The 109,621-nt window shown below is 42.6% G+C and overlaps 3 protein-coding genes and 2 long non-coding RNA genes across 9 annotated transcripts; 1 reads left to right on the forward strand and 4 right to left on the reverse strand.

Annotated features, from left to right (window-relative positions):
- Nucleotides 1-7,848: 7,848 nt before the first annotated feature.
- LOC139554470 (prostate stem cell antigen-like) lies at nt 7,849-22,257 on the reverse strand. Its single transcript, XM_071367281.1, has 3 exons — nt 22,090-22,257; nt 9,846-9,944; nt 7,849-9,381 (listed from the first exon to the last, which is right to left on the reverse strand). The coding sequence occupies exons 1-3, from the start codon at nt 22,139-22,141 to the stop codon at nt 9,164-9,166; spliced, it is 369 nt and encodes a 122-aa protein (XP_071223382.1). The 5' UTR covers nt 22,142-22,257; the 3' UTR covers nt 7,849-9,163.
- A 2,978-nt stretch (nt 22,258-25,235) lies between these two features.
- LOC139554472 (uncharacterized) lies at nt 25,236-31,745 on the reverse strand. The gene is made up of 2 exons (XR_011670847.1): nt 30,549-31,745; nt 25,236-27,941 (listed from the first exon to the last, which is right to left on the reverse strand). It is a non-coding gene; the product is annotated as an uncharacterized lncRNA (long non-coding RNA).
- Nucleotides 31,746-35,510: 3,765 nt separating this feature from the next.
- On the forward strand, nt 35,511-41,815 carry LOC139554474 (uncharacterized). Its single transcript, XR_011670848.1, has 5 exons — nt 35,511-35,993; nt 36,799-36,827; nt 36,999-37,088; nt 37,950-38,081; nt 38,185-41,815. It is a non-coding gene; the product is annotated as an uncharacterized lncRNA (long non-coding RNA).
- A 1,360-nt stretch (nt 41,816-43,175) lies between these two features.
- On the reverse strand, nt 43,176-47,557 carry LOC139554473 (casein kinase II subunit beta). 2 transcript variants are annotated; one of them, XM_071367283.1, is made up of 7 exons: nt 47,405-47,557; nt 46,820-46,900; nt 46,419-46,521; nt 45,937-46,052; nt 45,748-45,823; nt 45,174-45,363; nt 43,176-44,954 (listed from the first exon to the last, which is right to left on the reverse strand). In XM_071367283.1, exons 2-7 carry the CDS (start codon nt 46,889-46,891, stop codon nt 44,864-44,866), a joined length of 648 nt encoding a protein of 215 aa, XP_071223384.1. In that variant the 5' UTR covers nt 46,892-46,900; nt 47,405-47,557; the 3' UTR covers nt 43,176-44,863. The 2 variants fall into 2 exon arrangements, with proteins under 2 accessions (XP_071223384.1, XP_071223383.1); XM_071367282.1 differs by having other exon boundaries at nt 46,380-46,521.
- A 1,243-nt stretch (nt 47,558-48,800) lies between these two features.
- Nucleotides 48,801-96,659, reverse strand: LOC139554475 (protein PRRC2A-like). 4 transcript variants are annotated; one of them, XM_071367286.1, is made up of 16 exons: nt 96,534-96,659; nt 88,643-88,794; nt 80,905-81,082; nt 80,401-80,497; nt 80,215-80,308; nt 79,951-80,094; nt 79,288-79,541; nt 77,196-77,436; nt 70,003-70,123; nt 69,549-69,753; nt 69,300-69,398; nt 67,988-68,600; nt 60,139-60,398; nt 55,750-56,071; nt 55,263-55,485; nt 48,801-54,806 (listed from the first exon to the last, which is right to left on the reverse strand). In XM_071367286.1, the coding sequence occupies exons 2-16, from the start codon at nt 88,755-88,757 to the stop codon at nt 51,758-51,760; spliced, it is 6,015 nt and encodes a 2,004-aa protein (XP_071223387.1). In that variant the 5' UTR covers nt 88,758-88,794; nt 96,534-96,659; the 3' UTR covers nt 48,801-51,757. The 4 variants fall into 4 exon arrangements, with proteins under 4 accessions (XP_071223387.1, XP_071223386.1, XP_071223388.1 ...); XM_071367285.1 differs by having other exon boundaries at nt 96,308-96,640; XM_071367287.1 differs by lacking the exon at nt 96,534-96,659 and adding an exon at nt 90,240-90,395.
- Between the last annotated feature and the right edge of the window lie 12,962 nt (nt 96,660-109,621).

The following is a 109,621-nucleotide window of genomic DNA, read 5'->3' on the forward strand; positions in this document are numbered from 1 at the left end:
CCCTACCAATTTGTGTTGGCTCTTGGGGACTGCTCACAGGTGTTTACAGTCATTAGTGGACAGGCATTTGAACAAGGTACAGTGCATTGGATGTGTCCTAATATGTGTTTGATATCAAGATCCGATCTAGATCCGATCCAAGTGTGGAACGCAGCAGAAAAGTCTTATTTTTTTTAAAGCTACTATATTAATCGGAGCTGATAAATCACGAGGGAGAGAGGCGCCGCTCTAGCAGGCGGGGGAGGGTCTGTACTCTGAGCAAGTGACATAGGGAGGGAGAGACAGCAACCAACAAAGCCGACTCGCGCTATAGTAGACTAATAGCTGTCATAGCTAGGTTATTTATCAGCAAATATGAATACGAAGTACCTGTCTTGACTGCATCATACTGGGTGAAGCTAGTTAAGCTAGCTAACTTTAGCTAGCTAGGCTAATTGAGGCTGCAGTGCATGCACTTTCTCATCCTGCAGTTACAAAAAAACAACTCCATTCAAATATTAAGTAGCAGCGTACCTGGCAAAGGCAGAGATTGATTGCTTTATGCTCACTTTCATCCATTGTACAGGACGCGAACAGGTGACTGACGTTTCGACGTCCAGCTGAGGTCTTCCTCAGAGTGACCTGACCATTGCACTTAGCTCTTATTTATAGCCCATTGAGACACAACAATGTAAAAAAAAAAAAGTATAAGGATAATGTTTCAACGTAAATGGCAAATTATAGCACAAAATAATAAGGTAAATAGTATGTCTCGTTAATCAATAGGACATGTCAAAATATACATAGATTATATTTTGGTGTCTATGAATCCGGAGACACAGAGACCCAAGAATCATGGTAACAACATTATAGAAACGAGGACAGTGAAAAATAATTGTTTAGCCACTTTGAATCCACAGTGTCTAAGCAGTACTGCCATAATGGCTCCTTGTTTTAGTTAACGTACAATGTCACCACCTCTTGGTGTAATTTGGCTGTGTTCTATGGCTACAAAGCGCAGGGAGGAAGGTGAGCCATGGTTGGCTTCAATGCAGTGGCACGCAATAGCATAGTCTGTTTTTATTTCGAATAGCAGGCTCATCAATCCACCTCCAGGCCACCTGAGGAAGTTCAGTCAGAACCGCAACAAGAATATTCAGTAATCAACATATCACCAGGGTCTCTCACTGATGCCCAAATGTCAGTCCTGAGTAAAGGACTCTCTTTATCCCCTTCTGATAGGATAGACCCTTTTGCATTAAAAGTTGACACTTTCAAATGTATTTGCGAATTACATTTAAATAAGTTATTCTGTACTAATAGGCATTGATTTATGGGACACTGGGAGGAGACCTTCATTTATGATGTCCAGAAAAACTCATATTTCCACAATGTCGCACTTTGGAAAAGATACACTATATATAGAAAAGTATGTGGACAACCCTTCAAATGAGTGTTAGGCACACAAATCGAGCACACACCCATGCAATCTCCATAGACAAACATTGGCAGTAGAATGGCCTTACAACCCATGTGCCGGTCTCATCAAATCCATCGTATTGAAACACTGGAACATCCTCAAAAGTGATCCAAATCTACCAGAGTTCACAACATTGCACTGCATTTGTTTTCGCTGTGTGCGCAATCTAGCCGATTCCGTTACGCACAGCATCCAGCTACCAAAGACGGGTGACGCTTGGCTCCCAGGCCCGCCCAATGGTAATTACAAGTGTGGCCACTGTGTATGTTGTGACAATACGACCAACACTAAAGTTTTTTACCACCCGAGAACAGGTAAAGTATACAAAATTCAAAGCTTCATTAACTGTAGCACCACAAATGTCATATACAGTGGGGAGAACAAGTATTTGATACACTGCCGATTTTGCAGGTTTTCCTACTTACAAAGCATGTAGAGGTCTGTAATTTTTATCATAAGTACACTTCAACTATGAGAGACGGAATCTAAAACAAAAATCCAGAAAATCACATTGTATGATTTTTAAGTAATTAATTTGCATTTTATTGCATGACATAAGTATTTGATACATCAGAAAAGCAGAACTTAATATTTGGTACAGAAACCTTTGTTTGCAATTACAGAGATCATACGTTTCCTGTAGTTCTTGACTAGGTTTGCACACACTGCAGCAGGGATTTTGGCCCACTCCTCCCTACAGATCTTCTCCAGATCCTTCAGGTTTCGGGGCTGTCGCTGGGCAATACGGACTTTCAGCTCCCTCCAAAGATTTTCTATTGGGTTCAGGTCTGGAGACTGGCTAGGCCACTCCAGGACCTTGAGATGCTTCTTACGGAGCCACTCCTTAGTTGCCATGGCTGTGTGCTTCGTGTCGTTGTCATGCTGGAAGACCCAGCCACGACCCATCTTCAATGCTCTTACTGAGGGAAGGAGGTTGTTGGCCAAGATCTCGCGATACATGGCCCCATCCATCCTCCCCTCAATACGGTGCAGTCGTCCTGTCCCCTTTGCAGAAAAGCATCCCCAAAGAATGATGTTTCCACCTCCATGCTTCACGGTTGGGATGGTGTTCTTGGGGTTGTACTCATACTTCTTCTTCCTCCAAACACGGCGAGTGGAGTTAGACCAAAAAGCTCTATTTTTGTCTCATCAGACCACATGACCTTCTCCCATTCCTCCTCTGGATCATCCAGATGGTCATTGGCAAACTTCAGACAGGCCTGGACATGCACTGGCTTAAGCAGGGGGACCTTGCGTGCGCTGCAGGATTTTAATCCATGACGGCGTAGTGTGTTACTAATGGTTTTCTTTGAGACTGTGGTCCCAGCTCTCTTCATGTCATTGACCAGGTCCTGCCGTGTAGTCTAGGGCTGATCCCTCACCTTCCTCATGATCATTGATGCCCCACGAGGTGAAATCTTGCATGGAGCCCCAGACCGAGGGTGATTGACCGTCATCTTGAACTTCTTCCATTTTCTAATAATTGCGCCAACAGTTGTTGCCTTCTCATCAAGCTGCTTGCCTATTGTCCTGTAGCCCATCCCAGCCTTGTACAGGTCTACAATTTATCCCTGATGTCCTTACACAGCTCTCTGGTCTTGGCCATTGTGGAGAGGTTGGAGTCTGTTTGATTGAGTGTGTGGACAGGTGTCTTTTATACAGGTAACGAGTTCAAACAGGTGCAGTTAATACAGGTAATGAGTGGAGAACAGGAGGGCTTCTTAAAGAAAAACTAACAGGTCTGTGAGAGCCGGAATTCTTACTGGTTGGTAGGTGATCAAATACTTATGTCATGCAATAAAATGCAAATTAATTATTTAAAAATCATACAATGTGATTTTCTGGATTTTAAAAATTACAGACCTCTACATGCTTTGTAAGTAGGAAAACCTGCAAAATCGGCAGTGTATCAAATACTTGTTCTCCCCACTGTACATGCTCAAATGCATCTGCGGGTCTGCTTATATTGGTCAAACTTAAAGCCAATTTACAGTACCAGTCAAAAGTTTGAACACACCTACTCATTCAAGGTTTTTTCTTTATTTTTACTATTTTCTACATTCTAGAATAATAGTGACGATATCAAAACAAATCAAAATATATTTAATATTTTAGATTCTTCAAAGTAGCCACCCTTTGCCTTGATGACAGCTTCGCACACTCTTGGCATTCTCTCAACCATCTTCACGAGGAACGCTTTTCCAACTGTTTTAATGGAGTTCCCACATATGCTGAGCACTTGTTAGCTGCTTTTCCTTCACTCAGCGGTCCAACTCATCCCAAACCATTTCAATTGGGTTGAGGTCGGGTGATTGTGGAGGCCAGGTCATCTGATGCAGCACTCCATCTCTCTGCTTCTTAGTCAAAAACTTTTGACTGGTACTGTATGCTTGATTGGAAAATGTGGTCGGAGACTTCCTCCCTGTGCTTTGTAGCTCTAGAGCACGTCTACATTTCACCAAGATGAGGTGACATATGTAAACTAAAACAAAGAGAGCCATTCTGGCAGTACTCCTTAGACACTGTAGATTCAAAGGCGCTATAAACTATCCTTTTTCACTGTCCTTGTTTCTATAATGTTGTTGCCTTGATATTTTGGGTCTCTGTGTCTCCGGATTCAAAGACACCCCAATATCACCTATGTATATTTTGACATAGCCTATTGATTAACGAGAAGTCAGCAAGTTCATAAAACAACGGCGGAGAACTCGAGAACATTGAGCGGGAGAACATGCTCTCGAAGATGGCGATAGGAACAAGGCATCCGACACTGATAGTGTTATGAAATTTAGTTTTCCAGGCTTGGGGTCGATGAGGTGGAAGGAAGTAGGTTACGAGTGTGAATCTGATGAAGCTAGCAACCATAACGGAGATGGTGCGTCGAGGAAGATTGGCGTCAAGTACAAACAGAATGAGCTGTACTCCAGTCGCTCTGGGGTTGAATTGGAAGAGAATGAGGATGAATTACCTGTGTTGGCAGGTGTGGTGAAGATCTCGGAGCACGAGCCTCACACCGATGGTCATGGTAAAGATGAATCTGGTCCAGTAGGAATAATTTTTGGAGAAAGGGCACCACTCAGTTTTGGCTGGACCAAATGTGGTTTCAGGTTGGGTGCGGTTGAATTGGTGAAGTTAACCTGAAGTGGACTTGTGATGATTGTGTTTCTTTTGTCCAGAGGGAGCAGGCGCCACGCGAATGGGAATGAGAACTGTTCTTGCTTTGCTCTCAGGAACAGGATGCCATTGAAAGGAGTGAGTGATTACAGTGGTAGCGGTGAGGGTGGAGCTGGATCAACTAATGTTGAAGATTCCCGGTGTCTGTGAAGCCCACCGCAGACCCGGTGGCGTGAAACAGAAGAGTCACTGTCTGTTCTTTTTAAGTTTTGATGCTGAGTTGTTACCCAACAAAGTAATGTTAGGATATGTCAGTTATCCCGTAAGAGCTTTTGTGCCGAATCCACTATGATGTTTCAGGTGCCAAGCTTATGGTTATGTTTCAGCAGTGTGTAGGAGGGAGTTTCCTAGATGTGAGAAGTGTGCAGGAGGGCATGGGACAAAGGATTGTGAAGTATTGGTGAAAGAAGCAGTGTGTGTTTAACTGTATGGGTGCCCATGCTGGGGATCAGAAGTGTGAGAGAAGCAGGTGGAGGTTGCCAGGGTCAGAGTTGTACAGAAGGTGTTGTTTGCTGAGACAGTGAAGAAAGTACAGGAAGATGGGTCAAGGGTGAGGGATCCTAAGAGGCTCCTGGTGAGTAGTAGACTTTTGCCCGAATGAAATATGCTTCAGGAAGGTTGGCTTTTTAGCGTTCATTGGCATGGTTATTAACTGTACTGCAGAAATGGAATGTAAATCAGAGAAAATAGTTGTGGCAGCTGCAGAGAAGTACTTGGGTTTATGAGATTTTACTGTAGAAGAGTTACAGGGTGTGTTAAATGGTAGTGTCCCGTCCTCCTAGGGCGTCAACCTGGTGTAGGATCAAAATAGTGGAATGGGGTGGTGGGTTTTTGAGTATAAGGTTTGTTAGCAGGGTAATTTGTTATTTCTTTATTTCCCCTTTTTGTATCACAAAGTATAATACATTTATACTCCAGTACAATTCATTGGTGGCCGGAAATGCACCATTAATATCGGATGCCAACCGCCGTTAAACCTCACCGAAGAAGGTTCCTAATGCAGAGGACACGCCCCCTGCAAAAAAATAAATAAATACCAGTCCAACCATGTTTTGCCGAGATATCAAGTTTTGTACGATGTAAGAAAAAAGACTCGCTAAGGTTTTTCGGTTGTAGAGTTATGTTTAGTTGTTTAACATGTAATTTTCTTAACCAATCTAGTGACAGTCTTGGGTAGCCTGGGATAAATTACACGTTAACCTGGAATAAAAAAAAAACCTTTTAAGCACAGGCCCTTGTCTTCTTTAGTTCATATTGCTTATATGTTAGCAAAATATCAACAAGTGACAATGTTTGAAAATTAAATCATAATTGTACCTTAATCAATTGGCTTAATTGATCAGCTTCTCACAAGCTTTAATCGACAGGTTAGTGGTTAAAAAAAAACATCTTTACTATAATGGGGTCAATTATCTTGTGTCAAGCCATGGAATGTGATAAGTATGAGTTTGCCTTTTGTGAAGAGAATAAAACATTCTATCAAGACATAGGCAAGGACAGCTGGGGCTCATCTGATTGGCAGGGCTAAACGTGAATACTCATTGAAAATGGTGAAAAACATCCACTACTACATTTTCCCATTAAAGAGAAAATAGTTAATATAGCTATTATGTGATCCATTTCCCATTTCTGTCCGATTTAATATTGTAATGCAAAATATTGTGGTTGCGCGCATGTGATGTTGATGCATGGTTCATCTTCATACATTTCAAACCTATGGTACATTTGTTGAAAGTAACGAGGGTTAAAAATATAACCGATTTAGTGCACTTCCCGCTAGCTGTTACGCAGAACCCAAAACCGGCGCTATCGTGCTTAAATGTATTTTGTCCCCCTACACCAAACGCGATCACGACACGCAGGTTAAAATATCAAAACAAACTGAGCCAATGACATTAATTTGGGGACAGGTCGAAAAGCATTAAACATGTATGGCAATTTAGCTAGTTAGCTAACGTTAATTTGTCCTGGGATATAAACATTGAGTTGTTATTTTACCTGAAATGCACAAGGTCCTCTACTCCGACAATTAATCCAAACATTAAACGGCCAACCGAATTGTTTCTAGTCATCTCTCTGCCTTCCAGGATTTTTCATATTTGACCTTATATGGTGATCGCATCTAAACTGCCATTGTATTGTAACGACCCTGGGTTTATAAGCGCGGAAATCGAGGGTTCGAGACCTGCTCCCTGCTGTTTCATTACAGTATTAACTTCAATCACCCACGTGGGTACCTGCTTCTATAAACCGAGGAGATGGGAGAGGCAGTTATTCAGCGAGATCTGCGTCAAATAGGAATTACTTCTATTTTAGCCCTTGGCAACGCAGACGCTCGCGAGCAGTGTGGGTGCAATAATTGAATAACATGGATTTCTAAATGTATATTGCGAGGCGTCCGGTCTGGTCAGCATGTTACTTCCATCCCAAGGCTGTCTTACTCTCGCCCCGCTGCCAGGTACAAAAGTTATGTTGCGGTAGTTCTGTTTTCCGTCTATTTCATTTAAACTCTTTACCATCTATCGGAGTAATTAAGGAAAAAAGTTACTTTCGTCCCGGTTCTCCTAATTATAGACGAGTTGACTAACAAATAGGCTTATGTTTCTGCTTTCCAACATCTTGGTAGACTATCTAAATGTTACTGAATAAACTATTGATGGAGTTGTGCGGTGACGTTACATTTCTTAAGAAGATTGCAGTATAACTGCAATTACTGCATCCAAAATACCGCAGTTACTGCAGTTGTAACTTGTTTTTGAAAGGGATAAAATCAAAAGCTATCGATTTCAGCACCTAAAGAATTGCCCGCATTTACACGGAATAATGTTCATTTGTGACATCGGAGCTCCAGTCCACCCACACTACTCATCGCTATTGTAAATCGTGGAGTTAATTAATCTAAATTAGGTTTACAAAAGGGCATTTTCTATCGCCCTATTTGCGGGGTCGGGGCCTCAGATTTTCACATAGATGGGCGGGTGCGGATGAACGAATAGCTGACCCATTCGTCGCTAAATGCTACTTGTACTTGACGAAACACAGGTATGTTATAGAAAAAGATGGCTAATGTGAATTTTCACCAGGTTTTTAAGTGGTTTGAGTGGGCACCGGGGAGGGGAAAACCTGTGTACTGCTAAGCTACAAACTTGACTGGTTTGTTTGGGAGTGGAAAAAAGGTCATGACGCCGATAGACAATAGCAAAGAATTAAGGTGGTAAGGGATTTTGTAGAAGCTTTAATCATTTATTGAATTTCATTTATTTTGCACAGTCACCCAGCAATCACGTACAGTATACACATTGTTTAAAATAGGTTTTCAAAAATAAAATGTTTCATATTTACCCAATCAGTCAAGCCATTTACAGTTAGTACATGGCTAACATCAAATTAGTACACAGTTCTTCCCAAACAAGAAAGTAAGTTTGACAAATGTCCAATTAACCTAGAAAATAATCCTATTCATAAAAATATAGCATTTAAAAAGCTTGATTTAATTCTCTACATTGTAATATTGCCATACAAATACAAGCATTACTTTAGGCAAAAAGGAATAGGCAGGGTGGCCAAAAATACAGTTCCCGGTCAAAACAAGATTAACCACATTGCTTGCCCTTTCTAGGGAGAGAGACTAGTTTAGCAACTAGCCCTCCTTTGGTCTAGGTCATCATGTAGCTCATGAATGGGGGAAACATGGTCATAGAGCAATTGCATTATTAATTTGGGTGATCAGTGGCGCTCCCCAACACCAAGTGGCTGGATAATCAGCTCATTAACAGTGATCAAATTAAAATAGTGGTTTGAAATTAGCATTCATCTGAAATTAACATTGACTGAAATGGCATGTACTTAACCCTTGAAATGTATACATTGGCCTCATTCAAGCTGATGGCCTGTGGTGTCCTAAGAAGATATACTGTATAATAGAGCATGGTAATTGGGATAACACTGAATGGTTATACATGCAGTCCATCACCCATAACACCTACTGTACAAGCCGGTATAACCAACACCAAAGATGGTAAAGATTGTCTTTGTTAGCGGAGCTCCCTATTGATGATGAATGAATCGCAGTATACACATTCATGGGTTATACAGTATAATGACTGAAGCGCTTCATCCTACTAAAGTGCCAGAAAACATCTGCTCAATTAAGTTGATAAACTTGCCTATTGTATATGAGCATTCTAGAGCATTCCATTTAATTTAATGTTTTCCCTGGTGTGTAAGTGCAACGGAATGAGGGTCAGGGAAAAAAGCTAATCTGACTTCATTTCCAAGTGAGCAATAAAACAAATTGAGAGATTTACAGAGGCATCAAGGACAAAAAAAATGTGGGTAGAAATAATTGAAGTTTAGATGGTATATGATACACTAACAAATGTTTCCTCCTTGGCCTAAATTATATAAGATAATGCAGGACATCTATACATGGACAGATTACTGCTAATGTTGGCGTGTGTGTGAACCGTCAACCTACATGCGTATCAACCTCTGTATATGCATACGTGTAGGCCAGAGGGCTTCCCCCCATTACACCAGGACTTTGGTCACGAAGGTGGTGGCGAGGGCCAGGTGCAGGAAGCGCATCCGGGGCAGGCCCGGGGCAGCGTTACACAGGTCCGTGCTACAGCAGGTCTTGTTTACGCTGTAGACTGTGGTGTTGGAAATGTAAGGGATCTTGGTATCAGTCACCATGTTGCACTTGTCCATTTTCAGGCAGCCTTTTGTCTTGATGTCCAAAACCTTAGATGTGGATGAAAAGACAGAAATAATGTGGTGCCTCTTAACTTATTTACTTGGGCATCGTCGTGCCAAGCGGCGCGTAATTCAACAAACTAAGAATCGTAAGTGGTTTTCCATAAGCTTTTTGCCCCAAGGCAGAATGCTGACAAGTGAAATTTTAGCATCTGCAAAGGGATGGTAGCAGGTTGTCTTCCTGCCTTGTTGGCTTCTGAAGAGGACAAAGGCTCTTTAAAAGGTGTAAAAAAATAAACCTTACTGTTGTTTGTAGCACAAACTCACTTGTCTTTTACCAATTTTGCTGATACTGTAAGCTGCTTATTGAGGAAAGTTCGTACTTACAATGACTGCTATATATGGTTGTTTATCTACCGGTGTTGAATGCACTAAGTCGCACTGGATAAGAGCGTCTGCTAAATGATTACAATGAAAGACACCTATGACCCGTGTCAGCCAGTCCTTGGGTCCTTACCTGCTTTTCCGACACCGTTGAAACATTGCTCCTCGGCCTCGCAGGTGACTTTGGTCTTGAAGAGGCAGATTTGACATTCGTAGCACTGCAGAGCCTGGCCTGGGATGAGAAAGCAAGATAAATAAAAACGACGCAATAAATGACCATGCCATTCTACAAATTATATGTTCAAGTAAACATTCTTGTAGATAAGCCCCTCGACCTAATGCGTGTTGATGCAATCCTACATCATTGAGACAGTCTCTTAACATGGGATGGGCCAAACGCAACGTTTTAGCCGTTGACTCTCCCCGGTTTTGTTCACTTCAGTGGATGAAGGGCCCAACCTGCGTAGGTACCATTATGGTTAGTCATAGAAGGGCAAGGTTGTTTGAATATTTGTTCACTACTCAAAACAAAGGCTGATGCTTTGTGTGTAGCTCTTGATGGGGACAGACAAAATGGCTGCTTCCCAGTAAGCTCCACTTTATAAAAAATAAGTTTAGTGGTTTTAGGGGGCAGGGGAGGAATGGTCTGCCGGAAACAACAGAATGAAATGAATGACCGCAACAACCATAAATTCAACCAATTAGTTGCAAGTCCCTGAGCAAGTTGACTTATTCAAATAACCCTCCCGGACACACACGCAGTACCTTAGGAGTTCAAAACCTGTCCATCAAGTCGTGTGTGACAAACTCATCCCATGACTGGGCCAGTAAATTAAACAGCGTACGTATATGCCAGTGTGCGCACGTCACCTACAAAATGTAGGCCTTTCCATGAAGCGGGAAAACATGGTGTGGCCTTCAATTATCAATGTCTGGTGGGGGGAAAAAATAATTTAAGCAATTTTTGATTGAGCCAAGGAACATTGGGTTGCTTAGAAAGGTTGTAAAAGCGCCATGCAGAAGCCTGCACCACCCTTCCCTTTCAAACACTGGTTTCAGTCACACCCAATCAAAGAAAGTGCCACTCCTGATTTAGTGCCACTCCTGCCACTCCTGACACCAAACTTCCATTGAAAGCGAGTGGATCCCCAAATTCCAACCCAATGACTCAACTGCTTGGGTGTCATGTTCCACACAATATATACACACAAAAGTATGTGTACACCTTCAAATTAGTGGATTCGGCCATTTCATCCACACCCATTGCTGATGGGTGTATAAAAGTGAGCACACAGCCATGCAATCTCCATAGACAAACATTGGCAGTAGAATGGCCTTACTGAAGAGCTCAGTGACTTAATGTAGCACTGTCATAGGATGCCACCTTCACAAGTCAGTTCGTCATATTTCTGCCCTGCTACAGCTGCCCCTGTCAAATGGAAGTGCTGTTATTTTGAAGTGGAAACGTCTAGGGGCAATTAACATCAGCCGCGAAGTGGTAGGCCACAAGCTCACAGAATGGGAACCCCAAGTGCTGAAGCACGTAGTGCGTAAAACAATTGTCTGTCCTCGGGTTCAACACTCACTGAGTTCCAAATTGACTCTGGACGCAACGTCGGCACAAGAACTGTTAGTCGGGGGCTTCATGTAATTGGTTTCCATGGTCGAGCAGCCGTACACAAACCTGAAGATCACCATGCGCAGTGCCAAGCGTCAGTTGGAGTGGTGTAAAGCTTGGCGCCATTGGACTCTGGAGGAGTGGAATCGCATTCTCTGGAGTGATGAATCACGCTTCACCATCTGGCAGGCCGATGGACAAATCTGGGTTTGGCGGCTGCCAGGAGAACCATCTGCCCCAATGCATAGTGCCAACTGTAAAGTTTGGTGGGGGGAGGAATAATGACCTGGGGATGCTTTTCATTGTTCGGGCTTGGCCCCTTAGTTCCAGTGAAGGGAACTCCATATTTATGCCCATGGTTTTGAAATGAGATGTTTGACGAGCAGGTGTCCACGGTCTTTGATACACTACATGACAAAGTATCATTATGTAACCTTCCAGACATTGATTCAGCTTTTATCCAACTTTAAAGCCACTCAGTGTATCAAAACCGCTTGTTGCCATGTGATCTGATCATTCAATCATTGTTTGAATTCCATTCTTTAGGTTCAAATATGAAATAAGGTGTCTTTCCGACAAGGACATCCTTGAGGGAATACCCAGAGAATGCAGACAGGACAGATGTAAGCGCACAAGTAAACTTCTACTTTTCAAAAACCTTCCCACTCAATGCTTTGACCTAAATGCAGAGGCTGCATTTACAAAAGCCGCCAATTTCTGTTATTTTTTCCACTTATTGGTCTTCTGACCAATCAGAGCAGCTCTTTTGACAATTGTTCTAAAGAGCAGAGTTGGACTGCCTGTGTAAACGCAGCCTAAGTGACGGTTTCCCAGACACAAATCAAGCTTAGTCCTGGACTAAAGCTATTTTGACAACGCTTTTTAGTTCAAGACTAGACTTAAGTGTCCGGGAAACCGTCCCCATGAGTGAAAACAATAGTCTTCAATGAGAATGCTAATTCCCCTACCATACCACTACAGTACATACAACAACCTACAGGCTCAGCTCCTGAAAGCACACCAAACAAGGTTGCCATACTGTGCATAGTAACGTAGGGGAACTTCCAGCAGCATACCACCCTGCATACCACTGCTGGCTTGCTTCTGAAGCTAAGCAGGGTTGGTCCTGGTCAGTCCCTGGATGGGAGACCAGGTGCTGCTGGAAGTGGTGTTGGAGGGCCAGTAGGAGGCACTCTTTCCTCTGGTCTAAACAAAGATCCCAATGCCCCAGGGCAGTGATTGGGGACACTGCTCTGTGTAGGGTGCCGTCTTTCGGATGGGACGTTAAACGGGTGTCCTGACTCTCTGAGGTCATTAAAGATCCCATGGCACTTATCGTAAGAGTAGGGGTGTTAACCCCGGTGTCCTGGCTAAATTCCCAATCTGGCCCTCAACCATCAAGGTCACCTAATAATCCCCAGTTTACAATTGGCTCATTCATCCCCCTCCTCTCCCCTGTAACTATTCCCCAGGTCGTTGCTGCAAATGAGAACGTGTTCTCAGTCAACTTACCTGGTAAAATAACGGTAAAATAAAATAAAAAAATAAAAAACGTACAGGCCTACATAACGTACATGAGTCATGACATGAATGTTTTTCTGTCAGTCTTGGGGTCGCGCCTTAATTATCCTCTTCACAAATCCGGTCAAACCCGTTGCCCAGTCTCTCCCATCGCTCCACCAATCGGTCACCGCCTCACACAAACAGGTGACAGTCAGGTAGTGCAAACAGAACTGCCGCTAGGCTTACACAGTTTGCTGCACTCCTGCCACAACAGGTAATTTACCGACGCAATGAGGGTGTTAAGGATGAGCGCACACGCCTTGTTCGGGCACGCAAGGGCATGGGGAGACGCGATGAGTCATATGGGAACTGACCGAGGCACCATAATGGTCATTGTCTGATTCTATATTTGTCGTCATGGGGATTAGGGGGAATGTTCACCACACAAGCAACCTCTTAATAATTGTCTCCACCATCGTTGCCTTTTAAGAGGACAGTGACCATTGAGTACGAATAAACAGTTGCTCATACAACTCACACAATGATGTGGCCTATGACTGTCAAAATGTTATGCTTTAAGGCAGACTGGACATACTATATATGTTTAGGACATACATTATTAGAAACAATATGGTTTGTGTTATACCACATAAGGGGAATTATTATTACATGGACAATGTGTAAGGCAGACTGATAAATACACAAGATTACTATGTCACGAAATAGTCGTCATGGGGAATTTTATTGGCCTGTAGCAACATTCAAGCATCTTAAATTCCCCCACCTGAAAGAACTCCTAACTACTATGCAGTATTGCATGGGTTCCATTAGAACTACCAAGCCAACAAACACAGCCTTGATAATCAGTTGTATAGTCCCCTGTACAGTCCTCAGCCCTATTTATGTTTTTGTATATTGTCGGGTGTTGTTTATGTTCTGTAAGGAGTTTTACACAAGCAGTGGTGTAAAGTACTAAGTTGTATTTTTGGGGTATCTGTACTTCATTTATATTTGAAAACTTACTTTACTTTTTATTCCATACATGATCCCTGACACCCAAAAGTATATTACATATTGAATGCTTAGCAGGAGAGGAAAATGGTCCAGTCACGCACTTAAGGGAACATCCCTGGTCATCCCTACTGCCTCTGATCTGGTGGACTCACTAAACACACATGCTTTGTTTGTAAATTACATCTGTGTGTTGGTGTGCCCCTTGCTGTCTGGTTTGCTTAATTATAAAAAGGAATTTGAAATTATTTATACTTTAGCAATAACATTTACTTTTGATACTTATGTAGATTTAAAACCAAATACTTTTACTCAAGTAGTATTTTACTGGGTGACTGTCACGAGTTATTTTCTATTACTTGAGGAAAATTACAGTATGACAACTGGGTACTTTTTCCACCACTGGACGCAAGGCAACATTCTGTGAAAAGAGACAAAATGCCATCTTAAAAAATCTACTCTTCTGGAAAGGCTTTGCACTAAATGTTGGAACATTGCTGCTGGGACTTGCTTCCATTCAGCCACAAGAGCATTAGTGAGGTCGAGCACTGATGTTGGGTGATTAGGCCTGGCTTACAGTTGGCGTTCAAATTCATCCCAAAGGTGTTCGATGGGGTTGGGGTCAGGGCTCTGCAGGCCAGTCAAGTTCTTCCACACCAATCTCGACATTTCTTAATGGACCTCGCTTTGTGCACAGGGGCATTGTCATGCTGAAACGGGAAAGGACCTTCCCCGAACTGTTGCCAAAGTTGGAAGCACAGAATCGTCAAGAATGTCATTGTATGCTGTAGTGTTAATAAATTCCATTCACTGGAACTAAGGGGCCTAGCCCAAACCATAAAAAACAGCCACAGACCATTATTCCTCCGCCACCAAACTTTAGTTTAAGATGGCATCCTACGATGGTGCCAGGTTAAGTCACAGAGCTCTTCAGTAAGGCCATTCTACTGCCAATGTTTGTCTATGGAGATTGTGTGGCTGTGTGATTGATTTTATACACCTGTCTGCAATGGTGTGGCTAAAATAGCCAAATCCACTAATTTCGAGGGGTATCCACATACTTTTGTGTATACATAGTGTACCATAATTCCCGTGACAATGCAGTTGTCAAGTAAAATGTTTTACCTTGAGGGTGTCAGCAATGCACACTAGTTCTACTCCATGTCCCTGAAAGGTTTAACCTCTTAAACTCTGGCGCCATCTGGTGGCATTTTCTAAACTATACATATTGTCTACTGCCCTCAAAGTACATTTCAGTTTTACAAAAGTCCTACAAACACATCCTTAGTACTGTTAGAAAGGTAAGAACTGTGGGATTCAGATAAAGGTATCAACATTTCCAAGATGAGTTTCTATTGCACAAATGCAGGTAGGACCCTCCCATTTGGTTCCTAGTGAATACACCCCAGAGTATTACACTGAACAACACTAAGACCGTATGAGAATGTAATGTTGCTGGCTTACACTTTTGGCTCAGTTTCACCAACAATTTTTTTTAGGGGAACCTATGCAAATGTATCAAATCATGTTCTGAAAATATTTGGTATAAATCATGAGAAATGAGGCCAGAAATTGTGTGTGTCATTTTGATTCTTACATATTCACAATCCAGGAAGAACTCAGTCAAGGTAGATGACTGCAGAAAATCCTATCGTAAGGGTGTGGTTTGAAACCTGAGATGGTACAAAGGCTTGCTTAGCAGAATTAAGGTAATACATAAAAACGGCAAGCCTGTAAAAATCAGATGCATAATGTGGACAGGTTCTGACGCGCAATCTAGGCGAGTACATGATACATGTTATTCTTTACCGGAGGGATTTTTAAAATGCATTTTATTTCACCAGGTAGGCCAGTTGAAAATAAGTTCTCATTTACAACTGCGACCAGGCCAAAATAAAGCAAAGCGACAAAAACAACAGAGTTACACATGGGATAAAGAAACGTAGAGTCAATAACACAATAGAAAATCTATGTACAGTGTGTGCAAGTGTAGTAAGATTAGAATATACTACAAGCCACCAGGGTCTGATAACTTGGATGGAAAATTACTGAGGATAATAGCGGGCGATATTGCCACTCCTATTTGCCATATCTTCAATCTAAGCCTACTAGAAAGTGTGTGCCTTCAGGCCTGGAGAGAAGTAAAATAATTTCCGCTACCCAAGAATAGTAAAGCCCCTTTTACTGGCTCAAATAGCCGACCAATCAGCCCGTTATCAACCCTTAGAAAACTTTTGGAAAAAATTGTGTTTGACCAGATACGCTATTTTAATGTAAATAAATTTACACTCATCACGATTATAGGGAAGGACATTCAACAAGCACAGCACTTACACAAATGACTGATTGGCTGAGAGAAAATTATAAAACGATTGTCGGGGCTGTTTTGTGTGGCTTTTGACATTATCGATCATAGTCTGCTGCCGGAAAGTCTTGTTATAGCTTTACACCCCCTGCTATATTGTGGATAGAGTTATGTCTAAAAAGAACAGAGGGTGTTCTTTAATGGAAGCCTCTCCAACATAATCCAGGTAGAATCAGGAATTCCCCAGGGCAGCTGTTTAGGCCCCTTCCTTTTCAGATGACTCAACCTTCTTGCCCTTTGTGCTGTTGTCTGTGCCCAATGTTTGTACCATGTTTTGTGCTGCTACCATGTGTTGCTGCCTTGCTATGTTGTTGTCTTAGGTCTCTATGTAGTGTTGTCCCTTGTGGTGTGTTTTGTCCTACACACAAAAGTTTGGGGTCACTTAAAAATGTTGTTATTTGAAAAGAAAAAGCTATTTCTTTGTCCATTAAAATATCATCTCTTGATCAGAAATACAGTGTAGACATTGTTAATGTTGTATATGACTATTGTAGCTGGAGTTTCAGAAGAAAGTTTTGTTTCTGGACATTTTGAGCCTGTAATAGAACCCACAAATGCTGATGCTCCAGATACTCACCTAGTCTAAAGAAGGACAGTTTTATTGCTTCTTTAAAATCAGAACAACAGTTTTCAGCTGTGCTAACATAATTGCAGAAGACTTTTCTAAAGATCAATTAGCCTTTTAAAATGATAAACTTGGATTAGCTAACAACGTGACATTGGAACACAGGAGTGATGTGTCTGATAATGGGCCTCTAAATGCCTATGTAGATATTCCATTAAACCTGCCGTTTCCAGCTACGATAGTCATTTACAACGTCTACACTGTATTTCTGATCAATGATATTTTAAAAACGGACAATTTTTAAAATGTATTTAAAAAACAATGACATTTCTATGTGACCCCAAACTTTAATGGTAGGGTATAATTTTTAATCCTAGCCCCCGTAGGCAGCCTTCTGGTAGGCCGTCATTGTAAATAAGAATTTGTTCTTAACTGACTTGCCTAGTTAAAGGTTAAATAAAAATAAACACTGTATACGTCAGCTACTACAGCGACTGCATTATTTAACTTTAGAGTGGGTGGCAAGGAATACATTAGTCCTAAATATTAATCAACTTAAAGCATTGTATTTGGGACATTCACTAAACCTCAACTAAATATTGTAATTCATAATGTGGCATTTGAGCAAATTGAGATTAAACTGCTTGGTGTGACCCTGGATTGTAAACTATCATGGTCAAAACATGATACAACAGTAGCTAATGTAACAGTATAGCTTCAGTCCCTCTCCTCGCCCCTACCTGGGCTCGAACCAGGGACCCTCTGCACACATCAACAACTGACACCCACGAAGCATCGTTACCCATCGCGCCACAAAAGCCGCGGCCCTTGCAGAGCAAAGGGAACAACTACTTCAAGGTCTCAGAGCGAGTGACGTCACCGATTGAAACGCTATTAGCGCGCACCACCGCTAACTAGCTAGCCATTTCACATCAGTTACACTAAGATGTGGAGAAGTCTGTCCATAAAGCGCTGCTCTGCCTTCTTGACAACACGGTCAACAAGGCAGGTCCTACAAGCCCTAGTTTGTCACACCTGGACTACTGTCGTGTGGTCAGGTGCCACAAAGAGGGACTTTGAAAAATTGCAACTGGTTCAGAACAGGGCAGTGCGGCTGGCCCTTAAATGTACATGGAGAGCTAGCATTAATGATATGCATGTCAAGCTCATGGCTCAAAGTGGAGGAGAGATTGACTTCATCACAGCTTGTTTTTGTTAGAGGTGTTGACAAGCTGAATGTACCGAGCTGTCTGTTCAAACTACAAGCACACAGCTCGGACACACATGCATACCCCACAAGACATGCCAGAGGTCTCTTCACAATCCACAAGTCCAGAACAGACTATGGGAGGCGCACAGTATTACATGGAACTCTATTCCACATCAGGTAACTGATGCAAGCAGTAGAAGCAGATTATTATATATTTTTTCTCCACACTTTATGAAACAGTGGGGACTGAAAAGACACGCATACGGGCCATAGCACACGTTCACTAATATTGTTGTGTAGTGGTATCATACGTTGTGGATGTGGTGGAGTGACAGTTATGTACTGTCATCCCAGGTTTACATTAGCCCAAGATGTACTCTTAAGGAGCCTAATGGTACCGTTACTCCTGACGGTCCTGACTCCTTAAGATCCAAGGACCTCATGTTATTTTCAGAGGTAGACTGGCTCTGGCAGCCAAAAACTCCATTTAAACCGAATCGATTCTCAATTGCGATAAGGTTCTAGAAACATAAAGCCCTTTAGTTTCATATCACATCCAAATAATTTCACAAATGCAAAATAAACTTACTGTACACAATTTTAACCGTAACAGTAGCAGCCAACAGTATTTTTCAGTGACATTTTTCTGGCAGCTTTCATCCTTTACACACAGGTGTTCGGGAACATGCTAGATAGCTCATTAGTACAGGTGGTCCCTCAGTCTTCTGTAAACACACACTGTAACATGGAGATATGGCAGTGTGGGAACACTAACCCTATAAAAAAGGTGTGAATCAATTTAACGTTTTGTTTTTGAAAATGATCGCTAATTTGAAAGGTCCTTATGCTTCCAAAATCAAATCACAAGTGATACGTATTAATGTTCAGACCAAGCGTTGGTGCTCTTAAGAGCCACTGAACAGGCTGATTGGCACATGGGTTCTGTTGCTCATTAGAAAAAGAAAAATAATTGATTTCAGTCTTCCTGACCAATATCTTGTTTGGTTATTGATGTTTGCCCCCCTGTAGGCACTGTAGGAAAGCTATTTAACTTCCTCAAAATCCCAATAATTAATTTAAGATAAACAATCTAATTGTAGTTTTGACCGAGGATGTTTAGTGGCGCAATTCCACACCTAAGGTGTTCGGTGCAGTATTTCTCAAGTTTAAAAAATGTGTGAAGTGTGGTCTTATGTAAACAGAGCTGCCAGGCAAGTCTGTCTCACTATGTTATTGGATGAAGAGCAACTCACTGCACCCATGTTAGTGGGCAGATGGACATAAATAAATCAAAACCAAACCTTACATTTACCCGGTGTGATAGATGTTCCAAACTGTGTTTTAGACAAGATTGACTACGACCAAAGTTATTCCATTTACACTTTGAGTCAATTTTGACACGAACATAATTGTGACTCAGATGTCACAGGCTGTTTTCAAAGGGATTCATTGTTTATTAAAGGCAGTCCCTTTTTAACAAAATTATTCTGTACATAAGAGTGGAGGAAGGGGAGGACCATCCTAATCGAATTTCATAATTGTAAAACGCATCTAAAAAGGATAACTCAATAAAACTATACAAAATATATTCACGTCACCAAATAATTGATTAAAACACTTTTGCAATGGTCTACAGTAGCCTCAACAGCATGCTGTAGGGTAGCACAATGGTGTTGCCGGAGGACAACTAGCTTCCGTCCTCCTCTTGGTACATTGACTTCAATACAAAATCTAGGAAGCTCTTGGTTCTCACCCTCTTCCATAGACTTACACAGCAATTATGACAACTTCCGGAGGACGTACTCCAACTTATCAGAGCTCTTGCAGCATGAACTGACATGTCCACCCAATCAAAGGATCAGATAATTAATCTAGTACTGAAAGCATAAGCTACAGCTAGCTATCACTGATGTGCATAAAATGTGTTGAGTAGTTGACTCAGAAAGAAAAGTTTCAATAAATTAATTTCTTCAAAATTGAAAAAAAAAGTTCCACTTAGCTAGCAAATGCAGCTAGCTAGTTGTCCCCCCATGGGACGGTTGAGCTAACGTAGGCTAATGTGATTAGCATGAGGTTGTAAGTAACAAGAACATTTCCCAGACATATCTGATATGGGTAGAAAGCTTAAAATCTTCTTAATCTAACTGCACTGTCCAATTTACAGTAGCTAATACAGTGAAAGAATACCATGCTATTGTTTGAGGAGTGCGCACAGTTATGAAATTGAAAATGTATCAATTAGGCACGTTTGGGCAGACTTGATACAACATTTTGAACAGAAATGCATTGGTTCAGGCTAAAAATGTGCACATACACTGCTGCCATCTAGTGGCAAAATATCAAAATGGCGCCTAACCTGGAATAATACATTGACCCTTCGCTTGCATTTCAAAGATGAAGAAATGAACACATGTTTTTTCCTTTGTATTGTCTTTTACCAGATTCTAATGTGTTATATTCTCCTACATTAATTTCACATTTACACTAACTTCAAAGTGTTTCCTTTCAAATGGAATCAAGAATGTGCATATTCTTGCTTCAGGTCCTGAGCTACAGGTAGTTAGATTTGGGTATGTCATTTGCTAACTGCTTACTGACTACAAAGGCACATTACTGCATGATTGTAGTGGGTTTACTAATGTATTAATTCTATTAGCTATGTTGACTAGGACATTACTTTAGCTAATAAGGGGACAACGATGTAGGCTGTGTGTAGCAGTTATGACATGGTTTGGCTTGGAAAAGTTTTTTGCTAGGTCACATACAGCTGATGTGTTGTTAATTGAAGTCCACAAACGAAGGGGAAAGGTGAGAGTAGAGTGCATTGAGACTACAATGGATACGTGGCTACAATCAAAGTGAACTGTGTTTATGCGTGATTAGGTGTGTATACATTTCGCCGATCCTGTTAAAATGTTTCTTCAACGGAAACTAAACATTTTTTTTTACGGAATTTATCCAATAGAAACTCGTTTGCAACTGTTGGACTAATGATTACACCCTAGATAAACTAGATACAGGCAAGAATCACTCTCTGTCCAAGAATTTCTCTCGACCTGTGTGCTCCTACGTTGTAAACTTTTCATAGTCTAGGTTGTAGCAACCTCATGATAGGTTTAGGGAAAATGTAGTAGCCTAGACCTATCGATGTTAAATTGAACTGGGTGAAAGGAAAATGAATGACAGTCATCCAACATGCTGTAAAGGTCATGCTCATTAAAAAATAAATCGTCCTCTCTCATCATAAACGGCACTGACTGCCACAATAGACTCCTTACTCCAATGACTTAAGTGTAATGGAACTGAGAGTCATGAACAATGGCTTGGGCTAGTAGCTACAATGTTACAATTTCTAGAAGCGGCATCGTGCCAACAATAATCACTACTTAGCTAAGACATATGATTAAATCAGTTTCAGATATTAATCTCAAATGTTTCATTGATGTCAATTGAAGACTCAAATAAAGGCCATTTCATTACCATCACTTCAATGAAGGATGATTAAAACTGTTCCAAAAGCTGTTGAACATTATTTTATTGTAACCAGTTTATGGAAGAATCCTAGCTCTTTCTTATTATACTTTAAATTAACATACAATTATAAAGACTAAAAAATATATCACACACACAAGCAGCATTTTCAGTTAGCATTATAACATGGACAAATAGCAGCAGATAGAATTTCATAATACTGTTATATATTTTGAGCTTTTCAGATAAACTAGTACAATTACTTATTTTTTGCCCCTTTTCTGATCTTTCTATGATACGAGGATCCGAACTTTCAAATGCAAACAATTGGGCTGATTTTCAGATATTTTTTCACTAGTAATTGGTCTTTTGACCAATCAGACCAGTTATTTTGCCAATAATTGGGCAAAAGATCTGAATCTGGTTTCTTCTTCACGTTTTCTAATTGGCTGTAAAGTTAACCTATTGATATGACAAACTATCATGTATCTTGTTACAAGAAAATACAGGTTAGCTTCGAATGATGAAAAGGATTGTCGAATATCGTTTAGTCTAAACAATTCATTACACACATATCGAAGATTGTTTTAGGTATCAAAATGATACCTAAATAAGACAAGCAATTGTTTCTTACCAACTGAAAAACACAGGCCAACTGCGAAAATGCTGAGAATAATTCGGTTCATCGTTGAAACAAACAAAAAATAAGTTTCGCAGGTGTTTCTATCCTTGCCTCTATGGACCGTTAGCTATGTGCTCAAACAACAAAGTTGATCACCAACTCGCTATTTATAACCTCCCTCCCATCACCACAGACGCGTCGCCGTATTACAAGGTAGAGGTATCTTGGCCACATTCCGTTGCAAAACGTCCTGAACGTTGCAGATAGAAATTCCACGAATAGAGCCGGCGTGATTCCTTAATTCTACATGTCGGAGCAGGGCAAATTTTCACCTTGTACTTTTAATGTAATCTCAACTGCAATCCAGGTCATTTGTTTTGCTATTAGATGAAGCACAGTGATATCACATGAACAAAACATGAACAAAATCACATTAAGAAAATATCTGACATTGTATTCCCACTTTTTAAATGGTTGAAAGAGCAGGGATAGACATTTGGGTGACAACTTAACCCAAAATCAGACATTGTTGTTATTTTAGATGGTTGAAAGCATAGTGATAGCACATTTTAAATTCAACAAGCTTTTCGCTGTCTTTTTGAGTGGGTGAAAATAGGTTGATAGTGACTCCCACCAGTGTAACTGGAAAAGCAAATACTGGGAGCTTTTAAATAACCTGTTGAGTTGATCTTGACTCATTGTTTTCTTCTGCAATTTAATGAATTGTGTTTGTGTTACTATGTACATTTGTGTGGTAGGTAACTTTGAGCAGGAATGACTGTGTGGCTTTAAGGGGCGTTTCTGTGTCTCCTCTTCAGAGGCAAAACAGTGATGAAATGCCTTCCTCAAAGTCATTACTTCAAATCCTAAAATAAGGAGTTTGTTTTGGCCCGGGAGAATGTTGTCTTTGTTTTACTCACAGATCCCAGAGTCTCCGACATGTTTCTCAACTGTTGTCAATGATGCAAAGGGTGTTTGGGAGTAAACAGCAATGCCAATCTCTATTCTGATCAGTCACTGCAGCAGGAGAAAACCCAGGAGTTATATAACATAGGAGAGAAAGAGAAATAGAAGTATGGAAAATATTGATTGTAATGTAATTGTGGACAAGAATTTCCAGAAACTGCAGCTGGCTGAAAATGTAAAAATTAACAATTGTAAGAAAAAGCATATTGTATATGTTAGGACTAGATATATATATATAAAAAATAGAGGATGAAAGGGTGCGGTGAAGCCAGCAGGTGTGGTTGAGGGAACATTTCACATATCTCTGTGAGAAACACGCATACTGTAGTGGAGATGTTGCAATCCCATTCTGCCGTGCTGTTACACTAATCTTTTCTATGATCAATGTTCCAACATCAGACTATACATGCATTTCCATACAATACAACATATGTAAGCACGCATACAAACACACATAGACTAAACAATCTTTTGATGATCCTTTTTGGCACCATTCATACAAATGTAATCACTGTTATATTTTGGAAGCTACAGCATGTTGCCCAATGCAATCTCTTGAGTGCACTGCCCAGAAAGCATACACTTAACAACAAAATGACAATAGAAGAATAATGATAATATCAGTAGGAAATGAAGAGGAAACTTGTTGGCCTTCTGCCCAGTGTGCCCAGGGTGTGTGAGGAGAGACCAAAGGAGGAACAGGTCCTTACTTCTGATGCTGTGGTCAAAACTCCTGAGCCATGTGGTGACCTCTCCCACTCTCCTCTCCCTTGAAAAATGTGACTGAGTCAGGGCAGTCGCATGGTTGCGTACTGCTCATTTTACTAAAGAGGAGCAGCACTGTCTTTGGTAAGAAAGTTGAATAATATATACTTTCAGAAAGTATTCACACCCTTTGACTTTTGTTGCGTTACAGCCTGAGTTAAAAATGTATACAAATTGCGATTTTTATTTATCTATTACAACACACAATACCCCATCATTTCAAAGTGGAATTATGTTTTTTGAAATGTTTGTTTTATTAATTAAAAATGAAAAGCTGAAATGTCTTGAGTCAATAAGTATTCAACTCCTTTCTTATGGCAAATAAGTTCAGGAGTAAAAATGTGCTTAACAAGTCACATAATAAGTTGCATGGACTCGTTCTGTGTGCAATAACAGTGTTTAACAAGATTTTTTAATGACTACTTTATCTCTTTACCCCACACATACAATTATCTGTTAGGTCCCTCGGTCAAGCAGTGAATTTCAAACATAGATTCGAGACGAGGTAGGTTTTCTAATGCCTCACAAAGAAGGGAACCTATTGGTAGATTGGTACATTTAAAAAAGAAGCAAACATTGAATATTCCTTTGAGCATGGTGAAGTTATTATTTACACTTTGGATGTATCAATACAACCAGTCACTACAAAGATACAGGCATCCTTCCTAACTCAATTGCCGGAGAGGAAGGAAATGACTCAGGGATTTCACCATGAGGGAAGTGGGTTACCTAGTCAGATACACAACTGAATGCATTCAACCGAAATGTGTCTTCCGCATTTAACCCAACTCCTCAATCCGAGAGGTTCGGTGGCTGCCTTAATCGATGTCCAATCATCGGTGCTCGGGGAGCACTTGTTGTGGGAGTTATCTGCCTTGCTAAAGAGCAGAACAGCAGGTTTTCCCACCTTGACGGCTTGGGGATTCATTTTTTTTTGTAAAACAAGCTAAATTAATAAGATACAAGTAATGTATCTTATTTCAAAATATTTTTGAAGATATGACCTTAATACGATGATTAAGGTCAAATATCAAAAAAAAATATTGTGAAATAAATTACTTGTATTAAGCCTTTTTTTCTGTTAAAATAAGCTACATATTTGCCAATGACATTTAGATACTTTAGCTTGGTACAAAAAACTAAAACACTAATATAAGATATTTAGTCTTGCTTAGATTTCACTTTTTGCAATGTATCCCTTGCTCTCTATCTCCCCTAAAAATATGTCTGTTTTTCCGTTTAAAGATGCTTTCTCTTTACTTCCCTCACAGATTTTTTTTACCCGTCTGTTTACTTCCTTACCTCATGTTAGAGGTTCTTTTTTCATTTGTTTCACAAAGACTTCACATCTGTGGTTGTAACTGGTGTTGATAAAAGGTGAGGTGTTCAGGTGAGCGAGTCGGTCAAGGATCGGCTCAGACGAGGAGTTAAAGTTTAACAATCAGCAGTTTATTCAGAGTAAAAGTATTTGGTACAGCGTATATACGGGCTCTGTTCTTAGAACTCTGAGGGAGTCAGAAAAGAGAGCCCATAAAACAGGTAGCATACATGTTTTATACAATACAAAAAGTAGGTTGATTCTAGGAGTCCTGGTCTTGGGATTGGTCCTGGTCCGGGCGTAGTCCCCGCTTATTGGCCCAAGGTTGTTGTTGCCATGTTCCTGAATATCCCTTGCTTAATGTCTGTTTTGAATTGCCAAACAGCTTGCATGTGCACAATGTTGATAAGCTTAGGATCCCTAGAAGCTCTATTAGGTATTAATGCGGTGTGTGTGGTTCTCTGTGTTTGAGTGTGAATGTGCGTGGGTGGGGTGTGGGTGTCTGTGTGTCTTCCAGGCATCAGCAGATATGTCATCACAAGACGAAGTCCCTTAGACCTCTGCGGTTGACCCAGTTCCTGTTTTCTTGGCTGTATGTGGAAACATTAGTATGGCATGCCAGAAACAGGTTGTGCAACATACTGCAAACACACTTGTAATGAAATGTTCATTTGCTTTGCCTTTTGTTACTAAAGGCTAATGCATAGATATAAAGGCCTATCTTGGCTTCAAGCATATATGAGCATCAAAGTTTTTCTTACAAATCCCTCTCTTCACGTCTTCCTAGACGTGACCAACTGTCTGGAAAGAAACTTTTCAGAGAAAAGTTTTGATTAGTCCCTCTCTTCACGTCTCTTCAGAGACGTGACCAATCAGTCAACAGCACAGTCCATACTTATGAACTCTGCTTCCGTCCCTAGGTCGTCATAAACATCCTCTGGGCCCAATAATGGGAACATCTGCGCCGTGCTATGGGGGTCAATGGCTTTGGTAATGAGCCTATTCCGATCAACATTTTTATTAACGGTGCACCACCAGCATATGGACGATTCAAGTCCTGCATTGACTTGATTCACTAACTTATACTTATCCGGCACCCCTCTGGGTACCCCAATAGCATCAATGTAGGTCGGGTTCTCAGCAGTGGGGTGCACCTCTCGCTTGGATCGGCTCAACTTCGCCTCTTCCACTTGGGACATGAGTTCAGACACACTCATGGGATGGACTGTAATGGGAAGGAGCAAAGACACTAGGGCACATAAACCAGATGAGGTAGGAGGGAATCGTGACAACAGCCTATTACCTCCACACCACCACCACACATCAGCTCTAGACACTGGTTTAAAATTTGCCGTAAGCATGTGAGTGTACCAGCACCAACTATCAGGGAGCTTACCCAACCATGTCCCTCCACCTATCATGTTTATGCATGTAAAGTTAGCACTTGCCACACTGGAGGAGAATATCGGTTTCTTGACCATCGTGGTGACTACCGGATAAACAGTGTCCCACTGTGAACATTTCTCAGGTGGGTTGTCTTTGTCCATAAGGGGCAATAGACAGTCTCCGCTAATAGCAGCTGGGACAATGCGGAGCAATGGCCTAGCTCCCATGCAAACTACACAGCTTTGCAGGGTCATGTTAGCTGCTTGTTCGGTCAATAGTAGCCAATTGTTATTGAAACCTGAGATTCCGGTGGCAGTAAGAATGGTATCATCAGGGGTGGTAGGAGTGGTGACCATATTAATAGGACCCCAATCGCCCTTTCCCTTAGATGTTAAAACAGTAAACCGGTCAGTAATAGCAGAGGGCTGAGCCTGCTGAGTAATGCAGATTGTTACTGGCCAGTAGAGTAGATCCTTGCTAGATTCTACATGTGGTGCTAGTATAAAATCCTGACAACCCGTCCCAGTACCTGGTCGGATAATTAGTGATAAACCCCAATTACGCAATTTAGTCCTAGTCAGTGACAATCTTTTCCGCCAGATAAGAACTGCTTGTCCTGATGAATAACTGGACCAGTCAGGACCAGTCTCAGCGACCAGGCTCTTCCATGACCACTCCTGAAACCCCCCTTTTGTCATATACCAGTTAAATCTGGTGTATTCCAGAGCATGCCCTCCCAGGCCATTCCTAGCTTTTCCCAATAACCCCCAAGACAGTGTAATGGTGGTGGTTACATTAGCGGGTACACATAAGGTGGTGCTTCTAACCTGGTTTGTGGTGCAATTTTGGTTGATAGGTTCAATGTGTCTTTTGCGTACTATGTGCCTGGGCATACTAGCGTTAGAGGTAGAGTTGGCGCCATCAGATATCTTGACCACATTATTAGCCATGTGTTCAAAAGCCCAAAGCATTATTCCCACTATGCAACCTGAGGTTATCATAAACAGTACAAACATTGGAAGAGAACATCCTAATCTGCTCCATGGCGTTCTCTGTCGCCTAGACCATGGGTGGCCCTCCCTGGCACCTGAGGAGTGGAGTCGTCTCCACATTCTTCAGTTGTCAGGGCGTACAGAATTTGTAGCCGAATTAGATGCGATCAAGTCGCTTCTGACTTCAGTCAGTGTTCTGTCAGGTGCTGGTGCTGGTGTACAGTGAGTCAGGTGGTGCCAAGGTGCGCCCGATTTACCTTTGACCTGGACTGAGTGTGAAGTAACTTCCTTCACTTCGTACGGTCCAGTCCACCTGGGATCTGCCCACTTTCTTTTGTGGACCTTGATCCTTACCCAGTCTCCAACCTTTACCCTTGGTTGTCCCTGGTCATCCGTCAGCTCCCCCTCTGCGACACGGTGTATCTGTATGGAGAGAGCTGCAGATAATTCGGTGAGTCTTTTTACATAGTCAGACATTCCTATCTGGTGGACATCAAGAGGGGGCATATGACCTCCCTCTCTTGGCGGCCCAGGCATCACTCGGCCTGTCATTATTTCATGGGGTGAAAGATGTGTCCCTGCACCTGGTGAGGACCTCATGGCCATCAGTGCCAGGGGCAGGGCTTCCACCCACGTCAATTTTGTCCCTGCACAAACCTTAGCTATCTTAGCTTTCAAAGTTTGGTTACAGCGTTCCACAAGTCCCTGCGATTGCGGCTTATACACCGAACCGAATTTGTGTGTTATACCAAACCTCTCCTCAACCTGTCTCAGGTGTTGATTGGAGAAGTGGGACCCATTGTCGGATCTGATTTGTCGCGGGACCCCATACCTAGGTATGAGTTCCGTTTGTAGCCACTTAATGACAGACTTCGCATCCTCTTTGGCTGTTGGGATTGCTTCTACCCATTTGGAGAATCTGTCTACCATTACTAGCAAATACCTCTTTCCCCCTTTCACTTGCTCTGCTCCCATGTCTGTGTAATCTATGCTGATGTCTTGAAAACAGGCATTGGGTACCGGGTAATGACCCATTGGTGTTTGGTATGGTTTCTTTGGGTTGTAATTTCCACAGATAGTGCAACTGTCACAAAACAGGTCAGTCATTTCCTTCATATATGGATGCCACCATACATAGGAAACTTTTTGTAGTGTTCTCAGTTTTCCTTCATGTGTCAGACCATGGGCTTCTCTGATGAGTTCTGGGCACAGATTCGCTGGTGCCACCAGTCTTCCATCATGGGAACGCCAGAGGTCATCCATCCCTTTTGTGGCTCCCCTCTGTCCCCAAACTGAGTGTTCATATGATCCTGCTGAGAGCTGTAGTTCTTTGATGTGAAAAAGATCCCGATATCAGAAAGTCATTGTTCCCCAGTGGTTCTTCCTGTGTCCTGGGGTTCGGAGTGAGCCGTGACAGCAGTCTTGTCTCCTCAGAAAAAATAAATGGGTTGCTTGTTGATCGTCCTCCAGGGGAACCCAAATTCCCAGTGTCCATGGAGTAGAGAACGCCAGGGGGCTCCAGATCCACAACATCGATTGTTCCCTCCGTCAGGCGCACTGCCACTTCCCCCTTTACTATTCCCCCCCTCAGGGTGAGCACAGGAGCCTGTATGACAGCTGGTGATGAACCTGTGGGAGGAGAGTAGGGTGGGGGTCTGTACTCTTCTGGTAGATTTGGATAGAGGCGCTGGTTGGGTGATTGTCCTTTGTCTGGGTTGGCTGGTGGGGTGGTAAGGTCCCCTCCCTCTTTTATGTCAGTGACTACTGCCATTACTTCCGCTTTTTTTTGTCATTTGGTATCTTCGGATCTCCTCGATAGCCCAAGTGCCTATTTTCAACTCAGCCTCTGCTCTCTCTCTCTGCTTAGTTCCTTCCTTTCTGAATACATGCTGTTTATTCAACTCTACTTCACTGTTTCTTGCACTTTGCTTTCCCTCTCTTAGCTCTCCTTCCATGGTATTTAACTGGCACCCTGTGGGTGTTGCTCCTGCTCCAGTCAAATATCCTCCTTGTACCCATTTCAATTTTAACCCTTCCCACACTTTCTTACATTCTTTCCATTGTATTTTTCCCCCTGCTCTTTCCTGCAACCGCTGATCTAAATACTCGTTAAATTTCAGTTTTGGAGTTTGTGAAGCTGCCATGGCTTTTTGTTTTGACTATCTGAATATACTTAGCCCGTCACTGCCTTGAGGCAGCGATGTATTCTTGGAGAAACAATTACTCGTACTCTGTCTTATCTCAGAGCTCCTCCGTCGTATACCCAGAGTTTTGTCGAGACATGTAACCCAATTAAACCCTTGTGAGACGCTGTGTACAGTTAAAACCTCACCGGTCACAGCCGGTCTATTGGTTTACTAGTCAATTAACAATATGCCTCATTCGTATACTTCATGCACAGGTAGCAACTCTACAACGCATTTAACCAGTCATGAGCTAAGTTATGGTATGTAAATCACCTTGTACTTGTATCAACCGAACTATTGGTCATATTCAACACATAGATCTATTCCTCATCGGGACGCTACCGAACTGTCTGAATAGTATCTCTTCTAAGTCTATTTCACCCTAGGCATCTTTAACATTTAGATCTATTCCTCATCGGGACGCTACCGAACTGTCTGAATAGTATCTCTTCTAAGTCTATTTCACCCTAGGCATCTTTAACATTTACAAGAAATTAAGCCTATTTCATCCTAACTTCACAAACAAATAGAAATTAAGCCTATTTCATCTTAACTTCACAAACAATAGAAATTAAGCCTATTTCATCTTAACTTCACAAACAATAGAAATTAAGCCTATTTCATCTTAACTTCACAAACAATAGAAATTAAGCCTATTTCATCTTAACTTCACAAACAATAGAAATTAAGTCAATACCTCTAACATTGTATTGCAACACATACGTTTACTTCACTGCTTGGTGGAATTTAGTAATAAATTTACACAAAATTCATACTCACACTCGGTACTACTGATCTTAAATTTGGTATTGAACTATTCGACAATGTGCAAAATTCGTTTTAACAGGTTTTGCTTACCTTTTTAGTGGTCGACCTGAGATCAGTTCCCCGAGTTGAGCAGAGCTTTGTCCTCCCCCGATTTGGCTGGTCTATCTCCTTGAGCCGTCCTTCCACCAATTCGCTCCCGCACTCTCACGTTTTATGGGTCTTTAGTAAACCATCCTCTGCTACCAAAGTTCTGTTGATAAAAGGTGAGGTGTTCAGGTGAGCGAGTCGGTCAAGGATCGGCTCAGACGAGGAGTTAAAGTTTAACAATCAGCAGTTTATTCAGAGTAAAAGTATTTGGTACAGCGTATATACGGGCTCTGTTCTTAGAACTCTGAGGGAGTCAGAAAAGAGAGCCCATAAAACAGGTAGCATACATGTTTTATACAATACAAAAAGTAGGTTGATTCTAGGAGTCCTGGTCTTGGGATTGGTCCTGGTCCGGGCGTAGTCCCCGCTTATTGGCCCAAGGTTGTTGTTGCCATGTTCCTGAATATCCCTTGCTTAATGTCTGTTTTGAATTGCCAAACAGCTTGCATGTGCACAATGTTGATAAGCTTAGGATCCCTAGAAGCTCTATTAGGTATTAATGCGGTGTGTGTGGTTCTCTGTGTTTGAGTGTGAATGTGCGTGGGTGGGGTGTGGGTGTCTGTGTGTCTTCCAGGCATCAGCAGATATGTCATCACAAGACGAAGTCCCTTAGACCTCTGCGGTTGACCCAGTTCCTGTTTTCTTGGCTGTATGTGGAAACATTAGTATGGCATGCCAGAAACAGGTTGTGCAACATACTGCAAACACACTTGTAATGAAATGTTCATTTGCTTTGCCTTTTGTTACTAAAGGCTAATGCATAGATATAAAGGCCTATCTTGGCTTCAAGCATATATGAGCATCAAAGTTTTTCTTACACTGGGGACCAACCTGAGTATTTTGCTTTCAACCTCAGAAAATAAAATAGAACATAACATTTGCCCCCATCAACAGTATCTGATACTCTGTTTATAACTGCTTTATTGCTTGTCTGAATTGAAGTTACCCGAAGTTACAATTAGGCTAGCGGTTTTGACTGAATGTAACCTGTGGCGTAAAAGTCGAAAATTTGGTCATACGCAAATATCTAAGCTAAAATAAAAGACTGTATTGTTGAAACAATTCTCAATTGTCTTTGCTTCTCACAAACTACTTATATTAAAAACAATTGAGATGACAGCCGTTTTGCACTGTTTTGCACTATTACTTTACCAAACATAGCATGGCATTAGTGAAAGTCAAAATCTGCGAACGTCTAAATCAATATTCGCTCCCTCCTATAGACCAGGGGAGAAGGGCTATGTAAAAGGCTCGATTTTGTCGTTCTGAGCATTTGAAATGTGTCTGCCTCCGACGTAAAACAAATGTTTTACTTCCACACAAATGTACTTCTTTACTTATTTTAGGTTTCATGAAGTGTGAAGGTTGCATTCTTTATCGTACAGCTATGAAAGTTATGTATTTAAACCCGCCTGCTCGATACAAATTCAGCGATTACTTTGCGTTGTCTGTGCAGTGAAGCAGTCGAGCTGGATAAATGTTTTTCTAAGGGCCGCCCCTTAAACGGATGTAATGATGCAGCTGATCACCACAGGAAGGCAAATACACGTTTATTCGAAGGAGGACGTGTACATGGTCGTAGGAAGGTCTTGATAACTGTATTCTGACTTATAAAACTGTGGGAAATCAATAAAATAAGTTATGCGAACGTACACATTTTAAAAAGTAATTCTAGTGGCCGATTTTGGGGGACTGTCAGCTTAATAATAAATAACCTATAGCGCTTCAGTTCACACCTGTGCAGAGTATGTGAGTTGAGCGGAGTCAGGAGAGAAGCGTTCCCAATTTGACTGGAGCGCTGAGCGAGATTCACAAAAGGCTGGAGCATCGGCCTTTTAATCCCCTCCAATTCCGCTCCAGTAGCGCTCACTTAATTAGCTCAGGGCATGCCCGGCCCAGCATGCATTTGTAGTATACTTGTGTGCTGGTATAGCCCCTTGCTTTAGCTACCCACTAGTGATGGGTCGTTCGCGAACGAGTCGGCTCTAAGAGATGGCTCTTGTAGGTGAACGTTGGGAGCCGGCTCGCATATCAGGAGAGCCGAATCTATTTATAAAAAATATATAAAAAATAACATATGAATAATAAAAATATTTAAATGAATAGAATGAACTAATTCAAAGAACGAAAAAATACATCCTATAATATAGGTCTAAATGCTCAAGCGCACACACATTCCTTCTGACTGTCTGCCCAGACTAACAGCCTCACCTGTCGTTCCTGTCAATCAGACACGCAGTGTCAACTAATGAACCAAAGATGCGTGAGGGAGGGCTGAGCCAACTCACTCACAGTCACACACTTAGCAGCCGAGGAGAGAGAGGAAGGACAGCTGTGAAAACAACAGCTGGAAAATGAGTCGGAAGCACAGTAACATTTGGATGCATTTTAATAATGTAGACAATGTTAGAGCACAGTGTAGCATTTGCCAAAACAAAATCTCATATAAAGCCGGTTATATGCACAACCTACACCGGCATATGTGAACTGTGCACCCAACTGTGTAGCTAGCTGTAGCGGAGCTTGGAGAAACTAGCGGGCCTGCTAGTGATAGTGGTGGAGCCAGCACCTCCACACGTGGAGATGTATCCACTCAGTCAAGTAGGTGTGATAGTGGTGGAGCCAGCACCTCCACACGTGGAGATGTATCCACTCAGTCAAGTAGGTCTGCTAGTGATAGTGGTGGAGCCAGCACCTCCACACGTGGAGATGTATCCACTCAGTCAAGTAGGTCTGCTAGTGATAGTGGTGGAGCCAGTACCTCCACACGTGGAGATGTATCCACTCAGTCAAGTAGGTCTGCTAGTGATAGTGGTGGAGCCAGCACCTTCACACGTGGAGATGTATCCACTCATTCAAGTAGGTCTACTAGTGATAGTGGTGGAGCCAGTATCCACTCAGTCAAGTAGGCCTACTCCACGACCCACAGCAACACAGTCTTCTATGGACCAGTTTATGCCAAAGTCTATGTCTGTAGCAAAACGAGGCCAAACTAATATTGCATTGGCTAAAATGATTGCCACCAATAAATCCATTGTACACAATTCCAAGCAGGAAACCCCTTTCAAAATCACTTATTCCACAACTGTACAAGAGCACACAGGCTTCAGTGTGGGAAAGAGTCCAAAAAGCTACTGCAGTTTGCCTTACCACTGACTGCTGGATATCAAGGGTAACCACTTCTTACATGTTGGTTACATGTCACTTTATTGAAGATTTTTGATGTCTAGCTGACTTCTGGACTGCTTTGAGTTCAGCGACAGACACACCTCAGAGAACTTGGCAGAGGAACTGTTGAGAGTGACCAGAGAATGGCAAGTAGATAGAAAAGTGGTCTGTTGTGTTAGCGACAATGCAGCTAACATAACCAAAGCCATGAACATTTTAAAATGGACCCATCATCCATGTCTTGCCCACACAATCAACCTGATTGTAAGAGATGCTCTGAAGGTGATGAAGGCTACTGTGGACAAAGTGAAAGCAGCTGTGGAATACTTCCAAAGGAGCACAGTAGGTGCTGAAAAACTAAAGTCTACACAACGCCAGATGTGGATGCCTGAGCTGAGGCCTAAATATGACTGCACTAAAAGGTGGAATTCAACATTTTATATGTTGAAGCGGTTTCTTGAGTCAAAGGATGGCATCATCTCTACCCTGGCCATTGTCAGTGCACCTGTTGATGCTCTGACCAAAGAGAGGTGGTGGAGGAGGTGTGCAGAGTCCTGGAACCCTTTGAGCAGGTCACTGTGGAGATCAGTGGAGAGAGGTACAGTAAGCAGTTATTACTACATCATTATTTAATCCAGTATTATATATGTATATGAGCAGTAGATGAGAATGTGGTATCAGTAGACAAAACATGAACCTGAACTAATAAGTTACTCTTGTGTAAGGGTCTGCAGCGAATCACAGCCAGCCGCCGGAGAGAAGCAAATGTAACCACAGGACATGTGACAGAGTTGATGGAAACCCTATGTTCATCAATGGACAGAAAGTTCCACATAATGGAATATAATCACGTGCTATCAGAAACCACTGCACTTGACCTCAGGTTTAAGAAGTTAGCCTCAAGTGATGCCAGAGCGATTGATGAGGCTCTTCAAAGAATAACCTCAGCAGCAGGGAGGGACAGCCCCAGCAGTCAGCTGGGTCAGGCACCAGGGCAACAGGAAGAAGAGGGGGCAGAAGCACCAGCAGTAGTGCCACAAACATCTGCTGTTTGGATGCTGACGAGAGAGCAACTGGGGATGCAGTACGAAGGAATCTCTCAGCAGATGCCATAATGGAGGTCTGATCCTGTTTGGAGGAGCCCCTCCTCTGAGCTGGTGGAAGAACAAGGCCTCTGTCTACCCACGGCTTACTAAAGTCATGACAGGGAGACTGCATAGTGGCCACATCCGTTCCCTCTGAGAGGGTCTTCTCGAAAACGGGAAAAATAATTACTGAGAGAAGAAACCGCATCAGCCCCTCGAAAGTGAAGCAGCTTGCATTTCTGAATGCAAATCTCACATAAAAGCAAAATATGGTCAGCATTGCTATGTGTTGCTGGTTATACCATGGCAATAAAGAAGAGAGAGAAAAGAGGGACCAGTTTAATGTTTTAAGTGGGATGCTGCAGTTTTGCACATTGTTATTTATTTTTTGTGAATATGTGCAATATTCTATTATTATGTTGTTCAGATTGTATTCGTTTTTAATTCTTACTTTTATATGCACTTTGTTTATATACATTAAAAAGTTATACTTTAAATGCAAATGTTTAATAGTATTATTTTTCATAACAAACCTATGCATTTTTAAATACATTGTGGTTAAGGTAGAGTATGATTTCATTTAATCAGAATTATTTTACACCAATCATACTGTTTGACTAGAAAAAACACAAAATATATATTTTTTAAAGAGCCGTTTGGGAGCCAAAAGAGCCGGCTCTTTTTGGTGAGCTGAGCCGAATGCCCATCACCACTACCCGTTCTAGAAATTGTTCAATTAGCTAATATTATAGAAAGATCACACATTCATGCAGCTGTGGCGGTGTCACGTTGTCTTTATCCATACCAAAGCTGCAGCTATGGATAAGCCTTTTACTTGAGAGCTCTTTCCTCTTTGCCAGGTCTCCCTTGACCAAATGATGTTATTTTTGACCTGGTAAAATAACCTAACAGTTGTGTACACTCTCACCTGATATAATGGCGTGGTTCAGTGGCAGATTTTCAAAAGAAAATAGACATATACAGTATATCATCAGCAATTCTCAAATCAGATGAGATACACAGCTAACCCAAATTGAATTTCATTCATTTCTTAAATCTTCTCTAGGCCCTCAGTTCCCAAACCTGAAGCCCCCTGTCCCCAGCAGAAAAGACCAGGAAGAAGTTTTGGCTTAAGGTACAACTTCCTATTGAGGAAATGTAAGAGAACTCAATGTAATATTTAGAGTTACTGACGTGAATAGAAGCATATACAAGCAATCTATCAAATGTATTTTATAAAGCCCCTTTTACATCAGCAGTTGTCAGAAAGTGATTATACAGATACCCAGCCTAAAACCCCAAAAGAGCAAGCAATGCAGACGCGGAAGCACAGTGGCTAGGAAAAACGACCTATAGATAGGCAGGAACCTAGGAAGAAACCTAGAGAGGAACCAGGCTCTGATGGGTGCCCAGTCCTCTTCTGGCTGTGTTGGTGGAGATTATAAAGGAGTACAGCCATTTAGGCCAGATCGTTCTTCAAGACATTTAAACGTTCATAGATGACCAGCAGGGTCAAATAATAATCACAGTGGTTATACAGGGGGAAATAGTTCAGCACCTCAGGAGTAAATGCCAGTTGGCTCTTCATAGCTGAGTAATTAGAGGTTGAGACAGCAGGTCCGGTAGAGAGAGACAGGATCAAACAGCAGGTCTGGGACAAGGTAGCACTTCTGGTGAGTCCTGAGCAGGTCAGGGTTCCATAGCCACAGACAGAAACAGCAGAGACTGGATCAGCAGCACGACAAGGTCGACTGGGGACAGGGCTAGCCAGGAGTCATCAGGCCAGGTAGTCCTGTGGCATTGTCCTAGGGCTCAGTTCCTGCATCCTTTATTTAATTTGTGTTTTAATTTGTGTAGACTAAAGCCCAGAATCACACACTTCATTTAGGTTAGTGTAGTCAAGGCTTTGTCACTAAAATAATATTGTGCTTATCTTTCAGATCTGTCAACCAAGCTCACTGGGTGACAGGTGAGTGTTTCCACCAAGCTGTTCCAGTCCTGGAGTGGAATGCTGGAACTTCTAGAGGCTTGTAGACCTGAAGCAGTGTGATGTGGTCCAGTTAATTATCACACACACACACATATCTGTTTTGTTGTATAATTATTTCCACTTAAGAAAATTGGTCCTCTCTCTTTTTAGATCTGACATCCCTATTATCTCAACCACAGCCCTCACAGCTGCAGTCGTCTGCCCCTGCACCTGCTATACTGGTCACGACAGGTGATACAGGTAATTATCACATACATGCATCCTCGCCCTCACTTGGTGCTCTATTCAATCAGATCCGCTTTAGCCGACATCTGCATAGCGGTTGTTTTGGCGGTGTCTGATGTGGAACTGTGTTAGAGCTGTCAAATCCACAAGCGGCTTCTGGCATTTATACCCAAAGCGGACTTTGCCATTGGCTCCACGGAGATGCATTAACAGAAATCTCATGCAGCCCTGTTTACAAGTTTGAAAACTGGAATTTGAGATGTAATCTACACCTCCATTAGGCTGATAGAAATCCTCTGTCACGCCCTGACCTTAGTTCCTTTGTTATGTCTCTATTTTTGGTTTGGTCAGGGCGTGAGTTGGGGTGGGCATTCTATGTTTTTGTTCTATGTTTTATATTTCTATGTGTTTGGCCAGTGTGGTTCTCAATCAGAGGCAGCTGTCTATCGTTGTCTCTGATTGAGAACCATACTTAGGTAGCCTCATCCCACCTTTGTTTTGTGGGTTGTTGTTTCCTGTTGTGTGTCTGCACCAGCCAGAACTGTTATTTTTGTTATTTCAGTGTTCATTTAATAAATATGGACACGTACCACGCTGCACCTTGGTCCTCTCCTTCCAACAGCCGTTACATCCTCATTATTTTGTTTAATGATTTTGAATTTGACCATCGTTATTTCTATATAGCCTACACTTTCTCGAACATGTAACGCAAGTAAGATGGTTGAAGTTTCTTGACAATGATCAAGAGCAGCTGCTTTCCGATTTGACAGATCGCCGGATAATGCTTGATCTGATTGAATCTAGGCCTTACACTCATTCCGTCTGTTTAGTTGTACGATTACTGTCAGTTAAGAAAATTGTGTCTCTCTCTTTTAGATCTGCCACCCCCAGCAGTTCAGCTGCAGTCACAGCAGTCCTCTGCTGTGGTATTTAATTTACCGACTGCACCAGATCCTACTACACTGGCTGTGAAGGGAGAACATTTTGAGGATTCCCAGATTGATACAGGTAATTCAGAATTATATTACATACGCAAACGCTCACTCACTCACACCAACAAACATGTTGTTGAACTGTATATTTACTGTAACTTTGTGCATCTCTCCTTCAGATCTGCCATGCACTCCACCACTGCCCGACAGCCTCACCCAGAAGTGCATACACTGGGCCTATCAAGACTGACAAAGCAGAGATGGGTGGCTGACAAGGAAAATGAAACACAACATACACACACACTCTCTCTCTGTCACACACATTCACACACATTATCCCCAATGTATACACTGACTCGGTGAGCGAGTTTATTAGCAAGTGCATCAGTGACGTTATACCCACTGTGACTATTAAAACCTTCCCTAACCAGAAATCGTGGAATGATGGCAGCATTCGCGCAAAACTGAAAGTGCGAACCACCGCTTTTAATCACGGCAAGGCGACTGGAAACATGACCAGATACAGTGTAGCTATTCCCTCCGCAAGGCAATCAAACAAGCAAAGCGTCAGTATAGAGACAACGTGGAGTCGCAATTCAACGGCTCAAACACGAGACGTATGTGGCAAGGTCTACAGACAATCACGGATTACAAAAAGAAAACCAGCCACGTCACGGACACCGATGTCTTGCTCCCAGACAAACTAAACATCTTCTTTGCCCGCTTTGCCACAAAGCTATTCATAACACCACACTAAATTCATGACTCTGTATGAAGTATATCTGTAGGCATGTAGTGTGCTAATAGACACACACACGCTAGAGCCTGACTTGTGTAGTCCAGGGATATGTCTGCTGCTCTAAACTATACGTATATAAACTCAGCAAAAAAATAAACGTCCTCTCACTGTCAATTGCGTTTATTTTCAGCAAACTTAACATGTGTAAATATTTGTATGAATATAACAAGATTCAACAACTGAGACATAAACTGAACAAGTTCCACAGACATGTGACTAACAGAAATGGAATAATGTGTCCCTGAACAAAGTAGGGGTCAAAATCAAAAGTAACAGTCAGTATCTGGTGTGGCCACCAGCTGCATTAAGTACTGCAGTGCATCTCCTCCTCATGGACTGCACCAGATTTGCCAGTTCTTGCTGTGAGATGTTACCCCACTGTTCCACCAAGGCACCTGCAAGTTCCCAGACATTTCTGTGGGGAATGGCCCTAGCCCTCACCCTCTGATCCAACAGGTCCCAGACGTGCTCAATGGGATTGAGATCCGGGCTCTTATCTGGCCATGGCAGAACACTCACATTCCTGTCTTGCAGGAAATCACGCACAGAACGAGCAGAATGGCTGGTGGCATTGTCATGCTGGAGGGTCATGTCAGGATGAGCCTGCAGGAAGGGTACCACATAAGGGAGGAGGATGTCTTCCCTGCAATGCACAGCGTTGAGATTGCCTGCAATGACAACAAGCTCAGTCCGATTATGCTGTGACACACAGCCCCAGACCATGACGGACCTTCCACCTCCAAGTCGATCCCGCTCCAGAGTACAGGCCTCGGTGTAACGCTCATTCATTCGACGATAAATGCGAATCCGACCATCACCCCTGGTGAGACAAAACCGCAACTCATCAGTGAAGAGCACTTTTTGCCAGTCCTGTCCGGTCCAGCGACGGTGGGTTTGTGCCCATAGGCGACGTTGTTGCCGGTGATGTCTGGTGAGGACCTGCCTTACAACATGCCTACAAGCCCTCAGTCCAGTCTCTCTCATCCTATTGCGGACAGTCTGAGCACTGATGGAGGGATTATGCGTTCCTGGTGTAACTCGGGCAGTTGTTGTTGCCATCCTGTACCTGTCCCGCAGGTGTGATGTTCGGATGTACCGATTCTGTGCAGGTGTTGTTACTCATGGTCTGCCACTGCGAAGACGATCAGCTGTTCGTCCTGTCTCCCTGTAGCGTTGTCTTAGGTGTCTCACAGTACGGACATTGCAATTTATTGCCCTGGCCACACCTTATGCCTCCTTTCAGCCTTAATTGCCTACCGTCTGTAAGCTGTTAGTGTCTTAACGACCGTTCCACAGGTGCATGTTCATTAATTGTTTATGGTTCATTGAACAATCATGGAAAACAGTGTTAAAACCCTTTTCCAATGAAGATCTGTGAAGTTATTTGGATTTTTACAAATTATCTTTGAAAGACAGGGTCCTGAAGTGACATTTCTCTTTTTGCTGTGTTTATAATAATCCATTTACAGTAACATTTAATGCTATTATCAGAGCTGATTACACAATATCACAATGTTTTTTGAGCATGTTCTATGTATACTGGGGCAATTTGTCACATGTGAAGATTTGCCCCAAGGTCATTGAGACAACTTGCCCCAAACTGACATGTGTGCTAATGTTGGCTGGCAACAAGGTTAGCTCAACATAGAACTGCAGCTAAAGTATCAAAAGATACGTTATTGTCTCCTCTACTCAGTGCAAAATTATAATTTTGAATGTTCATACCTAACAAAGTTTAATTGAATAAAATGTAAAGTGCCAATTTTTTACTTTTAAAGGGGAAAAATAAGAAATGTATGCTCACCTCAGATTAGAGTGACCTTGACCACATGTGAACAGGAAGTTGACCATAAGACATGTAGTCCCACAAAGTAGATATTTGATTTTTGAGATAGCGCCTCTAGTGTTGGAGGTATGAAAGGTTTGACAACTTACCCGTGTGACAACTTACCTCGCTTTCCCCTACCAATTTGTTTTTCTCTGTCGCCCGTGTATTTCAACAATAAATCATTCGATTTTTCTGTTGTGTTAACTGTGGGATTGATTGATTTCCACGTTTTTAGCATACATTTTTCCAAGATGAGTGATAAGAAGAGAATAAAAAGTCCAGCCTTTTGGGTATCTCACTACATCCCCATATGCCATGTCTTGAAATATGCAGACAGACGGATTAAAACTACGTTTACATTGTAATACTTCTGACGGCCAACTTTATAGCCCTGCCCATAACTTTTGGATTTTATAACATTCCCAGCAAGCACTGATGATTGAGTCATTATTAGTTTTACACTTAAGACATGCCTCTGCCGTTGTGCTGTATAATTTATGAATTTTGTCTCTTAAATTGCATGTATTTGAAAATATCTACAATGGTCAGTCCAAAATTGCTTTTTAAATCTGTCATGGAAATAAATGTATTTCTTGTTACCAAGTCATTTAAAGTTTCTATGCCTTTAGTTTTCCAGGGCTTCCACCATTTTAATGTAGTCAACTGGTTGGGACTTCCAACTTCATTGGCTGATCTCTCCTGATGACCCTTTTGGGGTCATGTCCAACCGGGTCATCAGGAGGAATCAGCCAATCGTGAAGAGGAAAATGTACTACTTCAAAATGGAGATTGCCTCAATGGTGCTGCCCATGCTGTCACAGACACTTTAATGGTACAGATACAAAGATGAGTGTTCAATCTATCTCTAAGGAAATTGTATAACTTCCCGCAAATGTATAAGCCCTGTATGAAATGTCTCAAACATGTGACGCACCACATTGCCAGGAATTAAGACACACACAAAGTAAGCCTTTAGAATAGAATTGAGGTTGGACGTATAGATGTTAGTCATACATTCACACCTCAGAGCATGTGCTTCCTCACCGGTATGCCCATGCATGCTCTCTCTCACACACAAACAAATAAACAGTCTTGCGCATCAGCTATAAGCCCTTTGTGACTACTGCCTTCACAATGTATAGTATACAATCACAGATCAGACTGCTACAGTTACCTAATTTATACATTAACCAAACACAATTGTATGAAAAGAGAAAATGTTTATTGAGAATTCTGAATCCTGGTTACTCTTCCACGGTTGCAAAAAAACACAGACATACAGTACCAGTCAAAAGTTTGGACACACCTACTCATTCAAGAGTTTTCTTTATTTTTTTACTATTTTCTGCATTGTACAATAACAGTGAAGACATCAAAATTGTGAAATAACACATATGGAATTATGTAGTAACCAAAAAAGTGTTAAACAAATGAAAATATATTTGAGATTCTTCAAAGTATTCACCCTTTGCCTTGATGACAGCGTTAAACACGCTTGGCATTCTCTCAACCAGCATCATGAAGTAGTCACCTGGAATGCATTTCAATTTACAGGTGTGCCTTGTTAAAAGTTAATTTGTGGAATTTCTTTCTTTCTTAAAGCGTTTGAGGCAATCAGTTGTGTTGTGACACGGTAGGGTTGGTATACAGGAGATAGCCCTATTTGGTAAAAGACCAAGTCCATATTATGGCAAGAACAGCTCAAATAAGCAAAAAGAAACAACAGTCCATCATTACTTTAAGACATGAAGGTCAGTCAATAGAGAACATTTGAAGAAGTTTGAAAGTTTCTCCAAGTGCAGTCGTAAAAACCATGAGCGCTATGATGAAACTGACTCTCATGAGGACCACAGGAAAGGAAGACCCAGTTACCTCTCCTGCAGAGGATACGTTCATTAGTTACCAGCCTCAGAAATCGGCAATTAACTGCACCTCAGTTTGCAGCCCAAATAAATGCTTCACAGAGTTAGAGTAACGGACACATCTCAACATCAACTGTTCAGAGGAGACTGCGTGAATCAGGCCATGGTCGAATTGCTGCAAAGAAACCACTACTAAAGGACACCAATAATAAGAGACTTCCTTGGGCCAAGAAACACGAGCAATGGACATTAGACTGGGAGAAATCTGTCCTTTGGTCTGAGGAGTCCAAATGTAAGATTTTTGGTTCCAACCGCTGCGTCTTTGTGAGAGAACGCCAAGTGAACGGATAATCTCCGCATGTGTGGTTCCCACCGTGAAGGAGGTGTGATGGTGTATTGCTGGTGACACTGTCTGTGATTATTTTTTTAAAATTCAAGGCACATTTAACCAGCATGGCTACCACAGCATTCTGCAGCGATACGCCATCCCATCTGGTTTGCACTTATTGGGATTATCATGTTTTTCAACAGGACAATGACCCAAAACACACCTCCAGGTTGTGTAAGGGCTATTTGACCAAGGAGAGTGATGGAGTGCTGCATCAGATGACCTGGCCTCAACCCAATTGAGATGGTTTGGGACAAGTTGTACTGCAGAGTGAAGGAAGAGCAGCCAACAAGTGTTGTGGGAAGCCCTTTTTTATTTAACCTTTATTTAACTAGGCAAGTTGGTTAAGAACAAATTCTTATTTACAATAACAGCCTACCCCGGCCAAACCCTAAGATGGACAACACTGGGCCAATTGTGCGCTGCCCTACAGCCGGGATTCGAACCAGGGTCTGTAGTGACGCCTCTAGCACGGAGATGCAGTGCCTTAGACCGCTGCGCCGCTCGGGAGTCCTTCAAGACTGTTGAAAAAGCATTCCAGGTGACTACCTCATGAAGCTGGTTTAGAGAATGCCAAGTGTGCAAAGCTGTCATCAAGGCAAAGGACAGCTACTTAAAATAATCTAAAATCTATTTTGATTTGTTTCAATTTCTTGGTTACTACATGATTCCATGTGTTACTTCATAGTTTTGATGTCTTCACTATTATTTTACAATGTAGAAAATAGTAAAAACAAAGAAAAACCCTTGAATGAGTAGGTGTGTCCAAACTTTTGACTGGTACTGTACATTCATTCTAATCTTGACAAATCCATCCTTACTGTTCTGAAATCAAATCATATATCAAGCATTCTACCTTTTGCCACAAGGACTCAAACGCACATGTGCAGTAAGGTGATGAAACCCCTACTACATCACAAACAAAAAACTTCTCCCAAATAGAAGCAGATTTTCTGTCGCTATATTTTACATAAATATTTATACTATAATGTGTGGAGGGTCACCAGTCAAGCCAGTGCAGTTGTGGAGAGAGATGTGTCCTGTTGTAGTGATACTAGCCCAGCAACATGTGACAGAGCTGACATTCTCACCATGCAGTACCAGAACAAACAGGACTGTTGTTTTGGGTGACGCACACAGAGACAGTAGGTGGATTGGTATGTCTTTTCTGGGTCCTTCTAGAACATTTAATTCATTTCAGGTTTATTCGTGTCTATCCTACGTCACACATATACAAATTCAAAGCTATAATGTGTCCTAGACTCGCACTTCCTGTAAACCACAAATCACAGCGCGCATCTCTCTGTTTAAGGCAAATTTGACAGAACACTATTGTGAATGACTGCCTTGACACACTGGCCTCAGGGAGTGTCACACAATAAAAGAGTGATACAAGCCTGAGTGTGTGCCTTGGTAAAACAATGGTTTACAGAAGCAGGTGAGATGGCAACACCCTTAGTGACAGATCGTGTCCTTATCATCAACCAAGCAGTCTCTGTGAGAGCCAGCCAGTGTACATGTGTATGGGGGTAGAGTAGGGATTGCTATTCAACCAGTGGTGACGTTCTACCACGACCCTTTACCAAACCGTGCCAAAGACAGGACAGAAAAAAAACAGAACATGGCGAGAGTTCATCAGGGCAAAATGGGGTAATTTCACAAAAGGAAACAGTAGCGTCAAATCCAATAACATCCATGGACTTTCTTTCCCTCCCCCTTTTCTGTTTTGGCACTGGTGAGTTTGGTAACAGACACATGTAATTCTAAGTGTGTGTGTGTGTGTGTGTGTGAGGGTTTGGGATAGAACCTGTGCGTTTGTCTCGCTCACATTACATTTTTTACACATTGTTCTCAAACGTCCTAACCTAAACCAAATAATAAAGTCTGCAGGACGGGGAGGAGGCATCTGTATGGAGCTTGGTGCAGCTGACCCATCCCCTCATAATCCTCATCTTCTCTCCCTTCTCTTTCTCTCTGGGCTTTAGCGGATGGCTTTGACAGGGCTCTTGAAGCTGGAGGCTGCTTGCAGCTGGAGCTGGTAGGCCATGGGGTGAATCTTGAATCCATAAAGCCTGTTGTGAGGACATGAGAATTCATTAGATCTTGATGAGCGTGTGATAGGGGTCTATGAAGAGATTCTATTATGGTAGCACTTATTTTACATGACTGTTTCCTATGGTATGTACCTGATATTTATTAGGAAATTGATCTAGGACTTGCTTTCAGTGAGTTACGTGGGAATGACATGAAAAGGCACAACCCTATTTTAGGGTGACACAGTTGTACTTGACCTTGGCACAAACTGGTTGGCAGGCCTCTTGGGCCTGTACTCAGGGTGCACCATGAAGAGCATGTGTGGGAATCCAGTGCCGAAGTAGGCCCCGTCCGTGTGGTGGTGCCGGGAGGACTTGGGCGTGTACACGTCCATACACTTAGGGCAGTACAGCTTCACCATAGCCTCGCCTGGGATATCTGACAGACCTAGGGAGGGATAGGGGGAGAGTTTAGAGACGTTACTGGTCTGAAGTTATTATGAAATGCTCGAGGACACACTACTGTATTCATCCAGGTGTCTTTTGGAAACAAGATTAGATTTGACACGGATCGTAATACATTCAAATATTACACAGAGGATTCAACGATACAGTACACGGAGGATCTGCGTAGCATAGTTTGGGTTCGGAAAGCAATGTGGCTGGATACCCAGAATTGTTTCTGTCTTTGGCACACGAATATTCAAAGCCAAGATACAAATGTTGCTCTTTGAGGTTAATCAAAACAACCCTTAAGTCTTATACGGTCAATTACTTGTCCCCACACTAGGCGTGGGTGGTAATGGTTGAAACAAGACAGACACACACTCACCAATGGGCAACATGGGCTGGTTCTCACAATAGACGCGGGGGCAGTAGCCAAAGTCCCCCTGTTGATACTTCTCTAACTGAGAAAGAGAGATAGAGATCAATTTGAAAAACATTTCAAAAGAAATGCTGCATACATGTGATATGCAGCCTCTCAACAAACATTGTAAACAGAGAAAGGTAGTCGCTGTACCATCTGAGCGATGCCCCTGTTGGTGAGGATGTATCGTGCGTGGATCAGCCCGTAAAGCATCTCCGCTGCCTGCTCTATGAGGTCACTCTGGTTGGGGTTGTCCTCCAGCTCCTCATCTGTGGAACATAGGAGGGAAGAGCTTATAAGAGAGGGGAAGAGGCCACTCATATGTTCTGATTTAAAGATTACTCACAAAAGCATAATTGTGTACATAACTGTGACGTCTTTACACATGCTAAAGATATCGGCATCTAATACAGCAACCCAAAAATATTGAATTGGGTGTTTTAGTGCTGGGCTAGAACAAACACTTGCCACACTATAACTCAGGATCAGGGTTAGTGACCACTGAGGCAATTTAGTGTGCGTACATAACTTTAACACTGAGGTGATGCAACAATAATATTTGTATTCTGATCTAAATTGTGTGGGATGTTCTGTACTTCCGAGTGCAGTAGAGATGGTTCTGGAGTTGGGCTGACCTGGTTCTAGGTCCAGGATCATGTCCAGGGCCTGGCGATAGTGGGGAACCTGCTCATTGAGCCCAGTCAGGTTGAACTTGTCCTGGATGTAGTCCTCATCCACCTGCCAATGGAGGAGAGGACAGAAGCGGTGACAGAAGTTAGCGACAAATGCCAGACCTATTCATGCATGAAAGTGAGTTTGTGTAGTGAGGGGTGGCTGTGAATAACAGGATTTTACTCGAGCACTACTCAACTCACTACCTGCCTATCAATACCGTGGTTAGCTGATTCAGGTGTGTAGGGCTGAAGCAAAAACCTGCACATCCAGGATAAAGGATTGGCCACCCCTGTCTTAGCTTACATTCACTTTTTGGTCTATGAGTTTGGCTATATTGCCCTGGGTGCTGTTAGATACTGACCTCACAGAAGAACTCGTTTCCCCTCAGTCCACAGAACCAGGAGATCCATGACACTTCCTCTGAACTGCTCATCTCGGGAGACTAAAGGGTAAAGACATTCAACAACAGAGGCATTCAGTCATGTGAAAACGGCGGTTGATAGTTCAGCAACACAAAAATATCATAGGTAGCGAGCTACAATAAAAAAGACAAACATAATTATATCAAAACCATAAGAGCAATTAGCTAGGTAACTAGAAAACGTTAACTGTAGGTTTACCTAGTTAGCTACCGTTACCGCGCAAATGTGTAGTTAACGTTAGTTGACATTGGAAGTGTACGAAATAAGGATATTACCCATGAAAATACCTATGTTACATCAACAATCATAATTAGTAGCGTACCCAAGTTTGCTAAATGACCAGCTGAAAATGATAGCTAGCTAAGTTACATCCTTAGCTAGCAGCTAACGTTAAAGCCAGGTGGAAATTCAATATGGCGCATCGTCCAAACTGGGCCGCATTACATTTGATCAGTTTTCAGTCGCAAGTCCTCTTAGCTATAGCATATCTCACATTAATACATGTAGTAATTCTGGTAACTTACCCCCTCTTTAATGGGTTTAACGCAAGTAAAATATAAGAAACGTAATATTTAGTGTTGTAAATAAAATGGACACCACCTCCCAGTAAACCGCTGCAGTAGGTGTTTTCGTTGTAGGCAAATTGATGACGTACAAATTCAGAGACTATGGGTACTGTAGTTTTGAAGTCCTTCAACAACAATATTAAGAGAAAGGCCGAAAAACAGAGGTTTTATTGCGTTATGATTTTAATATATTGTCCAGTATAAAATGTAGGATGAGAACAGAATCTTCTTCTCTGGTAAATCACCAGTGAGGGCAGTCCAGAGCAGATAGATACGATTTGATTTGAATATCGAATGTATTTGTCACATGCTCCGAATACAACTTACTCACAAGCCCTTAACCAACAATGCAGTTTTAAAAAAATACCTCCAAAAAAATTAAGAGATAAGAATAACAAATTCCTCATCTGCTTGTAATGACTTTTTACAGATTATATGCCTTCTGCGGACACTGGAAGAATACCGTTCCTCATATTTTTGGGTCCTTCATGAATCATGCTGTAACAAAGGTGGCCAAGGTCTGTAGGGGAGGCTTTGGTTTTATATGGCTTGCAGTACCCAGTCAAGGATTTAGGATAACACTAAGACCAATAACCTTCAAAGCTCTAAACGGGAGTGAAAATCTCCCAGCCCTTGTTAAGACTTCTATCCCACATCATCTCAATGCAACCCAGACACTTTAATTAGGCTAAAGACTTTCTAGGTGGGAAGGCCTCGATCCTCCAAACTCTTCGTTAACAACTAAGCGCTCTATCCAGCAAGCACCCATCCATAACTGAGCAGTATTTCCCAATCAAATAAATTGGAATGTCCTATCCTCCATACACCGAACATCAATCTGCAAGACCATGATGTACAGTACCAGTCAAGTTTGGACACACCTACTCATTCAAGGGTTTTTCTTTATTGTTACTATTTTCTACATTGTAGAATAATAGTGGACATCAAAACTATGAAATAACACATATGGAATCATGTCTTCAAAGCAACCACCCTTTGCCTTGATGACAACTTTGCACACGCTTGGCATTCTCTCAACCAGCTAAAAGGAGTACCCACATATGCGGAGCACTTGTTGGCTGCTTTTCCTTCACTCTGCGGTCCAACTAATCCCAAACCATCTCAATTTCATAGTTTTGACATCTTCACTATTATTCTACAATGTTGAAAATAGTAAATATAAAGAAAAACCCTTGAATGAGTAGTGTGTGTCCAAACTTTTGACTGGTACTGTACATGCATATCAGTGCAGAGAACCACCTACCATTGCCCAGGTGCTGAAATTAATATAGATTTAATTTGTGTCAACTTCTTCACATGGCAGCAATTCATAATAAACTCAGACAAAACCAGATTTTCCATTAAAACAAAAGTTTATTCTCTGTAATTTTATTATAATAAGACACTTCTCTGCTTGTACATTGCTCCCTTGAACTTAAAAAATGGCAACATTTGTTTGTGGGAATGTAAGTTGGGGTAGACAAAAACGTTGATATATACACATGTATATATATTGGTATGTTACGGTTCCATTAATAAACCATAAATTATAGAACAGCTTTAACCACTCCAGGTACCTTGGTAATGCTGTAAATATAGTACAATCTTTGAGGTTTTCAAGAATACACTATTGTTTTCTTTAAAACATGGATACATACAATATGAGCACATCAATAGTAAGAGTTAAGGAAGGATGCAGGGCTCATGAGCCTGTGTTAAGTGTATGGCTACCAATGTTTTTTTTTTTTTCACAGGCAAGGCAAGCTGCACCCATGGATGTGGTAATGCTTAGTAGAAGTCAGTGGAAAATAAAATGTACCCACTTCATTTTTTGCCTGCCTTGGTGTATGTCAAAAATGGCATTATACCCAAGTAACTGATTATGTACTTAATTTGGATAAACATATACTTGAATGTATATACATAAAATGTATAAGAAAGAACTGTAGAATTGTCTTAATATAGTTCTTAAAACTAAGTGTGGGCAAACAAGGCAAAAGTGTTTGCCATCCACATGACCTCCCCCCCAAAAAGTTATTATATAGACACCAGAAAATGCATGCACACACAAATGCACTCAAATGCCCTACTCAAAACATCCCAAAGCTAATCTTAAAATGGTGGCTGTCAGTAAACAAACAAACCCCAACTTACAAGCAGTGAAAAATGTATGCAGATAAATAAAATAAAAAGTCATAATTTTATCCATTTTTTACTTGGATGCTGCACCCCGCCCCCATCAAATTTTCAAAACAAGCTGTAAGCCATTTTGTGAATCTGTCAGTCTACATCAAAAGTTCTAAACCCATGTATTCCCTGTAACACTCTTAGAGAATAGTATTATACCTTGCAAATGTATTTGGACACTTGGGAAATCAGTGGTGTGACAACACATCACCCTGGCCCTTTTCCACCATAGTCCAAGATTCAGTTCAATTGAGCTATATAGTTGCCACCGAGGTTTTGGAAAGGTTGTCTTGAAATAATGTACACTTTGAAAATACTTCCTCTATGGAGCTCTTGCCAGCCCGACTTTTGTTACAGGGGTCTGTCTCTTCTACAGCACAGTGCAGTTGTATTTGAGTAGAGCGCCTTCCTACATTGAGTAGGACAACATGAATATAGTAGTACAATACTCTGATGGCCAAACTTACCACTCTGGAACCAGAGTACGACACCTGCTGCATAATGTAACAAATCTGTTCAATAAAAATACACCAACCAGTTCTTTATACTATAGGAGTGGACTCATTTATCAATTGAAGAAAATAAAAAAAAATCGAAAAGAAAATAGTCAAACGGTATCTTAAAATAAGAGCATATAACTTTATATTTCTTTCTCGCAACCTGACTTGCATTTTCATTGAACAAATGTTTCCCTGACCAGAAGTTTCATGTGAAAGTATCTTGAGAAAAGAAATTGCCTCCACAGAAAATGTATTTGTTTTATTTTTTATATAAAGCATTCAAGCTATTAATTCAGTGTTCTTAGGGTAAACAAACTTGATGAACAGGAGAGACTCTTTCTTCAGCAAAACATCCTTTTTTTGCAGTGTATATAAGAGGGCTCACCCAACCCTGTTCCTGGAACACTACTGTCCTGTAGAATTTCACACCAACCCTAATCTAACACACACACACACACGTTTCTCAGAATTAGCTAGTTGATAAACTGAACCAGGTTAGTTACAACTGGGCTTGGAGCGAAAAACTACAGGAGGGTAGCTCTCCAGGAATAAGGTTCGAGACCCCTGGTATAGAACGTCTGCAGCTTGTGAGAAGAGAATGCTACGTTGAGAGAACCTTATATCTAACAGGAACAAAAGAGCAACAGAAAGTAATAAGAGCAGGTCAACAGGAACAAAGTCACCGTCTAGTTCTGAACAAGCAGCAAAGACATTGATATCAGAGACAACAATCAATGTGAGGAGAGTGTGGATGGGTGAGCAGTAGTACTTCAACTGGCCTGTTGTGGCTGTCACAGTAATTAAAGAGATGTACTTGTTCGTTGGGAGATCAAAAACTCAGAGGGAGGTGGGGGGAATTGTATAAAAAGTTATTTTAAAGACCTGCTTTGCAGAATAAAAATACACACCCCTAACTTTTTAAGGGGGGAGGGGGGGGGGGGGGGTTGAAACAAAACGGACAAGAGGCAAAGAGGGGAAACAAAACACAAAGATAATTATTTTGTATAAATCTATGGTACAATTGTTCTCGTTAAAATAAGAACCTGCACCCCCCCACCCCACGTGGGAAAATATAATGCAGATAACTGCCCTACAGAATACCACCCCAGCCCAAAGCGTGGTAGAAATATACACAGGTACATAAATATACAAATCTGCCTTCTCCTGGTTAGCCAATTTATCCAACATGTTTAACATATCATACTGCATACACACAAACTACTGCGCGTGATTGTGTATGTCTGTTATATGTCATATTGTGCTTGTAAATGCAAACACGTGTGTTTTTTTAAAAATGTTTTCCCGTCAAAAGGTGTGTGTTCAAAACGAACAAGTGTGTCTGCTGATCCTAAAACGGGGTGGAATTCTGAAGGGTGGTGGTGGGTACAACTGAAAAGGGGGGAGCAGAGTGACACTTTACAATAACGGACGGTAGATAGTAGATGGATGAAGAGCAAAAGAAGCCTAACGTGAGTGTGTACATTGTCTCCATAACTATGTATTGAACAATAATGTGCTAATATGTTAAGGGACGAGAACAGAGAGGCTGAAGGAACGACAGACAAAGGGATAAATAACAGTGGGGCGGGGTGGATGCATTTGAAATGTTTCCAGATCTTCCACTTCACTTCCTGTTTTTGGGGGAAGGCCAGTTTCCACGGCGCTCGCCGCGTTGGCCCCCTCCATTTCCGGCTCCGCCTCCACTACCACTGGGCGGGCCCCGTGGGCCTCTTCCTTCTCTTCCCTCTCTTCCTCCAGCGTTGACCCTCCTGTTCTGTCGCTCCATCCCGGGACGCTGGCTGGAGAAGCTTCTCTTGTTTGCCGCCTGCTCTTTCGCCGTCATCTCACGCTCTCCGACCCCTCCTCCTCCCCCGCCTCCACCACCTCCTCTTCCGGGTGGGTGATGATGGTGATGGGAGGAATAGGACTTCCCTCCTCCTCCCTCCCTCTCCCGGAACTCGGTGAAGTCACTACTCTCGGAGGCGGTCTCCCACTCCTCATTGGCCTGATCGGAGTTCTGGTTGGAGAAGTCGGGGGATTTGGCACCCCCTGCTGGGTTGTGGTGATGCTGAGAGTGGGCCTGGCCGGAGATGCCCTGGTTGTAGTGGTGGTGGCTGTTTGCGTTAGCACTTACAAGATGGCCACCGGTACTGTTGTTGCTGTTGTTGGTAGCCGTGGTAGTATTGGTGTTAGCATTGGGGGCATCGCCGGTTGTGGGCGCCGCGTTGGGAGTGGCGTCAGTGACATCCTGAACATAACTCTGTCCGGGCGAGGAGGGTCGTCCTCCTCCGATGACCCCGATTCCTCCGTTGATGCGAGCGGCATTCTCTCGCTCCTTCAGCCGCCGGAAGCGCGGTGGCTTATCCTGTTGATGCTGGGAGCGGCCGTGGCGACGGCGTCTCGGAGGGCGCTCAAAGCCATCACGCGGGACGCGAGGGAAGCCACGCCCATCCGGCCCAGAGAGAGGGATTGGAAGGGGCCCGCTGGAGTTGGTAGTGGGGTTAGCCATGGATTGCTGGATTCCAACTCCTCCGTTCTCTGTGGAGCCCTGTGGGGCTGGAGTAGGTGCAGCGGGTATAGACTGCAGAGGGGTTGCTCCTCCCTGATTCTGAGCTTGGCTTCCGTCCGCTGCCTTCTCCTTCTTCTCCCCACTGGTTCCGCGACCCGTGTCTTTGGGTGCGGCCGACTGCATTGGGGCCTGATGCTTGCGGACCGAGGCTAAGGACTTGGAGGCCCAGCCGTGAGGGTCGGCCCGAGATCCTGACCTGTGACCTCCAGCCATTCCTCCTCCACCACCACTTTTATAGATACCTCCTCCCCCACCACCTCCTCCTCCCCCGCCACCTCCTCCCCTTCCCCTCCTGGAAGGCACACCTCTGGGGGTGAACACCCGGGCATGGGAGCCTCTGGGTGGGGCGGAGCCGCTACCGGTAACGTTATCTGTGCCGCTGCCGTTCTTGGTGCTGGACTTGCGGTCTTCTTTGTCCGACTGGGCTAGGTCACTCTCGCTGCCCGTCTCAGACCCCCTCTGCCTCCTCCTCTTTGGGACCTCCTCGTATTCAGAACCCTCGCTGCGGGTCTCGCTCTGATTACGGGCGCGGCCCGGGTTGGCCTGCGACCCCCCTCGGCCGCGCCTTCCCCCCGATGCCTCGTCGTAGCCTCCGCCGGATCGGTAGTCTCGGCTGCTCCTGCTGCCCGCTGCCCTGCCACGGCTAACGCTGCCACCCCCGGCCATGCCCGTGTAGGTGCCTCGGTAACCCCGGCCGCGCCCGTAGAACTCGCCACCTCGCCCGACTCTGCTGCCACGGGCCGAGACGCTGTGGTAGGACGCACCACCGCCCCTCTCGAAGGAACGCTCTCTGTCCCGCCTGTTAGAGGGGTGGCCGGAGTACCCTGATGAGGGGGTGGGGTTGACCCCATTTTTGGGCCCCTTACCCACTCCTCCTCGTTCGTTTGCTGCTCGATCCTTCCCTCCGTTTCTGGGTTTAGGACCGGTCTGAGCCGGCTCTTCTTTACCAGACACTGCAGCGAAGCTCTGTGGGCCGGAGGATCCTTCCTGCTTGACTGATGAATGGCCTCCATCTTGTCTTTCGTCTTTGTCTTTTCCGAAGCCGCCGCTGGTCTTTTCTCCTCCCTCGCCCTCCCCTCCTCCATCTCTCTTCAGCACAGGCCTCTTGATAGGCCCCGCCCTCTTGTTGGTGTTGCCGCCTCCCGATTGGCCACCGGCGGGTTTGTTGTGGTCAGACGCTGTTGGGTGATTGGATGAATCCTCCCCTCCGCGGGAGTTTCCACCCATTGCTCTCCTGTTGTGTGAGGAGGGGACCCCTGTGTTGCTGCTGCCAGGCCTTGGCCCCCACTGGGTCTCAGTCTTGTGTTCCCTCCCGCCTCGCTCCCTCTGGTTGGGCTTGGGGTCACGGTGGTGGTGCTGCTCCTGGCCCTGCCTCTGCTGCTGGGACTGCTGAGATGTCACAGAGGACTGAGAGTGGCTGTGGCCAGAGCCCATCTTATCCTGCTTCATTTCTCTGCTGCTTCCTGCTTCATGTCTCTGCCCGGTTCCTGTGTCGGCCTCGCGCTGAGGTGGGAGGTGATGCAGGACCGCCTTTCCACTGCCGTCCTCCCTGGATGAGGAAGAGGAGGATGAGCAGGAGGAGAGGGACGGCTGTTGGAGCAAGGGCGGGGGGTCACCCTTCTTCGGGGCTTCGCCTCCTCTCTCACCGCGGCCATTCTCGGGCTTGTGGAGATGGAAGTGGGAGGGGGCTTGATGTTGTTGATGACCATGGTGTTGAGGGTGGTGGGAGTTGTTATTCTCCAGGGGGGAGAGGTCAGTGCGCCCGTTGCGGTCGTACTGGGGGCGGGGGCCCCCCCAGATCTGGCCCTGTTGCTGGCCGCCCTTGTGGCTCTGGCCCTCATCCTGGTGGCCGAAGCCTCCACCACTCCCCCTCTGTTGCTGCTGCTGCTGGTGGGGGGCCATGCGGGAGCCCTGGTCGGGGAAGTTGCTGTAGTTGCCCCGGCCTCCCATGTAGGACTGGTGGTGGTGACTGCCTCCTCCCTGGCCCCCCACCTGAGTGCCCACAGGTGGTGGGGTCTGGTTGGAGGAGCCCGAGCCAGAGTTTGGCTGCTGGATGGGGCCTAGCCCTCCCTCTCGCAAACCACGGACTGGAGGGGTGTCACTCCTAAAATAAAGACCAGAGATTTTATAAAAGACACTTATGGAAACCGCATCCTGTACTTACAACACTGACTCATTCAAATATTTATAATCTAATGTGATTTCAACTAATACATATTTTCCTATTCAATCAGTATTGTATGATCTGACAATTAAAGGGATACTTCAGGATTTGGGCAACTTTATCTTTATCTACTTCCCTAGAGTCAGATGAACTCGTGGATACATTTTTTATTTCTCTGTCCAGTATTAATTTAGAGGTAGTTTCGCAAGCCAATGCTAACAAGCGTTAGCACAATGACTGGAAGTCTAACGCTAGTTCGCAATTGCGCTAGAGCTAGCTAGCAACTTCCTATAAAAAGTAGGCAAAGAAATGGTTTCCACACGTAAATCTGACTTTGGGGAAGTAGATTAGTAGTATCCCTTTAAATGATTGACATTTGACCCCCCCCCGTCTTACCTAGTCCCATTGCCACTGACATTGTCCTCTTCCAGAGCCTGCTTCTGTCTCAGAGGGGAACTCAGTCCCCTGCCTTCGCTGACCGCAGGGAACACCTCCGGCCCCCAGGCCAGTTTGGGGTCCATAGGGGGCGTCCCCCGGTGGGGGTGTCCCGGGTGCTGCTGCCTGTCGAAGTTCTCCGAACCAGAGCCCCCCGAATCGGAGCGCTCTCGTCCCATCATCCCTGCAACAGAGATGTGTCACGTTAGAAAAGTCACACAATTATTCAAATTTTGTCTGACAACCTGGTGCTATTTCTTATAGCATTTTAACTTTATTGCATTACCATAATCTCTACGGGCTAAATCCTACATTTAATTCTGGTTTGCACAAATCTCCCATTGACCTCAATAGAGGATTTACAATGTTTTGTTTCTTCACAAAACTAAGTTCCATGCAAATTCAGATTCAGCTCTATGACAATATGCCTACTCCTTAACCACACTACCTGCGTGTTGCATGTTGGGCGGATAGTAGTCCATGGGTCCTGGAGGGCGACCCTGCATGCCCCCCTGCATCATCCGGGGGTCCATGTAGGGCATCATCATCCAGCGGGGGTCAAAGTTCATGGGCAGGGGGCCGCGGCCCATGGAGCCCTGCGGAGGGTACTGCAGGGGCCCAGACTGCTGCTGCTTGGGACCCTGGGTCTGAGGGGTGGCACCTGGGCCCTGCTGCTGAGGTGACTGCTGAGGCGGGAGCTGCTGCTGACTCTGTTGGGCTGCTTGGCTGTGCTGCTGCTGCCACTGCTGCTGCTGCTTCATCAGCTGCTCCTGAAGACACCAAGTGGGCGAGATATTATAATAATAAATAAATAAGCCATTTAGGAGACCCTTTATCCAAAGCGGCTTAGTCACGCGGGTAGGGCTGGGAGATATATCAAGTTAATTCGATTAATTAGAATGTTTGTTTTAGCGCAAAAAATTCCAAATGCATGCATCGGGAGAATCAAATTATTTAGTTTTTCCGATTTTATGCGCGTTTATGTCCGCTTGTTCTTATCTTATCTTTTTGGTCTGGTCTCCTTCGCTTCTTTTGTGCTGAGTGCACCTTCCCACTCAAACACATACACCAAGCCCCTCCCCCTGCCACTCGCAACAACAAAGATGAAAGATCACTTCTTCCTCTCTGACAACAAGCAGTTTCAACTCACTATTTTGCATTTGCGGTTTGGTCCAACAGAATCGGTCATACTCTATGTACACTGAAACACATGGAGAAATGTTACTGTAATAGAGGAAAACGTAACCTTATGTCTCAACTCCAATAAATGACAAAGAGCAGACCCTACAAAGAGCAGGGCCTCCCGAGTGGCGCAGCGGTCTAAGGCACTGCATCACAGTGCTAGCGGCGTCACTACAGATCTTGGTTCGATAAAGGGGCTGTGTCGCAGCCAGCCGCGACCAGGAGACCCATGAAGCGGCACACAATTGGCCCAGCGTCGCCCGGATTAGGGGGGCGTTTGGCTGCCGGGATGTCCTTGTCCCATCGCGCTCTAGCGCCACGTGTCGGGCCGAGCGCATGCACAATGACACTGTAGCCAAGTGTACAATGTTTCCTCTGACACACTGGTGCGGCTGGCGTCCGGGTTAAGCGAGCATTGTGTCAAGAAGCAGTGCGGCTTGGCGGGGTCGTGTTTAGGAGGACGCATGGCTCTGAAGCTTCGAGTCCGTACGGGAGTTGCAGTGAAGGGACAAGACTAACTACCAATTGGATATCATGAAATTGGGGAGAAAAACCGGCAAAACTTTTTTTTAATACAAATTTTAATAAAATTACAAAAAATAACTGAAATATCACATATACATAAGTATTCAGACCCTTTGCTATGAGACTCGAAATTGAGCTCAGGTGCATCCTGTTTCCATTGATCATCCTTGAGATGTTTCTACAACTTGATTGGAGTCCACCTGTGGTAAATTCAATTGATTGGACATGATTTGGAAAGGCACACACCTGTCTATATAAAGTCCCACAGTTGGCAGTGCAAGTCAGAGCAAAAACCAAGCCATGAGGTCGAAGGAATTGTCGGTAGAGCTCCGAGACAGGATTGTGTCGAGGCACAGATCTGGGGAAGGGAACAAAACAATGTCTGCAGCATTGAAGGTCCCCAAGAACACAGTGGACTCCATCATTCTTAAATGGAAGAAGTTTGGAACCACCAAGACTAACTAGATTTGGCCACCCGGCCAAACTGAGCAATCGGGGGAGAAGGGCCTTGGTCAGGGAGGAGACCAAGAACCTGATGGTTACTCTGACAGAGCTCTAGAGTTCCTCTGTGGAGACTAGAGAACCTACCAGAAGAACAACAATCTCTGCAGCACTCCACCAATCAGGGATTCACAGTAGAGATGCCAGACAGAAGCCACTCCTCAGTAAGAAGAACATGACAGCCCACTTGGAGTTTGCCAAAACATTTACATTTACATTTAAGTCATTTAGCAGACGCTCTTATCCAGAGCGACTTACAAGTTGGTGCATTCACCTTATGATGTCCAGTGGAACAACCACTTTACAATAGTGCATCTAACTCTAAGGGGGGGGGGGGGTTAGAAGGATTACTTTATCCTATCCTAGGTATTCCTTAAAGAGGTGGGGTTTCAGGTGTCTCCGGAAGGTGGTGATTGATTCCGCTGACCTGGCGTCGTGGGGGAGTTTGTTCCACCATTGGGGTGCCAGAGCAGCGAACAGTTTTGACTGGGCTGAGCGGGAGCTGTACTTCCTCAGAGGTAGGGAGGCGAGCAGGCCAGAGGTGGATGAACGCAGTGCCCTTGTTTGGGTGTAGGGCCTGATCAGAGCCTGAAGGTACGGAGGTGCCGTTCCCCTCACAGCTCCGTAGGCAAGCACCATGGTCTTGTAGCGGATGCGAGCTTCAACTGGAAGCCAGTGGAGAGAGCGGAGGAGCGGGGTGACGTGAGAGAACTTGGGAAGGTTGAACACCAGACGGGCTGCGGCGTTCTGGATGAGTTGTAGGGGTTTAATCGCACAGGCAGGGAGCCCAGCCAACAGCGAGTTGCAGTAATCCAGACGGGAGATGACAAGTGCCTGGATTAGGACCTGCGCCGCTTCCTGTGTGAGGCAGGGTCGTACTCTGCGAATGTTGTAGAGCATGAACCTACAGGAACGGGTCACCCGTTCCTGTAGGCACCTAAAGGACTCAAGATTTCTCTGGTCTGATGAAACCAAGATTTAACTGAATGCCAAGTGTCACGTCTGGCGTAAACGAGGCCCCGCTCATCACCTGGCCAATACCATCCATACGGTGAAGCATGGTGGTGGCAGCATCATGCTGTGGGGATGTTTTTCTGCGGCAGGGACTGGGAGACCAGTCAGGATCGAGGCAAAGATGAACGGAGCAAAGTACAGAGAGATCCTTGATGAAAACCTGCTCCAGAGCACTCAGGACCTCAGACTGGGGTGAAGGTTCACCTTCCAACAGGACAACGACACTAAGTACACAGTTAAGAGAAAGCAGGAGTGGCTTCAGGAAAAGTCTCAATGTCCTTGAGTGGCCCAGCCAGAGCACGGAATTGAACCCAATCGAACATCTCTGGAGAGACGTGAAAATAGCTGTGCAGCGACGCTCCACATCCAATCTGACAGAGCTTGAGAGGATCTGCAGAGAATGGGAGAAACTCCCCAAATGCAGGTGTGCCAAGCTTGTAGCGTCATACCCAAAAAGACTCGAGGCTGTAATCGCTGCCAAAGGTACCTCAACAAAGTACTGAGTCTGAATACTTATGTAAATGTCATGTTTTATATATTTAAAAAAAAAATAAAAATTACACAAAAATAATGTTTTGGTCTACTCTATGAGGTAGAGAGTGTAGATTGATGATGGGGGGGAAAAACTATTACAGCCTTATTCTAAAATGGATTCAATGTAACAATGTGGAAAAAGTCAAGGGGTCTGAATACTTTCCGAATGCACTGTATATTGCTATTCATTATAATTATAAAGGAAAAAACAAACAAACGTGTTATATCAGCACTCCTACTCAGACTGAATTCGAACACAGATTATTTATAGCGTTTGTTGTATTGGGACTGCAGTCATAAAATGGAGCCACAAAAAGGTAGTGGTAAATTCCTCAAACTGGCACGTTGGGAAGGATAAGCCAATCTGAAATGCAGCGTCAGACAGAACAACTACTCTGGTCCCACATTGATTTGGTTTGTATTGATCGGGGGTTCTTTTCTGGGACAGTGAATGGAGCGGTTTGCTTGCTTTGTAGAATGGAACTTCAATTTTGGATGTGAAAGGGACAATAGACACCCCAAATACATCGATTTGACTGGGCTTCATCCCCCACGTGTATGTCTCGGCTCTTGTCTACGTCACATCAGTTTTAACAGATTTTATTTTATTAGGATTTCTTAGTCCAAATAGTCCTCATCTTCGATGAGTCCTTAAACTTTAAAATACAATTTACAAAACAGACATAATACACTGACATATTGACATGTAAAGAAAAAGCATATTTACAAAAGTAAATAAAACATTTAGTAATTTTGCTGCACTGAAATCTAGAAATAATTTCCTATGTACTCCCATATTTGTTTACTCACAATACCCTCTAATATCTTACTGAGTGAAGGGAGTAGGTAGACTGATTGGTCGACTATTGGCAGGCGTAAAGGGTTCGTTGTCTTTCGGGATTGGACACATCTTAGCATGCTTCCATACATTTGGAAATTGACCCTTTTCCAGTGACCAATTAAATATGTATTTCAGTCGAGCTGCAATCTGTGGAGCAGCATAGCGAACCAAATGTAGTCCTTAAGATCATTACCCATAAATGTACATTTGGTAATGACTTCAATAGGTTATTAGACTGACCTGTTGCTGCCTCTGAAAGCGGGGAGGCAGGGACTTCTGGTACTTGGAGAAGCCCTGTCCGGGGAGGGCACTGGCTTGGCGACCTGCTCCTCCTCCCATGCCCTCTACCTTCATTGGGTCTACCACTCCTCCACCACCACCTCCTCCGCTGCGGACGTGAGCACTACCTAGGATCTCCTCCTTCCCTTCCCCAGGCACCAGGACCTCCAGAGGGGGCTGCTGCAGCTGGGGAGTGGGGGGCTGGGGATACACCTGGGCATCTGGATGGAGGAAGGGGAGAGAATACAGCAATGATATACCACTGGTTGTTGGAAGAGGTAAGCAGATGTGAACGAGCACAAGTAACATGCTATCAAATTTGAAGGAAGGTCAACAGAGGTACTATTGTGAATTTAAGATGTTGATAAATCAACAACTTCAAAGATACACAACTGTTTGGCGAAATCCATATTAGCCGTTTGTCTATGGCCCAAACAGACTTTTCTTTAGAGATATCCATGTCAAACGGCTAAGCAAGTTGAACTATGTAGACAACACCAGATTGCCGAGTCAAAACTATGGCTGTTACGGTGACCGTATCACAACCACGAGTCATGACCACAGTCATATGCCACGTGACCGTTTAGTCACAGTAAATAGGCTTCTTCAAAACTGCCCTCTGATGTCGATGATAGTCATTAGTAGCCTACCAAATTTGCAAACCACCAGTTGCTAATGGCCTGGTACTCAGCGCTCTATTGTCCCTCTAGTCACACTGACATCAATGCAAATGCCTTTGAAAATAAAATCAAACACTTTTTGCCGGAAGAAATGGCAGCAGTTTTAAGGGCGCATAACCAATTGTGCTATTATGCTTTTTTCCCTCTTTGCGTTATTTGTAACTTAATTTGAACATAATGTTTCTGCCACCGTATCTTAAGGCAAAAAAGAGCTTCTGGATATCAGGACAGCGATCACTCACCTCGGGTTGAAGAAAACAATCTTTGTCTAACAAGCAGGACGCATAGGCTGTACTTCAGAAACCCGACAAGGCCGACATTATTGGCAAGAGAAAGAGACGCAGGTACAGAGGACACAGAGCAGGGTGCCTCGTAAGGATCCGGAAAAGGCGAGTGGGAAAGCTGCCTTTACTGTCAGTATTACTTGCCAACGTACAATCATTGGACAATAAATTAGACGAGGTATGATCACGAATATCCTACCAACGGGACATCAAAAACTGTAACATCTTATGTTTCACGGAATCGAGTCTGAATGATGACATGGATATTCAGCTAGCAGGATACACGCTGCACCAGCTAGATAGAACAGCACACTGCAGTAAGACGGGGGGGGCGGTCTGTGCATATTTGTAAATAACATCTGGTGCACGAAATCGAAGGAAGTCTCAAGATTTTGCTTGCCTGAAGTAGAGTATATTGTGATAAATTGCAGGCCACACTACTTGCCTAGAGAGTTTTCAGCTATGCTATGCTTTTCGTGGCTGTTTATTTACCACCACAGACAGATGCTGGCACTCAGTCAGCTGTATGAGGAAATAAGCAAACAGGAAACCGCTCACCCAGAGGCGGCGCTCCTAGTGGCAAGGGACTTTAATGCAGGGAAACTTAAATCAGTTTTAACCAATTTCTATCAACATGCTAAATGCTCAACCAGAGTGAAAACAAATTCTAGATCACCTGTACTCCACACACAGAGACGCATACAAAGCTCTCCCTCACCCTCCATTTGGTAAATCTTACCACAATCCTATCCTCCTGATTCCTGTGTACAAGCAAAAATTAAACCAGGAAGCACCAGTGACTCGGTCTATAAAAAAGTGGTCAGATGAAGCAGATGCTAAACTACAGGACTGTTTTGCTATCACAGACTGGAACATGTTCTGGGATTCTTCCGAAGTCATTGAGGAGTACACCACATCAATCACTGGCTTTATCAGTAAGTGTTCCACAGTGACCGTACGTACATACTCTAAACAGCAGCCATAGATTACAGGCAACATCCGCACTGAACTAAAGGTTAGAGCCGCCGCTTTCAAGGTTCGGGACTCTAACCCGGAAGCTTATAAGAAATCCTGCTATGCCCTCCGACGAACCATCAAACAGGCAAAGCGTCAATACAGGACTAAGATTGAATTGTACTACACCGGCTATGACGCTCGTCTTATGTGGCAGGGCTTGCAAATTATTACAGACTACAAAGGGAAGAACAGCCTCGTGGCTTCCTATTGAAACGAGCCTACCAGACAAGCTAAATCACTTCTATGCTCGCTTCGAGGCATGCATGAGTGCATCAGCTGTTCTGGACGACTGTGTGATCACGCTCTCCGTAGCCAATGTGAGTAAGACCTTTAAACAGGTCAACATTCACAAGGCCGCGGGGCCAGACGGATTACCAGAACATGTGCTCCGGGCATGTGCTGACCAACTGGCAGGTGTTTTCACTGACGTTTTCAACATGTCCATGATTGAGTCTGTAATACCAATATGTTTCAAGCAGACCACCATAGTCCCGGTTCCCTAGAACACTAAGGTAACCTGCCTAAATGACTACAGACCCGTAGCACTCACATCCATAGCCATGAAGTACTTTGAAAGGCTGGTAATGGCTCACATTGACACCATTATCCCAGAAACCCTAGACCCACTCCAATTTGCATACCGCCCAAACAGATCCACAGATGATGCGATCTTTATTGCACTCCACACTTCCCTTTCCCACCTGGAAAAAAGGAACACTTATGTGAGAATGCTATTCATTGACTACAGCTCAGTGTTCAACACCATAGTACCCTCAAAGCTCATCACTAAGCTAAGGATCCTGGGACTAAACACCTCCCTCTTCAACTGGATCCTGGACTTCCTGACGGGCCGCCCCCAGGTGGTGAGATTGTGGACTACAGGAAAAGGAGGACCGAGCACGCCCCCATTCTCATCGACGGGGCTGTAGTGGAGCAGGTTGAGACCTTCAAGTTCCTTGGTGTCCCCACATCACCAACAAACACCAAGACAGCCATGAAGATGGCACGACAAAGCCTATTCCCCCCTCAGGAAACTAAAAAGATTTGGCATGGGTCCCCAGATCCTCAAAGGGTTCTACAGCTGCAACATCGAGAGCATCCGGACTGGTTGCATCACTGCCTGGTACGGCAACTGCTCGGCCTCCGACAGCAAGGCATGACAAAGGGTAGTGCGTACGGCCCAGCACATCACTGGGGCTAAGCTGCCTGCCATTCAGGACCTCTATACCAGGAGGTGTCAGAGGAAGGACCTAAAAATTGTCTAAGACCCCAGCCACAGACTGTTCTCTCTACTACCGCATGGCAAACTGTACCGGAGCGCCAAGTCCAGGACCAGCAGTTTTAACCCCCAAGCCATAAGACTCCTGAACATGTAATCAAATGGCTACCCGGACTATTTGTATTGTGTCCCGCCCCCCTCTTTTACGCTGCCGATACTCTCTGTTTATCATATATGCATAGTCACTATACATTCATGCACATATTACCTCAATTAGCCCGACTAACCGGTGCCCCCGCACATTGGCTACCCGGACTATCTGCATTCTGTCCCGCCACCCACCACCCCCTCTTTTACACTACTGCTACTCTCTGTTTATCATATATGCATAATCACTTTAACCATACCTACATGTACATACTACCTCAATTAGCCCGACTAACCGGTACCTGTATATAGCCTCGCTACTGTTATTTTTCACTGTCTTTTTACTGTTGTTTTTATTTCTTTACTTATTGCTCACCTAATACCTATTTTTTACTTAAAAATTGCACTGTTGGTTAGGGCCTAGAAGTAAGCATTTCACTGTTGTATTCGGCGCACGTGAAAAATAAACTTGAGAGCCCATAAGCCCATGGTGCGCAACAATTCTATGGCAATTGCATGAGAAAACAGTCTTGATGACGTCTATTTAAAAGAGGATACCATCAGCTTTCTATAGGCTAGGCCTACTACATGTATATTATTTAGTATATGTAAAGACAAGATTACATTTAGAATAGTCCGATGGGTGACTTGTGAATGATGCCAACCGTGTGCAGTCTAAGACAAGAAACAGAGCATGACTTGTTCATATCATAGTCACATGCATCAGGTAGCCTAGACCGTAGGCCTATATGTTTTGATAAGGTTTGTATCACGACTATAATGCCCAAATAACGCTAAACATAGCCTATAGGCCTAAGCCCCCTGAAACACAGTTGGAGAGCACATAGCCTAGTGACACATGTGTTCTTATAGGCCCAGTCATTGCGCAATCGTGTGTGAATTTTTTTCTTCTTTTCTGGCTGGCCACTATTTAAAAGAAGATCCCAGCTTTTTGGTGCTGCTATATTTATTGCTCAACTCTTAAAATTAAGCACATTAATCTGCTTTACAACCGGTGAAGCCGGCAGCATGAGATTCAAGGGGAAGCAAATTTCCACCATAAAAATGCACCTTTATAATAAAGCATTCCATGCATCTGTAGATTGATTGAAGACAGCCTACTATTCGGAATGTGATGAGTAGATTGGACAGTCACAATTTAGGCAAAAAAACAAAACAAAAAATTTGATCACTGTTCGCAAAAAAAGACGTTCAATGCATGGATGAGCGCGTGTAGCGTAGAGTAGACCTAGGCTAATAGGCTATATCAGATTTCTTCTCTCTTTGCACTTAAAAATGTTGGCCTTTTATAAACACATGTAATGCTATTCTACTACACTTTATATGAATGGATACATTAGCATAATATTTTTTAACATGACAAATTACAGGGTAGCCTACTCTGCTTACACTTACAAACAGATCAATAAAAATGACGTTGTCCATAGGCTGGTGCCAATAAGACAGGCAATACTATTGTTCTCTCAATTAAGTTGATCATTTTGATAACTAAAAAGACAGATTACATCAATAACCATTTGCTTTCCAACCTATGATTTCCGCCATTGTATTTTGAAACATTGCGACATGCCTGGCTGGGCCTCTACTTTTCGAAGGCAGTCGCAACTCAACAATCATGTACTTGGCGTTTGCCACGCTGCCTTTCCTTCTGACTGTAGGCAATGAGATCTAAAACAATCCACAAATGATTTTTGAAGAAGAAGCTAATGATCCTCTGTGGCCAAATCATTAGTAGCCGATTTTGAATGAATTTATTTATTTCTGTCAGTGGTGTAAAGTGCTCAAGTAAAATTACTTTGAAGTACTACTTAAGTCGTTTTTGGGGGGTATCTGTGCTTTACTATTTATTTAACTTTAACTTCACTACGGTCCTAAAGAAAATGTACTTTATTCCATACATGTTCCCTGACACCCAAAAGTACTCATTACATTTTGAATGCTTAGCAGGACAAGAAAACGGTCCATTCACGCACTTATCAAGAGAACATCCCTGGTCATCCCTACTGCCTCTGATCTGGCAGACTCACTAAACACACATGCTTAATTTGTAATGATGTCTGAGTGCTGGAGTGTGCGCTCCTGGCTATCGGTAAATAAATAAAACAAGAAAATAATGTTGTCTGGTTTGCTTAATATCAGGAATTATAAAGTATTCATACTTTTACATTTGATACTTAAGTAGATTTTTGTAATTACATTTACTTTGATATTTAAATATTTAAAACCAAATACTTTGACTTTTACTCGAGTGGAATTTTACTATGCGACTCACTTTTACCTGAGTCATTTTCGATTAAGATACCTACGTGAAGACCAGATTGTGAATGAGAGACTGATGAAGTGTATGCAGCCTGCGCAAGAAACAGAGCAGAGCTCATGTATTTCATGAGACTTTTTTCAAATCATCATTAGTCGCATCATGTAGCCTTAGTACGTATATAAAAATCTAAAAACATGTAGTGTAACGTTTGAATCACAATTGAAGTTGCATAAATAACCCTAAATTAAGCATATAGGAGGTCCTGTTTCTTTGTTAACTTCTCTAGGATAGGGGGCAGCATTTTCACGTTTGGATGAAAAGCATACCCAAATTCAACTGCCAGCTACTCATCCCCAGAAGATAAGATATGCATGTTATTAGTAGATTTGGATAGAAAACACTCTGAAGTTTCTAAAACTGTTTGAATCATGTCTGTGAGTATAACAGAACGTATTTAGCAGGCAAAACCCCGAGGACAAACAATTCAGATTTTTTTTTGAGGTCACTCTTTTCAATGGAGTTTCATTGGGAATCCAGATTTCTAAGGGACCTTCTTGCAGTTCCTACCGCTTCCACTGGATGTCAGTCTTTAGAAATTGGTTGAGGTTATTCCTTTGTGTAATGAAGAAGTACGGCCATCTTGAACTAGGGTCACTGGAAGTGTCCTGTTTGTTAGAGGCGCGTGACCAGAAAGCTAGCTACAGTTTGTTTTAATCCAGTATTGAACACAGATCATCCCGCCTTCAATTTTATCGATTATTTACGTAAAAAAAATACCTAAAGTTGTATTACAAAAGTAGTTTAAAATGTTTTGGCAAAGTTTACAGGTAACTTGAGATATTTAGTAGTCACGTTTCACAAGTTGGAACAGGTGTTTTTCTGGATCAAACGCGCCAAATAAATTGACATTTTGGATATATATCGACGGAATTAATCGAACAAAAGGACCATTTGTGATGTTTATGGGACATATTGGAGTGTCAACAACAGAAGCTCGTCAAAGGTAAGGCATGAATTATTTTTTATTTCTGCATTTTGTGTCACGCCTGTAAGGTTGAAATATGCTTCTCTCTCTGTTTACTATGGTGCTATCCTCAGATAATAGCATCGTTTGCTTTCGCCGAAAAGCCTATTTGAATTCTGACATGTTGGCTGGATTCAAAATCAGTGTAGCTTTAATTTGGTATCTTTCATGTGTGATTTAATGAAAGTTAGATTTTTATAGTAATTTATTTGAATTATGGCGCTCTGCATTTTCTCTGGCTTTTGGCCAAGTGAGACAGTAGCGTCCCGCCTAAACTCAGATTTTTGGATATAAATATGAACTTTACTGAACAAAACATACATGTATTGTGTAACATGAAGTCCTATGAGTGTCATCTGATGAAGATCATCAAAGGTTAGTGATTAATTTTATCTCTATTTCTGCTTTTTGTTACTCCTCTCTGGCTGGAAAAATGGCTGTGTTTTTCTGTGGCTATGTACTGACCTAACAATCATTTGGTGTGCTTTCGCCGTAAATCTTTTTTGAAATCAGACATGTTCGCTGGATTCCCAACAAGTGTAGCTTTAATTTCGTGTCTTTCATGTGTGATTTCATGAAAGTTAGATTTTTATAGTAATTTATTTGAATTTGGCGCTCTGCATTTTTACTGGCTTTTGGCCAATTGGGACGTTAGCGTCCCACATATCCCAGAGAAGTTAACCGCTCAACACAGAATACTTCTTCGGAAATCATTTGGTGAAAATATCCGTTCTATTTTATTCAGCTTTGTTCAATTGTATTTTTCTTACTATACAATAATGCCACAGGAATTATAAGCAAATCTTGTCTAATAAACGATCTAGTGTAGATCAGGGCCTAACATAAGAACAATATGCTATTATGTTCTTCTGAAATAGGCTAGATTTTTTTTCTTATCATGTTTCTTTAGACCTGCCTAAAATAAATAATGGATTTATTGTGATGGTGTAGGCTATATTAAATGAATTTATTAGACTTTAAAATGTAGATGTTCCAAAAGCTCCGTATCATTGGCTTGTAGGCTATGCATGGAAGCCAGGAGATGCTAAACATGTTTAAGTTAATCAACGGTCAATTACCGCGAGGCCTGCAGGTATTTGCATGGCAATCACAGGCTGACAAAATGTAATGACCGCCACAGCCCTAGTCAAAACTCACCAGTAATGGAGTCATAGCTGCTGTTGCTATTGGCCCTCTGTCTGTCGGTGGGACTGGGCCCTGGCACTAGGTCCCTGGTCAAAGCCTGGGCAGCCAGGACAGCCAGGGGGGGCTCGTCATGGTCCACGCAGGGGGAAGGGGGCTGGCTGATGTTAGGGGAGGAGGCCGAGGCCGATAGGGAAGGGCTGGGGCTTCCGGCCGTGGCGGAGTTGCCGTCCAGACTGGGGGGCTTGGAGCCTCCGCTGCTCCCACCACCACCCTGCTGCTGGGCCTTCTCATCCAGCCTCTTCAGCTTCTCAGCACAAGCCGCGCGCCGCTCTTCCTCCATCCTTCGCTCCTCCTCCTCGCGGCGCCGGCGGGCACGTTCAACGGCGGCTGAGATCTCTGAGGAGGACTGTTTCCTGCGCTGGCGCCACGTCTCGTCCTCGTCTTCGCCAGGGGGCGGGGCTAGCAGACTAGCTGTCTGAGGCGGAGGTGTGGGTCCTCCGGGGACGGGGGAAGTAGCCTGCTGCTGTTGGAGCTGCGGGGAGGGGGCGGGCTTCCCGGGGGCCAGGGAGGTAGAGACAGTTCCGGGGGCTACCACCAGGCCGGACTGATTAGGAGAGTTGCGGCCCTGGGAGAGGAGAAAATGGAATGAGGACACACACACACGACCACAATCTTGGCTGCATTATGAAAATAAAACTTCCCTAAGATGGCATGAATAACTCAAATTAATAACGGATCCGCAAAAAAGTGTGTGAAAATGCTGTGCGGATATATACTGAGTATACAAAACATTAGGAACACCTTCCTAATATTGAGCTGCCCCCCTTGGCCCTCAGAACACTCAATTCGTTGGTGCATGGACTCTATAAGGTATTGAAAGCCTTCCACAGGGATGCTGGCCCATGTTGACGCCGATGCTTGTGTCAAGTTGGCCAGATGTCCTTTCGGAGGTGGACCATTCTTGATAAACATGGGAAACTGTTGAGCGTGAAAAACCCAGCAGCGTTGCAGTTCTTGACACAAACCGGTGTGCCTGGCAACTACTACCATACCCCGCTCAAAGGCACTTAAATATGTTTTTCCCATTCACACAGAATGGCACACACATACACAATCCATGTCTCAAGGCTTAAAAATCATTGTTTAACTCGTCGCCTCCCTTTCATCTACACAGACTGAAGTGGATTTAACAAGAGACATCAATAAACGATCATAGCTTTCACCTGGATTCACCTGTCGGTCTCATGGAAAGAGCAGGTGTTCTTAATGTTTTGTATACTCAGTGTATATACGAGGCCCTCTCTCTCCCCAGGTAGGCAGATACCTGTCGGTAGTAGGAGTAAGGCCCCTGTCCCTGGTGGAGGAGAGGCCCAGGTGGGGGGGAGGGCTGCTCCCGGGGGCCACCCAGTCCAGGCCTACGCCCCTGTAGTGTACAGGCAGTCACAGGTTACAGTTAGCCATTACGCTAATATCCACGTCCTCAAAGCAATCCTGCTTTTTACTATAAAATGGGCACTGTTCACTTGCATATTATCCCTGAGCTGCCTCTGAACGTCTACTAGACTAGCCGTACCTGGTAGGTGGCGGGGGCAATTTGGCCTCCCCAGCCGCTGTTGCACCCCTCCTCAGCCCATCCTGGCTTGCTTGAGGGGGGTGGGGAGCAGTCGTGGTTGGCATTGGAGGGAGGGGTGCAGCTCGTGTCCCTGTCCCCTCCGCTGTCAGAGGCTCGGGAGCGCTGGACCACCTGAAGGGGACCTTCTTGAGACCTCTGTTTCTCCCTGGGGAAGGAAATAAGAGACACGTGTGTCACGTCAAAAGCAATCCCACATGCAACAACTCATTTCATGAATTCTTTATTTTCTGTCTCCGTCATTTATTAATTCAGAAACCATTTATGTGGGTGTCTCGGTCTAGATGGCACAAAGGAGGATTGCGAGCAGAGAACAGTACAAAAAGTTTGAAACGGTCAAACTGTATTTCCCACACCATGTCGTTCTGTTATGTTGGGCAGCTACTGTGGGACATACCGTGGGCCGTTCTTGCTCTCGCTTCTTTCCCTCCTCTCGGGTCTCTCGTTCCTCTCCTCATCTTCTCCTTCATCGTCGCTGAACTTTAACTTGGCTGAGTAGTCGATTTCCTCATGTGCCCCTGTTTGACAGACCAAACGGTTCAGAGTAGAAGCACAATGGAACGCATTTGTACCGCTGACATCCTCAACTATTTTTAGGGGGTAGATCAGCTTTAATATTGCAGATACATTGTGGCATCTATCAATGTAATTTTCTGCATAATTTCCAATCCCCCACATATTTATTAATTTCCCCTAATACGACCACCCCTCCCCTAATTGGAGTAAACTAACGGACAATACTTAGGCTTTTACTTCCTGCTTATGCATACTATATACATTTTACGTACACAGTATATTTTACATTAGTTATTTTATTATTTTGTTTTTTCCCCCACCCTTCAGCTACCCTCAATTAGGGCTGGGCGATATGACGATATATATCGTGTGACGATAGAGCATAATATGAAACGATAGACGTTTTTCTAACGTTTATTTCGTTGTCGCAAATCACACTCTTTACGGCAATATTTTTTGTCAATTGAACGCTTTGCGGTCTAAATTTGCAACACAAACAAACATGGAAGAGAGTGAACGTGACACAGAGCATTGAGACACGGAGCTCGTACCTAAAAGAGGGGCTACTTCGGTCGCATGGACATAGTTTGGGTATGAAGTCTGTCACGGACCAGAAAACAAAATATGCTGCAGGCCGGTCCCGATAACAGGCTCAAACACCACTAACCTCATACCAACTACGCAAGAATCACGTGAAACAGTACGGAGAGTCTACGGATGAGACCCCAAAAAGTTGTTTGCAGCACTTTGGTTGTTTTCATATAATGCTGTAACGTTAATTCAAGCTTGAAGGAGTGATTTGTTTACTCGTTATATTTATTTGTGAGCCTTATTTTGCTGCTATAGTTTAAACTTAAGTGTACCATGTTTACATTTGGTATTTTATAAACCAATATTTGTTAGAGCTGTATTAATTGGTTTGCTGCTACAATTCGAACAGTTCTACTATTAAATAGTATTATATGTTTGGTTTGGATATTTTAGACCATATTATTTTGATTGCAACTATAGTTGAAGTGTTTTCTATTTACCTTTGTAGATTTTATACATTGAACATTTGCACAAAGGTTCTCAATTAAAGGAGAAATCAAATATGAGTAAGTACCTTTATTTGTTGAGTATAATTCAAAATACAATAAGAAATAGGCCTTTACATGTGGTCATTTTATATAAACTATTTATTCATTGAAAAGGTGATATATAGTGATGTATCGGGATATGAGATTTGTCATATCGCCCAGCCCTACCCTCAACCCCTCCCATCTATCCCTGAAAACCATTTAGTTTTGATTTCTAATTTCCAGATCATTTTAAATGGCTGTTTCACAAAAGTTCTGAACCTTTATTCTCATAGCTTCTCCAGAATAATTATATTATTGATCGATTGACTATTACTTTTCAAATCCCCAGCAGTGCAATTTGCAAAGTTAAATCCAGGTGAATGTTGCAATTCTTCAGCAATTGCTGAACCTGTGACCAAAAACAAGCTACATAAAGGCAGTACCAAAACAAGTGATCTAATGATTCAATCTCTTTGCAGCAAAATCTGCAGAGCAGGGATGGTTTAGTCCCACATATAGATTCAATTCTACCAATAGAATGTTGTCTAATTTAAATTGAATCATGTATCACTTCATAAACCATGGAATCGGTACATCTTAAATCACTTTGCAACCTGTATGGCACAGCTGTAAAAATGTTAGTCCTTTAATTAAAATCGTATTCTTTATCACAATTTTTTTTATTAATGCAGGGCTGACAGAAAAGTTCCTTGCCTCCATTTTTGTGGTAATACTGCAATCAGTTGGTTGTAATTTTGGATAGAGCAGACATGTCCATATATTTTTGTTAACTGCATGTGTGACATAGGACTGGTGGAGTTATACAATTTACAAAGATACCGTTTTACATTTATTTTTTTATTTTTTATCAATTAGTATATTTGAGTTTAACCGTAACATTTGTTCTGTCTTTTCTGGGGGATTAAAGCGAAATTGCAACCAGATTTCTATTTTTAGTCAAACATATCCGTTTGGGCTTCTTGAGGTCAACTTGCAGTCTACAAATGATTTGTAATTAGGTTCCGGCCCCTCCAACCATCCGCTCAAGAAAAAAATAGTCCCGTGGCTATAACTAGTTGATGAGCCCTGCTTTAGTGAGGTCCACCAATGCTTTAATATTTAATCATTTTTGCCATCCAAATTCTTATTCATTATATAAATAGGAACGTTTAATTTTATCTGGCTTTCCGTTCCAAATAAAGTGGAATATTTTTTTCTCATATCATTTTATAAACAGGTCGTTATGTGTGGGCAGGGCCATAAGTACACTGGACAGAATATAAACGCAACATGTAAATTGTTGGTCCCATGTTTCATTTACTGAAATAAAATGGCAGAAATTTTCCACACACACAAAAAGCTTCTCTCTCAATGTTGTGCCCAAAAATCCCTGTTAGTGATCATTTCTCCTTGCCAAGATAATCCATCCACCTGACAGGTGTGGCATATCAAAAAGCTGATTAAACAGCATGATCACTAAAACAGGTGCACCTTGTGGTATGGGCAGGCATAAGCTACAGACAACGAACACAAATTCAATTTATCGATGGCAATTTGAATGTACAGAGATACCGTGACAAGATCATGGAGGCCCATTGTCGTAACAATAATCCGCAACCATCACCTCATGTTTCAGCAAGATAATGCATGGCCCCATCTGGATCTGTACACAATTCCTGGAAGCTGAAAATGTCCCAGTTCTTCCATGGTATACATACTCACCAGACATGTCACCCATTGAGCATGTTTGGGATGCTCTTAATCGACATGCATGACAGTGTGTTCCAGTTCGTGCCAATATCCAGCAACTTCGCACAGCCATTGAAGAGGAGTGAGACAACATTCCACAGAACACAATCAACAGCCTGATCAACTCTATGCGAAGGAGATGTGTCTCGCTGCATGAGGTACATGGTGGTCACACCAGATACTGACTGGTTTTCTGATCCATACCCCTACCTCTTTTTAAAGGTATCTGTAACCAACAGATGCATATCTGTATTCCCAGTCATGTGGAATCCATAGATTCGGGCCTAATACATTTATTTCAATTGACTGATTTTCTTATATGAACTTTGAAATAGTTGCATGTTGCGTTTATATTTAAACTGGGATATGACCAGTTAAGAGTTGATCAGGGTGATTTTTTTCACAAATAGACAGGTATTGTCCTTCCCATCTTGCCAACTTTCTATAAAAAAGTATTGTAGTGAGATCATTACTTGCTTTATCATAGTTCTGTTGTAAGCCAGAGGATAGAATAATTATTTAGATTCTCTTTGAGGCTGAGCAGGGATCCAGATTGCGGATTTAAAACAAAACATGAATCATCAGCGTACAATGACACCCACAGTGGGTATCAGATGTATTCCCACTTGGATAAACCTGATATGTCTCCCCTCCCCTACTCACAGCACTACTGGATCCAAGAGATGCAGTCAAATGTGATGCCCACTTTGTTTCCCCATGTATTAGCAAACTGCTGCTATATTAGCATAAATTCGGGTTGAAAAAGAATGAAAAGCAGAATAGGAACCCTTGGGGCTGGCTTCCTTGTGGTGGGTGGGTGGGGGTCATGCTCAATTGGCTTCTTTTGCCAAACAGAAAAAAATAATATTCTTTGCGATTACGGTGGAGAAATAAAAAGCTGTGTCACAATGTGTAATTTTCAAACATAATGCTTTCATAAAGTGCTACCCAGTCATAATTTTCCCATCTTGTTTAAGGAATGTTCTCATATTTTATTTTATTTATTTTATTTAACCTTTATTTAACCAGGTAGGCAAATTGAGAACACGTTCTCATTTACAATTGCGACCTGGCCAAGATAAAGCAAAGCAGTTCGACACATACAACAACACATAGTTACACATGGAGTAAAACAAACATATAGTCAATAATACAGTGAAAAAAAATAAGTCTATATACAATGTGAGCAAGTGAGGTGAGATAAGGGAGGTGAAGGCAAACAAATATATGTATAAATAAATAAAAATATAAAAAGGCCATGGAGGCGAAGTGAGTACAACACAGCAAGTAAAATAAAAACTAAAAAAAACACTGGAATGGTTGGTTTGCAGTGGAAGAAAGTGCAAAGTAGAGACAGAAATAATGGGGTGCAAAGGAGCAAAATAAATTAATAAATAATACAGTAGGTAAAGAGGTAGTTGTTTGGGCTAAATTGTAGATGGGTTATGTACAGGTGCAGTAATCTATGAGCTGCTCTGACAGCTGGTGCTTAAAGCTAGTGAGGGAGATAGGTGTTTCCAGTTTCAGAGATTTTTGTAGTTCGTTCCAGTCATTGGCAGCTGAGAACTGGAAGGAGAGGCGTCCAAAGGAAGAATTGGTTTTGGGGGTGACTAGAGAGATATACCTGCTGGAGCGCGTGCTACAGGTAGGTGCTGCTATGGTGACCAGCGAGCTGAGATAAGGGGGGACTTTACCTAGCAGGGTCTTGTAGATGACCTGGAACCAGTGGGTTTGGTGACGAGTATGAAGCGAGGGCCAGCCAACGAGAGTGTACAGGTCGCAGTGGTGGGTAGTATATGGGGCTTTGGTGACAAAACGGATGGCACTGTGATAGACTGCATCCAATTTATTGAGTAGGGTTTTGGAGGCTATTTTGTAAATGACATCACCGAAGTCGAGGATTGGTAGGATGGTCAGTTTTACAAGGGTATGTTTGGCAGCATGAGTAAAGGATGCTTTGTTGCGGAATAGGAAGCCAATTCTAGATTTGACTTTGGATTGGAGATGTTTGATGTGGGTCTGGAAGGAGAGTTTACAGTCTAACCAGACACCTAGGTATTTGTAGTTGTCCACATATTCTAAGTCAGAGCCGTCCAAAGTAGTGATGTTGGACAGGCGGGCAGGAGCAGGCAGCGATCGGTTGAAGAGCATGCATTTGGTTTTACTTGTATTTAAGAGCAGTTGGAGGCCACGGAAGGAGAGTTGTATGGCATTGAAGCTCGCCTGGAGGGTTGTTAACACAGTGTCAAAAGAAGGGCCAGAAGTATACAGAATAGTGTCGTCTGCGTAGAGGTGGATCAGAGAATCACCAGCAGCAAGAGCGACATCATTGATGTAAACAGAGAAGAGAGTCGGTCCAAGAATTGAACCCTGTGGCACCCCCATAGAGACTGCCAGAGGCCCGGACAACAGACCCTCCGATTTGACACACTGAACTCGATCAGAGAAGTAGTTGGTGAACCAGGCGAGGCAATCATTAGAGAAACCAAGGCTGTCGAGTCTGCCAATGAGGATGTGGTGATTGACAGAGTCAAAAGCCTTGGCCAGGTCAATGAATACGGCTGCACAGTATTGTTTCCTATCGATGGCGGTTACGATATCGTTTATGACCTTGAGCGTGGCTGAGGTGCACCCATGACCAGCTCTGAAACCAGATTGCATAGCGGAGAAGGTGTGGTGTGATTCGAAATGGTCGGTAATCTGTTTGTTGACTTGGCTTTCGAAGACCTTAGAAAGGCAGGGTAGGATAGATATAGGTCTGTAGCAGTTAGGGTCAAGGGTGTCCCCCCCTTTGAAGAGGGGGATAACCGCAGCTGCTTTCCAATCTTTGGGGATCTCAGACGACACGAAAGAGAGGTTGAAGAGGCTAGTAATAGGGGTGGCAACAATTTCAGCAGATAGTTTTAGAAAGAAAGGGTCCAGATTATCTAGCCCGGCTGATTTGTAAGGGTCCAGATTTTGCAGCTCATTTAGAACATCAGCTGACTGTATTTGGGAGAAAGAGAAATGGGGAAGGCTTGGGCGAGTAGCAGAGGGGAGGGCAGTGCTGTTGTCCGGGGTAGGGTTAGCCAGGTGGAAAGCATGGCCAGCCGTAGAAAAATGCTTATTGAAATTCTCAATTATAGTGGATTTGTCGGTGGTGACAGTGTTTCCTATCTTCAGAGCGGTTGGAAGCTGGGAGGAGGTGTTCTTATTCTCCATGGACTTTACGGTGTCCCAGAACTTTTTTGAATTTGTGTTGCAGGAAGCAAATTTCTGCTTGAAAAAGCTAGCCTTGGCTGTTCTAACTGCCTGTGTATATTGGTTTCTGGCTTCCCTGAAAAGTTGCATATCACGGGGGCTGTTCGATGCTAATGCAGAACGCCATAGGATGTTTTTCTGTTGGTTAAGGGCAGTCAGGTCAGGAGAGAACCAAGGGCTATATCTGTTCCTGGTTCTAAATTTCTTGAATGGGGCATGCTTATTCAAGATGGTGAGGAAGGCATTTTTAAAAAATGACCAGGCATCCTCTACTGACGGGATGAGATCAATATCCTTCCAGGATACCCCGGCCAGGTCGATTAGAAAGGCCTGCTCGCTGAAGTGTTTCAGGGAGCGTTTGACAGTGATGAGTGGAGGTCGTTTGACCGCTGACCCATTACGGATGCAGGCAATGAGGCAGTGATCGCTGAGATCTTGGTTGAAAACAGCAGAGGTGTATTTGGAGGGCAAGTTTGTTAGGATGATATCTATGAGGGTACCCGTGTTTACGGAATTGGGGTGGTACCTGGTAGGTTCATTGATAATTTGTGTGAGATTGAGGGCATCAAGCTTAGATTGTAGGGTGGCTGGGGTGTTGAGCATGTTCAAATTTAGGTCGCCTAGCAGCACGAGCTCTGAAGATAGATGGGGGGCAATCAGTTCACATATAGTGTCCAGAGCACAGCTGGGGGCAGAGGGTGGTCTATAGCAGGCGGCAACGGTGAGAGACTTGTTTTTAGAGAGGTGGATTTTTAAAAGTAGAAGTTCAAATTGTTTGGGAACAGACCTGGATAGTATAACAGAACTCAGCAGGCAGTCTTTGCAGTAGATTGCAACACCGCCCCCTTTGGCCGTTCTATCTTGTCTGAAAATCTTGTAATTGGGGATGAAAATGTCTGAATATCAATTGAACAGTGTACCCACATTCTTCATGTGATGATCTTTAAACTTGCCACTGCTCCCTGAGCAGTATAATCAATAAATATAAGTGTTCATGAGTCCTGACATCTCCCCTCTCTCTCACCTGCCCAGCCCTCGTCTCCATCCTGGTGGTCCAGTTCGTCTAGCTCCTTCAGGTCATCCTGTTTCAGGATGGAGGGTCGCTTCACCATCTCTCCTCCCCCGCCACGGGGACCGCCCTGGGGACGCCCGCGACCGTCCTGACCCTGCTGGCGAAACCTGGGAGGTGCCTCACCAGGCGGAGGGTACCCATAGGGCCCCTGGGGGCCGTAGGGAGGCGGGAAGGGCAGGTAGGGAGGGTACATCTGAGAGACAGAGAGAGAGAGCGATCCTGCTTAAGAGAGTTACACAAAAGCAGTGGTGCAAAAAAGCAGAGATTGACAATAGACTGCTGCTACACTGGTGGCTAACAGGCTGAGAGCCCATCTGTGTGTACCTGTAACAGTGTGATGTTCTAACACCTTAATATACAATGGGAAACTTCGCTAACGAGACACCCACTGATGTACAGAAACACCTAATTAATATGACAGTATTGTCAAGACTTTGTTCCAAAACCAACAGAGCAAAAAAAAACAGGATGGAAACACATAGAACTTCAGTTTTTTATTTGGTACACAACACGTTATACGACAAAGTGCTTTTAAAATCATCACACACGCTTTATATTTGCAACAAGCCATTTTGATGGAAACACAGCTGCCGGTAAAGTGTGCATATATTTTGTGTGAATATTAAGAACAGGCGTTTTTGCTTGAAAATCTTTCACAAATCGATTAAAAACTAGCTACTGAGATAACACAGTGCCCTCAAAGTATTCATACCCCTTGAATTATTCCACATTTTGTTGTCTTATAGCCTGAATAAAAAAATTGATAAAATGTGTGTTTCCCCCTCCTCACTCATCAACACACAATAGTGAGATTTTTTTTGGACATTTTTGCAAATGTATTGAAAATGAAATACAGAATTATCTCATTTTACATAAGTATTCCTACCCCGGAGTCATAACATGTTAAGAGTCCCCATTGGCAACGTTTAAAGCTGTGAGTATTCTGGGTAAGTCTCTACGTGCTTGGCACACCTGGATTGTACAATATCTGCACATTATTCCTAAAAAGATTATTCATGCTCTGTGAAGTTGGTTGTTCATCTTTGCTAGGCAGCTATTTTAAAGTCTTGCCATATATTGCATGTAGATTTAAGTCAAAACTGTAACTAGGCCCTCAGGAACATTCACGGTCGTCTTGGTAAGAAACCGTGCATATTTGGCCTTGTGCTTTAGGTCATTGTCCAGATGAAAGGTGATTTTGTCTCCCAGTGTCTGTTGGAAAGCAGACAACCAGGTTTTCCTTTAGGATTGTGCTTTTGTTTAGCTCTATTCAGTTTATTTTTATCCCCCCCAAAAATCCCTACTCCTTGCCGATGACAAGCATACCTATAACATGATGCAGCCACCGCCATGCTTGTAAATATGATGAGTGGTATTTAGTGATGTTGTATTCAAGACATAAAGTTAATTTCCTTCCTCTCTGGCAACTGAGTTAGGCAGGACGCCTGTATTTTTGTAGTGACTGGGTATATTGATACACCATCTAAAGTGTAATTAATAACTTCACCATGCTCAAAGGGATATTCAATGTCTTTTTTATTTTTTTTGCCCATCTACTAATAGGTGTCTTTCTTTGCGAGGCATTGGAAAACCTCCTGGTCTTTGTGGTTGAATCTGTGTTTAAAATTCACTGCTCAACTGAGGGACCTTTCAGATAATTGTATGTGTAGGGTACAGAGATGAGGTAGTCATTACAAAATCATGTTAATCACTATTATTGCAAACAGAGTGAATCCCATGCGCTCTTATTAAGCAACATTTTACTCCTGAACTTGAGGTTTGCCTTAAATGGGTTGAATACTTATTGACTCAAGACATTTCAGCTTTTCATTTTTTATTAATCTGTTAACAAAAAAAATATGAAAATCCACGTTGACATTATGGGGTATTGTGTGTAGGTCAGTGACACAAAATCTAAATGTAATCCATTTGAAATTCAAGCTCTAATAACAAAATGAGGAAAAAGTCAAGGGGTGTGAATACTTTCTGAAAGCTACATCTATTGTGAGCACACACGCAGAGATTACACCAGGAGTAGACTTACGAATGGAGGCATGATCCCTCTGTACTGTGGGAAGCCAGGGCCCACGGGGGGCTGGGGCAGCACGGGGCTGCTGGCAGGGGGGTTCCTAGGCGGCCCATGGGACTGTGGGTTCTGCTGCTGGTGGAGAGGTGGGCCTGCCTGGCCACCAACGGCAGCCCCCTCTATGACCAGCGCCTCGCCTGGGCCACCCTCTGCGACCCCCTCCCCGGTGGGCGCCAGGGCGCGGCCCCCACCGTCCCGCCAACTCGTCATGTCTGGGGAGAGAGGGAAAAACAAGGAAAAGAGGTTAAAAAAAACGTGAGGGAATAAAAGCCACTTATACCAGCATTTGTATTCAGGAACAAATACTGGACATGCAATGAAATCTTGCCATAATCGATGTCCTAGTTACAAAACTGTTCCCAAAAATTAGTATTTCTTTCTTTCAGTTAGAGGAATCTTAGAATCAACCTGCATATCCTCCAACTGGGGTTTCTGGAAAATGTGGACATTTTAGGACAGTTACCGGAATTTTGCAACGTAGTTGTGACTAATAGTGTTTTTTTTAAATACAAAGAAATTAAAAAAGATGCACTTGCTCTGACCACTGCTTCTTCTGTACTGTTGGTAGCCCTCTACACTGTGTGGTCTATAATAACCTATACAGAGATGAGCGTTACTCACTCGGAGGGCGGAGGCTTGGTCCGGGCCCATACCACTGATCTGCAGTGCCCTGTTCTCTGCCAGCTTTGTCCTGGTCGCCAGCCGCCTGCAGGGTGGGAAATTCCTCGCGAGAGAATGGCGACGGTTGGTTTGATCCCTTTCCACCTGTATGGTGCGAGAGAGGGGTTACTCACAGTTAAATATCCAGACGTGAGTTAGTTAGGAAGCCATTGATGATGCAGTCAAGTCCGCTGAGACGTGACAGACGTAAAGTATGATACTCACCATCTCCTTGTGCTCCATGTGTAACACTGGCCTGAGCCCAGGACCTTGCCCCTGCGGCCTGGGCTGAAACCGGGGCGGGAACCGGAGGTGGAGCCTGAGACACACACAACAGCACAACAATAAGGACCATGGCGGTATGGAACCATTTTGTGTTGCAGTTCACATTGATATTGAATTGGTGTGTACCTCTGGAGCTGGCGGGGTTCTCGGGCGGGTCGGTACAGGCGTCTGTGAAACCACAGGCTGCGGCAACTCCAGCTGCGGTGCTGACAATACATCGGTACTGAGAGAAGGAGAGAGAGAAACGCCAGGTGGGTAAGTGTCAGACACGCCAGTCAGACAATTGTGCCAATTACCGAGTTAGTAGGGGCCTATTACCGATGTCCCACGGCGGTATTGCTGGCGTTTCTTGAGATAACATAGCATCTGTATATTCATATCACCATTAGAATATATTTATTCTGCAGATGAAGATGGACACAATCCTGCTAATTCAGATAAATCATCAATATGGATGATAAAATCGATTCAATTCTAGTTCTGGGCAGATGTAGACTTTAAACAAGAGGCAATAATACCCAACCACATTAAATAGTAAAGCTCAGTGAATAGAGTGCGACAGAATAATTTAGTATAGTGAAATCTATAGAGCGCCTCATGGGGAGTGTGCCAGGGGGGACTCCTCCTCACCTCTTTGGGTCTGCTGGTTCCAGCTTGCTTGCCCATCCTGTGCCGTCTTTGGGAACTAGCGAGACGTTGGGGTCGTTGCCTTTGTTCTCCGCCTTCAGACTGGGCAGGCTGGCAGGGGGTGGCATGCGCCGCGCGGAGGCAACTTTACCAAGAGACTGCAGGCCATGGCGGGGGGGAACTGACGGGGGGGCGGGAGAGAGAGAGGAGACGAGGTCATTAGCAGAAAGACCACTGAGAACCAAATGGGAGGGGAGATGAGGTCATGAAAACAACAGTGGTTATCGCCGACAAGATGTAGGCGTTCGATAAAGACTCCGCAAGAACCGCAGAGAATAGGGCTGGGTGATTAGGCCTAAAAAGCATATCTTGATTTATTTATTTTTTAAATACAAAAAAAATCTAAATAAGCTTTGTTGTAGAATGTAAAGGGTCAACTATTACTGCATTTCAAATAGTAGGCAAAAATATAACGAATGCAGGGCTTGTGAAATTATACCCAGCTAAATATAAGCCTTTAACTTGCCTAGTTAAATAAATAAAGATAAGCCTTCCACAACCATGAGACCCACTAATAATTGAATTTGTCAAGAAGCCACTCCTACGTTGTCTTGGCTGTGTGCTTAGGGACGTTGTACTGTTGGAAGGTGAACCTTTGCCCCAGTCTGAAGTCCTGAGCAGGTTTTCATCAAGGATCTCTCAGTACTTTACTCCGTTCATCATTATAACATTATTATACAGACACTTGCCTAGGTACTAGCTAATATGGCTTGTCACCATGTATTGGAGTTCTCCCTTTCACTTACACAGTAAGACAGTAGTGTTCAAAATTGATCAAAGGGCCAGTGTAAATTAATAAACGGTCCGGATCTGGCCCGCGGGCCACCAGTTGAATAGCCCTGGAGTAAGCCCAAGCAAAGCATATTTACTATAACAGAGTTTACGCGATCAATGGGGGGGGGGAAACGACATAGGCATTTTATATGAAACGGAGCCAAATCCAAGACAGGATTTACATGTGTAACTCCAGTTCTCATGAAGGATGTACACTCACTCCGTCATCTGCTCACTCACACATAATATGCACCTACATTAATACTGACTCTACACACATACAAGCTGCTATTAATCTTTCTTATTTTCTGTTGCCTAGTCACTTTACCTCTGTACATATAAAGTAGTGTGAACCCTTTCGAATTACCTGGATTTGTGAAAAAATCAGTCATAACATTTGATCTGATCCTAATCATAGACAGTCTGCTTAAACTAATAACACACTCTTTCCATGTCTTTGTTGAAAACACAGTGTAAACATTCACAGTGCAGGGTGGGAAAAGTATGTGAACCCTTGGCAGCAATAACCAAATTACTGAACAAAACTGAGGTTTTTGGACATAAAGAGGGACTTTATCGAACAAAAAAAACATTTATTGTGTAACATGGAGTCTTGTGAGTGCAACCATATGAAGATCAAAGCTAATTGATTAATTTGATCGCTATTTCTGACTTTTGTTACTCCTCTACTTGGCTGGAAAATGTTCAGATAATCGCATGGTATGCTTTCGCCGTAAAGCCTTTTTGAAATCTGACACAGCGGCTGGATTAACAAGAAGTTAAGCTTTATTTTGATCTATTACACGTATCAATATTATACATTCAAGGAAATATATTCCTGTAGTTTGAATTTGGCGCGCTACAATTTCACTGGATGTTGTCAAATCGATCCTGCTAAAGGGATTGGTGCGTGAAGTTTAAGTTCCTTGCTCAGAACATATGAAAGCTGGTGGTTCAATATTCCCAGTTCTTCAATATTCCCAGTTAAGAAGTTTAAGGTTGTAGTTATTATAGGAATTGTGACGCGTCGACTATTTCTCTCTATACCATTTGTATTTCATATACCTTTGACTATTGGATGTTCTAGTAGACACTTTATTATTAAACTGGCAAACGCAGTAAAGTTTGAATGAATGCTTACAAGCCTGCTGCTGCCTACCACCGCTCAGTCAGACTGCTCTATCAAATAATAGACTTAATTATAATAAAAACAGAAATACGAGCCTTTGGTCATTAATATGGTCAATCCGCAAATTAACATTTCGAAAGCAAGAAGTTTATTCTTTCAGTGAAATACGGAACCGTTCCATATTTTATCGAACGGGTGGCAACCCTAAGTCTAAATATTGCTGTTACATTGCACAACCTTCAATGTTAAGTCATAATTATGTTAAATGCTGGCAAATTAGTTCGCAAAGAGCCAGGCGGCCCAAACTGTTGCATGTACCCTGAGTCTGCGTGCAATGAACGCAAGAGAAGTGACAATTATCCTAGTTAATATTGCCTGCTAACATTTTTTTTTAACTAAATATGCAGGTTTAAAAAAAATAGACTTCTGTGTATTGATTTTAAGAAAGGCATTGTTGTTTATGGTTAGGTACATTCGTGCAACGATTGTGCTTTTTTCGCGAATGCGCTTTTGTTAAAACATCACCTGTTTGGCGAAATAGGCTGTGATTCGATGATAAATTAACAGGCACCGCATTGATTATATGCAACGCAGGACAGGCTAGTTAACCTAGTAATATCAACCATGTGTAGTTAACTACTGATTATGTTAAGATTGATTGTTTTTTACAAAGATAAGTTTAAAGCTAGCTAGCAACTTACCTTGGCTCCTTGCTGCACTCGCGTAACAGGTGGTGAGCCTGCCACGCAGTTTCCTCGTGGATTGCAATGTAATCAGCCATAATCGGCGTCCAAAATGCAGATTACCGATTGTTATGAAAACTTGAAATCGGCCCTAATTAATCGGCCATGCCAATTAATCGGTCGACCTCTAATTATAATTATTATATTCAGCCCAATGGCACAACAGCCACAAAAGACATGGATTTTTTTAGGGGTCATTATGGCCACACAAAGAGGATGCCGCTGGGCAATTCGATGCATTATCAAGTGCTTGTCAAATTGTGAATGAGAGACTGATGAAGTGTGTACAGCCTGCACGAAAAACAAAGCAGCGCTCATGCCTTTCATGCAACTTTTTTCAAATCTTCAGTCGCATCATGCAGCCTTAGAATGTATTACAAATCAAAACATATAGCCCAACGTTTGTATCACAACTAAAGTGAAATAAATAACTAAATTAAGCACATAGGACCTGTTTCCTTGTTAACCGCTCAACACAGAATAGCCGTACGCGTGAACTACGTCAAATTTTTGGGAGAAAATGTCCTTTATTTTATTCAGCTATGTTCAATTGTACAGAGCTCGACTGACATTTTTTACAATGAGCATATCTGCTCCTAAACTGAAAAATCTAGGAGCACACAAATACATTTAGGACCAGAATGAAAAATCGGAGGTAGTAAAGGGGCAATCCGCTGTTAAAACGATAACAAAGCATCATCGCCGCCACAGTTTCAGTAAAAAGCTGAGGGATGGGGCTTGAGAAATGTAACCAAATTCATAGAGCTATGGACGCAGGGACTGACCATCAACATATGAAAACTATAGTTTTAACCATGTTTTGAGGCTATACAGCGTTTGTTTACATTTACTTTGTTTACAAACATTGGAAAAACAATCTTATATATTTGCTTCTGATGGGGTACTAAGTCCATGGGGCATTTATAAGTAATACTCTTCAGGAATCAGTGGGTTTATATCATTAATTTCTATGTAAAAAAATGTATGTAGTAATTACAGATTGTCCCTTTAATAATAATAATAATACTAATAACTGCCACCAATTATAAAATACAGGGTTTATGAGCAGCAGAAAATATATATATATTTCAACTGGGTCTATATAAATCCTAGCTACTTTGGAGCTCAGGTCCTGAAGAAGCTCTACTTTTTCCTTTCTTTGTTTGAATACTAAAGAGGATGCGGGACAGCGAATAAATTACAATAATTATTACCTTGGTGGTTCTTTTTTTTTTTTTTAGAGGCACTTGTGCTCCCAAATTATAATTCCAGGTAGCACAACAAAATATTTAGGAGCATATGCCCCCAAAATGGTAGCACTGTAGAGCCCTGTTGTATTCTTCATACTATAAAATAATGCCACGGAATTCAAAGCAAATCTCGTCTGCAAAATTAACCAGTGTAGCCCACAGCCAGATCAGGGCCTAAGATAACAACAATTCAGTGTACGCTATTCTGTTCTTCTGAAATAGACTATATACCATGTTTCTTTAGACCAGTCTAAAATAAATAATGGATTTATTGTGATGACGTAGGCTATATTACTTTAAATATAGTTGTTTCAAAGGTCTGCATCAGTGGCTTGTAGGGTTAGGGTTAGGGTTATGCAGTCTCTCAATCCAAGATGGCAGCATGTCAAGTCGTTTGTCTGTGATTAGTAGTTTTTAACCTACTAATAACAATTCATTTATAGTGGAGCAAATCTATACTTTCCTTGTTGTGTAGTGCAAACTACTTAGTTTTGCTGGTGTAAAGATAGCGGGTCTCCCTCAACTTGGATAATCTTTTAATCGCCATTTGCACTTCTTTACTCAAAATTTACCTAGGTAACCCTCCCTTTCCTGAGTGCCTCGTCCAAGCTGCTCCTCTTCGCTCGCCACCTGGCTGTCAGCGGCAGCTCAACAATCCCCGAACCGTTCTCTCAATCGACCCCCAATCTACTCACCCACACACACACCCAGTCCCTCTCTCCCCTTACCTTTCCTTGGACTCTATTTCTTAAATCTCTCAGAGAAAATGACAATTCTAGTGGTATTGCTTTGCACACTGACTTTACTGAACTCTGGAGAAAATAAACATTGCCGCTGGGTGAGTATATCTGACAATTGGAGCCTGTTGTCTAAGATTGATGGGGTTAGGATTTTGGCTTAATCAACTGATGGCAATTGTGTTTCCTGAAACCTGGCTCCGCAAGTCTCTTCTTGATAAGGATATTTGTATAAAATGGTTACAGTGTGTATCGGACTGACCGATTTAAAAAAGGTGTGGGTGTGGCTATATATGTAAAGCCTACATTCCTTGTAAGTGTGGCAAAGTCTGAAACTATTTGTAAACAGTTGGAATTTATTGCTTTGAATCTCTGTCACCGGTATACTTTTAATTAAAAAGCCAATGTGTGTTTACTACCATTTTTATTCTTCGGAAATGTGGTGGGTACTCTTCGTTCGCAGGATTTCATTTTGCTAACTGTTCCAAATCTGAATTTGGTAAAAGGGCTTTTATGTACTGTGCACCATCGTCTTGGAACGCCTTACAAATTACTTTTAAACTGGAAGAACTTGTCCCGATTGGTGTTTTTTAAATAATTTATGAAGGATTTTGAGGCTGATTCCTTGACCTGTCAGTGTTTTTAATTTGCTGTTTTATGATTTCGTTATTGATTTCTATGGTTTTTACTAGATGACTTGTCGTTTTTCATGTTGTATCTGTCTGTAATTGTGTAATGACTTGGTGCTGCCTAGCTTGGCCAGGACTCTCTTGAAAAATACATTTCAAATCGCAATGAGCCCTTCCTGGTTATATAATGAGTTTTTTTAAATGCAAGGAAACCAGGGGATGCTAAATGTGTTGGTTAATTAAACGGCCATTTACCGTGAGACCGGCAGTTAATAGCTTGACAATCACTGGCTGACGAAATTGACCGCCACAGCCATAGTTTTGAGTTGGCAAGAAATGCATTTCACTGCACTTGTGCAAGTGACATTAAAACTTAACTTCTTGTCACTACAGGGGGTGCTGTTTCAACTTCGACATTTTGCATCTCCAAATTAAACTGCCTCGTACTCAATTCTTGCTCGTACAATATGCATATTATTATTACTATTGGATAGAAAACAATCTCTAGTTTCTAAAACCGTTTGAATTATGTCTGTGGGTGAACCAGAACTCTTTCTGCAGCGAAATCCATGACAGGACATGCGAAGCTCTGAAAAATAGTCTCTGATCTCGAATCAGTTTAAAGCTCTGTGTATGCCCTATGGATGGAAATGAACTGCACCCGCCTTCCCCTGGATGTCAGTAACCAATGAGAAGTGGAATGACGTCTCTACGTGTTTGTCAGAGTTTATAAAAGGCAATGGAGTCAGATGTCCCTTCTTTTGGACGCTCGCCAGGACGCAATAGAGGATATCAGAATGGCATGCTCAAAAGCTCTCGTTATTGACCAAAGATATGTCCGTCTGTAATTTAATTCGATATAGGTGTTAGAAACATCATAACGAAGTTATTTGAAACCGATTTATATCAGTTTATGCGAGTATATTGCTATTTTTCGGAATTTCCTTAGTATTGCGTTTGAGGATTTGGACATGTGTGTGCCGTGTAGCTATCGTTAGCTGCTAGTTCCGAAGTTGAAGAGGACGTTTTACAACAAAGCAACCATTCTTTTGGACAAAGGACACATTGCCCAAGAATCTGATGGAAGCTCGTCCAAAAGTAAGAGCTATTTATGATTTTATTCCGTATTTATGTGGAAAAATGTAAACGCATTTGTCGGCCATTGTTGCGGCACTAGTCTGGCTGTAACGCACACTGTATGTCTAGAAAGGTTAATTTTAAAAATCTAACTCAGCGGTTGCATTAATAACTAATGCATCTTTCATTAGCTGTCCAACCTGTATTTTTTTAGTCAATCTAATCGATAAATAATCGTAAACTTAGGTGCCTTTCCAAGATGGCGCCGGCCAGAATGCATGCCATAACCACGATTTGTGATGCTAAATATGCACATTTTCGAACAAACTCTATATGCATTGTGTAATATGATGTTACAGGACTGTCATCTGAAGAATTCTGAGAAGGTTAGTGAAAAAATTAATATATTTTGGTGGCGATAACGTTATCGCTCTCTTTGCCTTGCAAGAATGCTAGGGTGATGTTAGCTCATGTGGTATGCTAATATAAGGATATATTGTGTTTTCGCTGTAAAACACTTAGAAAATCTGAAATATTGTCTGGATTCACAAGATGTTGGGCTTTCATTTGCTGTACGCTGTGAATTTTTCAGAAATGTTTTAAGATGAGTAATTAGGTAATACCCGTTGCTCTCTGTAGTTATTCTAGTCGCTTTGGGTGAGTTTTGTGATAGTGGCTGCAATGGTAAACTGTGATTTATACCTGAAAAATGCAAATTTTTCTAAAAAAACATATGCTATACCATAAATATGTTATCAGACTGTCATCTTATGAAGTTGTTTCTTGGTTAGTGGCTATATATATATCTTTATTTAGTCGAATTAGTGATAGCTACTGATGGAGTAAAAAAGTGGTGGAGTAAAAAAAGTGGTGTCTTTTGCTAACGTGGTTAGCTAATAGATTTACATATTGTGTCTTCCCTGTAAAACATTTAAAAAATCAGAAATGATGGCTGGATTCACAAGATCTGTATCTTTCATCTGGTGTCTTGGACTTGTGATTTCATGAACATTTGATTATATGATATCCCTGTAGCTGTAGGCTAGGCTATGCTAGTCAGCTTTTGTGATGGGGGGGATCCCGGATCCGGGGTTGGTAGCAATGAAAGGTTAAAACTAAACGCTAAAATGTTAAGTGCTAAAACGTGGGTTGTGGATGCACTTCTAGTCAAGTCGGCCCATACATCTCATGATTGCATAATATGACCCATTTATCATAATCGATATCAACAAATCCAATCACCTACAATGGATCAGAAAATGATCCGGACACCTCACGTCAACACCTGACATTGTTCCACACGCTAACACACTACCTGGACAATGGAAACGAGAATACTCACCAACAGGCTTTTGTGCTTCAAGGCTCTTTCCTTTGTAGGTATCAAACAGGTTGAGAGACGCATACTTGGATTTGCCATCCTTCCCCTTTGCAGTTTGCCCAGAGCGCTCTGACATTGCGCTGTCCGCTCATTGAGTAAGGTGAGCCCTGAGACTGGAAGAGAGAAAGAGATGGAGACATTTGACACCATGTATGCGTCACTGAACGTGAAGGTAAACGTGGTGTTGAGTTGATGCAGGTTCTTAACAACAAAACGAGTCCCGATATCCAGTCTTTGCTTAGCAGTGTATGCATTACAAAGTTTGTAGTGTGGACAGACAGAGGGGGAGGACAGTGCTCAGAACAGGTCAATAACATTAGAGACCAATGTGTGAGCAGAGCTAGCACGTGACCAGTACACTGCCACGAACACGTCAACACAGGAAATACTGTAGAGAGAATAATGCGATCCATGGTATAGTTGCCATGGTGATGCATTATAAATTATGTTCCACTTTTTCTAGGTCTGCCTTGAGAGGGGTTGCCTCCATGGCAACAACACCAGGGTTGAGCCCATTTTACAGCTCACCAATAAAATCCACTGGGCTGACATCGGTCCAAATCATAAAGATTTGGCTACAGCTAGAGAGTTGTTCCGTGTCTGTAAACGGATCAAATATTACAAAAACAATATCTGTCTTTGTAGGCGGCGCAATCTTGTTGGAGGAAAATGTTGCCCCCTTGTCATTTTACAAAGACGGAGGCCAATTGCAAACTGCACAATGAGTTGATTATCAAATGAATTAAAGCGCAACTGGGGCCCTCTGTAGCTCAGTTGTTAGAGCATGGAGCTTGCAACGCCAGGATGGTTTGTTCGATTCCTGGGACCACCCATACGTAAAAAATGCAGGGGGTCCGCGGCCAGATCTCAAAATATATACAGTACCAGTCAAAAGTTTGGTCACACCTACCCATTCAAGGGTTTTTCTTCTAAAATGACCCAGAAAAGACATACCAACCTACCTACCGTCTCTGTGTGCGTCACCCAAAACAACAGTCCTGTTTGTGCTGGTACTGCATGGTGAGAATGTCAGCTCTGTCACATGTTGCTGGGCTAGTATCACTACAACAGGACACATCTCTCTCCACAACTGCACTGACTTGACTGGTGACCCTCCACACATTATAGTATAAATATTTATGTAAAATATAGCGACAGAAAATCTGCTTCTATTTGGGAGAAGTTTTTTGTTTGTGATGTAGTAGGGGTTTCATCACCCTTCTGCACATGTACGTTTGAGTCCGTGTGGCAAAAAGTAGAATGCTTGATACATGATTTGATTTCAGAACAATAAGGATGGATTTGTCAAGATTAGAATGAATGTACAGTACCAGTCAAAAGTTGACACACCTGCTCATTCAAAGGTTTTCTTTACTTTTACTATTTTCTACATTGTAAAATAACAGTGAAGATATCAAAACTATTAAACATTTGGAATAACGTAGTAACCAAAAAAAGTGATAAACAAATTAAAACATATTTTAGATTCTTCAAAGTAGCCACCATTTGCCTTAATGACAGCTTTGCACACTATTGGCATTCTCTCAAGCAGCTTCACCTGGAATGCTTTTCCAACAGTCTTGAAGGAGTTCCAACACAGGCGGAGCACTTGTTGGCTGCTTTTCCTTCACTCTGTGGTCCAACACATCCCAAACCATCTCAATTGGGTTGAGGTCGGGTGATTGTGGAGGCCAGGCCATCTGATGCAGCACTCCATCACTCACCGTCTTGGTCAAATAGCCCTTACACCGCCTGGAGGTGTGTTGGGTCAATGTCCTGTTGAAAAACAAATGATAGTCGCACTAAGCGCAAAACCAGATGGGATGGCATATCACTGCAGAATGCTGTGGTAGCCATGCTGGTTACGTGTGCCTTGAATTCTAAGTGAATCAGTCAGTGTCACCAGCAAAGCATCCCCCACACCTCCTCCTCCATGCTTCACGGTGGGAACCACATATGCAGAGATAATCCGGTCACCTACTCTGCGTCTCACAAAGACACAGCGGTTGGAACCAAACATCTCCAATTTGGACTCTAGACCAAAAGGACAGATTTCCACCGGTCTAGTGTCCATTACTCATGTTTCTTGTCCCAAGCAAGTTTCTTCCTCTTATTGGTGTCCTTTAGTAGTGGTGTCTTTGCAGTAATTTGACGTGAAGGCCTGATTCACGCAGTCTCCTCTGAACAGTTGATGTTGAGATGTGTCTGTTACTTGAACTCTGTGAAACATTTGTTTGGGCTGCAATTTCAGAGGCTGGTAACTCTAATGAACTTATCCTCTGCAGCAGAGGTAACTCTGGGTCTTCCTTTCCAGTGGCGGTCCTCATGAGAGCTGGTCTCTTCATACGGCTAGATAGTTTTTGCGACTGCGCTTGAAGATACTTTCAAAGTTCTTGAAATTTTCCAGATTAACTGGCCTTCATGTCTTAAAGTAATTAGAGGTCGACCAATTAATCGGAAAGGCCGATTTCATAACTTAGGGCCGATTTCATAACAATCGGAAAGCGATTTTTTTTTTACACCTTTATTTCATCTTTATTTAACTAGGCAAGGCAGTTAATTTTCAATGATTTTCAATGTTAATTTTCAAATTTTCAATGACGGCCTAGTGGGTTAACTGCCTCATTCAGGGGCAGAACGACAGATTTTTACCTTGTCATCTCGGGGGATTCAATCTTGCAACTTTACAGTTAACTAGTCCAACGCTCTAACCACCTGATTACATTGCACTCCACGAGGACCCTGCCTTTTACGCGAATGCAGTAGAAGCCAAGGTAAGTTGCTAGCTAACATTAAAATGATCTTATAAAAAACAATCAATCAATCATAATCACTAGTTAACTACACATGGTTGATGATATTACTAGTTTATCTAGCGTGTCCTGCGTTGCATATAATCGATGCGGTGCGTATCGTTGCTCCAATGTGTACCTAACCATAAACATCAATGCCTTTCGTAAAATCAATACACAGAAGTATATATTTCTAAACCTGCATATTTAGCTAAAAGAAATCCAGGTTAGCAGGCAATATTAACCAGGTGAAATAGTGTCACTTCTCTTGCATTCATTGCACGCAGAGTCAGTGTAAATGCAACAGTTTGGGCCGCCTAATTTGCCAGAATTTTACGTAATTATGACATAACATTGAAGGTTGTGCAATGTAACAGGAATATTTAGACTTATGGATGCCACCCGTTAGATAAAATACGGAACGGTTCCGTATTTCACTGAAATAATTAATGTCTTGTTTTCGAGATGATAGTTTCCGGATTCGACCATATTAATGACCTAAGGCTCGTATTTCTGTGTGTTATTATGTTATAACTAAGTCTATGATTTGATAGAGCAGTCTGACTGAGCGGTGGTAGGCAGCAGCAGGCTCGTAAGCATTCATTCAAACAGCACTTTCCTGCGTTTTGCCAGAAGCTCTTCGCTGTGCTTCAAGCCTATCAACTCCCGATATTAGGCTGGTGTAACCGATGTGAAATGGCTAGCTAGTTAGCGGGGTGCGCACTAATAGCGTTTCAAACGTCATTCGCTCTGAGACTTGGAGTAGTTATTCCCCTTGCTCTGCATGGGTAACGATGCTTCGAGGGTGGCTGTTGTCGTTGTGTTCCTGGTTCGAGCTCAGGTAGGAGCGAGGAGAGATGGAAGCTATACTGTTACACTGGCAATACTAAAGTGCCAATAAGAACATCCAATAGTCAAAGGTATCTGAAATACAAATGGTATAGAGAGAAATAGTCCTATAATTCCTATAATAACTACAACCTAAAACTTCTTACCTGGGAATATTGAAGACTCATGTTTAAAGGAACCACCAGCTTTCATATGTTCTCATGTTCTGAGCAAGGAACGTTAGCTTTCTTACATGGCACATATTGCACTTTTACTTTCTTCTCCAACATTTTGTTTTTGCATTATTTAAACCAAATTGAACAAGTTTCATTATTTATTTGAGGCTAAATTGAATTTATTGATGTATTATATTAAGTTAAAATAAGTGTTCATTCAGTATTGTTGTAATTGTCATTATTACAAAAAAAAATAAAAAATAGGCCGATTAATCGGTATCGGCTTTTTTGGCCCTCCAATAAATCGGTTTCGGCGTTGAAAAATCATAATCGGTCGACCAATAAAAGTAATGACGGAGTGTCGTTTCTCTTTGCTTATTTGAGCTGTTCTTGGCATAATATGGAAAGGGTATTTTACCAAATAGGGCTATATTCTGTATACCACCCCCACCTTATCACAACTGATTGGCTAAAACTCATTACGGAAAGTATTTTCACAGATTAACAAGGTACCCCTGTTAATTGAAATGCATTCCAGGTTACTACCGCATGAAGCTGGTTGAGAGAATGCCAAGTGTGTGCAAAGCCGTCATCAATGGAAAGGGCGGCTACTTTGAAGAAACTCAAAAATAAAATATATTTTGATTTGTTTAACACTTAGGTTACTAAATGATTCCATGTGTCATTTCATAGTTTTAATGTCTTCACTATTATTCAACAATGTAGAAAATAGTAGAAATAAAGAAAAACCCTGGAAAGAGTAGGTGTCCAGACTTATGACTGGTCCAGCCACCCTAGTCCTAAACTGTTCTCTCTGCTACCGCACGGCAAGCGGTACCGGAGTGCCAACAGCTTCTACCCCCAAGCCATGAGACTCCTGAACAGCTAATCAAATGGCTACCCAGACTATTTGCCCCCCCGCTACAACTCTGTTATAATCTATGCATAGCCACTTTAACAACCCTACCTGCATGTACACAATTATCTCAATTACCTCGACACCGGTGCCCCCGCACAATGACTCTGTACTGGTACCCCCTGTACATAGCCCCGCTTTTGTTATTCACTGCTGCTCTTTAATTATTTGTTTTTCTTCTCTTACTTTTTTCTGAATTTTTATTTTTTTAATGTATTTTCTTAAAACTGCATAGTTGGTTAAGGGCTTGTAAGTAAGCATTTCACTGTAAGGTCTACACCGGTTGTATTCGGCACATGTGACAAATAACATTTGATTTTGATTTGATTACTGTATGTTTACAGATGCAATTAATTTTGGCCAACGGAATAAGTTTAGGGGGTGTAATACATTTTAGAGTAATAATATTACATTGTATTTTTTTGCCCTGCACAAAATGGGTCTGAGAGGCTCACAGTGATATTGGTATGCACAGTACTCTGCCAATTATAAATTGTTCAACTCAATATTTCTTGAATTCCCCAAAAATTGTATTTACATAAATGCTCTGTAATTAGAAAGTAACTGTCCATTGAAAATCTCACTTTTAAATGTTCATATTCTGTTAACTCATACCCAAATAAAGTTGTTGACTGGTCTTATAAATCGTATCTGTGGCCAATGCATAAATTAGATTTAAAAAACACGTTAAAAAACCCAACTCACACTAAAAAATGCTTGTTTCCTTGAGGATTATGTCATCGATGAGCTGACCAATCAGCGGTCTACTCGCATGATTATTGACCGGTAAACGCCCACACCATTCTGTTGTTGGGGTATGCCCACACACTATTCCAACACAGAAATGGCTGCTTTTAAAAATACTTATCTACAATTTTTTGGTGGGAAAACTATTTCACTCATATTGTAATTAATTATAGGTCATATTTCATAGATTTACACTGGAGACTACTATAAGCTTTAATATGGCAAAGTTCTCACTCTGCCTCTTGGGAAAATGTGTAGAATTGCAGGATTAGTGCTGAGCGATTAGTGCCTTGAGGTCGTTTCGGTTTCAGTTAGATTATTAATAGAAAGATTTTTGATTTCAATAATATTTTTTTAACATTAAATGCACTATGCATTGTGGGTTGAATGCTGTAGCGCAGAATAAAAGTCTCATGATGGATTATCACTTATTAACCATCAGTTATTCACATTACAGACCGGACAAGTAGCCACCACTATGGAATATGGTCATCGTAGTTAATCATCACGTTTTCTGCACTAAACTATGTAGAAAATTGGCCTGTTGGAAACTACAACACTTTACTGCATTGCACAGTTCGGCATGATCTGATTTATCTCGAGAAACTGCAGCGCAAGGTGCGCATTGAGCTCACAGTAAACAAACAAATTAAATGGAATTTAAATAATTTTACTGCAGTCGGTCAATTAGTTGTTTAAAAATCGCCTCAGCGCTCTGCAGGATATTAGCTTTAAAGCTGCGACAAAACATTTTGCTGCCCCATAATTTTTTTTGTAGAATTGCAAGAAATTAGCTTGAAAACTAATATTCTCTTTCCAATGCCAAGAGGCGGACCATTAAAATGTTCCTTCCCAGGGCCCGAGACATCTCAAGTCATGGTAAAACACCTTGTATGTTATTTGTATCTCACTCAAGTTGTGTTCTAATTATGAGGTGTCCCTTATTACTTTGCCATCACAGAAAAGTTCCCCGGCCTCAAGAAGTTTGAGAACCCTTGTAATGGTGCACTGCTCACCACAAGAGCAACTGACAAGATAACTTGACCCATTTAAAAGACTGCAACAATATTATTAGAGACCGGCAGGCACCCACCATTAAATACACTACATGATAAATAAAGGATGTGTTCAATGCACATTTGTATGACGTGAAGATATGGGTTGCTTTAATGGGATAAATGTACATTTAGTCATACTATTGTCCCAAACACTGCCAAATAGCAGCACACCATGTGTGCCTCAATACCCCGATGAGATTAGAAAATTAGGTTGTGGGATGGCAAGCAAATAACATGTTGTTCAGGGATTAAGAGGGCAGATAAGCAAGCCATCAATGTAATACACCAGGAAGGGCCTTGTAACGCATAAAGGAGTTCAGGGCCAGCCACAGCATGCCATCAGAATCACAAGCACACTCAAAGGCAAGGGTCTGCACAACACAGTCCAAGTATACCGCTTCACCAAAAATAGTTGCTAGCATAAACATCACATTGACTGTAGCCATAGTTAACTCTGAACAGCAATCTAATGCGGCCTCCATATTCACGTTGGGAGGGGGACTGCGATGTTTCATAATGCATATCCCGATAAATTGCGGTGGTGAAATTAGTTTAGTTACATTCCTCGTTGAATCACATTGAATACGTCAATCAACTCAGTTTTTAATTCTTTAGTATAGATTGTATAAATCCCAATTTCTAGGAACTATGCGATTTCGCAAATTATTTTATGAAGAGAACATAACAAAATGGCGGTGCGGGTAGGCCATCTGCATTATAACAAACCGGTTAGCAATTAAGCTAGCTAACTATACGATGCCAACATTGCATGTAGCTATGACCCACGCCGTGATACACATGGGCATGGCTGTTGTGCAACAAGATTGTATAACTATACAGTAGAACCAATATATCTAAATTAGTAACCTAGCCATCTGTAATAGATCTCTACATATCGTCCTGCTATGAACCAAACCAGCCAGCTAATAGCTAGCTAACCAACACTATTGTCGCTAGCGAGTGACTGTTAGCCGATGCTAACGTTAGTTAACTAATGTTACCACATTAGCACACATCTCTTGCGGTTGCCATCGTTACATTTCAACTATAATATAGTTAGCTAGCTAGCTAATATTTTACATCAGGAAATACAAGATGTAACTACTAACCTGGTCTTGTCCCGACTTGTCTCGAGTTGTATCGCAGAATAATGTAATCACGTTAGCCCTCTACTAACTAACGTTAGCTAGTTTATTGCTCACGCTGTCGCTGGCAAGTAACGTTTACCCTAGCTTGCTAGCAGAATTACCACTTTGCTAGCTCAAACTAGAAATTAATTAACGTTATAAAATAAGAGAGGGGATACTGGAGATTGATGTGTGTAAAGCGGCTTACTTGTACTCCTTTTTCTTTTTCCACAAAACCAATGAAAAATAAAATTATTACAGGAGCGCTTAATCCGTCACTACAAGAGCCGTCAACGGCTACTAGAGACCGTAGTGCAGAGGGGGTGGAGGGCACACAAAGAGGGCGGGGTCAAATTAACATCATGAGTTCTGAATCCGCATTTTGTCCTATCAGATCTAACATTTTTGATTATGTCAACATTTGCATGGATTTAAATCACGCCCTATCCTACATTGTCAGATCGTGTTGACATTTAGCTACGTAATGTATTTTACAGCACTCTGATCAGCGAACCGTCTACTGTGTTTATCTTGTCTTACTGTCTGGTTGCTATTTATCAACACCAAAACAAAATCAAATGTGTGTTTTTCACTCACAATATAATGCAATTCAATAGTTTATGCCTTACTCCTCTTGATCAGCTCTCTTGCATGACCATAGCGTTAAAGGGGAAGTTCACTCATTTTAACGTGGCCTTAATTTCACTCTTTCTGTGCTTGTAGTTGATCCCCCAAAACTGTTTTAACATTTTAATATATTTTATTATTTTTATTTTGAGCACGATTTTTTTAATCGAATGCAGAGACATTCAGAATGTGATTCTGATGTAATATGAGATTTCTTTTGAGTGTTTTGGAGCTTTTTCTAACATGCTTTAGACACATTTTCTTAATGCATTGTAGTCAATGGCAAGTGATGACTCAAAAAGTGACAACCAATTTTCTCTGACCAAACAAAAAATAAACAAAATACAGTTTGGGCGATCAACTACAAGCACAGAAACAGTGAAAATAAGGCCACGTGAAATGGGCAAACGTCCCCTTAAAAAACGGTCAATAATATTAGTAATTCATTCATTTATTAGTAATTCATTCATTCAATTATTCATTAATATATTAGTAATTTCATTCATTAATTCATTGTAGACTATAGACAGGCAGCACTATCCTGATGCAGCACAGGGGCTGTATATCCATAACAAAACATTATAATTGTTGATTATAACGTGTGGATGAAATACTGAAACTTTCCCATTCTTCAACGCTTTGAGACAGCATCTCAATATCAGAATTTTGACCTAGATAGTTTGTGTGTATGCATTGATATGTAGGCTACTTGTGCCTTTAAATTTTATTTTATGTAGTTTTGTCCATGAGCTGTTCTTGTCTATTGATATTCTGTATTATGTCATTCTGTATTGTTTCATGTTTTGTGTGGACCCCAGGAAGAGTAGCTGCTGCTTTTGCAACAGCTAATGGGGATCCTAATAAAATACCAAATAGATGTGAAGCTTTTCGAGAATGGTTTTTAAATGTGAAACATGTATTTTGATGGAAGGTCTAAGATGTCAAGTAACAATTTCCTCTCTTTCTTTTTTAATTTAATGCATGGACAAGATCATGTGTTGCAACATTCAGGTAACCTTAATTATCAACGTCAATGTTTTTTTTGAAGTAACTTAATTACTTTTACTCTGAGTACTTTTTAATTGAGCTACTTTTGACTTTTACTTGAGTAGTTTTTTTTAAACGTCATTTTTCTTCTACTTGAATAAAATGTAATTAAAGTAACAGAACTTCTACTTGAGTAGGATATTTCAGTACTCTTTCCACTTCTGACTGAGTAGCATAAAATAAAATAATTTCATGTTCTGTGAGTTCTCTCTATTTACCATGCATGAACAGTTTCAGTATGTTAAGATGGACAGTAGACCTGTTCATGAAGATTACTAAAACGTATGCAGATGATAGAGTAGCTTTCAAGTGGGGTAATTTTAGTACTTTTTTTTTTCAGTGGTCAACGCTTAAAGTATTTATTTTATGAATTGTTTTACTCTCCTCCATTAAGTTTTTTGTTTGTTGTTGCATTAACTAGCTCTATGTAACATAAACACACAGTAATCAATGTCAATCAAGACATTGATCTTGAAAGGGAATTTGTTTGGATAGAAGACAAATCAACCCTGAGTTTGGTCATAAAAACCACTAAAGTTAATCATTAGTGTCACACCAGCTTTCGCTTTGGCTCCCCCTCCTGTCCAGCTCAGGCGTTCGGAGTCGCCGGCCTTCAAGCTGCTGCCGAACCCAAAACACCCCTGACTGCAGTGTGCAATTCGGGGCCTGGCTCAATGTGGGCGGAGTCCCACGTTTGACCCCACCCACCTTTTTTTTGCCCTTCTGAGGTTTGACAGTCGCACACTGAGTACAAACACACACATGTTTGCGCAAGGCACACGTTGTATACAGACGTATTTCATTTTTGGAGATCTTAAGAAATATTATACACTGCTCAAAAAAATAAAGGGAACACTTAAACAACACAATGTAACTCCAAGTCAATCACACTTCTGTGAAATCAAACTGTCCACTTAGGAAGCAACACTGATTGACAATAAATTTCACATGCTGTTGTGCAAATGGAATAGACAACAGGTGGAAATTATAGGCAATTAGCAAGACACCCCCAATAAAGGAGTGGTTCTGCAGGTGGTGACCACAGACCACTTCTCAGTTCCTATGCTTCCTGGCTGATGTTTTGGTCACTTTTGAATGCTGGCGGTGCATTCACTCTAGTGGTAGCATGAGACGGAGTCTACAACCCACACAAGTGGCTCAGGTAGTGCAGCTCATCCAGGATGGCACATCAATGCGAGCTGTGGCAAGAAGGTTTGCTGTGTCTGTCAGCGTAGTGTCCAGAGCATGGAGGCGCTACCAGGAGACAGGCCAGTACATCAGGAGACGTGGAGGAGGCGGTAGGAGGGCAACAACCCAGCAGCAGGACCGCTACCTCCGCCTTTGTGCAAGGAGGAGCAGGAGGAGCACTGCCAGAGCCCGGCAAAATGACCTCCAGCAGGCCACAAATGTGCATGTGTCTGCTCAAACGGTCAGAAACAGACTCCATGAGGGTGGTATGAGGGCCCGACGTCCACAGGTGGGGGTTGTGCTTACAGCCCAACACCGTGCAGGACGTTTGGCATTTGCCAGAGAACACCAAGATTGGCAAATTCGCCACTGGCGCCCTGTGCTCTTCACAGATGAAAGCAGGTTCACACTGAGCACATGTGACAGACGTGACAGAGTCTGGAGACGCCGTGGAGAACGTTCTGCTGCCTGCAACATCCTCCAGCATAACCGGTTTGGCGGTGGGTCAGTCATGGTGTGGGGTGGCATTTCTTTGGGGGGCCGCACAGCCCTCCATGTGCTCGCCAGAGGTAGCCTGACTGCCATTAGGTACCGAGATGAGATCCTCAGACCCCTTGTGAGACCATATGCTGGTGCGGTTGGCCCTGGGTTCCTAATGCAAGACAATGCTAGACCTCATGTGGCTGGAGTGTGTCAGCAGTTCCTGCAAGAGGAAGGCATTGATGCTATGGACTGGCCCGCCCGTTCCCCAGACCTGAATCCAATTGAGCACATCTGGGACATCATGTCTCGCTCCATCCACCAACGCCACGTTGCACCACAGACTGTCCAGGAGTTGGCGGATGCTTTAGTCCAGGTCTGGGAGGAGATCCCTCAGGAGACCATCCGCCACCTCATCAGGAGCATGCCCAGGCGTTGTAGGGTGGTCATACAGGTACGTGGAGGCCACACACACTACTGAGCCTCATTTTGACTTGTTTTAAGGACATTACATCAAAGTTGGATCAGCCTGTAGTGTGGTTTTCCACTTTAATTTTGAGTGTGACTCCAAATCCAGACCTCCATGGGTTGATAAATTTGATTTCCATTGATAATTTTTGTGTGATTTTGTTGTCAGCACATTCAACTATGTAAAGAAAAAAGTATTTAATAAGAATATTTCATTCATTCAGATCTAGGATGTGTTATTTTAGTGTTCCCTTTATTTTTTTGAGCAGTGTATAAAGTGGTACCAGCAGATGTGTAACACTTTTTGCTTCATGCTATATTTTGAGACAAGCTACTGATATTGTCGCAGTGAACATACTTGTTATGTAAGTCATGTACTGTTAAAATTGTGTTGATAAATGTTATAACTTTGTAATTATATTATTTAATTGAGCATATAAACACACACACAGTTGCTACCTGACCTGATTTATACTGCTATTTACTTTCCTCGTGAAAATGGAGACAGACTATACCACATAGACATACTGAAAGCTGAATGTGCTTTTACATTAAGTTATACCAGCTCCAGTAAAGAGATCAGAGACTCAGGTGACTTCTACGTCATCTTTACTAAGCAACATAACACAATTAACACTCTTCAAAAATGGCTTCACTCCTGCTCCTCAAAAGAGACAAAGACAGTAATTGTCTTGTTGTCAACTGCCTCCACGTAGAACATCTCATAAAATCTCTGTAACTGGAACATGAAGGGTTCCTTGAGAATATGTTCCTCTTCATCCAGGCCATCATACAACCGTAGTTCTTTAAGCATCGCCAATCCAAAGTTAAATCTAGTATCGGCTTCCTATTTCGCGACAAAGCATCCTTCACTCATGCTGCCAAACATACCCTCATAAAACTGACTATCCTACCGATCCTTGACTTCGGCGATGTCATTTACAAAATAGCCTCCAACACGCTACTCAGCAAATTGGATGTAGTCTATCACAGTGCCACCCGTTTTGTCACCAAAGCCCCATATACTTCCCCATATATACAGTGGGGAGAACAAGTATTTGATACACTGCCGATTTTGCAGGTTTTCCTACTTACAAAGCATGTAGAGGTCTGTCATTTTTATCATAGTTACACTTCAACTGTGAGAGACGGAATCTAAAACAAAAATCCAGAAAAACATATTGTATGATTTTTAAGTAATTAATTTGCATTTTATTGCATGACATAAGTATTTGATCACCTACCAACCAGTAAGAATTCCGGCTCTCACAGACCTGTTAGTTTTTCTTTAAGAAGCCCTCCTGTTCTCCACTCATTATCTGTATTAACTGCACCTGTTTGAACTCGTTACCTGTATAAAAGACACCTGTCCACACACTCTATCAAACAGACTCCAACCTCTCCACAATGGCCAAGACCAGAGAGCTGTGTAAGGACATCAGGGATAAAATTGTAGACCTGCACAAGGCTGGGATGGGCTACAAGACAATAGGCAAGCAGCTTGGTGAGAAGGCAACAACTGTTGGCGCAATTATTAGAAAATGGAAGAAGTTCAAGATGACGGTCAATCACCCTCGGTCTGGGGCTCCATGCAAGATCTCACCTCGTGGGGCATCAATGATCATGAGGAAGGTGAGGGATCAGCCCAGAACTACACGGCAGGACCTGGTCAATAACCTGAAGAGAGATGGGACCACAGTCTCAAAGAAAACCATTTGTAACACACTACGCCGTCATGGATTAAAATACTGCAGCGGACGCAAGGTCCCCCTGCTCAAGCCAGCGCATGTCCAGGCCCGTCTGAAGTTAGCCAATGACCATCTGGATGATCCAGAGGAGGAATGGGAGAAGGTCATGTGGTCTGATGAGACAAAAATAGAGCTTTTTGGTCAAAACTCCACTCGCAGTGTTTGGAGGAAGAAGAAGGATCAGTACAACACCAAGAACACCATCCCAACCGTGAAGCATGGAGGCGGAAACATCATTCTTTGGGGATGCTTTTCTGCAAAGGGGACAGGACGACTGCACCGTATTGAGGGGAGGATGGATGGGGCCATGTATCGCGAGATCTTGGCCAACAACCTCCTTCCCTCAGTAAGAGCATTGAAGATGGGTTGTGGCTGGGTCTTCCAGCATGACAACGACCCAAAACACACAGCCAGGGCAACTAAGGAGTGGCTCCGTAAGAAGCATCTCAAGGTCCTGGAGTGGCCTAGCCAGTCTCCAGACCTGAACCCAATAGAAAATCTTTGGAGGGAGCTAAAAGTCCGTATTGCCCAGCGACAGCCACGAAACCTGAAGGATCTGGAGAAGGTCTGTATGGAGGAGTGGGCCAAAATCCCTGCTGCAGTGTGTGCAAACCTGGTCAAGAACTACAGGAAACGTAAGATCTCTGTAATTGCAAACAAAGGTTTCTGTACCAAATATTAAGCTCTGCTTTTCTGATGTATCAAATACTTATGTCATGCAATAATATGCAAATTAATTACTTAAAAATCATACAATGTGATTTTCTGGATTTTTGTTTTAGATTCTGTCTCTCACAGTTGAAGTGTACCTATGATAAAAATTACAGACCTCTACATGCTTTGTAAGTAGGAAAATCGGCAAAATCGGCAGTGTATCAAATACTTGTTCTCCCCACTGTATATACGACCTGTATGCTCTCGTTGGCTGGCCCTCGCTTCATATTCGTCGCCAAACCCACTGGCTCCAGGTCATCTATAAGTCTTTGCTAGGTAAAGCCCCGCCTTATCTCAGATTACTGGTCACCATAGCAGCACCCACCCGTAGCACGCGCTCCAGCAGGTATATTTCACTGGTCATCCCCAAAGCCAACTCCTCCTTTTTGCTCCTTTGCACCCCAGTATCTCTACTTGCACATTCATCTTCTGTACAACTATCACTCCCTTGTTGACTTGCTAAATTGTAATTATTTCACCCCTATGGCCTATTTATTGCCTTACCTCCCTAATCTTACTACATTTGCACACACTGTATATAGACTTTTCTATTGTGTTATTGACTGTACGTTTGTTTATCCCATGTGTAACTCTGTGTTGTTTGTGTCGCACTGCTTTGCTTTATCTTGGCCAGGTCGCAGTTGTAAATGAGAACATGTTCTCAACTGGCCTATCTGGTTAAATAAAGGTGAAATATATATATTTTTTTAATAAAGTTGAAATAAATTTAAATAAATAAATAAATGAATAAGGGTTGTAATGCGGTCTTCCCTGTCCATCCCAATTACACTAGGGAGGGAAACAGTGCCTTTAAATGTTTGGCGTTCACACCACCCTGCTGCCTCTAGGGTGTCCCTTAGAAGAACATCTGCTTCCTTGAAGAAAAAGGAAGATTAAATATTAAGAATAGTGCCTCATTGGGTGATCAATACAAATTACACCACACTTTCACAATACCACCATGCAAACAAAAGCCACTATTACTAAAGGGGTTTTCAGTGATATCTATAACTACTCAACAAGTCATCACAACTGTTATATCTTGCCATGCATCAAGCCTTCAGTATTATACACAGTAGACTACATACCCAGTTCACAGCTCCCAGTTCGCCGTGCATTTTGTTTTCAGTATCGTCTAGAAAGAAAACAGATTGTGGACATTAAGTAATGGAAGGCCCTTACTGTCTACTCAGACTCAGCATATGCTAGTGGGGTTTGGAGAGCAAGAAGGTTTACGAATAGGTCTGGCTTATAGCTACATCTTTTGTCTGGCATGCCCTGTTTACCATCAACCATGATCTCTACTATTTGCTGATTGGCTCATGGTGTGAGCCATTCGTCAAAGGGGGATATGGTGGAGAAGATTTCGGCCCAATGGTTTTGCCCAAATTTGAATCAGCACGTGAAACAGTTAATTTATTATTGCACAACATGTTTATTATATAACATAGACAAGGGAACTCCACTGCAACCAGGGAAGTTCCCCACTCCAAAAGGACCTTTTGTCCACCTTGTTATGGATTTCATAGACATGATAAAGCGAAAAGAAAGAAAGAAATACTACCTGGTGATAATTGACAGGTTCACCAGGTGGGTGGAAGCATTTCCCACCACCAACTGTGATGCGCGAACAGTTGCAAAATTGCTAGTCAGGGAAATTATACCCATGTTCGGAGTGCCTGAGGTTTTGTCTGCAGACAATGGGACCCATCTCATAGGGGATGTGATTGCCCAAGTGGCCAAAATGATGGGCGTTGACCAGAAGTTTGTGTCCGTCTATCACCCGTAGAGTAACGGGATTACAGAGGGGGCTAATTAGATGATCAAAGGGGGGCTTGCAAAAACCTGCCATTCCACAAAATGAGCTAGGTGGAATGCGTGCCCCTTGTCCTCATGAAAATGCGCAGCAGCCTTAACAAAGATATTGGGTGTACACCTGTTAACAAGATGACCAATGAACACCCCAGGGGGGAGACCTATTACTGTCCAACAGATAAAAATAACTGAGACACAGTGTGACCATCTTGAGTACATGAAGGAACTAAGCTCTGTTGTAAAGTTTTCTCCACTCTCACACTAGGAAAGCAAACGAGGTTCCCCCAGGTGAAGACTCTGACGAGCTTCCCATAAACGTTAGAGACTGGGTGAAACTACGAGTCCATAAAATAAAATAAAATGGAACCAGCCAAGATGGATGGGACCCTTCCAGGTGACCATGGCAACAAAAGAGGCTGAGATCCACCGATGAGGAGGGGCCAGAGGAGAAACTGGGAAGACCACAGCCAGAGGGCCGAGACCAAAGGCCAGAAGAACCAACAGAGGGTTCAGCCACAGAACCTGAAGAGTCATTAGATGTCACCATCATACACACACACACTATGGTTGTGAAACAAGAAAATCGCAACCATGGAAACACACATGCAGGGTATTTATTGCTCTCCAAATCCTACTCGTTTCCTTTGTGGACGGGGATGTGGAGAATAATAAATGGGTGAAAGCAGTGACATACATAGGATTACAGGGGAAGGGGAACACATCTGGCACACGGGTAATGATTTTCCAGAAACCCACCTCCACAACCTCTCTGTGGGGAACCCAAGCAGTACCATTTGGAAATAATGATTTTGGATGTGGATTGTTCCACTTTATGCAAAGGAACAATACCAGGGTTCAACAAAGTAACAGTAATTATACTATTCTGACGTTGGTCACTAGGGGGAAGGAAGCTGCATGGTTAGGTGGATTATCCAATAAGACAACAGGTAATAGTTCAGATGCAGCTAAATAAATTAATGAGGGTGGGCCCATTGAGACTAAATGGCCAAGGTGGAAGAAGGTTCCTAGCGTACAACCAGGTAACATTTCCCAGCTGATTAAATGCATAGGACCTCCAAAAGTACAATGGAGGGAGTATCTGACAGGTAGTAGATGTTGTGTTGGCAGGATTAAAACCCACAATAACTCCCCCTGCTTGTATCTGCAACTCGGGGAATGTGGATGTAGGAAACCCCACTAATTGCCTGTCTTACACAGGCCTAAAAACGGATACCAGTAGTTTTGATGTGCTTGATGGGCAACAGTTGATAACCAGAGTGAACATGTCCAACATAGGAGAAGGCATGGGGACACCTCCAGATCATCTCTGGATCTGTGGGGGGTAAGGGCTACATTCCCCCCCCCCCCCTGGGATGGAAAGGGTGTTGTTATCTGGGGGAAACTGAACTGACAACAGCAATATTACCTACTTCTGTTCTGCTGAAGAGTTCTTTGCAAATTAGTTTCAGATCGAATGGCAGAGCTAAAAGAGCAGAGGCTCAAAGTCCACTTCATAAATGCCTCATTATGGAAATTCAAATGCATGCAAAGAATATCAGTGGAATAAAGTTGACTCCTTATAGATGCTTCAACCAGAGGTTTCTGTAGTGCAGTGGTTATCACATTTGCCTAATAGGCAAAAGTTCCCCGGTTCGAAACAAGAGTTCTGAGTTTCATAAGTGCCTCGTTATGGGAATTCAAATAAATGAAAAGAATAGCAGTAAAATTCAGTTTACTCCTTGTAGATTCTTCAACCAGCAGTTGCTGTAGGGTACTGGTTATCCAGTTCACCTCACATGTGAAAGGTTCCCTGTTCAAATGCTTACACATGGCCACTCCCTTGGTCTGTAGATAGAGCTGTCACTCACCCACAACAACTTCCAGTTCAATGGCGACACCTAACAACCACAGGAGTTCCTCGTCCGGTCGCCTGGCTTGAAGGTGCCGCTCGTGGCAGGTCGGCTCGCGGCGAGGACCAGTGTAACCTCGATGTTGGTGTAGAGGCTGTCCACATCCATGGTGAACAGCAGGTTGTCTGCTCCCAGCCTTGTGGCCCTTACCTTGGCCAGAAAGTCGCCTGTGTCCCTGATGTAGCTGTTGTGTCATGATGCCAGCAGCCGTAGGTAGGCATCGATGCACTCTGACAATCTGTAGGGTGCGGTGCCGCCCAAGTCGCCGGGTCCTTGTCGATCTTGGGCAGGAGGTAGGGTGGGGTAAGGTGGAAAATTACTAATTAGACATACTATGCTGTTTTTGACTTAGAGAATTGTTTGTAATATGCTAGTGTTTTTTTTACTGATACAAACTTGTCTTGTGTGACTTCATCATAAGTCTGGGCGTACAGATAAGAGCCATTTCGGGGTGACCGCAGTATATGACATCCCATTTTCACTATCTGCAGGAATTGAGCTGTGTGGAAACTTGCAGGAAACGACAATAGTGTGAGCTGTGGCAACATCAGCTGTCTTAATCTGCACAGACAAGCTAATCACCTTTTACGCACTATGTTACCCACCCCTGTTTCCACACATCTGCTAAATGCCACGTACACAGAGGTTGTTCTTCTCTATAAAAGCTGAGGCCCAACTCTGTTTGTTGGGTTTTTAACTCTGCAATATTGAGTGATTGTTAAAACCTCTTTGAGATAGGGGGCAGCATGGGGAAGTTTGGATGAAAAGCGTGCCCAGAGTAAACTGCCTGTTACTCAGGCCCAGAAGCTAGAATATGCATGTAATTAGTAGATTTGGATAGAAAACACTCTGAAGTTTCTAAAACGGTTAAAATAATATCTGTGAGTATAACAGAACTCATATGGCAGGCAAAAAACCTGAGAAAAATCCAACCAGGAAGTGGGAATTCTGAGGTTTGTAGTTTTCAAGTGAATGTCTATCGAATATCCAGTGTCTGTGGGGTCAGATTGCACTTCCTAAGGCTTCCAGTAGATGTCAACAGTCTTTAGAAGTTGTTTCAGGCTTCTATTGTGAAAGGGGAGAGAATAAGACCACTCAAAGCAGGTGGCTCAGCTGAAAGCCTTAAGTTTAGTCTCGCGCGTGGCCTTGAGTGCGAGTTCCGTTCCCTTTCCTTTCTAATGAAAACAGTATTGTCCGGTTGAAACATTATTGAATATTTATAATAAAAACACCCTAAGGATTGATTAGAAACATCGTTTGTCATGTTTCTACGAACTTTAATGGAACCTTTTTGACTTTTCGTCTGGACTTTGCCCGCGCTTTGTGCATTTGGATTACTGGACTAAACGCGCGAACAAAAAGGAGGTATTTGGACATAAAGATGAACTTTATCGAACAAAACAAACATTTATTGTCTAACATGGAGACCTGGGAGTGCCATCAGATGAAGATCATCAAAGGTAAGTGATTAATTTTAACGCCATTTCTGACTTTTGTGACACCTCTCCTTGGCTGGAAAATGGCTGTATGGTTTTCTGTGGCTAGGCGCTGACCTAACATAATCGCATGGTGTGCTTTTGCCGTAAAGCCTTTTTGAAATCGGACACAGCGGCTGGATTGACAAGACGTTTATCTTTAATCCTATGTATAACACTTGTATCTTTCATCAATGTTTATGATGAGTATTTCTGTAATTTGATGTGGCTCTCTGGAATTTGTTTGTTTGAGACAATGCATTTCTGATGCATTTCTGAACATAACGCGCCAATTTCTAATGAGGTTTTTGGACATAAAGATTCACTTTATCGAACAAAACAAATATTTATTGTGTAACATGGAGTCCTGGGAATGCCACCAGATGAAGATCATCAAAGGTTAGTGATTCATTTTAACGCTATTTCTGACTTTTGTGACACCTCTTTGACAAATCTTTACAAAAAGAATGACGTAGATAAAGTGTGTGTTGTCAAAGTGTTGGGTAAAATCAGTGCCAAAGTATCTCAGGCAGGTGTGATGTAGAGATTTTGATTATGTAAATCAAGGACACAATTTTTAACACAAGGCAATAAAAGTCAGGGTTTGGAAGGTTTAGCAAATTAGTTCTATAAAGCCTTTGTAGATATTTTGGCACCCATTTTATTAACCTCACTAGGGTAGGGGGCAGCTTTCGGAATTTTGGATGAAAAGCGTGCCCAAAGTAAACTGCCTGCTACTCAGGTCCTAGGATATGCTAGGATATGCATATAATTGGTAGATTTGGATAGAAAACACTCTAAAGATTCCAAAACTGTTAAAATGATGTCTGTGAGTATAACAGAACTGATATGGCAGGCGAAAACCTGAGGAAAATCCATCCAGGAAGTGCTATTATTTTGAAATGCCTGTTTTTCCATTGAAAGCCTATCCACCATACAAAGACTTATGACCTAGTTCACGATCCCTATGGCTTCCACTACATGTGGCCAGTCTTTAGGCATTGTTTCAGGCTTTTACTCTGAAAAATGAGGGAGAAAAACCACTTTCAATGAGAGGACAGTGGAAATTTCCAGACATGAGTCATGTGCATGACCGGGAGCGTGCCTTTCTTGTTTTTAATTTTCTATTGACGAAGCTATTGTCCGGTTGAAATATGATCGATTATTTATGACAAAAACAACCTGAGGATAGATTATAAACATCGTTTGACATGTTTCTACGAACATTTATGGTACTTTTTGGATTTTTCGTCTGTCTGTTGTGACCTCGCTTTGTTCCAATGGATTACTGAACAAAACGCACCAACAAAATTAGTTTTTTTAATATAAAGAGGGACTTTATCGAACAAAACAAACATTTATTGTGTAACATGGAGTCGTGGGAGTGCAACCATATGAAGATCATCAAAGGTAGGTGATACATTTTATCGCTATTTCTGACTTTTGTTACTCCTCTTCTTGGCTGCTAACTGTTTGTAATGATTTGTCTGCTGGGCGCTGTTCTCAGATAATCGCATGGTTTGCTTTCGCCGTAAAGTATTTTTGAAATCTGACACTGTGGTTGGATTAACAAGAAGTTAATATTTAAACCGATGTAGTATAACACTTGTATGTTTCATGAATTTCTATAATGAGTATTTCTGTTTTTGAATTTGGCGCTCTGCAATTTCACTGGATGTTGGCCAGGTGGGACGGTCCCACACCCCCTAGAGAAGTTAAATCTCCCTTTTTGTCCCAGTTTTGAATGTCCCGTTGGTAGTTTAATCTTTCCCGTAACTCAATTTTGTTGTCCAAAGATTGCACGTTTGCTAGCAGAATTGAGGG

The sequence above is a fragment of the Salvelinus alpinus genome, chromosome 26 (genome assembly GCF_045679555.1).
Source record: "Salvelinus alpinus chromosome 26, SLU_Salpinus.1, whole genome shotgun sequence".
Taxonomy (NCBI): Eukaryota; Metazoa; Chordata; class Actinopteri; order Salmoniformes; family Salmonidae; genus Salvelinus; species Salvelinus alpinus.

Bases quoted from the DNA above. Each gene is read 5' to 3' on its own strand.
- LOC139554475 (XM_071367286.1), bottom strand. From the start codon at position 88,757: ATGTCAGAGCGCTCTGGGCAAACTGCAAAGGGGAAGGATGGCAAATCC. The intron at 79,542-79,950 runs GTGAGTAACGCT...CTCTCTCCCCAG, and splicing joins ACCAAGCCTCCGCCCTCCGA to ACATGACGAGTTGGCGGGAC. The intron at 54,807-55,262 runs GTAAGACGGGGG...TCTTTATTTTAG, and splicing joins GTCAGTGGCAATGGGACTAG to GAGTGACACCCCTCCAGTCC.
- LOC139554470 (XM_071367281.1), bottom strand. From the start codon at position 22,141: ATGAACCGAATTATTCTCAGCATTTTCGCAGTTGGCCTGTGTTTTTCA. The intron at 9,945-22,089 runs GTAAGAAACAAT...TTCTCATCCCAG, and splicing joins TGGCCTGTGTTTTTCAGTTG to GCCAGGCTCTGCAGTGCTAC. The intron at 9,382-9,845 runs GTAAGGACCCAA...TTTCATCCACAT, and splicing joins CAACGGTGTCGGAAAAGCAG to CTAAGGTTTTGGACATCAAG.
- LOC139554473 (XM_071367282.1), bottom strand. From the start codon at position 46,891: ATGAGCAGTTCAGAGGAAGTGTCATGGATCTCCTGGTTCTGTGGACTG. The intron at 45,364-45,747 runs GTGAGTGTGTGT...ATCCCTCCCTAG, and splicing joins CCAGCCCATGTTGCCCATTG to GTCTGTCAGATATCCCAGGC. The intron at 44,955-45,173 runs GTCAAGTACAAC...TCCTCACAACAG, and splicing joins GCCAACCAGTTTGTGCCAAG to GCTTTATGGATTCAAGATTC.